The 144179-nt window shown below is 43.5% G+C and overlaps 2 protein-coding genes across 8 annotated transcripts; one reads left to right on the forward strand and one right to left on the reverse strand.

The window, feature by feature from the left end:
* Nucleotides 28474–107252, forward strand: RBM47 (RNA binding motif protein 47). Of its 7 annotated transcripts, none has more exons than XM_021394144.1 (5): nt 28474–28657; nt 98340–99499; nt 101010–101216; nt 103460–103662; nt 104507–107252. In XM_021394144.1, the coding sequence occupies exons 2-5, from the start codon at nt 98371–98373 to the stop codon at nt 104759–104761; spliced, it is 1794 nt and encodes a 597-aa protein (XP_021249819.1). In that variant the 5' UTR covers nt 28474–28657; nt 98340–98370; the 3' UTR covers nt 104762–107252. The 7 variants fall into 7 exon arrangements, with proteins under 7 accessions (XP_021249819.1, XP_021249818.1, XP_021249815.1 ...); XM_021394143.1 differs by lacking the exon at nt 28474–28657 and adding an exon at nt 28999–29021; XM_021394140.1 differs by lacking the exon at nt 28474–28657 and adding an exon at nt 29077–29544.
* Nucleotides 130611–135535, reverse strand: CHRNA9 (cholinergic receptor nicotinic alpha 9 subunit). Its single transcript, XM_021396250.1, has 5 exons — nt 135441–135535; nt 134198–134343; nt 133253–133407; nt 132063–132595; nt 130611–131635 (listed from the first exon to the last, which is right to left on the reverse strand). Exons 1-5 carry the CDS (start codon nt 135508–135510, stop codon nt 131079–131081), a joined length of 1461 nt encoding a protein of 486 aa, XP_021251925.1. The 5' UTR covers nt 135511–135535; the 3' UTR covers nt 130611–131078.

The raw sequence follows: 144179 nt of genomic DNA on the forward strand, positions 1-144179 counted from the left end.
CTGGAAGCCACAGCACTGTGGATCTCTGATACTTTTTTCTGTGACAATTTTGTGTCTGATTTCTACCTTGTCTTTGAGTAAGGCCTCTTTCTCTACATGCTTTTAACAGAGCTGTTCATAGAGTTTGGTCTCATTTAGAGTGAAGAACTCCTCATTTTGAATCTCTCTCGACCTACTGGGGATGTAACTTTTAACACGAAGTTTAGAAAATGCATTTCCCCTTGTAGTTTTACAGATACATTTTCTATTTAAGTCTCAGAAATACCTCAAAACATTAAAGTGCTGAGTAGTTAATAAATACAACAAAACCAGTAGAAAAATAATACTGTTACATTAATATGGCCTCACTCCTGTGCCTCTGGGTGGATGAATAGGCCCAGTTTCACAGCAGAGAAGCCATTTTAATTAGATTTTTAAATCATATTTTGTGCACCTGTGAAGAAGGCAAACAGAGGCCAAAAGATACCCTGACTGCAGAGAAACTCATCATTCATTGGTAGTATTCTGGTAGCAAAGATAATTTTCTATAGCCTGACTACACTGGAGGAAAAAATATTGCAAGCTCTATCACAGAATGAGTGCTTGCGTGTGGACTTCTAACTAGCAGGCATGCTGAGGGTCTTTATGTATTTGAACACCTTAGGAAAACATTTTAGAATTCCTACATCAGTAGCTTTATATGCAGTTTTCTAAAGTAAAACCTAGCTTAGCAAAGATTTTGTGATGTATTATGGCAAAGCTAAGGGTAGCTTTTGGATGTTTTCTCCTCTGAGTAAATAGTACATGCTAGTTGTCAGGACTGAGAGCTCAGCACTTTCACCACCTTTCCATTAAGAACACTCTAAAAGTAGGAAATGCCTATGGGTTTGCTATTTTTGAAATAGAGCAGTAATCACAGCTGAGAGGCCAACTTCTCAGACATTGTTTCTTCCTGGTTGCAGGTCATGAACTGAAATATAACTGCATTTAGAGAGCTGAACATTCAGGATCCTAGCAGAAATTGGAAACTTACTGCCACACCGATAGCTGTTTTATGGAAGCTATATTTCAAGCTTTTATTTTTATTTTTTTACTAGTCACCTGAGTGCTGCAAAAGTAGATGTTTGCGTTGGTACTGATGAACATGTATATAATTGTAATTATCAAGTCATTCTACTATTTTCTCTTGTCATAGTATCGTCTCATAGTATGTAACAAGCAAGGAGCCAGAAGGCAACATTTTCCTGGCAGAAGGATTGAGGAATATAACCACAGTATTTTAGTTCTGCATGATGGCTCCATATATTTTCAGGCATTTCCCTTTATTAAGTGATGAAAGGCTTCCTTCAGCTGGGGAAAGTGACTTGGCAGTTGTTCACAGCCCAGAGAGCAAGGAGCAACTCTTTTTAAAAAAAAAAAAAAAAAAAGTACAAAACTCTGCATGTCTACAGTTTGTCCACAAAGGGGAGTTGTAGGAACAATGCAGCCAATTCCTTCCGAACTTAATCCTGAAGAAAAATACCTGTAGTCATTGGTAAGGCAAATTCCCCTCTGTGACAGCTACTGTACAACAGTTCAACTGTAGGATATTCATGAGGCACTCATTTACTATCTGCTGACTTATCCTCAGTTTTGCTGAGGAGTATAAGTGTTTTTCAGTACTCAGGGCTAAACTTTGAGTTTCAGCTCTCAGTTGTTAACTGCATACACAATGGCTGTGCAATCCACATACAAGAGACTTGATATGAATATGGTTGAAAGGGAAAGTTTTGTTTTGCTTAGTTTTTAATTATTTATCAGAGTATTTTGAAATAAGGAGAACAGCGTGACAGAAGGAAAGGAAATTAAAATGGCATCTTAAGTCATTGACTGTGCATGATAGTAGATACTTTACAACTGATAAAAGGAAGTCTAGATGTTAGCATATAATTTTCCCCCCTTATCTATACATTGGTTTATTTCATTACCAAAATGTATTTATTCATCATGTTTTCATATCTTGGCTAATATTCTTGCTCTTTTTCCATGAAAGTTTCTTACTATTCATTTATCTAACCCAGCACTCTGTCGGGGTCAGATCCTGCAACAAGATGTCTGCGTGAGTTTGATTTCAGTCCTACTCCTGTAGCTGCAAACTCCTTTGTACTTTTGGAGCATTAGGAACGTAAGTAGACCCAGGAGGCAATAGCAGAAAATAGACAACTTACTTGCTTACAGTTAGCAAATGCAAAGCTCTCTGTATGACATAGGCCTTATTCTTACCAGGTTTATCCAGCAACTCCCTCATGCTAGGTTTTTCCAGCTGGTTTGATTGTTATCTTTGTTCTTGACTTTCTAAGCATGTATTGTTACTGTGGTCTTTTTTCCCCTCCCTCACTAAATATTTGTAAGACCAAGACTTTCTCTTACATTCATCAAGCAGGGCATCCTAATAAAAAGGAAAATATCTGGCCAACTGCCAAAAGTATTATACATTCATATAATATCCCAAGGTGGAATAGACCCACAAGAATGACCGAGTCCAACTCCACCTAGGACCACCCAAAAATTGTGCCGTATGTATAAGAACATCGTCCAGACAATCCTTGAACTCCAGCAGCTCAGGGCCACAACCACTGCTCTGGGGAGCATGTTCCAGCTCCCAATCACCCTCTTGTGAAAAGCCTTTTCCTAACACACAGCCTGACCCTCCCCTGATGCAGCTCCGTGCTGTTACCTTGGGTCCTGTTACTGTCACGAATGAGAGGAGATCAATACTGCCCCCCACTCCCCTCTCTTATGTCTGCTGGTTATGTCAGCCTGGCATGTTCCTAAATAGAGGTTAAAAAGTAGCTGAGGTGAAATTTGTCTTATCTGCCTACTACATCATGTGGTCAGTGGGTGCATTAGCAACCACTTCACTGGGTATAAGTTTGTGTAGGTCTCGCCACAAAAGAACTGTAACCATGTGGAATTGTTTCAATCATACTAGGGAAAAGAAATCTCTTTTTCAAAGAGCAGGTGTGGCTAGGCCAGAAGCTTATTCTGGAAACATCTCAAGGCAGACTAGGCTTGACATTAGACTCTCTGCTTCCTTTAATCCAAAAGGTGAACTTTTATCATGTATCAGGGTGAACATGTTTATTTGTTTAGAGCTACTCAATCAAGTGGAAATGGGGAACAGCCACATGGGTCAACCACAGAGGAGCCTGCAGAGCTGTGTAAGTCTTGAAGAAAGACTACAGAGGATGCATCCTGGCTGCCTTTGCTTCACCAGGCAGGAACAGGAAGCTTTTGCACCAGGAGCTGATGCAGGGAGACTGTGGCTGCGCAAATGCCATATTGAGTTGTTTCTAGGAACTCCTCAACATCTGCTTCCCTGAGTTCCTGATAAATGTAAAATAGCATGAAAATGAGTTTAAGAGGTAAACTGCAGATCCAGTTGTTTGAGTATCTTTTTGGAGGAACTATTCTGACCACCTTCAAGAATTTTAGGTCGCAAGCAGGACAGCAAAGCTAAAGTGCCATCAGAAAATGCATGAATTTGGTTCTACTCCAAGGTCCAGGTGAGACCCAGAGATTAATGCAGGACATTATCTTCTGCACACTCTTTTTCTGAGGGCCCTTCCTTTGTTTGCCCACTCCCCCCCCCAAAAAAAAACTTATCTGCCACCCTGTTTAGACTATGAAGAATTTGATTTTTCCTTCCCCTTTCATCACTTGCCTTTTTTCAGCTACCCACCTTATCTCCAGCATGAAAGGTGGGGTAAGTTTTGTCTTCATCTAAGTGTAGCTCCAGGCATCCACTGAGAACACTACAGAGTGTGCGTTAGCAAAGTCATTAGTCTTTGAGACCAGTGAGCCTGCTCTGTAAGTCTAGGTTAAGTACAGGTATGCTTGAAAGGTTTATGACCAGTAATCGTCTATCTTTGAAAGACAATTATTTGTATTGCAAGATTCTAATCAAGAAAAAGGACTACAAGATTGCTGGCTAAAAACACTTAAGGCTTGGACAAACATTTTAATCGCTGATGTTTTAATTGTTTAAAATGGACATGATGTAAACAGGAAGCATTTCTTTCATGGCTCATAAAAATAGATGTGTATGTGAGAATAATACGGTGTTTGACTTAAAAGATAAGACATGTATCTTCAAGCGTCAAGTGATCTATGAATTTGGCTTGGATCATAAATTAAAGGCCATAGAATCTATGTTCACAGACTAACATTTTAACATTGTTGACAGGTAGTTATGCTAAGAAAATGATATCTTTAAGATACAGTTGGATTAGGAGAATTTGCAAACTTGACTGTGTCAAATTTGTGAAGAATTGTTGTCTTACATATATATATCTGCCATTATGTTCCCCAACCTTACAACAAATTGCCCAGATTTTATAAGCCAGGAAAGCTTGGATTTGCACTGAGTGAAAGAATAGCGGAAATATTCTTTTTTGATGCATGCTCAGGTAACAAAAAATATCTCTATCTGGAGATGAATCTTGTTCCAGCAAGAAACTCTAGAACAACAACAGCTTGCTCAGTGTTTGAGAGTTCCTTTACCACCCCTGGAAAGGGTGAATTACCACTGTATACTTAATATAGTTTTTCATTCTCTTCACTACGTGCCCTCTAGCTCATTGATAGGTAATTAATAATCCTAAACCAAGTATATATTTTTATTTGTAACATGGCTCTTGAGGGATCATAGCAAATGTGGTTATTATTCTTCAGAATTCTCAAGTTAAGCAGAACAGTAATGATTTCAAATTAAGGGCCACAAATTACCTCCCTGCTAACACTTAGTTATTTTCTTGTTTTTAATTGTCTTCAGGTGTGTATTCTGGTAATTAACTGTAACACAATAGAAAACATAACAAGATGGCAGAGCAAAAACGTCTTAGGCTGCAGCAAGTGAGGACCTGCCTAGATGTGATAGCAGTAGACACAGAAACAAGAGAAAGACACTACTTACATTCAGAAAACCCATAAGCTCCTCAGACAAGCAGGGATCTCCAGATGAGATACTCTCACCTCCACTGCCAACCCTTAAATAAGGTCTGGGAAGGGATGGATTCTGGCTGCACCCCTTCTGGCCACTCAGGTACCTGAGCTCCCCTGGGTTGGCCCTGGCTTCCCACCAGGCGCTCAATCACTGGTTCAAGCTGTGACTTAGCATTTCCAGTACACTAACCAAGAAAGTTAGTTTTATGATCTGGCCTCATAACATTTTGCACTTGCACTTTTGCTCTGACATAATGAGGAACACAGTGCTGGCTTTGTCAAAATATGGTCATGTTCTTTAATACTATTACCAATACAAGCTGGGGAATGAGAGGACTGAGTACAGCCCTGCTGAAAAAGACCTGGGGGAACTGGTGGATGGGAAGCTGGATGTGAACCAGCAGTGTGCCCTTGCAGCCCAGAAAGCCAACCGTATCCTGGGCTGAATCAAAAGGAGCGTGGCCAACAGGGCGAGGGAGGTGATCCCACCCATCTACTCTGTGCTGGTAAGGCCTCACCTGGAGTACTGTGTCCAGATGTGGAGTCCTTAGTACAGGAGAGACATAGACCTGTTGGAGTACATCCAGAGGAGGGGATGATCCAAGGGATGGAACACCTCTTCTATGAGGACAAGCTGAAAGAGCTGGGGCTTCTCAGCCTGGAGAGGAGAAGGCTCCAATGTGACCTGATAGTGGCCTGTCAATATCTAAGGGGGAGCTCCCTTTAGAAAGGAAAGAAGGGGGCAGACTCTTTAGCAGGGTCTGTGGTGATAGAACAAGGGGAAATGGCTTCAAGCTCGAAGAGGATAGGTTTAGGATGGATGTAAGGAAAAAGTCTTTTACAGTGAGGGTGGTGAGGCACTGGAACAGGTTGCCTAGAGAAGAGAAGGTTGGCTGATGCCCCATTCCTGGAGACTTTCAAGGCAAGGCTGGATCAAGCCCCGGGCAACCTTATCTAATTGTGCATGTCCCTGTTCACTGTGGGGGAGTTGGACTAGATGACCTTTAAATGTCCCTTCCAACTCTGAGGATTCTATGATTCTATTAAAATCACTTATGCATTCCTGAAATCATTACATACATACATGCATGTACACCTGCACGCATTCAGGAGGGTAAAGGCTTTGCTAGTTTAGTAGGAGCCATTGAAATGTCTCTTAAGTAAAGCTTCAAAATGCACCTTATAACAGTAATATCTACTGAACTTTCAGATGCATTTTTGTGTATCATTTGTATCAACACACCTCCTTTTTTGCCACAAAACTAGCAAACCACGCCTTTTTAACATGGAGGTAAGGCAGGGCATTAGTTGTTTGGGTGGAATTTGGGGACACCAATCACAGTGACTCCCAGAATGCTTTTAGTGATCCATAAAGCTGTGCATCAAAGCATTTTCTTTTGTTTCTCATCCTCAGAAAGCAAAGCCACAGAGGAGGTTGAAGTATGGCAGGGCTTTTTCCCACTCTCATACTGCGTGGAGTGTACTGGCTTCCTACTGCCGTCCTGGTTCTCTGTTCTTATCCTCATACCAGAGGCTGGTGGTGCCCCTGTCGTGAATTACTTCTGTTTACAGGTAACATGTGCTACCTGTTGCCATGCAACTTGCTGCCCTTCAGAAGATCCTTCAACTCCCCTTTCTCCTCTGGCATAAGGCTGGGTGCCAGCAGCACCTCACTTCTCAGGTTCCAACCACCTAGGTTGTGTAAGAGCATGGCATTGCACACCACTGCCACAGGGGGTTCTGTGGGGTAGCTCTCACTGTAGGACAGTGCGAGCTGGTTGGGGCGGATTTCAGATCTGTTTCCCAAAGCAGTCATTAGTAGTCAGGAGTGAATCAATACAGCATAAGTTACTGTGCTGCCTGAGTGGGTTGAACAACCATTCCTCTGTGTCCAAAAATGTGAAGCTGATCCTGCAGTCACCGCTACTGTAACCCACATTGTAATAGTTTGAGCTTTTAACTTTGGAGGTCCCCATTGGTGGTGACATTACAAATGGAGATTTTGAGAGGAAGAGAGAGCTCAGCTTCCTAGTCTCTTCCTCTCCAGATCAAGAGGAGGCGGTTAGAAACCACTCAGAAGAAGTTGTGACACCATAAACCAGCTATAACCCCCTCTGCTAAAGAGAAGAGGATTCAGGAAATCAGTGCAACTTTTTTCTGCCCCAATCCATGGTGAATTTGAATTATCGCTAAGTATGCCCAGGAATTTCTATGTTGGTTGATCACAATTAGTTAGTAAATATATCTGTCTGATGCCATGTATGCAGTGAAATATTAGAAAACTATGTTCCTGAGCCTTCCCATAACTATTTGTCTTTGTGTGCTTTCCCTGCGTGTCACTATGGCTCTGCTTTGAAGTCCTGGACTGGAAATAACATTACGCTGACTTCCAGATAATCTGTAACACATAAAGGAGTTGCTAATGATGATAGGACTAGTAAATTATTAATTTCACAAGGTGGAATGAGATAGGCATGAAAAAGGTTCCCATTCAGTTTATCCTTCAAATGTGTCCTTAGGAAACAGGAGGGGCTTTGCATTTGGAGAGCCTAAGTTTGGTACCAACCAGTGACCAACTGCACACACCTCACTTTGCACTCAGAAATCTGCAGGCCTGGTTTCCCGTGCATTTAAATTGTCTGTGATCTGATGCTGGTGAGGTAGAAGACCTGCATTACCTAGCTCGCATCATAGTTTTTGACAGACTTCTCTAAAAACATGAACTTATTTAAATATCGTAGTATTGGATGAAAGACCCATTTTTTTGCAAACTAAGAGAATTAGATGAGGTTCAGTATTATGCCACCAGTACACTATATGCCTGGTAAGAACTATATTTCTAGTAAAGTTTGGAAATTTACTCTTAAGGCATATTTACTGAAACAGAGAAAGATACATTTTACATTTTCTTATGTTTTGAATCAAACCAGCACAGCTCTAGAGGATCAGAAATTTTGAACTGGACCTAATCTGGTCCTATGGCATCTGCTAAATATATATATATATCTGTGTGTGTATGAGCTTGTGGATACTTGTGTTTTTCCAGGTTTTCATTTGTTGTCATATATAGTAAGTGCATTCTTACTGGATTCAGCCAGGAGGTATGACAAGGGAAAGAAGAGTTTGGGAAGAGAGGAAATCAAGGAATGTCAGTGCTTCCATTCTTCTCATAGCAGAAGAAGAAAAGAGATGGAAGAAAAATCTTGTAATCCCTTAGCCTGTGGGCCTAAGGACTTCTCTCAGGGTGATCTGTGCTAGTGCAAGCAGCTCCCTCCATCTCCCAGGTGCTCATTCTCACAAGTTTCACAGAACTCCCTAAAATGCTGAAGTGTATTCAAGTTCATCAAAGCATGGTGAGCTCTTGAAAATAATTAAGTCACTTGAAGTCAAAATTCAGGAATATCCAGTCAGCGTTATATTATGGCAGAATTTTGCCTTGTTGGATGGCACAACAACCCCATAAGCAAGGAAAGACTGTTATACTACTAATTAATGTACTAGAGTGCCAGTATGTAGATAGGAAATGAAAAATGGTAGCATGCTCAAGGAGCTGTGAAAGCACTCATGTAGCAAAGCTCCCACTGACTATATGTGATGCAGAGTGATCCCTTGTGGCAGGGAAAGCCTCTCACCTGCCTGTGTATGTTGGATGCATTTACACGTTCTGTTTTCTGAACATTGTCTTGCCTGCAAGATGCAGGTTAGTGCACTCCTACCATAGCAGAGAATCCACATGGCCTTCACTGTGGGCTTTAATTTACAACAGAGGTGATGCTCAAGTGTTGGGTGATTCTGGCAGCTTCCCCAGCACCCTACTTCATTTCTCTTTCGCAGAATGTCCCTCCTTCTGCCATGACATCTCCTTGGAAATGGCAGCTGTGGCTGAACTGCCAAAGCTGACTGACGGCTGGTACCCAGCCTCGAACCAAAACAACCGCTTCCAGGAAAAGCATCCTGTTCTGAGAAATCACATTCCAAAGCTCATGAAGTATTGCGTGTGAGAATCTCACACTGAGGCATATGACATTTTTTGGCATTACCAGCGTGTTTTCTGCAGTTCAAGATGTCCAAAATCTTCCATTTTATGGATTCATTCTTTTACTGTATTTGTGGAGGAAAGGTACAGAATTTCTTGACCCATTTTGACTGACATTGATAGACCCAACACGTACTCTTCTTCCATTAAACTTTATCTTCCCAACTTTTGTATAGGATGTTGCAGGATGTGTGGCAAGGCCTTTGCTACTCCACTGGATCAGAGGAATCTGTCCTAGAGCTGTCGTTGAATAGTTTGCTTGTCTGCATTCACCATCTATCTTTCAACAATCAGCAGAAAAGAAAAGAAGCCAAGTAATGCCGCTGGTTAGAAGTTTTCTTTACTGTTCAGTGAAAACGAGCACATAGCCTGAAGCCAGCTGAGAGGTCTGAGGAGAGTGAATACAGTCTGCCAAACTGTAGGTTCCAAAAAAAAAGAAAAACTTACAGCATAATTTTTACAGCCCTGAGAAGTAATTTAATAAAGGTATTGTATGTCTTGTATGTCTTTTGTTTTTCTTTCAATGAAGCTTCCCCAAATACTTCACAAATACTTTCTTTAGCTGGGGAATTTGACACTATTGTTTAATACAATGATGTGCTTGCAACACTGGAAAGTAATGTTTTTCTACAAGGAAGGGATTTTTTTGCATGGCTGTGTTTTCACTTTTTGATGTGAGTGAGGTGATCTATACCCAGGTCAGTGCTTTGGAATGCCTTTTAAAAATGTTTAAAGAAAAAAAAAGTAGAAATAAAACTCCATCTTCTAGATTTCCTATATAGCAGATCCCTTTTACTCCTTTGCAAAATGCCAGGAACCTAAACAAAAGCCTGTCTATAAACAGAGCTATCAAGCCAAAGAGGGCCCTACTGAGCTTTTATTCACCTGTTCTGTTTTTCTATAGTCCTTCGTGAAAGCCATATTTCTGAGTTCTGTCATTCATACACTTTATGGGAACGGCTACCTGGTTATGGGTATGCTGAATGCCTGCAGAAAAGCGAGGAATGATCATTTTAAAGAAATTTGTAAAGGAAATATTAAGCTTGGTGTTTTGTTTGTTTTCTTTTTCCCCTTCCATCTAGCTAATGGCAGTAGGTGCAGGGGGTTTTTGATTGCCCTATCACTCTAATAAGATATAGCATTATTTTGTGATGTGGCTCATTTTGAGGAAAACAAGGTGACTTCTCTGTAACCTGAAGTTTGTGAGTTATGTTGTTTCTGCAGAACATTATTAAGTCTGATTTAATATGTTTGCCTTAAAAAGTAACATAAATCATTTTAAATGGATGTTTCTGGTTTGTTGTTTTTGTTTGTTTGTTTTAGACAGGATTTAAATTTGAAAGGTGTTCTGTGGCCTCTTCATTACATTGTCAGAATTCATAGTCTGCTGAGAACTAATACAGGCAGCTGCTGCTTCTGAGCAGCTCTGCCATGCCATCAAGGTAATAAAACAGTACTAATATTCACTCTGACAACCAGATGAGATAAGGAAAAGGAAAAGGAAAGGGAAAAGGAAAGGGAAAGGGAAAAAGAAAAGGAAAAGGAAAAGGAAAAGGAAAAGGAAAAGGAAAAGGAAAAGGAAAAGGAAAAGGAAAAGGAAAAGGAAAAGGAAAAGGAAAAGGAAAAGGGAGCTTTTAACTCTCTCTCTCCCATTTCTCCCCAGATAGACATTTTCTAGCTCAGAGAAAGACAAGAGCCCTGTCCTGTTCTTCCATATAGTCATAACACAGAGTTTCTGGATTGACACCATGGGAGTTTATCTGAGATAACATCAGGGCAGAAGGGCCACTGGGCAGCCTGCCGAAGGGTTTGAAGGAACATTTTGGTCCTTAAAATCAAGAAGTCTCCATCATCCTGGTTTAAGGGACAGAAGGAGCCAGCACCTGCCAGTTGTATCACTGCAGGAGGTCCTGAACAGCTCCTCCTGGCCCTGGCCAAGTTGGTCATACGTGACACCAACAGGAGAAGGCTGCACAGGGGACTATGGTGGCTGTGGGCTGCATTCAAAACTTGTCCTCTGACATCCCCAGGCTGTGATGCAAGAGGTCTAACCTGCCCCAAGACAAGGTGTTGGGCTCCTGGGTGTGGCAGAGCACCTGGATGTGGTAGAAATCTCAACTGCCCATGAGATTGAAGGCCCAGGGTCTCAGCTTGCTCTGGCTGGGCTGTGCTTACCATTTCCCCTTCTCCAGGCTAGGTTTTGAACCCAAACAAACCCATGCTTTCACTGCAAGAGTCATTTAGAATAAGAATATTTCCAGGCTTTTAAATTTTCCTGTAAGCCTTTTCCATTTTCTCTTGATTTTACCAGCAACTGTTTGTGTTTCTGTCCTGTAGAAGTTTTTCATCTCAATACAAGTGTCATTAGTGTTTGCTACTAACAATTTGCTGAGCAATGTGGGGAAGAAAATAAGAATTTTCACAAAGGCAGTGGTTTTCTGTTTTTTTCCTGACAAAGGTAATAGCTGGGATTTGGCCCATGGCTTCAAGACACCAGGCCAGAATGCATGCAAGAAAAGTACAGCACTTTTTTTCCAGAATGTCTTTCTCTTTAGGTAATTCAGATGAGATCAGATTCCAAACATGAGGTTTGTATAAGACAACAGGCCCAGATGAAGAGTCTGTACCGGAGACATCGAGTTCAGCTTGAAGGAGTTTGCAATGGATGTGTAAATCAGCAGAGACTCAGGACAATTTCTCGACACAAAAATTTTGAGATGCTTGAAGTTCAGACAACACTGCTGGGTCTTTCTGTTCTTCAAGTCATTGGATGCTGCTGGCATTGTAGAATATACTTGCAAATTTCAAGTGGTCTGGTTTGACTGCACTGTGGTTTTGATTCTCATATCAGCCCCATAAGAAAGTGGACTAGAAATTATACCAGTACTGCTTGCTGGAGCTTGACTAGTGCATGCCCTTTGCAAGACCTCACAGTCAAATGCATGGATTACTCTTCATTTTTATGATGTTTTTAAATATAGGGTGGCATTATATAAATGAACAGCATTACTCAGCAGTTTTCCACAAATAATAGGCACTTTATTAAAAAAATTCCAGTTAAGCTTACAGCTTAACCTCAGTCATTGACAATCCTCATTAACAACAAATGACTACTTTTCAGGGAATGAGACTTGTGCATAATATTGAAAGATCAAGTCTGTGATTGACATACTTTGTAAAGGTCTTAAAAATTAGGTACCTCAGATATCCTCTCTGAGCTTGCATTGGGAAGGAAACATTTGTTGAGTTGCAGATCCTCTTATCTGTGTGGTTTGAAGCAGTTGGGGTATTTCTTTGCTGGCATTGTTTATAATGTGAGGAAAACAATCTATAGATAGTATATGGTCTAATAGACAACCAAGAGTTCTTTTGCTGGTATAGTTGCCAAGCCACTGGCTTTTACTTGCATAGGCTAAGTCATTAATTTTACACTTCTTAAAACATAGCTAAGCTGGCAAGAGCTTTAAACACCATCTGTGCTTGTACTTACTTAAAAGATAAAGGGGAAGCATCAGAAAATCCCAAGAATATGAAAAAAAGCCAATGATTTAAAATATCTAATAGCCCTTCCTTTGCCTTTTACTTGTATGCCTTCCCTCAAAATCAGTTTGCTTCAAGCATTTGCAAGAAAAATGTAGGCATATAGACCTCATTTTCACATTGAAGCAAATTATTTGGCTGAAGCAGGCTGTAATATCATGATGTTTTGGATAACCGAAATGTAGATGGTATTTCTACTCTTATTCTGACAGCATCATTTGTGTTGGGACCATTGCTTGGCAGAGTAGCTAGAGGAGGAACTGCTGGGGAGGGATCTGGGGGCTGAATCATAGAATTATTAAGGTTGGAAAAGACCTCCAAGATCATCTAGTACAACCGTCAGCCCATCCCCACCATGCCCACTAACCATGACCCTCAGTAACACATCTATGCATTTCTTGAACACCTCCCTGGCCAACTCATTTCAGGGCATTACCACTCTTTTTGAGAAGAAATGTTTCCTAATATCCAACCTGAAGCTCCCTGGTGCAATTTAAGGCCTTCACCTCTCATTTTATCACTGTTACCTGGAAGAAGAGGCTGACCCCCATGTCACCACAACCTCCTTTCAGGCAGTTGTAGAGAGCAATGAGGTCTCCCCTGAGCCTCCTTTTCTTCAGACTAAACAACTCCAGCTCCCTCAGCCGCTCCTCGTAATACTTGTGCTCCAGACCCCTCACCAGCTTCATTGCCCTTCTCCGGACATGCTCCAGGGCCTCGATGTCTTTCTTGCAGCAAGGGGCCAAGATAAGATAGGGACATATTAATCTAAAAAAATAACTTCTATAGGTCAGAGTTTAGAAAGCTTTATGTAGCTTTTTATGCAGCTACAATTTCTCTATCTCTTCAGCAAGCACTGATATAAACAGAGAAAGCATTCATTTCTACATATACGAAAAATTATTACGGCCTCAGCACAACAAAGGGTGGACGTTTGTGCCTTCACAAAAGAAAGCCAGCAGTCTGTATTAGTTGGTAGGTAGTGGCTGCACTTCATGCTTTTTCCTCTTTTCCAGCAACACATTGTTCCTGGAAACAACTTGTTCTTGGAATAATCCTGGCAGCCAAGGAGACAAAGATGGCTGCCTGCTGGCTGACATCCCTGATGGGCTTGGCCTTAGTAGGCCACTGGTGCTACCATTTACAGGGCCTTCCTCTGGGGACTGACAGTGCTGAAGGCTTTGGTAACTCCCGAGTCCTGAATCCGTCATTTCTCTTTGAATTGTCAGCGGGGAAAAGTACTGTTGTTCTCCCAGTTTTCCTCATTACTTGAACAGAAAATTAAAAGTAAATTCTCAGAAAGAAGAAAACTTTTGGAGTATGATTTAAATCCATGTTGCCATTTCTGCAATTAATCCTAATTCAAACCGTTTTTGTTAAATAATAAGTAACTTTAAGAAAGTTTACTTCAAAACTTAGGTACCTGGATATTACAGTGCCTACATACTTCAAGCTTATAGGCTACAGCTAAAATATACTTTTGGTCACACTTTATGAGTGTATGAGGCCATTTGTGTTTCTTTTTCGAGTTCTTTAGTGAGAAATTATAATAGTAGGTCACAGCGTAGGTGCTCTTTCTAAGCATTATGGACTTAATCTTCCATTCTGCTTATAAATCTATCATAATAGTTCTTTCTCCTTTTAATTTTATATGTTCTCCCATTTTAGAAATATGGCATCGCAACTCCCTCTCTGTCTTTGTGAAGAATTTTATATGCTGACAGAATACAGGCTGACCTCCTCACACATTTTGCATTCACAAGGTTTCTAGAAATGCATTCTACAGATACATCCCTAATTTAGATAAAAACTAAAAGTTTTGTTCAGAAAGCTACTAGCCACTTTGACTATTTGCCTCTTTCCCCAAATGTGCTTTTTCATAGCAGATCACAGGACCAGTCTGCTGCTTTACAGCACCAGCAAAGCAACCAATTCCTATTATATTGTCACAGCTGCTTTTTGTCTCTTTATCAGGAAATCTCTTCCCTTGGTTTAGCTGACACTTCACTTATAATGAGAAGCTGAGAAAACTCATGCTAAAAAAAGAAAAAAATAAAGCATATGTATTTCAGTATAGGCTTCAATAGAAAATCTATACACACTCAATAGAACTTGTACAGTTTGCCATCAGAGAATTCCCAAGGGAGTGAGAGGGCAGTGGCAGAGAAGGGGCAGAGAAAAACTCCTTTCTCCCCATGTAATGTGTGCAAAGCAGTGCCCAGGAGCAATTCTGACAGCAGTGGACTTCATGGTCCTCCTCTGCTTGCAAGCCACCTCAGTGCAGCACCAGGTCCCTGGCTCTCCGTCTCACCCCTTGCTGTGGCTGCCCCTCTGGCCATAGCAGCACCATCTGACAGCTCAGGGCTTCTGAGCATGCTAAGGAAACTAAAAGAAAACCATTTCCAGGATTGAGCATTGGAGTAATTCACAGATATGCTGTTCCAGTACCCCAGCATCATTCGTTTTCTCAGGTAGCATCCACGTCTCCCACATTTAGTATCAGACTTTATTCAAGGTAGCATTTTCTCCAGCTCTATACAGAGGGTTAAGGGTTAAGAAACAAAACAAAACAAAATCAAAAACACAGACAGTACAAGACAAAATAAATCAGTTCTTTAATTACTTCTGGACAGCCAGACTCCTCCTCCAACACCTTAAAGCTTCAGCTCCAGCCATGCCCATTGTGCTTGTTTGCCCAACGCATCACGCAAGTGCTGCATCCCTTCTGTGGTCTGCAGCGCTGTGTTTGCAGCTAACCAGCCTCCCGTCTGCCCGGCATTCATGCTCCCAATCTCCATCAGCAATGACTCCTGCCGTTTATCGTGGGGAATCAACACCAATCTGTTTGCTGTCTGGTAGCCTCGACCCTCCAAGATTACTCCCGGCTGTGAGAGTTGTCCCAGAACACCTCTTCTGTTGTGACTACATTAGCCAGCATCTCTTTGAAATGCAGGCTCCAGGTGATTGACTTCCAAGTAAGTGGAGCTGAATGGGTTTAGGCAGATTAACATTCTAGCAGTGAGTGGCAGTCATTCCAGAGAGCTAAATCAAATTCTCAAGTGCTCATTAGCAACAGGGAAAAAAAATAGTTTGAGAACATATAAAAGAATCAACACATAGTGAAGAGATTTGGAAGAAGCTTTTTTCTTCATTAGTCATTTTCATTGATGGCCATCTCCTTAAAATACCAGGTCATGTGGCACTGCTGCCTAGCAATTTTTTTTTTTTTTGATAACACAGAGCATGAAGGTGCAGCTGAACCAGGTTCACTCCAAGTTCAGAATCAGCCTGGTAAGGTTTGCATGGCACAGCACACATTAGCAATGCTGCATTTCAGCAGCAGGATGAAAATTGCTGTAGCTCCCATTTGCTGTCTAGTGTGAAAAGGAGTATTAAACGCCCCTGAGTAACAGAATAAAAGCCTGCTGTGATGATTTCACTCGGGTCATCCAGGGCACTGCATGTGCTCATAATAATTTGTCTGTTTGGAGTGTCCTTATAGGACATAATTGCATAAATCATTGTGTGGAGGAGGTAAAGAGGATGTTCACCATTTAGCAGTCCAGGCTCAAAATACTGCTCTGGCTCAGGGCATGCAGGGACAGCGGTTTCACTGCAGGTCTGTGAAGGTGTGGCAGTGCTAGCCATTTCCCAACAGCACGCTGGCAGTGCTGAGCAGTACTGAGGAGCACCGTGTCTGCTTGCTGGCACCCACAGCCACCCGGTGACCTGCAGCCTCCCCCCAGCACTGGCCTCAGCTTCTGGTGGCCCATGACATAAGCATGAGCTCTGGGCCTGAGTCTTACAGTGAGCAGAGCAGTTTACGTTAAATGTACCATTTTTTCTTAAGCTTGTTTTCCTAGAGTTCTAGGAGGTGTGTGAACAGATTTTTTCTGTTTAGACAACCACACTGCAAAATTTCACCTGTTCTCACTAAAAAAGTAATAAAAGACATAATCAGGAAAGATTTGAAATGATTTGCAACTCATCCTATCAAAGAGAAATCATCTCTAAATGGTTAAGGCGTTCCACACCCAGCACAGCACTGGAGGTGTCCTTGTTTGCCTTCCCCATCTCAGGCCCAGGAGAGGGAAATCCCGCCTCATGCACCCTTGCCACTTGGTGCACTCCCAGAAATATTTCCTCTGCCCGCTACATGTAGACATAATGAGTCCAAAACACGCTGGTGAGCAAAGTCTGGGCTATGCCGAGTGACCCTGCTGGCCTGGAAGGAAACAGCTGAACCATGGACACAGTCAGTACTTTTCTGTTATGGGCTGTGGGGTCTCTTCCTTGGAGATCTTCAGAAGCCGCCTGTCTTCTGGGCACCTGCTCTGGTGTCCCTGCTGGAGCTGGGCCAGAGGAACCCACATGTCCTTGCCAGCCTCAGGTGTGCTAAGCTTCTGTGAAAACTGCCTGAGGGTTAGACTTAAACCAGGTACTCAAAGCAGATTCTCTGTTCCTGCTCCCAGCCTTGCTGGGCAGTCTAGGGCTGTGTCTCCTCCTTCCCTGTGCTCCCAACTCTCCACACCAGTGCTTGATGCCAGCAGAGCTCTGCCTCTGCACAGAGAGTGTTCCTATGGGAAATGTCAGGATGCTGGCAATGGAGTCAGTGTGAGACCTGGAGATTGCCTGTTTCCTCACCAGCACCAACATTTTCAGATGCTTTTTTTTGAAAGCTGTTTTAGCTTATTAAAAAAAGCAGTGGAGAGAGCATCATGTCAGGAAATGCTTTTGCTGACTTGATGTGAGGAAAATATTGTTTTTACCTAAAACAACAGAAGAAGCTGAGTAAGCCACTTCACCTTCCTTCCTTTCCTGCTCTCCCTCACTAGAACTTCTGTCTCTGTAAAGAACTTTTCTTCAAACCCTTGACATCCTTTCTGGCTCTACTCACTTTGTCCTTTCCAGCTCCTAGAACTATTCAGAACCTGATAGCAGCCTTTCAGTATCTAGAAGGGGCTGCAGGGTAGAAGGAGACAGACTCTTTAGCGGGGTCTGTTGTGGTAGGACAAGGGGAGATGGTTTTGGTCAAGAAGAGGGGAGATTTAGACTGGATATAAGAAAAAAGTTTTTTTACAGTGAGGGTAGTGAGGCACTAGCATATGTTGCCCAGAGAGGTGGTGGATGCCTCATCTTTGGAGATACCCAAGGCCAGGCTGGATGCGGCTCTGAGCAACCTTTTCTAGCTGTAGGTATCCTTGTTCATTGCAGGGGAGTTAGACTAGATGCTCTTCAAGGGTCTCTTCCAACTCATACAACACTATGATTCTATGAAAACAGCAGATACCTCTTGATTTGGCTGCCTTCAGCCACCAGAGAGGAACCCAGACCCACCTGTGCACAAAGCATCACCACCAACGAGCACAGGTCCCCAGGATCACTTGCTGCTGCCACCCAGGTACAGCCCAGCCTCCCTCTGGGATCCATCATACACACACAGTCATTGCAAGGCTTTTTGAAGTGCTCCAAAATCAGAAGTCAAACTCATAGCAATCAAATCTTTCTTCCCAAGGCTCTGAATCTCTCAGAAGTCTGAACGTCTTGATCACTTTCAAGCAGCAGTTTTGTGGACCTAAGCCAATTATACTGGAAAGAGCTGCATTCTGGAAAACTCTGGAAGGAATTTAAGTGATTTCTGCTAGGAAGTGTCATGCATTGCTCTCGTGATCATTATTAAAAACGACAATCCTAATAAAAAGAAAAAACACAAGTAGTATCTCTGTATTCAGAGTCCTGTTATTTCACTAGTGTAGATGTGTATTTCCTTCCCTTCTCCTTTGCATTTTTTTCCTCCTCTAAGCCAACACAGGTAAGGAATGGAGAGATGGATCCATTTCCTTATGAAATTGCCTCATCAGCAGGAGCTTCATAAATCCTGATCACATTCATCTGCACAGCCCACTCTGAAAGCTCTGTGGGCTCAAGGTGGTCCCCTGGATCATTATGAACAGCGATAGTGAGCAGGCAAATATCTGTCACAAACAGCATGTAAATAACTCATGTTCCTTTTAGGTTAGGGGATGCACAGGGTGGCATCTCAAAGCCTCTTCCAATGAATGTGTGATAACATGAGAAAAGACCCCCCAGCTTGGTTTCGCAACATCCCGCCATTTGCAGAACTGCAAATAGCAGCTAGGGAAAAGCCTCTTTCTACCTGCAAGCAGAGTTCATTGGCAGGTGTGCAAAATTGCATTGCCATAGCCCCAAAAAGCACTTTGTTTCACATACAATTTTCAAGAATAGTTGGCAATTTTCTTCCAAAGTATTACTACATCTTATTTTTACTATGAGTTTGTTTTGTTTTTTGCTAACGGCATGCTTCCTGTTCAAGATGACGCTTTTTTGTGATAGCTGTAATGTACAAGCCTGGAACTGGAGCTCAGGTGGCAGCAGCCATCCTGAATCACTAGGTTAATGCTGCTTGTCAGAATTTAGCACAAGTGGTGGTGCCTAGGTAGCAGCTGTTTCTCAAAAGCAGGGCAACACTTCCCTGCTGCTCCTGGCAGCACTAGGGGCTGTTTAAGTTGAGTTAGATGCCTTCACTGAACTACATTTGGTAGTGCTCGTGTGATACTCTTTGTTGCCTAAACTTCAACTTGTACTGAAGGTGTGGTAACAGCTGTGAGGGAATAGGCACTTCTTAGAGTCTTCTAGGTTCTTGCCTTTTGTCTGCCTGTGACCTTTCCACAGCTGCTCAAAGCCCAGCTCTTGTTGTCTCCCCTTGCTCTTGTGCAGTATCTGTGACTGCTTTCACTGTGAAGGACCTGTGATTTCCATCACCTCCAAGTTATTCTGATGAATTTTGAGATAAACTGGGGCTGAATGGATCTATCTTGGGGGGAAAAATAAAAGAAAATAAAGAAGTGAAAGATGGTAGAGATCACAGAAATAGAAGAAAAATGATTTAGTGGACAGTACCATGTTTCTCTGAAGGAAAAAAAAAAACTAAAACAATAAAAAGCACCTTGGCCATTGTGGTAGCAAGTGCTGCTGGTAACCCCATCACATCAGCATTGGCTTGGGGGGAGGAACCTCTGTTTCTGAATGCACCATGTTTCTCTCAGTCTCTTTTGCTTGCAACAGTTCTGTCTATAATGCCAGTAGATGTTTTGGCTTTGTCAAGGTTGTTATTAACAAACCACAAATTACTAAGCTAATAGTATTAAAAAACCAATTAAGGTCTATAAAATTCATATAAACTCTCTGTTTTTGTAGGAATGGTTTGGCAAGGGCGGAGGAGTCCATTACTCTCACGGCGTGCTTCCAAGCAGCGTAAGTCATCGGGTCTGTGGCAGCTTCTGAACAGAGCTGGCAGGGAATCTGGGAAACAGGTCAGTGCAAGACAATAAGAGCTAGCTTCGAGTATATGTTTTGTTTTTTATAGATGAAGGAGATGTTCAGTTTGAAAGCACTGTGATTAGTATTAGGTATGCTGTAGCTGAGCTGGAGCAATTCCTTCTGATCTAGTTTTCCTTTTGGACAATTTAATGAAGACATAGAAATGCTAATCCAGTGAATGAGCACAGGTAGCTAGCTCCGGCTCCTTTTCGAACTGCTAGATTAAATGTAACCCCCTTGGCCTCATCCTCTTCTCCGTGTCTCTCCTATACGTGTGTCCATGATGTGCCTCTACTACTGCCAGGACCGAGAAAATAATGTAAGAAACAACACTTCTGCCAGTGCAGCGCTGCATTTGTTGGTGAGAAACTGTTTTGGAGCACACAAATATGTTTGTCCTTCTTTTCTAAGACCATTGTCTCTCCTAGGGAATCCCATCAATCGTCCTGACAAATATTTCGTCAGGATTCCTGATAGTAAAACCTACATGGTTATCACTACCAGTAGTGCAGCTTGTCTCATGGTAGAACTGGAGGGATTTGGTTGTGGATCTGGACCTTGTGCAAAGTGCTGCAAAATGTGGATCACACCCCATGTTTCTCCCCATAGAACTTAACTTCTGAATAGAAAATGCCCTTCACTTTGTCAGTCTTCCTCAGAATAGAGTATACCTGGACTGGAAACGTTATCCAACAATAATTACCTTTTTGTTATTATTTATGTATTTATATAAAAGTCAAACCAAGAGTGTCCATGACCCAGTTTGTGACCGTGTCACAAACTCTTCCAGTTACTATGTATAGAATGAATCATAGAATTGCTTGGATTGGAAGGGACCCCAAGGATCATCAAGCTCCAAATCCCCTGCCACAGGCGGGGCCACCAACTTCCAAATCTGGTACTAGACCAGGTTGCCCAGGGCCCCATCCAACCTGGTCCTGAACACCTCCAGGGATGGGGCATCCACAGCCTCTCTGGGAAGCCTGTTCCAGCACCTCGCCACTCTCTCTGTGAAGAACTTCCCCATGACATCCAATCTAAACCTTCCCTCCTTGAGCTTAGGAGGACTCAAGAGAGCTATGTATGTGTCAAAAGTCTAAGTCATACCATTATTTTGATCTTGTTCTTTTTCTGCATGAATTGATACATGCAATCCTCATCTTTCCTTTAAGTTTTATTTCTTGAAGAACAGCAGATTGCAACAAAGTCTAAAATAATGTATGAGTATTAGTGGGCTGTGGTTTTTATTTATGTACCTGTAGCTTTCGGTTTTCGTGCTGGCTGGGGGAATTTCACGTTTATACTATATGTTCTAATACATTCTCAGCTAGGGAGGATTCACTTCCACTTTAGAACAGACCTGTCTGAACCCTCAGATTAAGCTGAAAAGATGCTGGGAAATATTGAAAAAGAGGACAAAAAATAAAAAGCTACAGATGTTCATCATGGAGGTACCAAATGTTTCAAAATCAGCTGTGAACTGTTTCTTTATAATTTTCTATGAGCAGGAGGAAGCAAATCAAAATGGGACTTCAGGGCTCCATGGAGTGCTCCTGCCAGAGCTACTCCCCCTCCCTGGGCTGCACAAGGCTGTCAGGCAGGCAGAGTGCTTTTAACAGTGCTACACCTGATCTTGAGACAGCTTGCTTAGTTCTCACAGTGTCTTGTGGTATAATTTGTTCTTCAGCATCACATAAATTATTTTTGTTGTTGTTTCTTTTTTTGGGAAAAAAAAAAAAAGTGGAGAAACTTGTGAGCTTGAAAATTTCCCTGTCACCCAGCTTTCTGTGCCTGCCCAGCAGCAAGGTGTGTGGGTATTCTGCTACGCTGAGCACCCTGTCCATACCTCTTGCTGGTGCCTGGCCCTCCCAGCACCTGACTCCATCCTCTTCCTCCCCTCATGCATTGCCAGTGTGTGACTTCTGTGCCCTCTTTGCAGCTGGATGCTGGTGCTGGCTGAGCCTCAGCCTTTGGGATTTCCTCACCAGTGCAGCTTCTCAAAGCCTGGAAAGAGGGAACATGAATAATGTTTGATCAAAGGTGGTCAAGGCCCTGATCTCCTTTGTCTTTTTTCTCAGTCATCTCACGTGGATATTTTAAGGAACTGTTTTGAAAGTGAGTTACATCTCATGGATGGTGGTGTGCAACATCTGCCATCCTTTCTTGAAGGCAGTTATCAGAGACCTCATCTGTGATGGCTGGTAATAGAAACAAGGGCAGGTTCCAAATCTGAATATCACTATAGAGCTGCACTGAAAACCAAGACAAATCGTTTAGCCTGAAGTAGGCTCAGGGGAGACCTTACTGCTCTATATAACTGCCCGACAGGAGGTTGTGGCAATATGGGGGTCGATCTCTTCTCCCAGGTAACTAGTGAAAGGAGGAGAAGTAATGGCTTTGAGTTGCACCAGGGAGCTTCAGGTTGGATGTTAGGAAACATTTCTTCTCAAAGGAGTGGTAATGCATTGGAACGGGCTGCCCAGAGACATGGTGGAGTCTCCATTCCTGGAGGCATTCAAGAAACTTGTAGATGTGGCACTGGGGGACATGATTTAGTGGGCATGGTGGGGATAGGATGATGGTTGGACTTCATGATTTTAGTGGTCTTTTCCAACTTTGATGATTCTGTGATTCTATGAAATGCAAAAATAACGACAATTTCCTGCTGAAATTCATCTTTGGGCCCTCATTCTTCACCTGAACACTATGCTGCGGTAGTTGGTAGACTGGAGATTGCCAGGGACTCAGGAGCTGTGAGCTGGCATGCAGGACAGGCAGGGACAGCACTGTCCCTGGGCAGCCATGCAGGGAGACAGTCCTACCCGCAGCCTGCAGAGCCTCCCTCTGATGTAGTGTGATTTCTTGCTGTAAACAGAGAAACTGCTCTGTGATTATATCTCCTATGTTCAAGAAATCATGTGGTTTTATATTCTAGCAGGTAATCTGAATCACAGTAAATGGTCCTGGCTCTATTAAAGGGATGATTCAAAAACAACACAAACAAACAAGCAACAAAAACTCAATCAAACAAACAAAAAACCCGTTTATATTAACAGGAGGCTCTTGTGGGACAGGGACCTTGTGTATCTGGGTGACCTTCCTGTTTCACAGGCAGTTTCCCCCCATACAGCCCTACTGCCTGTGTGCACGCTGGCTTTGTGTACATCACGTGTTACTGCTGGAGCACTTCAGACTATTGAGAGTGCAGGGGGTTCAGCTCTCATTATTTTTGAGTCACTGAGCCACTTGCCTGCACATTTTCTGCTAACCACCCACAACTATTATGGGATGTGTGCAAACACCCCCTGCCTCCACAGGCACAGACCTTCCTTCTCCTCCTCTGACCTCTGCACAAGCTCACACCCACTGAGCGCACAAGTGTGTACATGTGTATGGCAATACCTGCTGTTGTCTTGGGGCCTCTCATTAGAGAGACAAATTGTGAAATTAGGCAGCTCCTTTTGTTTTTCTTTCCCTCTTTGCAGGGATTAACTAATGGCTGAATTCTTGGCTTGATTTTTTTTCCTGTTCTTAGAGCTTGCTTCAGTACATAACGATAATTTCCTGCTGAAATGCTTCTGCTGCACTTTGCCTGTTTCACTTCCCTCCAAAAAGAAGTGACTGTGGAGCACATGGCAGCCCAGCACCCGGGACGCCTCTCAGCCAGTGTTAAACCTAACCATATCACCATGTGATTTCACCCGGCTTCCAATTTCACCAGCTGCAGCTTCCAGTTTTGAGCTAGAGAAAGATTTATCCATTGTGAAGGCTGTGCCCAAGTTTTAGCCCATGAATTTATGACTTTCTGCAGGGCAGAAGACATCTCCAACATCCTATGTGCAAACTATCTACTCTTTTCATCAGAGAAATTGAGAGGAACAGTATCATGTTTGGAAACTTCTATCTGATCATTTTCAGGTTCTCATTTGATTATAAAGCCCAGAAAACTTTTTCACATATGTGAGAGATCTCGGCATGGTAACACCAGAAAGGACAGTGCTATTATTTCTGTGCTGGAGGAGATACGTGAAAGCACAGAGCTGCCTTCCTCCAGAGCCACACTAAAAGCGAGAGGGGTGAGGAGCAGCCGCTCGCTGCATTTCCCGGCAGCTCTGAGGTTAGAAGTGCAGCCTGGGTTATCTCAGGGCATGTTTATGTGGAGCAGAGGTGTACCATGCACAGGACCTGAGCTGAAATGCCCCAGTGTGCCTCCCCAGGCCCCCAAGGAGTATTTAGTGCCCAAATGCAGCAGAACACAGACCAGCTGTCCCTGCTCCCCTGGGCACAAAAGACAAGATAGAGCCTCTCCTATGGAAACATGTCATTGCTGTGACATCCCTGGTGCCACAGCTTGCTCAATTAAGCATTTAAGAACAGGACAGCAGTAGATTTCTTACTTTTAGCTTGGGGACTGTATTTGGTAGTGGAGTGCTAACTGTAGAAAAGTGAGTATCTGTGTGATCCGCGCTGGCACTGCTGGAGTCACGGCAAAGCAGAGCGCCGAGATGGGCAAAGGGTGAGAAGGGCTGGTACACCAAGGGCTTAACTGAAAGTTTGAGTGTGGGAAGCATGCAAATAGAAGGGGTTGCAGGGAGGAGAGGGGTGGTCAAACTGCCAAGCAGGGAAGCAAGATGCACAGGCTGGAAAATCACATCGGCTGCTGCTATTTCTTAATAAGTATATTTATCATCCCTGTAATTGAGATTATCAGGAACAATTTGAGCTACTCTGTGAAATTTCTGCACCCAATGAGATGAGGTGTCCTATGTTTTGGAAATAACAACATTTCACCAGCTGCTTTCAGAAATGCTCATCCTCCAACCTTCAGCTTCCGCTAGGAAAAAAGTCTAACCCTCTGACATTTAAATATGGAGTTAACTGCAGTATGTCTTTCCTTCCCAAATGATTGACAAATATCTAATCATGTACTGGGAAATGTTCTGTATTAGAAAGCTTAAACAAAAATTTAGAGTTGTAATAGAGGTTTTTAAACTTTTTTTTTTTTAACAGAAATAACAAATATTCCTTACCTCTCCGGTTACTTTTCTGTTACTTGGAGACATTTCATTCCTGGGTACCACACTTCTCACTTGTGATTTTCTTAGTTTCCCACTTATTAAAAAAATAAAGAGAGGGGGAGGTTTCATAATCTCCTGAATGAAATGCAGCCATCAAACCTTCAACATGTGGTTTCTTGCTGCTGTAAAGTCAGCTCTTGGCAGTAGTGATAAACTGTAAGATAGTTATTACACAACTGGCACTACAATAAGTCATGTTCAGAAGGAAATGTTACCGACTGGGAGAGCTCCCCCCAAGCACCCTTCACTCTCCAGCTCTATAGCCAGAATTTTTTTATTGCAACTTTAAGATCAGTTTTGGAGGACATCTTCCTTGATCAAATACTATCACTTTTAAAGATTAGCACTAGCATCCTAATCATGCTGCACTTAGCTGAATTTCCTTTGCTATGGACTCATTAAATTCTTTTATTTTGGTTTGAAACCCTACCATGGCTTGGCAGAGAAACAGGAAATCTCTGCTGGGTGCTCTGGGGCTGTGACTGCTCTTCCGTTTTAACCCACATACTGGGGGGTGCTGCAGAAAACTGCAGCTGGATCGCTCTTCCCTTCCTATGTGAAGAGCTCACAGCCCCTTAAAACACAATGTCAGCTGAGAGGTTGGGACTCACAGAGAGAGAAAAATTATTCTCATATAAAAAATGGCTCACTAGATCAATTAGATCTGATGTTTAACTTTAGATTAAACTTAAAGTTATATCAGGCCTGAAAAGCCCAGTGGTAACAAGCTCTACAACTGATCATAAATTTTCAGGAGTGCTTTCATCCCACCTTGTCCCGTGATAGGTCCAGCATTTGATGGTAAAGAAAAGTTGGATAGAAGGATGGGAGAGTTAAATATAAGGAAAAGTTATTTACTGTAAGGATGATGAGGTATTGGCACAGGTTACCAGAGAGGTGGTGGATGCCCCATCCCTGGAGACATTCAAGGCCAGGCTGGACGGGGCTCTGAGCAACCTGATTGAGCTGTGGATGCCCCTGTTCATTGCAGGGTAGTTGGACCAGATGACCTAAGGGTTCCTTCCCGGTCAAGCTATTCTATGACGGATCTGAGATGATTCTATGAGACTGTCCTGAATCACTGCTGTCATCTGGATGAATGTTGAACACAGAAAGGAAAGTGGGCTTCAAGAACCACCTGGCAACACTTGCCCTTTATTTGAACCGAGATCTGTGAACCCAAGCACAATATAAAATACTCTGCTTATTGCCACCGGCACTGTGTCTAATGTGGCACTACTGCTCTGCAAGCAGCTGTGCAGCTTAGAAATGGTTATTGCTGAAGCCTGGATGCCCATTAACCAGCTGTGTGCAGATGCATCATGGACATCCCTACACCTGCCTGAATGTGAGGCAGGTGTGATGCCTTGCAGTCTCATGTGGGCCCATGGTAAGTGTCTGTCACATAGAAGGAGTGGGTGCTATCCATATTTTGGTTGTCAGGTGAGCTACTGCCTGGCATTGGCTCTAGCTGGAATCCCCATGCTGTAACCCCTTTACCTGCAGCTGAACTGCACTAGGGAAAATGCCAAACTCTTTTTATCTTTGGTAACTTCAAAGCAAACCCAACCTGAAGCCTCCACCAGAAAAAAAAAGGCATGATTCCCTCACCTTCAGAGAGGGAATTGAATTCTCCCCAGAGTGCCCAGCAGGGGAAGGATGCTCCATGGTAGGATGGCAGGCACAGCTGATACTACAAGGGAAGTTTTTGTTTTCCAGCATTCTGGCTAGGTCTACCCTTGTGTTTTTTGGACAGAGATACATCAGTCAGAGCTACACACTAGCAGTGTACCTTACAGAGGCTGGCTGTACTGCGCTGGTGCAGCCATAGCTTGTGTTAACAGAGCTGCTTCCTGGATGGTACATTCCTATTTCTTTCCAGTTCCTGTATCATACGTTGTATTTTAACAAAGAATCTAATTTAAAAGAAACGACCGGCATATGTTGGCAAAAAAAAAACCCTCTGCCTGTAACTCCTGCTTCCCTGAGCAGGGCAAATGGAGCATGAGCTGTCCCTACATGAGACTGATTACCTGGGCACACTTATCAGACAAGAACATTGTGGGAAGGCCTTGCTGTTGGACAACTGGACTAGGTTTTTGAGGAAGATGCTGCTAGAATACTTTAGAGATGATTCTACCAGTGAGACAATCCATTTGCTTTTCTGGACTGTTTTTCCTTAGAAAATGTAACTGCATAAATGCTTGCAGCTAATATTGAGTCCTCATTTCAAGTACCTGATGGCAATTTCCCCCACGATTATTTGTACACTGATACTGGTAAGTTCTGAAAGATTTTTTTTATGCTTGCCCCATTTGCTAACTCTGGAATTGCATCCCTTTATCAACTTTTGAATGATGATAGCTGGGAGGGAACACACTGCTAACTTGAACTTTGCAATATTTGGCTCTTTGGCTTTGTTATACCCACAGCGGTTTGATTCTTTAGTTCCTGCCCAAAGCGAAAACTTTCCTTGGGAGTCAAGTGTGGCAGGCTTAGGTAAGGCCAAGGGGAGTTTTCTCATCTAGAAAAAAAAATGGTTGCAGTTAGATGAATACACATTTAGAAGGACAAACTGCTTTCAAAAATCGTAGGTTATAGAATAGTGATAAAGCAGCTTTCTGTATACTAAACTCTGAGTATTTCTTTTAAAAAAGGATTGAGAAGAGTTATTATAAAAATTGACAGGAATTGAGAAGAATGAATTTGTATCACAGCTTTTATCCCCAGTATTATTTATTCTTTAAAGATGTGACTTTCAGGACCACCGACCTTCTGCTTGCTGGGGGCTTTGTCAGTTCTCCTGGGTCACAGGAGAGGTGAGGTGCTGGAACAGGCTGCCCAGAGAGGCTGTGGATGCCCCATGCCTGGAGGTGTCGAAGGCCAGCTTGGATGGGGCCATGGGCAACCTGGTCTAGTACATCATCTAGCGGCTGGCAGCCCGACCTGCGGCAAAGGGGTTAGAACTCAGTGATTCTTGAGGTCCCTTCCAACCCAAGCCATTCTATGATTCTACGATTACATCCCTCTGCCGGGTCATAACACACATAAGCTAATTTGGGGGTTAAACAACAATAAGCTGCGGGAACATCCTCCACAGGTAAACAAAGAAAGAAGATTTTTAGATGACTGCTTATGGGAAATGTTGATCTATTTGCATATATACAACTAAACATTGCCTGTATTAAGCTTTACAACAACAAAAAAGAATGGTATTTGAACATAAGTGAGAACATTCAGTGAGAAGCTGAAACCTTTTTTTTTTAACACTTTGTGATAATGCAAGCAGGAATTGCTACTTAAAAAAAAAAAATCGGATGGTGTGCGCTTCCAGTTCCAGTTTGTTTAGTCACAAACTGAATTGGATCTCGGCTGGTTGGCTCCATTTACTGTAAATAGGTCTCGCTCTCTGTCCCTGTGCATCGAGACAGCTACAGCAAAGGAGTGGCCAAGGTTGCGGTCCCGCTCTCTTGTTTCCGTAGGCATTCAAGACAGAGGGATCACGCGGAGGTTAAAGGTTCGCCCGTTGTTGTTACAAACTAGTTTCTCTTTTGTTCCGTCTCTAGAAACCAGATGTAACCTCGGGCCAGAGAAGTGTAACGTGTGGCACTCCTCTGAGCGCTGCGGTGGGCTGAGCGGATCCGAGCAGCACGAGGGCTTCACCCCCGGCTCTGCTGGCTGCGGCGACGCTCTCCTGCCGGTGCGTGCGGCTTCGTTTTCCTTTCAAACCTCCGTCCGCCTCGAGGGATGAGGACGGACGAACTGGGTATTTTCTCCTGCCTGACACTAGCGAGGAAAAAAAAAAAAAAAAAAAAAAAAAAGCACAGGTTTAGCCCTTAAAGATAAAAGAGAATCGCTACCTCCCACAATATTTTCAGTAGAGCTGCTCTAGAAGTTCGCTTCCTTCCTTCCAGCTTTTGCATCTCTACAGGTTTCCCTCTATTTTTTCATCTGCCCTCCTGAAACAAGAGGAATGCGCTGGCCGGGCGCCAGCCAGGGCTCAGCGCGGGGTAACGTTTCACTTCAGATTTACGGGAAGGTGTTGGGAGTAAGAATCTGGTTTGGTGAGTTTGGGGCAGGGAGTAGCCAAGAGACAACCTTGCTACTGTGAGCACGGGGAGAAGGGGAGGAGGGGGGGGGACGACAAAAAATAAAACAGCCCCGGAGCTGGGGAAGATCCCGGCTTTCACTCCCCGGGGTCCGGGCGTGCGCTGAGCCCCGAAGCGGGGAAGAGGCAAGCGCTCCCCAGCCCCAGCCCAGCCCCAGTCTCAGCCCAAGCCCGGTCCCGGTCCAGCCTCAGCTCCGCGCCGCTCTGCTCCGCGCAGGAATGTGCGGCTTAGCGCAGGGACTTTGGCTGAGCTGCTGAGCGCGGGGCTCTCCCCACGTCTTACTTCTCAAAAAGTCTTCTTACAAAAAAAAAAAAAGTCCAGTGAGCCAAGAGACTCGGCTCGGCTGTTGCTGCGAGAGGCAGCGTTGCGAGGAGTTGCTCAACTCTCACTTAGCAGCGGGGCAGGAGAGACAATGCGCTAGGTCGCTGCCCCACGGCTTCGCCTTCCCCGGATGGTGCCGGCGGCGGCGGGGCTCCAGGTAAGTGCCGCGTTTTGCTCTGTCGGGACGGCAGCGGAGCGGGACGGAAGTTTCCTCAGACAACACATTTGGGAACACGGGTGTTGATTATTTATTTATGTATATATGTTTTGTTTGTGGGCGGGAAAAAAAGTGAAAGGGTTGGGAAGGAGTTTTGGGGGTCCCTTCTCGTGCCTCACTGCGAGCAGGTGGCAGATGAGGGGCAGCAGCAGGCAGTAACCGAGGGCAGAGCGAGAGTCACCTGCGGGCGAGTAACTCAGAAATTAAGAGAGTCGTTTGTCCACGTCAAAGCAAACCCGCAGCCCACGATGTCTTCGGAGAATCTTTCGGAAGGAACGTTTGGTTTGCTTGGCTGCTCCTTGTTTCTGACACAAAGCACGGCAGTGTGCGCAGCACGCTCGGGGCTGGCCGGTGGGCTCCTGGAGGCTGCTGCCCGGGAGCCAGCTCCGCGCCGGCAGCGAATCAATGGGATCTGACCTGGGAAAAGTTTCTGATGTCCGTTTGCAATGCCCAGATCAACCGGGGAGGGGGTCAGGCCTCTCTTCTGCTCTGAGTGGATATGCCAGATAAGAAATGCCGGGGGCTTCTTATTCGTGTTGTAAGAAGTAGCTGCCGTGAGTTGGTGTTTGTTGTTGCTTTGTTTCAGAGGGAAATCTGCACAGTTCATTTCCTTTTAGGAATTTAAAAGAAACCTTTACGCTGAGGCAGGCTGGGACCCAGCTGACTGCGATATCACTCCTAACGTTCTCAGCACCAGAGGGCAGGACTGGGAGATGGGGCTGCAAGGAGCCCCCCCGAGGCAGTTCAAGCCGCCCACCGGTGCCTCCGAGCCCCCGGGACGGTGTGGCCTGGCCCGCAGCCGCCGAGCTCCGAGCGCGTCGGTCGCGCAGGGGCCGGGGAGGAGCAGCGCGGAGCGGGCGGCCGCTCCCGTCCCGGCGCCCCGATAAGGCCGGCCCGCGTGTCCGGCCGGCCCGTGCCAGCGGGGCTGACAGGCCAGCAAGCTGTCTGGGAGATAAACGGAGAGACAAACACTCTCCTTGTGCGCTTGGCCTCGTTCTCTCCCGTTCTCTTCCCAGCACAGCTTCCCTCCCACCGGCCCCCACCCGGGTTTATTTTAACCCTCTGGAGCCAAGGGCAGGTGCTGCTGCCCTGCATCCCCGCGGTACTTTCTGTGAGGCTGCCGGGCAGTGTGGTGTCCCGGGACACGGCACAACACAGCCCCGCGCTGGGGGTTGTTAGGGAAGCAGTTGGAGCTGACTGCCGGGTCAGTACAGTCGCTAATCGCGGCAGCCTGGGACGACAAATCTTTGTTTGAAGTTTTAGAATGTGAAGGAATGTGCTGCCTTCAATAAAGCGGATTTAAAAATGTCGAGAGCCTTGGAATTAACGCATTTAATGTAAGCAGCAGAGATGGCAAAGCCTTCGGGGAGCATTGCTTCAATGGGAGCTTGCACTGGGGTCTGCTTTCAGGGTTGGTCACGGTTTCAGGGTGTAGCTGGGCAAACTGTAAAAACAAAAACAAACAAATAACCAAAAAAGACCCGAACCATTTGGATATGAACCAGAACAACCTTTGCTAGAAGCTGTTAAAAATATTTAATCACAGAAAACATATATGGCAATTCTTACTTCTGCCATCATACATGTATCATCGGCTCTGACAACCAGTCAAACTGATCTGGTTTTAACTGCATTCTGAAGCCATAGTTGTTGGATCGGGCAACACCATATTCAAAATGTATTAATGACTTTTTTTTTTTAAAGAGTAACCAGGGAAAATGGTCTGAGGATTACTCTGAACTGGGTCTCCATGCATTTGTGGTCACAGTGCAGTGGGTGACAGACTCCAGCAGATGCTGCATTCTTATGGGTGAAGTAGTAACTTACTCTCAGCTTTTCAATCAGTCTGCTCGTCTTGACTGTCTCTGTGTGATTTTCCAAATCACCAGTGCTCTGATTCAGTGAGAAATTCAATATTGTGCTCTCTGTGAAGAAATGGTGGTAGATACCTGAGTTGCCTGAACTTCTTTCTGCTGAAATTAACAGATATCAATGACTTTGATGAAAGTAAAGATCAAATTCGCTTCGTAGCGTGGAAATAAATCTGATGGCTTGACCATGGAGGGGCAATCTCCATGCCTGTATATCAGTGTAGGTAGCTGTCTCCTTAGTCAGTTTAGATCTCCAAATTACCAAGGACCTACACTCATAAGCCTTCTCAAGTCACTTAGAAATTTGTTTCATATGGGTATTTTTAGGTGCCATTTTCAAGGTTCCAAAGTAGATCCTGCAAACAGAACATTTTTTGCACACCACTTTGGAAGAAGGAAGGACTCTGACCTTTATCCTTCCAGTGAGAGGCCTAAAATAATATTTCTCTTCTGTTGTATATTTTTTTTTTCAGTAAAATGCTTCTGGGTACATCTAGCTCTTGCCAAGATCAGGAACATCTTCTCAGTAGCCTTGCAGAGACAATGTAGGCTTTGTATAGCTGTGGCTGTTGGGGTTTTGGTGACACAGTAAACTCAACAGAGCAAAGCAACTTCTTAATAACTGCAAAGCTGACTACCTGATATATGAAGGCATTTTTGTCCTTTCCAGTCTCTCATTTACCATGATCACAAGCAAGCTTTCATTTGAAAAGAAGAGAGAGTTTTTTGTTATGTATTTTTGAAGGCAAGGTGTATGTTTTACAAAACATACATAGGGGCTGGATGTTGTGTTTTACCTAGTTAGGCCAGAAAGCAGAGGTTAAATCAGCAGAGATGGGCTCATTTGGCATGACACGGAAAAAACCTACAAACGCATGAGAAATCTCTGCCATGTGGTATAAAAGAATCACGAGACAACAGTAACTTGCAGCTTTTTCTAAAGCAGGCAAGGCTTTAACAGCTACTGCAAAATGAAATGCTCTCTGTCCTATTCACCAGTACAAGGACCATCAGAAAATCCACTCTGCAGAAGCACCACCCCAAGTGATCAAGTGATATTATTCAGGGTTCATACCGGCATTTTGCCCATGACAAACCAGTGAATATGCTTGAATTTTACTTTGAAATAGGCTGAAGAACTTTTTTTTTTTTTTTTTTTTTTGTCAAAGAAATCCATCACAGCTCTGGGTGTAGGTTCAGCGCCAGCAAGTTGAGTTCTCAATAGAAGCAAAGCCATTATTAGCTATTGCATGGTCACAGTCCCAGGGTTCCTGACTGGGGTGTTGCTGTTGTGTGTACCCAGATGCTGCTGCATTAAATACTTAGTGAGAAACAATAGCGGGGCAAGGCGGGGCACTAAGAATGGTAACCTGGGTTGGTGGGTGGAGGGGTGAGTGCTGCCGCTGGCTGCTGCTGTGCTATTTCAGCAGCACAGGAGCAATGTATTTTATTTCTTATAGAATAGAGAGCTGATAAACAGAAGCACGAAAGTGAACTGTTTACTCAAGGCATAAGGCTATGAAAATTACCCTTGTAATAGCATTTGGAAGATGACCTCAGTTATGAAAGTCAGAGAAAAGGATGTCACCATCATGGAGATCATGAGAAGGCAAGGGCCCCGAGAGGAGTTTTAACTACGAGGATGGGTAGAACAAGCAACATCTCGGCCAGGGAAGCAAAAAGCTTCAAGAGGTTTTGGCTGCACCTTGAAAGCAAGGCCTTCTAAATAAAAATTGTGCCCTGCCTGGCATAAGGACAGTAATTGACGCTAAGGAAATGAGAGAGAAATGTGGGGTATCCCATGAGATATCACATGCTTTGTGCACGTTGAGCAGGAAGCAATGGCTGGGCTTTGAGCAGACAGCAGAAAAGTGGGTGAGGGGCATCAGCTGGGTTAATAATGATGGGAAAGCAAAGCATAAGGAATTGAACTGCGAGGAGAATTTGCAATTAAACTCAGTAGAAAGAAGAGGGCTGAAAGCAAAAGAGAAGTCATCAGGGCTAGTGGAGTGGAAATCACAATCATGAAGGCTGAATGATGGGGCTAATGGGAGAGTCTAATGGATGGTGCTGAATAGGACCACTTGAAGGTTAGTGCAGGGAAAACTCAGCAGTAAAGAGCCTGGAACTTGAGCAGCGCATGTCAAATGAACAGCCTATTTATGAGCAAAAGAAAGGAATCAAGGCAGCACAGGGAGGCAGTAGGTGAAGCAGGTGGGGCTTATGATGGATCATTGACATAAATCCGCTACACTGTGAGGAGAAGGGGAAGATGGAGAATCAAAATCAAAGGAGGAAGGTGGAGGAACTGGATGACTGGGAGGTGTCTGCATGGCAGGGAGGAAGAAGTGAGAGACCTTCATAGAAAGACAGTGAGAGGATGGGGAAAAAAATCAACCCACTGGGTACAGACTGGTCCCTGATAGGAAAAATCTGAGAGTAGACACTTGGTTAGGGTTGAAAGTTTTGCTGTTGAAGCAACAAGGAGGGAAGGAAGCACGAAGAGACTGTGGGTAACAGGTCTTGAAAGCTGGAGTGTGTGCTGTGGGACACAGAAATAGCAGGTGTGAGGGCTGGGCAGACAGCATGCAGGGCACAACTGTGGGAGCTTTCAAGGCTGGAGAGCACGGAGGTGCCCAAGTGGGGAAAAATGGCACCAACAGCAGGGAGGGGAGGTAGAGGTAGGCATGAGCGTGCATGCAGAGACCTGTTCCCAAGGTGGTTTTACAGCAGAAGAGCACATTCAGTTCACCTTAATAAAATATTCACATTGTTACCGTGACCTTAGGCCATGTCCACACCATGCGTGTGGTTTTGGCAGTCAGATTCCTATTGGCTGTGGATACTTCAGTTTCACCAGAGTTCATGCTCTGGTAGCTATATCCTTATGTGAGTGCTGCTCCTCACAGACAGCACTACTCTGCCATTAGGATTCACATTGAAGATAGTGCTAACAAGGTGCCTGAAGCTACCGAGATAGTTGCAGCAGGTAAATCTGTGAGAAGAGAAAGATTTCATAGGTGACTGTGTTCAGTCTGCTGGGATTGCAGTACAATCTGTCCGTTACTTCTTGGCCTTGTGAAGTGGGCAAGAGCAGGCCCAGCATGTTGGAAGTGCCTCAGGTTGGATCAAGGTGATTTTCACCTATTGTTTCTGCACTGTGTTGTGTCTTACTGGGCATTTATGGCATAACCAGATGGTGCTGACAAGGTTGCCTTCATCTCAAGGGCCCACAAGGCCCCGGAGTGAGATTGGTACAGATCTCCCTCCAGGCAGAGAGGATGATGCGTGCTCACAGCTATTCCTGCAGTTCCATGGCTGGGATCTCTGAATTCAGCCCAAAGGCTGAGCAATTAGGCAGGGCTTAGGAAGGAGGAGAGTTGCAAGGCAGGGAGTGCTTTGTGGCAGGTCCCTAAAAATGGCCTTAAGTTGTGCTAGAGGAGGTTCAAGTTGGATATTAGGAAACATTAATTCTCAGAAAGAGTGGTGAGACATTGGAACAGGCTGCCCAGAAGTCACCATCCCTAGAGGTGTCGAAGAAACTTGTAGTTGTGGCACTGAGGGACATGGTTAGTGGGCATGGTGGCAATGGGTTGACAGCTGGACTTGGTGATCTTAGAGGTCTTTTCCAACCTTAATGATTCTATGAGATCAGGGCTTCCTCACAGGCAAGCAGGTGTGCTGAGTGTGTTGGATGGTGAGACCTGCAGAGCACCTGTGTCCTGCAAGGAAGGGACAGCTAAGTGACTTCTGTAAGAGAAAATTGTATTGAGCAATCATAAATAACAAGGCTTCTAGATGCTCCTTTTGCACGCTGAAGTACTGACTGTTGCCTTACCTACGTGAATCCCAAGTCAGGCTGGGTGTGTGCGATATGACTGGTCCCAGACACCACAGGGGTGGCCAGGCTGTCTGGTATGTGAAGGTGTCCCTTGGGCTGTTCCCTGACCCACGGCTCACTCTGCTGTTCATAAGTCCTTCTTTCTGCCTTTCCACGTTCTGGATGTTTTTTCTTTTGAGAATTCTTTTTTTTTTTTTTCCTGCAAGTATCTCTCTACAAAGTCACACTCTCAGTAAGCAGCAAGACAGACTGACAGCCAACATTAGTTTTTACTGTCTGCTAACTGTATGATTCGAAGTAACAAAATTCTTCTGGAAATTCCTGTGGAAATTCCTGGCCATCCGCACAGCCACCTGCCTTGGGAAAGTTTATCGGCTCCCTGTCTAGATGATGTATGGGGCACAGTACAAAGCCTACAGCTCTCGTGGATGCAGAACAAACTGCCAGAAGCCCTAAGTGCATTTAGGTATTGCTAAACTGAGGCACTGCTGGCCTTGGCAGTTGATGTTCTCATCACAATGATAAAAGCACAGGGAAAGGAGCTGTTTTGCTTGTGGAACAGTTCCAGGGTGTTGTTTTTTCTTTTTTCTGGAGGTCTTTCTTACACACTGCTATCAGTGATCACTGACTTCAGTGAACTCAAAGTGCTCTTGTAACCTCTCTATGTGAAGAGGACAAGGTTTTGGTAAATTTAACTTTGCAGCTGTTTAGGGAATACCTTGTTTCTTTTAACCAGATGTAGGCTTCTCTGTATACGCACAACCGTCAACACAAATGAGTCTCAGTGTTGTATTTTTAATTCCCAAAGCACTGCCCTTCAGCTGTCAGTGTTTGGTTGCCAAATGTTTGGTTTGATCTTGGAAGATCCTTTTCCGTCACTATGCCATAGATTCCTAACAATAGATAGGAAATATATATATTTTTCTCTTCCCCTGTGAAACATTAGAAATGCATTCTTGAGGAGTGCTATAGGAGACAGGCTGTTAAAGAACATACTACTTATACGTGAAAGACAATAGCAATGCACTTGCCTCTAGCATGAAGCATCTTTCCTTCTGAATTTTCCAATAGACTCAACAGTGTTTTGTTGTTTTTTTGTTTTTTGTTTTTTTTTAAATAAGTTGTTTTTCAAAAATATTTGGATTTCCAAAGAAAATGAAAGCAAAACTGCGGATTGTGCAATCTTCTTACTGATGGGCAGAGTAATAAACCTAGTTTTATGAAATAATGCCATATATCCAGAGACATTCTGTGAAATCCCACAAGTTTAGGCTTGTAATAAAACTTCTTGCTGGTAACAGTGAAAATCAGGTGAAGGTCAGAGCTCACCATGAATACTGTGAGTTCTCAAGGCACAGACTGCACAGGGAAACCAGTGTGCTGTAAGCTGGGATGTAAGTTTGCATATCTTTGGACACACCTTCATATTTTTAATATGCAGGCAACTGTATGTTCCCTGGTCTTGCACTCTAATCAGAAAGGATCCTGCTACAGTTTGGAGCTCTAATCATGCTGCTATGGGGCGGGCACAAGGCTATCTGCCCCCATGTGCAGTCATGCCCTAGCAATACCCACAAAGGGGTCAGACAAACCCTTTCCAGAGCTACGGGGAGTGCAAAGAGGATCAGATAAGTTTGGTAGTTGTTGTTGTGCAACTTTTTTTCTGAGCTCTGGATTCAAAGCAAAACTCAGCCAAAACCACAGGGCTGAAACTCTCTGGTGGACTCCACACACAGCATGCAATATGGCAGCCAGCATGCAGCCCATACTGCTGATTCACTGCTTCTCCGTCCTTCCCTGCCTGCCTTCACCTTCCGGCATGAGTGCTAGTTTCTGGGGCCACCATGCTCTTGGGTCTCTCTGCCTGTGTATATCACTGATCTTGGGTCCATGAGTGTGGTTCCCTGGTCCTGGAGGAGGATGGGTGTTTGCAGTGATGCACAGCCAAGGGTTACTCAGCCATGCTCTGTGGAGTGCATGACATACCCACACTAGGTCAGAGTATTGCATGGCTGGACACAGAGCTGCTGGCACCAGGGAAAAGCAGAAGGGGAGGACCTCCTTCCCACCAAGTTTGGGAATGCTGAGTGGCATGGAAGGTGAAGCAACAAGGAACCAGGCTGTTATTTTCACTTTTTCTACATTGTTCAAATCTGAGTTTCAGATGCAATGCCAAAATTCAGAGAGGTGTTACCTCTGACCAGGGGAGCACAGACTTCATGTCTCCTAAAATAAAGGCTATAACATAAGCAGCGTGAGAAGAACAATGTTTCACTGCTGCTTCTGTAGATCCAAACCATTTCTATTGCATTTCCCCTTCATCTAATCTTATCTATTCTGTGTTGCAATCCTTGCTGTGCTTCCCTATTTCCAAATCAAAGCACAATCTTTCTGCAAAAATCTGAACTCTGCCTCCATTTTGAAACGTGGCCTGTTTTAAACAAAGGGCATCAGTTTGTTAATTCATTGTTAATCCTTACCTGGAAAGCAACTGGTGCCAAAACAGTTGCATTCTCAAAGCTCTTGTGAATGTCAATCAGAGTTGAAAAGTTTTCCTCTGAACTCACGCACGCTACTGTTTGTATATGCGCAACAGGGTGTAGAACGAGCCAGACAAGAAGAAAATGAAAAGCATACAAATGACAGGTTCTCCAGGAAGGACACCAGCACAAGGCTTAGGAAACCCAGCTTCACATCCTTGCCTCTCCAAGATGATTCGTCCCTCTATGAAAAATGGCATTTAAGCAGAATAAAAGCCTCTGAATATCAGTTTCCATGTGCTTGGTGAAGATTTCAACTGCTCATATCCAGCTTCCAGAATACGCTGCTCACACTGCTGACTGAGCAAGACTTTAATTGCCACAGCAGTAGGAGGCTGCTAGGCTCTTTGCAGTTTGAGAGCAGTATTTAGGGCACCTAAAAGTAAAGGACGAAAATAAAAAGATGCCAGTTCTGGGAAGTTCAGGCTGGATGGAGGAACAAAGGAAGGGAAGAAGGAGAAGAAGTGTGGTGCTGGGAGAAGGAGACTACCTGGAAAAGCTGACAGGGAGCCAGAAGAGCGATGGGAAGATACTATTTGATGAGAAAACTCAAATGGAAGGGACCGAGAATTGTTGGCTGGGCAGGGAGACAGCGGCTGTGGGAGCTGAGTCCTGGAACTGCACCTATCAGAAGTCTGCGTGTGGCAGCATCTCACATGTGGCCCCTCTGTGTGACACACATATCACTGGGATGACACGTGGTGGAATTTGGTTGTGGATCTCTCTCTCTTTTTTTTTTAACATTCTGAAACAACAAAAAAACACCAGTGTAAGAGCTTTGGAAGCAATGCACAGATGCATCACAAACAACAGTGTGTAATTCAGATCACGCCACATTTATAGACTGTGTAATACTAATTTTCCTTCTGAGGTATATTGTTATAGTATGACCCTTCCCCTTTGAAACATTCAGCACTGGTTTTTGTTTGTTTGTTTTGCACGGCTCTTGCCTTTTAATGTGTATGAGGAGGAGGGTAGTCAATTAGTAATTTACTTTAGATTTCTTTCCTGCTGTTCAGTGTGTAAATGGTTCATTCCCTTTCGTTGTTTTCATCTGAAAAGAGAATTATTTCCCTTGGCTTTTTATATGGGGTTCATCTCTTTAGCATTTAATTACTTCACAAACAGTAATGAGCTAATCTACGCAATAACCACGTGATACTGATTTACTAAAAAAAAAACAACAGAGACACAGAATGTAGATTAAGAAGTTTACCCTTGTGTTGAGTGCACAATTCAGGATGCCAGAGCCAGACACAGGAGAAGTTTTTATTAGTTAAACGTCTTCTACGCTTGGAAGTGTACTTTAGGACTAGTTACAGATTAATGCCAAGTTTAGCAGACTGTTTTGAGTGAACAAAAATAAATATATTCCAATAAGTTGAAATGCTATTTCCACTTTTCCAAAATAAGCTTTAGAATGACATTTTATTTAAAAATCTGACTAAATTTAACAATAAGAAGTTGGTAGATAATCCAGAAATTAAATGTTTGATTTGCAGCAAAACAAATTTCCTCTTTTTGTGTGTGTGGGTTTCAGCTAGCAATATGAGTCAGTCACACTGCTCGCCTTATGACTTTCCAGAAAACTGAGTTTTGTTTAAGATTCCCATTTTTGAAGTGCATTTCCTAGTGAGACTGCTCACATCTCTCATCTTCTCCACATCTGTAAGAAAATTGCAGATCAGTAAATGTTCCCACACCAAAATAAGGAACAAGCCGTCAGTGACCATCTGCACAAAGCTTGGTTAAAATGACTTGGCCAGTGATAGACAGGAACTGGGTGCAAAGACAGGACAGAAAGCAGTTATCTAGAGCCAGCTCATCTGCCTCAGCTGCAAGTTCCTTTCTCGCAGTTCATCCCCTGCAGTGTCTCTGAGATGGTGGGGGTGGTGGCCACTTGAGCAGGGCTATGGATGGAGGACACCACCATCTGCTGTGAGGGGCTGGGGTGGTGGGATCTGGTTTGCAGCACCCAGCTTCCAAATATCAGGTGCTCCTTGGGACATCTGGTAGGAAGAGTCTGTGTGGGGTGCATGTCCAGGGACAAGTGGTTTGGGGACACCAGTCCCAGGCCACTGTGTAGTCTGGAGGAGAAACCACAAGAAGAGGCCTCTTCAGTGTCACCACTTTAGGGCTGGGAAGGGGGAATCCCAGGCTATGGTATCTACACTGTGGCCAGGAGGGAAAATTAGGTCCTTGTGGGCCAGAGAGCTCCTGAGTTTGGCCAAGCAAAGCAGGTGACTGTAGTATTTTCCACTGACATGGCTGTGGCTGAAGAACAGCCTGTGGAAAAGATAAATGTGTCTGGTGTCCTTAGCAGGATAAAATCAGACAAGGAGGATGAAGAGGGAAGAGGTCACAGAAGACAAACTGTGGGGCAGGTGTGGTGCCCTGAGTATTACCTTTGTGAGGCCTCCAGGCATGAGATATTTCCTTCCAGAGAAAACACAGCCAGCACATCTCTGACCACCATGTTACACCTCTGCTAGAGGTCTGCTTAAAGGAAGTCATTTGCAAAAGCTAGAATTGGATGTATAAATCCACCCTGTGCTGCTGAGGTTTGTGGATCTCCTTTTCTTTATTGTAGATCACAATTGCCTATAGTTGTTTTCAGGTGAGGAACAGGACGTTGGGAGCACAGCCACTGCTCATATTTTACATAATATCTCATGGATGAGACTAGATTGGGCCAGGAAACTCTAAAAAATTCAAACCCTCAACACATTCCTCATTGTCTGTGAGCGCATTGGCAGAAACGTGCCCAAAGCTGCATCAGCACTGCTCAGATGCCCCTACCATGCAGGACGTGCATTTGCTCAGCATTAATGAATGAGGTTAGAAAGGGAGGATGGGTAGCAAAGGGCTTTTTACCTCCTCCTGCAGACTGATTAAGGGGATGGATTTGTGTCAGAGCACAGTGTGTGTGTGTGTGTGAACACTTTGGTCAGCAGGAGAGTGATACACAGTGGCTGTGGGTGCAGAGATGCCCACCACAGTGCCGTCCCTGGGATTTGGCAGGGTTGGTGTTCTGCCTTTGGACAGGTGAGAGCTTCCCCTTCTCTAGAGCTGTCCTCAGACCTTCCATAAGAGAAGCCTCAGTGACCGAAGGGTGCAGGATCCAAGCTTCTCTATTAACGTTAAATGTCCCAGTGCAAACTATCAAGAGTTCCTTCTTCTAATATATTCGTCTAAAGCAGAAGTGGGCAACTGAAAGATACTTGTTGCACTGGGTGCCATGGACTCCCCAGGAAAAGGCAACCTTTGTTCAACCAGCATGAAATCCAGAGTCAGAAATGAAGCCTGTCCAGCAAGTGTTGAGGATGAGGGTGAAACCTACTGTTCCTGAGTGGGATGCAGTGCAGCAAATCACACTATAGCATTCATTGAGTAAGCCCAGGTTGTGAACATGCTTATGACAACTAGTGGGTGGATGACTCATAGGCAGAGAAAAAGACACAAAAAAAAAAAGAGAAGGAGGAGTTTGCTCCCCTCTAATAGGCAACTTGGTGTTTAAACTCCTTTCCCAGCCAGGTGTGGTAGCAGCATGCTCCCTTTCACACACCTGTGCACACACACACCCATGGGCACTTTCTCTGTTTTTCTGCAAGGCCACTGGCTTTAAGGGCTACAGTGCATGGTGATAGCTTTATAACACACAATGGCAACTTTTCAAAAAGTGCAGGTCTGATGTCATAATTTTATATTTGCCTATTCTGCTCATTTAATGAAGCATTTGTAAACAAAGCAAGCCTGCTACTTTTCCTATTCAAATCTTTGGTCGGGTCTGCTGTGCAATCTTTTGCGTATCCAATTTTGTTGACCAGAGCATGTCTAACTCCTTCTCCTCCCTCTTCTACTCCCCTGCTTTCCCACACCAGCAGAACTAGAGGTCATGCTTGACCACCTTACTGGGTAGGAAAATTTCTCTGTGCATCCATGGTTGTACTGCCCAAACTCGCTACCTCTGGGAGAATTATTTCACATAGAGGTAGAGGTTCTGGGCAAACTCTGCTGGCCAGATTTTGCATGTATTAGTTGTATGGTACATCACAGAGAGAAAACACAGCCTGAATTTTATGTGAGCAACTCCAGTCTGCAAGAGTGGCTGTCCCACAGCAGCTCACAGCTTCAGCTGTATGATGGTGGCAAGGCGAATGTGCGTCTGACCCAGTGGTGCCTGGTTATTTGGAACTGGTAAAAATCAGCATGTGGTTTTCTGGCTTTCCAGGTTGATTTGGCATCAGCTCCCTTGGAGATAACCCACATTATTAGGGTTGTATTTGGGCAAGTTTGTTCCCTTTGTATTCTTTCTCTCTCTGGACTTTGATTTAATAGTCCTTCTCTCTCTCTGCTTTGGTTGCTTCGTGTCTTAGTGCTTAGAGATTTCCTGCCAGTATATTGCGAGTTTTTAATGAAGAATTTCAGCAACTCCTGGCGTTTACAACTAAAAGCCCTCTTCAGATTTTGACAGAAGGAGTTATATGAAATTACTTCTAATCTCTTTATCCTTGTCACACCACTCTGCTATGCAGTAATACACCAAAGAATTTCCAGAAAGCAAAGGCTGGCAACTTGCAAGACTTACCTACTTGGCTGAAAGAAATAAAGGAACAGGGAGGTGAATTCAGTCTGCTGCTTTTCTCTAACTGCGTTAGCTGGAGGACAAGAGAGGAGAAAAATGGAAAAAATAAATACTTTCTCAGCTGTTTTCTAATAATAATAATTAAAAAAAAAGAACCTTGAAGCCAAGTAAGCCATTTCCCTCAAAAGTTGAGATCATGCTTTGAAAGTTAAAAAATGAGGCATTTTTGTTGTCTTTATCATGGCGGCTATCAATAGTACATTGTTAATCCCTGTTAGAGTGGCAAAGCTGCAGAACAAATAACAGTATGTCCTTGAGTGCACCAGTTATGTGCCTGACAGGTTTTCATTTTTCACTCTGTTGCATAATGCTGGCATACACAGATGACACGTAGCATATGAAAATTTCTGGGTAGGGCTTGATCCTCCTTCCATTCAAGTCAAGGGCAATATTCTTCCAGTTCTCAAAAGATGCAAGGTCAGAGCGTGCGCTGCAGCCTACTTCACACAGTTTGAAGCCAGGCAGCCGAGTTAGAGAGGAGGTCACCTGTCTCCTGCTCCAAGACCAGACACACATGTGCTTGTGCAAGGATTTCTCTTTTGAAATCTGATGGCAACTAGTAGCTTTTGCCACTTGCCTGCTGCGTTCTCAGATTTTTTTTTCCTTAAAAGTATTTAAAAAAAAAGAAAGAAATCCTAGCCAGTATTTCTTCCTGAGATGTATACACACAGAAACCAATATATTGATATTGTTATACTTCTTGTTTGTCAGTCTTAGCCAAGCATTGTGTGTAGGTGTTGCGTGACTGAAAAAAATAAGATGAAATGTGGGTGGGACTGAAAGTGCTGTTGCTATTATTCATCTATTTATGCCGTCATACATGTGTGATTAGACAGTGATCTTGTGCAGCAGCCTAGAATCCTACGTATTGTTTGAATCACCCTACTGTAAGAGGGCCAGGAGATGTGTTATTTAATCCTTCTAGATCAGCAGGACCAGTATATACCAAATTGGTATTTCTTACCTGCAGCCAGCATCAGCCCACACACGTGATGAAGTATCAGCATGGAAATCCATAACTGTACTTTTTTTTCCTTACAGTATGCAAGATCATATTGGACTGGATGATCTTGTAGGTCTTTTCCAACCTAGCTAATTCTATGATTCTATGATTCTATCATCAGAATTCCAATGGGGGGAAAATTGTGTAAAGTGAGTTACCAAAAAGTGAAGTTCTTGCACAAATAAAACTATCTGTTTGGATTGGGTTAGTGAAACAATCTGATCTACATAAAAATACAAATTCCAAGGAAAATATTTCCATTTTTCAATTTGGAGCACATAATGTGGAAATTGTAGGAAACAACAGAAAATCATAATGGAAAAAAAAAAAGAATAAACCAGAAAACAAACAAACAAAAAAAACTGAAATTGACTTTATTTTGTGAAGAAAAGCAAGGAAAGAGATTCTTTGATTCTTCGCTATACTTGTTTCCAAAGTCAATTTGTGATAGCGAAAAAAAAAAGAGAGAAAAGGCTGCCTTCCCAAAAGAAGTAAAGAAAGTACAGATGTGGCATTAGCACTTGATGGCCAAGCCATCAAATTTGCACATGGGAGTTTAATCCTGAATGCTCTTTATGTTCTGTGGTAATGTACCTATGACATATGTAGACCATTCAAAAATGTTAGATACAGATCTGCTATCACGACTTGCAGGCTTGACCACATTCCTGTTCCCATTGAGAGCAGTTCCTCTAGCTGCAGGCAGTACAAACTTGCTGCAGTAATAATTATTTGATCATCTTCCTTGGTATTTCCAGATGTAAAAGATTTCTTTATTTTGGTTGCTAAAGAAGGAGTTCAGTTTTCTCCCTCTGCTCCTCATTGGTACACCTCTGCTAATAAATTAAACATGCCCAGAATTGTTCTCTGGTACAGACGCTGTCCGCCTCCAGAGATGGATGCTGCCTCTCCCACCAAAACCAAATGGCTGCACCCAAACTGCATGTGAGGAGCAATCCAGAACACACACTAACCCAAAACAATGCCTGGGAGAGTGGCATTCACTCTCTGTTTGGGCAAATGACATTTACATGACGTGGGCCAGAAGTGTGCCAGGGATCTTATGAACCAGTAATTGGAGCAATTGGTTTTCAGCACCTAGAAATGCTTGCTGATGCTATTTAATTCACTTATGTGGAGGTTGGTTGTACATCTCCGCCTTCCTTATTGGCAATGATCAGCAGAATGCTCTTCTTCCAAAGGCTCCAAGATCAGGTGTATACTTATTATGTCCCCAAGCAAAGTATTTTCATTCACATAAAAGCATAATTAGTGCTACCAGTATTATCAAGCATTATAGAATAATGCTTGTACAGGAGAATGGGATGGATGATCAAGATAAAACCCTACCATCCGTGGGATCTCTGCCCAGGAAGCAGCAGTGAAGGAAGGCAAAATGATAGGTAGCAGCAAATGCTGATGTTGAGAGCTGCTGGCTGCTGCCAAAATGAATCGTCTCACTGGGACTAAAGTCAAGAAGTTCAGAACAAGAATAAGACAAGAGTGTGTTTTCAGAAGAGAAGGAAGAGTATGGAGGCACTAATTGCCTGTTTTGTTGTTGTTCTGTAGTAAGGAGGGCACCAATACATTGTGGGTCTAAATTCCATTTTGCTTTAATCTACCCTTACTGGGGATGCAATTGCAAGTAGTTCATTACAAGCAGAAGAAAACAATTGGCTTCTGATTCCCATGGAAACAAAAAACAAGCCAATTCTTTATAACTGAGTTCCCCTGGAAGGACAGGGCAGGAAGCTGCTAAAGGTCACTGACTCCATGGCTGGTCAGCATGACATTAATGAGACCCAGCCACTTGATCAGTTTAGTAGCAGGCAATTCTTCTGATGAAAAATGGGTGTCATAATGTCCTCTCTGAGATTTTGGTGCTATTTGTATATAGAGGTACACTGAAAAGGTCTATGTAGTAAACCTATAGAATAGTATAAGATATGTACGTTTCCTTCACATGAAGAATGCTGGAGTTCGAACCCATTCAATTAAAGCTGTTTTTCAAAACAACAGCTTCTTCTGTATGTGGTACAAAGTATTCCCATGCTACATGGCAATATTAAATACAAGGAAGACACTTTTTTTTTTCTACGGAATATGCCTGCTGATTTAACTACCATTTGAGACTTTTGTTTCACAGATTAATTTCTATTATCCACAAGTTTCCCCTACACGTACTAGGGTGGCATTTTTAAGAACTAACAGCAACAACTTTGTTTCTCAGTTATGTCTAGTTTAACTAACATCTAATCCTCTTAGCTTTTATACCTTCACAAACAGGGATTTATTTGGCTCAAAACTTTTAATTAGCCCAATCACATGGAGCAGGCATTTAACAACCCCAAGGCAAACCTGTTTCAGACATCAGAGGTGTCTCTCAATCAGATTCTGAGAGCTAATTCTGGGAGACCTTTTCTGCAGAACTTGAATAACAGGGTGAGCGAGTGGTTGGCACCCAGTTTTTCTGCATAAGTGGGCAGCATTCTTTCATGGAAGCTTGCTGGCTCCTAACATTGTTCTGTTATCCTTTGCTAACTTCCTATCTCTGCTCTTCCTCCAAAGCAGACTCTCAGATTGTGCTCACAAAGGTCCATCCAGCTCTTGAGAAAGCCAAAAACCTTCCCATGGATTTCACATAATCACGGAATATCCTGAGTTGGAAGGGACTTATAAGGATCATTGAGTCCAACTCCCAGCTCCACACAGGACCACCCAAAATTCAAACTCTACATCTAAGAGCATTGTCCAAACACTTCTTGAACTCTAGCAGTTCAGGGCCGTGACCACTGCCCTGGGGAGCCTGTTCCATGCCCTCTGGTGAAAAATCTTTCCCTAACACCCAACCTGTCCCTCCCCTGATGCAGCTCCATGCCATTCCCTCGGGCCCTGTCATTGTCACACAGAGCAGAGCTCAGCGCTGCCCCTCCACTCCCACTGATGAGCTGCAGCCACCATGAGGCCTTCCCTCAGCTCCTCTGCTCTGGGCTGAACAAACTAAGGGATCTCAGCTGTTCCTCATACATCTTGCCCTCCAGATCCTTCACCATTTTTGTTGCCCTTCTTTGGATGCTCTCTAACAGCTTTATGTCCTTCTTATGCTATGGCACTCAAACGTGCACACAGCTCTTGAGGCTGCACAACACAGAGCAGAGCAGGACAGCCCCTTCCCTTGCCCAGCAGGCAGTGCTGAGCCTGATGCACCCCAGGGTATGGTTGGCCCTTCTGCTTTCCAGGGCACACTGCTGCCTCATGTTCAACTTGTCATCAACCAGAACCTGCAGATCCCTTTCTGTAGAGCTGTTCTCCAGCCACTCATACTTTAGTCTGTGTTTGGTAGGACTGCTGAAGACTCAACAGGGTGGGCAAATATAAATGCAGTAGCAGGCTGAGCAAAGAGGTCAAGGATTGAGCCGACTGGACTTTTGATCTTAGTGATGTGAATTACTCAGGCAGCATGCAGGTCACACCAAGGAACTATGGGGTCACAGCTGCAGACAGGAGAGGCTGGGACAGAATGCTGATGCCTGTGGCACCCATGCTGCTGCTGTGCATGAAGTCCAGGGAGGAAAGGAGTGGCTAATACAAAGTAGAAGAATGGACACTGGTAAAAAATGAACAAGTGGGTGCTTGCATAACATGCTAAACTTGTAATTATTAACTTGAGATAGAGATAAACTCTAGGAGGGATGATTAAATCCAGCTTGATATGATAGAGTTCAGTGCTTTGGCAGGGATCTTGTGGAGCTACACAGAGCACTATAAATGCCTCACAGGCAGGACTTTGGAAAAAATGAGTGTGATTATCTGAAACTAGAGAGAAAGACTATAAGCAATGGCTAGCAGGTCAACCTTGTTGAACTTCTCCAGGAGTAAGACCTTCTCTGCTGTGTCTGTCACTGCCAAGTTTTCAAAATGCTGGTGCCCGTAGGAGTGAGGTTGAGCAAGTCACCCCCACTGAGGGTGTTGCTATGCAGTTATTTTTGGCCTCTGTTTTCATCTTAAACTCACTTTGGGACATCCCAAAACACTGCCCAATAGCAGAAATGTATTAATAATTGAGAAATAATCTCAGCACCATCCATTTAACTTCCTTTAAGGTTACAGATAGGTGAGCCCTTGGCATCTGCCACTTGTTTTAGCTAGATCTAAAATCATTTTTTAAACGAATCATTATGATGAATGGATGCAAAACCAATAAAAAATATGTTGCCTGAACAAGACCTGCATGATCAGGCAGAATTTCTATGACAAATCACTTACTGAGCAAAGAAAAGCAAAACTATGGAGTATTAAAAGTTGCTCCTCAGCAAGCCAGATTTTAGGGGAAAAAAAGTCTGATCTCATCCTGAACTTTAAGCTGTCAGAGGGCAATTGAAAAGCTCATGGGGTCAAGTCAGTTGGGTCATTCATCTAGGTAGCATCAATTGCAAACGTTTGCAGACCATGATAAGTGTAAGAATGCTCACAGTGTTGGTGGCTTTCATATTACATTATTTCATATCATCATTAAAAAAATCTACTTCCTGGCTGACTCTTACAGCTAACTGGAAGTAAAATATGAGCCAAATGAAGCTCTGGAAGAATGATGTGATGGAAGAGAGACATGATGTTGTGTAGCGTAATAAAAATCTAATGAGTACATCTAAGTAATAAAGAAATCTTAGATTTAATAGCCCAGGTTTAGTACACCCAATAAAGCGAAATCTTTGCTATTTTACAGAGTACCAAGAGCAATTGTGAGAATTCAGTGCTCGCTGTGAAACCAGTGAAATTATCTTTGGAAAAATTATCAAGTAGATGGGCTGAGAGCTTTGCAACAAAGCTGCAAAAGGCTCCATAAATCCAATATTCAGAAAGAAGTTAGTATGCAATATTCATTAGAAATTGACCAAAACTGAGACTGGATCAAGACAAAGCTCTTTGTTTTTCCAAATGTTGATTCAATTTTAGAGACATACATCCTTCAATTTTGCAATCTGAGTTCCCCAAATGAGCACTCCTGAGGGCAAGTCTGCTGTGGATGTGCCCTTGAAGGTCACATGTTGCATTTTGGGGTCAGACAACTGCTTCAGGCTCACTGTGCTGCAGGTGGCTGGAACACTACACTGACTACCAGAACAGGAGGCTGGATTTCTACAGATTCAATCTTTGGGATCGCTGGCACACACCAAGCTTTGTGTGACTGTTACGTTCGAGAAGTTCAGTGTCCAACCAATAAATGTGGGCTGAACTGTTGTGCTGAGGATATGTAACGAGCCTGGGCAAAAAGAACGTTTTGCTGAATTCCCTAATCCCTTGGAAACAAGCAGCCAAAACATGTGTGATTGGTCAGCTTCTGGCTGATAGGCTCAGGTTCATCAGCCTGGAAAAGAGACCACCAGGGGGGGTGAATTGGCTCAGGTCTGTAAAATTCTGAGTGGTGTGGAGAGGGTGGGTGGGAGTGTGCTGCTCACTGTCTCTTCCAGGGCAAGAAGTAGCAGCTGTTCTCAAAAGGTAGGAGCTGTTCTCAAAATGAATAGAGATATTTCATCATACAGCACAAACTAGATCTGTGAAACTCTTTGCCAAAGGGTGTGATAATTGCAAAAGGTTTTGCATGCACTCAAGGGAAGAGTGGGCAAGTACTTGGAAGAAAGATCCATCACTAGGCAAACGACATTAGTCTCAACAAATGCCCTGAGCTGAAAACGGCTGGAGTCTGGAAGAGGGCTTGAAGGAAAGAGCAGACATGCTTGTCCTGTTCTTACTCATCTCCAGGGGCAGGCGCATGATCACTGCTGCATATTATTGAAGTACACTGTCCAATACACTGATTATGTGGACCCACAACATTTTTTTTAAAATCAACACTTTCTGTTTAGATGGTGAACAAGTTTTGTGCTAGTATTTTGCACGAGCACAGATTGTGTAGGTGAATTTGAAGTGCTCTGCCTTCCCATCTGCTCCTGAGTTGGAGGGGGGAGCAGTGCTGGGAGTGCCGGTCCCATAGTACTCTTGGGGAGGGAGGTCATTCCCACAACCATACCATGGCTACAGGTGCTGGATGCAGAGTAAAAGAGCAGGACGCAGGAGCAGGAGGAGTATCGCATGAAGGCATGTTGGCTGGGAGTCCAGCAAAATTCAGCCATGCTACCCAGATGTGTGGTAGTGCTCACAGTTACTTATGTTAGGAAGGCTGTATAACTCTCTAAGCTAGCCTGACATATTTGTCTTAGCCAAAAGTACCTTTTTCTCTGGTTCCTGTGCTCAATTTTGCACCTCTTTCTGAGCACAGGGAGACTCAGAATTGAGCTCTGGGCTTTCTTTTGTGAAACTTAAAGAATTTTTGCAGAGGTTCTGGATTAACAAATGACACCAAGTTCTTCCTTTACCCTCTCAATAAACAAAACAACCTTCCCGGCGATAGATTGCAATTTGTATTCTACTTGTGTTTGACAACATATAGGAGGAAACATTGTACTCAGTAGTTTAAATTAACTTGCTTATCTTCAGACCACCAGAAAAAAAATAGCATTATTTATCTCTCTCTGTTATACTGCAGCAATGGCCAGCACTTTGTTAAAGCATACTGCGTCACTGCAATTGCCTTAAAGTGCGAAGTTGTGAGAAGAGACTTTGAGTGGCTGATTCTGGCCCACTGTGTTTTGTAGATTTGTAATCTGAGTGCTGTATGTTATGATCCAACATAGCGCTAGGAATATGTGTCATGAAAACAGAGAAAAAATAGAAAAACCACTCAGATGTTCCCATTGCTTGGGAAAGAAAAAATAGTTTTCAAAATGCAAGAGAAGTGATACTGCTGATTTTGTGCAAACATCTGTGCACAAATGCATGTGATCATCAGCCTTGTGTTTTCTTTCTGTGACTGCAAGGAGTTAGGGTATGTTTTCTTAACAACTTCTGAGTTCCATACATATCTGTACTGCCTCCAATACAGATTTTTATGAATAGTTTTGTAAATTGCATTTGCATTTTTAAAGTTGTATTAACTGCTGTAGCATTTTTTGCCTTTGTCTCAGAGGGGACAAAGCAATTTATTTCTGATATTAGTCATTTTTCTTAAAACTCTGCTGAAAAGCATTCTGATGCTATAATGAGAAGTGTGGCATAAGAGCATATCTGACACAGTACAGCTATGTTGACTGTAGTGGAATTATGCTAATTTGCTTCAACAAAGAATGCAGACTCGTTAGGTTTAGGGAAGCTGTTTCGAACCAAAATCTGATATCCCAGATGTCTTGGTGGATTCTGAATGATAAAATAATGTGCATGATTGAGCACTGTATTATTTTTTTCTTTAGATTAGAAATGTGAGGTATTTGTGGGACTGGGGGACGTGGTTAGTGGACATAGTGGTGATGGGATGACAGTTTGACTAGATGATGTTAGTGGTCTTTTCCAACCTTAATGATTCTATGACTCTATAACTTAACTTGGATATTGCTTTCACATCTCAGTCAGGCAGAAAAATAGGCTTTAGACACACAAGTTTTTACAGAATGTTCACAAAAACATGAAAGGAGTGAAACTTTCTTTTGAGAGACTGATACAGTCTCACCATTTTCCTTCTTCACTTGACAGCAATAGAATCAATAGAAAACTTAATTTCTAAAAATAAGCTTCATGGGAATATATAGGATACGCTGGCTCATCCCACATGGTACCAAAGGGGGCCGAACAGAGATGCTATCCTCAGGCATGGGACATGTCAGACTGTTGACTGGAGATGAATCACCTACAAACACCCACTGGCAGCTCCAGAAGAGCCCCGGGAGCTTGCAGAGCTCCCGATAACCAGCAGCATCACGGGTCCCACAGGGATGGAGGTAGTTTTGTTTAAACAGTGGCAATTCCTCAGCACAGTCCTGGAATTTTAAATCCATTTCTCTTTCCTTTCTTCCCCTCCTTGTTGTCAGTCCAGATATACATTATCATGGGTGGGAGATCTGCACACCAAAGGAGTCACGAGCTAACTCTTTGTTTTTTGCTCTTTAGCAAAGAATACAATCAGCAAGACCTAACACCCAAGCATTGACTAACACATGATGAAAACAAAGTTTCAGTGTTAATCCACATACCATTTTCTGCAGAAGATCACTGCAGGCTCTGCATCACAGTTTGTAGACTGATTCACATCCTGGAATTTCAAGCTAATACGTGGTGTGATCCCTAAAAACCGCGCCTGGTACATACTTTGTTTGGAATGTACACAAATAGGGTTTAGCACCATAAGAAAAAGCTGATGGACATTGGCGGTTTACTTAACCTCAAGCCAGTTAAATTGTATTTGATCTATTAATAAAGAATTAGAAGCTGTCTCCATCGCTGGGATTCACTGCTGAACTGCAGTGTCCATCCAAATAGCATCTAAGCATCATACATGCATGTTAAGAACAGAAGTAAATCTAAAAGATTTAATTTTTCCTTCCTCTGTGCTTTTATTTGTTTGTTTATCTTGGCTAAGTTGCCCTTACATGTATCTAGCAGTGACATTGTTCCAGCATGCCACTGCCTTCATTCCTGAGAGAAGCTTGGCAAGAAGAAACACCTTACCTTTCCCCTAAATGTGCAAAAGGCTCTTCCAGCATCCTCCTGGCCATGGAGGGAAGAAACACCAGGGTGGGGGAACAAGTGTCCCCAGTTCCTCTTGCACAGGTGCTCAGGACGTGGAAAATATCCTGCAATAACCCTCCTCACCAAGGCTTGATCAGACCCAATACCTGGTAGGAGATAAAGTGTTATATTTAATGAAGCAAAAATAATTGGCAATTTGGAAATTTACAGACACAGCCTAGGACAAGTAACAAAACAAGAGCAGCTAACTCACTGCTCTTTGTTGCATTGGACCTACTCTCATTCTCCAGTGTCCTTCAATCAGTCATATTTCACAGAATCCCAGATTCATAGGGCTTGGAAGGGATATCTAGAGATCATCCAGACCAACCCCCTGCTAAAGCACGTTCCCTACGTCAGGTTGCACAGGAAAGCATCCAGGTGGATTCTGAATATCTCTAGGGAAGGAGACTCCACAACCTCTCTGGGCAGCCTGTTCCAGTGCTAACCCTCACAGTAAAGAAGCTTTTCCTTTCTGAGTAATCAGTATGGAAATATTTTTCACGGCCCAGATCCCTTTCTTATTTTGATGTTGAAATAGATGAGAGTTTTCTGACTTTTCCTAGGATTAAGAGTGTTTTCTGCTAGTACTCTTAGAGACAGCACTGTACTTTATTGAAAAGAAAATCTTTAAAAGCTGCCAAGATGCTAGCTTCCTGAGCACAGTCTTCCCTACCTTTTGAATGAGTAGCCTGCTAATGTGTGAGGTCAGATAAATGTGTTCTCTCAAAATACAGTAACCTGAGCAAAATCCAGCACTGTTTGAATATTTAACTTTAATCATTTCACTCTGTGTTCTCCTTTAGAGCTGTCTGAAAATCAAAGGAGGTGAAGATACTATGTGAAAATACTTTAGCAAATGAGCTGGGATTCTTTCATGTAAGGGCTGTGCAACCGTAAGCCACTGAAAAATAAGTATTTAAAAGCCCACAAATATGTAAATGTAATATGAAATACTGACTATCCCTGAGCAAGACTTCAGGATTATTCCAAAATATCAATCAAGTTCAGCCTTAGAATAAGACGGTAGGTTGCAAAAGAGAAAGAATAGTGCAATGCATCATGAAAAATTCACAATTTCAGGTTTGCAGTATCATTCTTACACTTGTTGACATTGCTGAAATGCTAACAACTTGTTTGGTTTCAGAAATACGTATTTTACTAGTACTGGGCGAATCTGGAGCAGCTGCCTTGGAATCTTTCCTGAGACTCTTTTTAAGACCTTTCTTGTAATCCAGTGATGCTTGGAGTGTTGATAGTCATTAAAATATGACTCGTCATCTCAACTCACAGCGATCTGTGACATCCATTTAGCCCTCTGAGTGTATGTTATTTCAGAGCAGTGGTTTCAATACATCTATTTTTCTGTGTTTAAGAAACAAGAAACTCTAGCTGTCAATGAATGATGTGCAGTGCCACAAAATGACCCAGCTAGGAGTGCGCAACACAGACAAAACTTCAACTCCCTGAAAAAAACAACTTTCTATCCACATGGAATAAATAGAGCTGTGTTGAATTTGATACATCTTTTCATTTCAGGCATTTAAATCCTCAGTGGTTAGGAGACCATCCTGAATCCACAAAGCTGAAGATCTCTCCCTTGTACAGATGTAGCTCAACTCAAACGCAAACTGTTGTTCTCAGAGAGGTTTTGTTCAAGCAAAGCAGAAGTCTTGCAAGAATAAGCTGCTCCCAAGCGTTCCTCTGTCACATGCAAAGGTTACTGAGAGCAAACTTTGTAATTCCAGTTCTAATGTAAATGAAATCCAAGCCTGCCAAATCAGAGTTCTAGCCTGCAGGTGAGCTGAACTGAAACCCAGTCAACCGCAAATAGCTGCAACTCTGCTTAAAAATAGACAGCACTCTTTTCCCCTGAAATAAACGTATCCATCAGCTCCCAACTTCTTATTAATGAGTAGCAGAGGGTTCAGCTATCAAAATACAGTGTCTGCATAATCTGAAAGCTTGCAACATGAATTTTGCAGAATCTTGAGAAAGGCTTTTGAATTGTAAAAATGGATGTAGGTGTAAAATGTATTTTATAGCTTGAATCAGAATTTTCCCACCAGCCGCACTGTGATCCTCAGGACAGTTATGTTGCACAGAGCATTTGGCGCAGAAGTTGCCATTTACCACTGCACTCAGAAAATGCATCAATATGCTTGCTGGAGGTGGCATTACAGATTTTCCCTGAAATCATTTATTTGCATGGAAAAACAGATTCAGTGAGTCACTTGAGCATTAATGGAAGGTCTAAAAAAATAGAAATACCATAAAACTACTCTGGGAAACCGATACACTGGCTAAATGCTGCAGTTCTCTGGTACAGAACATTGTGTTATTCAGTTCTTCAACTTTCATACAATAGATGGGAACACTGCAAGCATAAAGTATTACTGGTTGTGTGTGCATAGAAGTAAACGATATCTGGTTTTAGCCCTTACATAGGAAAAAAAACCAAGTTTAGCAACATATTTTCATTGCACATTTGATGTAGAGAGGGTATTGCTGGTTCTCCTAGGCTCCTTTTATGTGAAGATTTTTAGTTAGTAAGGAAATCTGCTTGCAGCTATTTCTGTCACAAGCAGGAAAAAGGCGCATTGTTTCCTTCTTCTTGCTGAACCGTTACTCCCTAGGTTCCTGCTCCCCCTTCCCCTGACAGGACGAGCCCTGGCTCCCCCCAGCCCTCCCACTGCCTTGTCAGCAAGACAAGTGTTAACCATCTGGCTGCACTCCAGGTCCCTTCAGCACCCAGGTCCCACGTACCCACCAGCGTTCTGCTTCTCAACCTCATTGTTCTCCACCATGAGTTACTCTGGTCACAAGCATGGACCCAGCCATTCAGTTCTCCCTACGAATCTTGAAACACCTGAGCTACCTCCACTTCAGCTTTTTCATCAGTGCCTCTTGGATGGTCTGTATCCTATCAGTTTGCCCCAGAACCTATTTGTCCCAACGTTACTTTCCCTTCAGAATTCATGAATTTTCTTTGACCTCCTCTACACACAAGATGCTTTCCCAGCTGTGCTCCACCTTCCTTTCCAACTACCACCACACTGTTCCAACTACCACCACCCAGTTTACATCTTCTATTCCTCCTGAAACACTCCTGCATGTCTCTTAATTTCTCTCCAGAAAATTATCAAGTCCTGACTACATCCTGAACTTCCTAAACCTTCTTCATCGTTTTGTGCTTCCCCATCAAGCTACATCCTAGCCACACCGCTGCCTCTAGGCACAAATGTCATCTTCCTGTTCTTTTAATTGGTGATGAGGTGGATATGCTGTAAGAAGCACCTGTCTACTGAAGCTGAGTGATATTTTGCTGCATGGAGACATGTAAGAGCTAAATAATAGCTTCCAAATATTTAAGCATAGCCCTCAGGAATGGGTCTTACAGAGATCTGTACCAATACATGTGCTGGAATTTAAAACAAATTAGGACAAAAGATATGTCACAGAATCGTAGGGGTTGGAAGGGACCTTTGGAGATCATCTACTCCACCTCTTTCCAAAAGGGCACGCTGTTGGCTCACGGTCATCTGGTTGTCCACAAGGATACTCAGGTCTTTCTTTGCAGAGCTCATTTCCAGCAGGTCAGCCCATAACCTGTACTGATGCATACAGTTATTCCTCCCCATGTGTAGGACTCTACCACTCCTGTTGAACCTCACAAGGTTCCTTTGCGCCCAACTCTCCAGGCTGTCCAGGTCTCGCTGAATGGCAGAAGGCCTTCTGGTGGGCCAGACACTCCTCCCAGCTTTGTATTATCAGCAAACTCACTGAGAGTGCATTCTATCCCTTCATCCAGGTCATTCATGAAGATGTTGAACAAGACCAGACCCAGTACTGACCCCTGGGGAACATCCTAGCTACAGGCCTCCAACTAGACTCTGTGCTACTAATCACAACACTGAGCTCTGCTGGTCAGCCAGTTCTCAATCCATCTCACTGTCCGTTTGTCTAAATGTTTGTCTACACTTTCTAAGCCTACCTGTGAGGATATTGTTGGAGACAGTGTCAAAAGCCTTGCCGAAGTCAAGGTGCACAACATCAGCTTCTCTTCCCTCATCTACCCAGCTGATCATGACATCACAGAAAGCTACCAGCATACCAAGCATGATTTCCCCTTGATGAATTCATGTTGACTACTCCTGATAAGCTTTTCTTCCACTTGCTTGGAGATGGCATCCAGAGTAAGTTGTTCCATCACCCTCCCAGTGACAGAGGTGAGGCTGACTGGCCTGTAGTTTCCCAGCTCTTCCTTCTTGCCCTTTTTGAAGACTGGAGTGCCATTGGCTTTTCTTCAGTCCTCAGGCATCTCTCCCACACTCCATGACCTTTCAGAGATGAGGTAGAGGAGAGCCTCAGTGCCTTTAAATAGGGAGTCACCCACTGCAAACAAGTGTCATTTCTTTTTACTATGTCCACTTCAGGCTGCCATTATGTTTTTTTTCATGCAAATCCTGGTCATAGGTTTCTATAGCGGTAAGAGCTTTGAATCTGTTTCTGGTAGTGAAGCTGGAGGGTGGTGACTGAAATGAACCCTGCTTTTGTGGGTCACCAGGGACCAACATGCCTCCTTCTCAGTGGTGTCTGCTGCTGGAATACAATTATTAAACAGCCTCTCTCTCTCTCTCACGTGCTTGGCTGTATCTGCTGGAAAGGCTGATTCAATCCCAGCTTTTCCATTCAGTTATAATATCTCCATATGTGCTATCTTCCTCAGCACTATTTTAAAAGAAAGATATTACTTGTCTCCCAGGGTTCATTCAAATCAACTAGCTGCACTTGTGGAGTTCCATAAAGATGTCCCATGTAATCAAATGTTACGCATGGAATTAGATGGCAAATATTTGCCTAAATTTAACATTGGGTGCTAAGGACAGTGCTAAAAAGACTGCTCACTGCAAAAATGGGCACAGGATTGTTTCAGTTCCAATGTTAAAGCCCAGGAAAGTAGAATTAAAGCACTGTTAGCAACACATTCATCACAAATTCTTAGATTTTACTGCTCCACATAGCCATTCCAATCTCCTAGAGCATTTTAAAACCTTATGTAATGTGTCACTAGAAAGAAAGAAAGATAAATAGATAGATAGGCAGGCAGGCAGCAAATACATTTTAATACAAATAATCCCCTGTATAAAAAAAATAATTTGTTACCTTAAAGGAACTATAGGGGAAAAAATCCTGTACCAAGCTGTGACTTATATTAATTTTATTCATATGCATAATAAATGTATTTAACAAAGTAATTAATTACATCCTTAACTGAAACATAAGTAGAAGAAATCTGTCTTCCTACAGTAACAGCACATGGTGGGAGGGAATCCACGCAGGCTCTGCACTGCTCACTGCAGGTGGTTTGGCATATCAAACCCCTGGGACCCGGGGCCAGGTTGACAAAACATGGGTTTACCATGCCTGCACATGGTCTACATGGTAGTTCAGCAACACAGTGAGGAGCATTTCGGCCAGCGCTAGCACAGCATCAGTGGCTCTGCTCCTTCACATGGGAGCTTGACAGGCAGTGACATCTGTAGCAATGAGAGCATGGGCAGACACAAGGGTTTTGAGGAGTCCACCAGGAACATCTCCCAACTGCCTGGCCCATCTCCTGACTGCCTGCCAAGAAATCCAACTAAACCAGCACTGCTAAAGCCCAAGTCTGAGGTTCTCCTTGTTCAGTAACTATTAGAGTGAAAACCCAGAAGCAGCTTAACTGGGAGAGCTTTGTACTAACATCAAACCCGTGCTGAATGCACACCTGTGATTTTAAGCTGTCACTTTTCTAACAGTCCTTTCCTAAGTGTGACTGTGGGTGGCACCATGCAATGCAGCAATACTTGTAAAAGTGGTCAAACAGCTACAAAGAAGGGAGTATTTTGAAATATTTGTCTGCAGTAAAAAGTTGCTAAACCACAAGCATAGTGTGTCCATACAAAACACAGATAAAGTCAAAACAGACAAGAAAGCTTTGGATGATAAGGTTCTGAAATGCCATTTTTGCAAAAAAAAAAAAAAAAAAGAGAGAGAGAGAGAGAAAAGCTGCAAATAAGTGAGGGAACAGCAAAAGGTTGAGGGAAGAGGTGGCTGGATGTTTTTTGAATACAACTTCTTCTTTCAGGGAATTTTCTAACCTGGCATTATATAATTTTCTACAAGCATTTTCCATTCCTTGCTAGCCAAGTATTTAACAAACCAGCTCTACTAAGAGTACCTGCAAATATTCTTTTCCTACCAATATTCAGTTTCCCTGCGTATCTTGAGTATTTTGCAAGATCTATTCCCTCCAAGAGAACAGCAATAACCGAAACTGCCCAGTTAAACCACTAGCAAAACAGCTCTGGGATCAGCCAGCAGAGGCGTTTTGTAAATAATTCCCTTCTTACCTCTTTCCTCTTGTAACTGGAGGAGCACTTTGTCTGTCCAGTGCTGAGGACTCATTCTGCAATAGCTGAAGATCTACAAGGCATTTTGCTCGGAAAGCTCAGCCCAAAACACTAAATGATGGACCAAAGAGAAGGCAGAGCAAGGCCAGGTAGGATTTCTGAGAGCTCAGACACCCAGCCAAAGGCACAGCTGCAGGGAGAGGCGTCCTCATGCATGCCACCTTCAGGCCGCAGCTGAAAAACTCTCTTAATTGACACCTCATTTCTCTGCTGCTTTCCCGTACTAATAGAGATCCTCCAAGACTAGAAGGGATGACTTTCCCCTCCCACCCATTTCTTTCGCAGCAGGCACCAGCAGTCTCTCTGCCCCAGAGTGGGGAATGCAGCTCCAGTTGAGGGCCATCAGCACAGCTCTAGCATCTCTGAGGAGCTGGTTTTGAAACACAGCTTAGGGATGGGTCTGAACATAGTCCTCCCAGCACTGTGTACTCAGGTAGTGGAAGCTGTAAATGGGAATATAAAGTGTTCAAAGTCTCTGCAGCAGCCCCTCTGGATCTGCCTGTGCTGCCTCCATAGTGAGTGTTACCTTGTCAGATGAAATACAAATGCATCTGTTGAAAGGGAACTAGAATAAAATTAAACTGTGCTTCAGATTCACTGAGTACTGCAGAACAGAATTTTCCCTTTCTGTTATCTGATCCTCATGTTTTAGTTTTGTTGTTGATCCCTTTGTTGTTAGGGCTGCTAACACTTCACTATTAAACTGATGTTTTCTTGAAAATGCTTAGTCCCAAAAACCTATGTATTTTAGGTGCTTTTTTCACTTTCGGTATCCATATCTTTTACTTTGGTGACTCCCAAGCCAGCCCAAGGATATATGGCTTCCATACTAAATTAACATTTGACTTTACTGTCTGTATGCTTTGCAACCTGGCACCTCCTCCAGCTGCAGTAAGTAAATACTCAAGTGTTACGTTGCCCTTGATCCCTATGCTCTATGATAAAGGTTGCGCACCGAGGAGAGAACAAAATGCCAAGTTCCTGTGGGTCACAGTTCCCTCTGGCAGTGGTGCGTTAATCACAAACTTGCCCTCAGTTGTTGATGAAAGCATAGTGTGAGGAACTTTGGACCAGGTGACAGAGTCAGGCTTGGCCTCCTGAGAAGCATCCACCTCTCTGGGAGCGCCTAGTCTGCTGTTGTGAAAAATTCTGAAAGCAGAAAATAAGGAGATGCTTTTAAGGCTTATGTTGGGCAGAAGCTGTCTGCGTTTGTTTGAGAAGCATGGGCAGTGATACCTGTGGGTCTTGTTGCAGGCTGCATGGCCTTTGGGACATTACTTTATCTCAGCCTGCCCCAGTCTGTGAAGAGCTTGAGGTATCAACATTTTAAGGAAGTGCCTCACAATGGCACTTACTTCAGTCTTCATGTTCACAACTTGCCTTCAGATGTAACACTCTATAAAAACACTGCTATTATTTCATTCCAAGGAATCTTAAAACATATGGGTTTGAGATGATTTTTATGCAGAGGTTAGTCTCTGAAAACCAGAGAAAAGATTGCACAAGCTTACATGAATGAAATAATGAGTTTTCAGAAAGCGGTAACTATATAAACATACCCAGGGGGAAAAAATCTCACTTTTTTCTTATTGCTTGTCAACAATTAAAAGAAGTTTGGTTTCTATTGTATTATAGCAGCTTGTCCACCAGGGCAGATTAGGTGGGAGAACCCATCAGATTATCACCATCGTATTTGTCTGGTGTGGCTTGATACAGTTCAGCTGTACTATGGCAGAGCCGTCATTTTTCTGTGGTAGCTACACCAGAGAGCTATGACTGATTACTAAATTTCCTTTGGTTCAATACGGCACACAACCTGAGTGGGTCCTAGGCCTGTACAGCGCTTGCAAGCAATGCAGAAATATCAGCACCTTGGTGAAGTGAGTAGCTGCACCGTCTTCCCAGAGCAGGCAGCAAAGAGGGGCCTTGTCTACCCAGTCAGCCAAAGAAAATCTGAGCTGATCCCATAACACGAGCATCAGCATGCCTCTCTGCCACTTCCAAATCCTATTGTTGCTGCCACAGCTTCCAGCCTTGCCAGAGCCCGTGTAGCAGCGATGCCGCACAAAACACAATAGTGATAAAATCTAGATCTAATGCAAATGAGTGGGCTATGCTACTTTAAAGTCTTTCGTTGAAATGCTTCTACAACCCAGAAATGACAAAGAGACTGAAAAGAGACCTTTTGGCAGAAAGGTATCCCCATTCTTCCAGATGTGTTTGGTAAGGTCTGTGAGATCTTGAGTGAAGCCAAGCAGCAGACAGTATTGCAGTGCTCCCTGGAACTGGTCAGGCAGGGCTTCCAGCGGAGACAAGCTCTTTCAAATAAGGCCTCTCTTTCTGCATGGTGATCCCACAGATGATAGCCATAGCTCTGTGGAGCTGCTACTGTTATTTCCACTTGCACCAGTGGGATCAACGAGGTTAACATGATGTGGCAAGCATCATGCTGCAAACCTGAGGAGAAGGTGGCAGAAGATGGTGGGGCCCCCTCTCATCTGTGTGGTAGTCACAGTGCTCTTCCTCACAGTCAGGAGCAGATGGTGTAAAGGAGCTGTGAATTTTTTGTCTACAGGGAATTCAAGCTGATGAATTAATAAGGCATGTGCAAAACACATGGCCAGGTCTTGAAGTTTGTCCTGCAGCAGCATGTCTAGTTGTGCATATGGCTTCCATACTCATGCCAAGGGCCTGTCCTACCAGGGAGTCACAGGCATCAGTGATGGTGGGCTTACATACCAAATGTGTGAGAGATTCCCCATCTGCACCTCCTTTCCCAGAGGAAGGGGCGGGGAGGGGAGGTGTGTGCAGACCAGCAGGAGGGATGCCACACCTGAAAACACCTGCAATGTGGTGTGAAAGCTGGTGGTGCAATGGAGAGCCGAGAAGGCCTGGGTGCACTGGAGCATGCAGCATGTGCTGCAGCCACGGAGCTTGCTTTGCCACCACTGCAGGCTGAGCCTTGGCACCCGTGGGCTCACCTGGGGAAACTATCTCAGGGGTCGTGGACCCCACCTGCTCCAGAAGCTTGGCACTGCACCACTGCAGTGGGTAGGACTACCTGAATGCCTGGCAGCTCTCCTGAATATCTGAGGACTGCAGAGATGGATGTGGGAAGCCCTCTGGGTCATACATTCTCTCCCTTCGCTTACACTTCTCCCCCAGGAGCATGTCATGGGAAACATTCATACTTTCCACACTACTGGTTGAGTATGGGTGCTGACCCGTGGTGTCACACATCTGTGGTGAGGTGGGCCTATGTGTGTCCCTGCCACCCGTCATAAACCGCAGTGTGCCATCAAGAAGAGACAGCCTCACCAACCTCACGAGACTTGGCTGACTGCCTTCAGCCCAGTGTCACTGAGCGTGGCCAGGCAACCTCAGGCCCATGCCCTATCAGGTACAAAGTCCAGAACAACAGCAAGCCCACCACAAGGAAATGCTACTTGCTGATCTACGCGGTCAGTCACAGTAGCTCATCTAGGTAGCTAGAGCAGCCATGAGGTACATTTTCTTCTCAAACAAATGTCATTAACAATATGTTCTGCTGAAGTCAGATAACCTAGATTTGACAAAATGAACCCATGTTTCTCAAACCAGGACAAAGGATATGACAGACCAGGCAGTATCGCAAAACCAGGACACACAGCATGGCCCATGTATCCCCCTTGTCCCTGCATGAGCACACACCTGCCAACCAGCCCCCCAGAGGTTCTCCCATGACAGGCATGATCTAGATAGGCTTGAACAGCGGGCCCAAATGAACCTCATGAGGGTTAATAAATCCAAGTGCAAGGTCTGGCACCTGGGTTGTGGCAACCCCCGCTGTCAGTCCAAGCTGGAGGATGAGAGGATTGAGTGCAGCCCCACTGAAAAGGACCTGGGGGTACTGGTGGATAGGAAGCTGGACATGAGCCAGCAATGTGCCCACGCAGCCCAGAAAGCCAACGGTATCCTGGACTGAACCAAAAGAAGCGTGGCCAACAGGGCGAGGGAGGTGATCCCGCCCCTCTACTCTGTGCTGGTGAGGCCTTACCTGGAGTACTGCGTCCAGATGTGGAGTCCTTAGTACAGGAGAGACATGGACCTGTTGGAGTGCATCCAGAGGAGGGCCACAAAAATGATCCAAGGAATGGAACACCTCTCCTGCAAGGACAGGCTGAGAGAGCTGGGGCTGTTCAGCCTGGAGGAGAGAAGGCTCCGAGGCAACCTGAGAGTGGCCTTGCAGTATCTGAAGGGGGTTATAAGAAAGAAGGGGACAGACTCTTTAGCAGGATCTGTTGTGATAGGACAGGGGGAATGGGTTTCAATCTAAAACAGGGGAGATCTTGATTGGATATAAGGAAGAAGATTTTTATGAAAAGGATGGTGAGGCACTGGAACAAGTTGCCCAGAGATGTGGAGGATGCCCTGACCCGGGAGACATTCAAAGTCAGGCTGGATGGGGCTCTGAGCACCCTGTTCTAGCTGTGGGTGTCCCTGTTCATGGCAGGGGAGCTGGACTAGACGACCTTTAAGGGTTTCTTCCAGCTCAAAAGATTCTATGATTCTATGTTGGATCACCCCAAAGGGCAGGTCTCTGTGCCCTCCCAGGTCCTGCAGTTGCCCTCTCCTCACGGGGAGTGGCAGTGGCACCTTGTCAGCAACACGCACTGGTGCCAGCCCGTTTCTGCTGTCCTCTGCTTGTAATTGTTAACCTGCTGGGAAGGTAAAAGCTCTGTTATTGCTGGTAGAGCTTTAACTTTGGGCACTCCCGAGCAGCTGAAGCACAGGAGCAGCGACTCTGCCTGAAGGTAAACCATTGGGTATTTCTTTTGCTTGTTTTACTCTTTAGACTCCCTCCATGTTATTTTGTCCTATGGTTTCAGGGCACAGCAAAAAGTCTCCTTGCTGCCATTTTGTTTTTGAAGTTTTAGCTGTAATTTGAATGCCTGTTCTCTTAACGCTGAAGATTTATTTGGAAATTTGTGTACTCCCATAAATTACCTGTTCCCTCTCAGCTTTCAGCCTGGCACGCCTAGGCTTGCAAGCAGTGTTAGAACAATACAGAGAAAGGTTATCATGACTTACCTGCCATTAATTATCTATTAATAGCTGCATTTATTTAGGCTTTTTTTTTCTTTTTCCGTGGCATACTTACCCCCACTCGACAGGTTTCCCTCTCTGTGCTTTGCTTTCCCTGGGGCAGCACAGGGCAGTAGGAGTGGGGCCACCTTCCCAGCGCCACGTCCCCATATGGTGTTTGCAGGGCGGGTGGGATGGAGGCTGCCTGGTAAAACATTGACCTGTGCACAAAGCCGTGGCTGTGGAGGTACGGGGCTGCCTGAGGACGAGAGGGGAGCCTGGCAGCCACCAGCACCCACGGGAGCACTTTGGCTTCTCCACAGGTACTGTGCTCTGCTTATCTTCTCTTGGTTTTCAGAAGCAAAAATGAGACAGAGATCGGTTATTAGGTTTCCAAAGATTCCCCTGGTAGAAATCTGGGGTGGGAGAAGTGCTTGGGTGGGGAAGAGCGCTGCTCTTTGTTGCTTTCTTTTGCCAGATATATTTGGCTGCGTTGTGTCATCTAATGCTTGGGTTGGTTAACAGCTAGTTGTTTTGATTTTGTTGTGCCTTCATTTAAAACAAAATCTTGTGCTATTGCATTTGAGTGCTTCATTCATGGTTTTCTAATTAAGTTCAGAACAGCTGGCTTCTGCTTGTCTTCTAACAAGCAAGCAAGAAAACGAGTCGATGTTTCTGAAGAAAACGTGTAACGAAATTATTGCAGCAAGGATGTGGTTGGTGACTCACACTGAAAAATACTTGCTGATAGTCGAAGGAGCTTTGCAAATATAGACCAAGTGACTAATTTTTCCAGGACTTTTTTCCTTGTAATCCCTACGTTCCAAGAAACTAGACACAAAAAAGATTTCAGGATTTATGTTCCCAGTAAAATATTATGCACATGCTACCAAGAGAGATGAAGCTGAATAGATTCAAATAATTGTTTTAAATGTATTCGGTGATTGAACACTTTTACCACACTAAGGAAGCTGATTCATCCGTGCAGGATCTGTTCCCACGTGTAATTTCCCGGTTTGGATTTGTTCTTATATAAGTACCTATGATGGCTCCCAAAAATCACCTTTCACATCCCAGGTGACTATCAAGTAAACCCGAAGGGGATTTTTCACTGCGTGCTAGGTGTAAAGTGACTGATGTGAATTCAGTATTCACAATGGAGCTAAAGTGTGTTTTGTGTGCAAAACAAAGTGAAGGAAAGAGATTTTTTTCATATGTTTGCTTTCAGTTTCTTCTTATGAAGAGTGCCAGCGTCAGGTCGTGGCTATGCTTGCTGCTCGCTCCCTGATCTGGCAGATTTTCTTGATCTGTTTGCTAACTGGGCTTGCACATTACACACTATTTATGCTTAGTAAAATCTTGGTGGTGTTATGCAGCACTGAAATGCCGTAACACATTTACTTTATTAAAAGTAGTCTAGGTGAAACATGACTTCCATTCATAGCAGCACTACATCTCCTTGAGAAAAGTTCAGGGAAAAATTACTGGAGAAGAAAGCAATCATATTCCCACAGGCATCTGCTCTAAAGAAATGAAATATAACTCAAGAAAAATGTTGTTAAAGGCTGCACAGGTTTTCAGTTTGTTGGTGAATTCTTAGAGGTAAAGTATGGATTATGACTGAAGCATTTGATCTTCATGAGTTTGCTTCTCACTTTCTCCTCCCAGGAACAGTGATCCCAGTGTTAGACAGTAAATTGGAGAGATGTAGAAGTTTCCTTTGCAGTAACTAAATAAAGAGTTCAACTGTTACCTCAGAGCTCTCAGAGACTGAATTTTAAAAGAAAAAAAAAGAAAATCTAAAACAAAAGTGAATACAATGTTATCTCGTCTGTTTTCATACAATGATAAGGTCCTAGCTGGTGACTGTAAGGAAGCTTACGTGGCTTGAATGGAAGGAATAGGACAGCTGACAAGATCTGTTCAGTCTTTGAGCCCTGTTTGCACAGTGGAAGACTGCTTTCAGAGCAGCTCCGACCCTTTTCCATCTCCAAATCAAGGAGTCAAGGAGAATGTTATCAGATAGGTTTCAGGGCAGGGGGGCAACAACAATTTAAAGGCAACTGAGCCAAAGGTGGTGCAGTACATGCTTTATGACTAAACTAAGCTTCAAACAGTTGTTGTTCCTACAATAATTTTAGTTTAGCCTGAGGGATTATTATTGTGATATCAACAGTGTAGCAATATTAAAAGAAGTCTGCTAACATCCCCCATGCCCCTGACACGGCCGTAGTCATGGTGCTGCACATGTGGTGTGCCTGCAACTGCGGGGAGCAATGCAGCAGCATTCAGTGGGATGGCTGAGCCACACATTTGCAGTGCTCAGTACAGCTAAAAATTGTCAGAGAGGTAGGAAATGCTTTTGTCTTTGTGCAAAATACCTTCATCTTTCCCACTGATGGATTGTGGAAGCATCCACCGCAAACACCTCATCTGGGGAAGGACTATCCCCAGAGACCACTGTCTAACCTGACCCTGCTAGTTGCTTTCCAGAACATCTGAGCAAATTTCCATCAGTGTTGCCGTGCGCAGCCTAGCTGACTGTGCTAGTGGGAGCCCTAAGCAGTTCTTCTCTGTTGCTACTGATTTTGAGACACACGTTTCATTTATGTTTTAGACAATCTGATAATCTATAAATTGCAAGCAACTTAGATCGTTGTCATAAATAATAACATATTATTATTTGCTAAAATGGAGCAAGCAGATTTCATTTCATGGGCTGCATTTCCAGCAGTGCAGTTTACCAGGTTTTGGTTAGTTAAGCTTGTGTAAATACAGTGAAAGAAGCAGGGCAGCACAGGTATCATGAGGGACAGCTTTGTCTGTGAAACCTTTTTTTGTGGATATACAAAGTGGAAAGGACAGATTAATGCTCAGTTCTGGTCTGTTACCAGAAATTCTGTTCAGAAAGAAATTGCTCTTTGCCCTTAAAAGGAATTCTTGTGGCATAGACATTAATGCTAGACTTATGCACAATAAAATATCACAGATTCTACAAAGACCTTACAGAGACACTTTTCAAATTGGCACTGTGGTAACTCTTCATGGGTAAGAAGAAAATTTTATAGTTGAAGAAATGGGCAAAGTAAAGGGATATAGTAAAAAGTGAATGATCTCTGCAGAAACTTTTGCAGGAAAGGATGCTTTCTCTGTAGAGTTGACCAATATTTGGATGGCAAATAATGAGTGCTACCAAACACAAATCTTCATATAACCAGAACTAGAGATGCTTAACAGGGCCATGAAAAACTTGGCTATTTCTCCCCTGAAATTATCTTTCCTAAGTGAGCTTGATCACAGAATCACAGAACATGAGGATGGCTGAAGTTGGCAGGGACCTCTAGTCCTCTCAAGCAGGGACACCCACAACATGTGCCCAAGACCATGTCCAGACCACTTCTGAAGATCTCCAAGGAGGAGATGTGCCTCGTCCTGTCGGGGTTGCCTGGCCTACAGCTGTGCTGATCAGTGCCCTTGTAGAGGACTGCTTGTGGACTTTCCACATCCAGCATCTCTATGAGGACTGGCAGCGACCATCTTGAGAAGGAGCACTGAGGAAACACATGGCTCCCATGCTGTGGAGTTTGGGTTCAGCTGCTCAGCAGGCAGAGATGGCAGGACCAGGAGTACTGATCTTCCTCCTGCCCAGGGCTGGACTTCCTTAAGGACATCCCCATGTGGAGATATTCATAGTCTTTTTATTTTTTCATCTGATACAAAAACTGTAGAAGGCAACTGGTAATGTTTTGGGCTTGAGACAAAAGTAGCTTAGAAGTAACTTCATTTCTTCTACAGTGATGAAGCTCTGCACTTTTCTGTCCGTGAGTGCTGGAGAAGCTTTTCTCTAGCTGTCCACTTGTACAATACCCACACGGCAGGATTAGCTCCTTCACATTACTCTAGCAGCAATTTAAACCATTAGCATCTAATTCACTTACTTCCTGAAGGCAGAAGTGTGAATTTTACCAAGGGTTTTGTGCCTTTTATAGAAGTAAGAGTTTTCTAAGGGGAACTATTTAGCTTTTCAGAGCCAGTTTGCAGAAGCATATTTTTGTGACATTAAACTGTTTTTCCTCTTTCTGTTGCAGTGAATGAAATGATCAGGTAAAGTGCAAGCTTTAAAAGACAGTGATTGCAGGCATGTAAACTTACCCTTGCACACTTCCAGCTGAGCAGAAGAACTTGCATGGCATTGAAACCTCAGCTTTTCAATTTTGCTAAAATAACTCAAAGTGTTAACCCATGAATTACAGCTGAATATGAAATATCATTTCCGTGAAATGAAGTAACTTTAATTATTTTAATTACCAAAATTATTTTGTGCTGAATGCATGTGTATGCAGTTCCCAATGATGTCAACGAGAAATGAGTGCTAAGATCTTGATTTAGTTTTGATTCCCTGCGATGTGTTCGTCCAATGAAAATACTTCTTTCTGTGATTTGCTGCTCTCAGTAGTAACCTTCATAACTTTTGATCTCACCAAAAGTCAGGTGTTGCCCAGATCAGAGTGCAGCATGTAGTTGATGATTAAACATACCTATCCAAATGAATGGCAGCCCTGCCTCCACACTGCTGGGTCACACTGTTTCTCTTCCAATATTTAACAACAACTGTCAATAAGAAACTGTATTTGCTTACACAATGGCAGGCAAAAGTAGAAATAATAACCAATGCTCACAGCAGAAATAATTTTTCTAAATGCCTAACTAGAAGAAGGATCAATTCTCATGCTGCGGGATCCTAACTTGTGGTTTTACTGGTCTTCTGCAGGGTTTCAATGCATCTCCCAGGACATGAGAGTGAAAAACTACAGACACTGAGCAAAACCTGGAAAGACATTTAATTTTCACATTTGGAGCAAATTGAGTTAGAGAGGTACACAGGTTGCCTCTTGTGCATCTAATATTTGGTTTAAAAAGGAACCCAAATTTTTTAAACCCATGCCTTTTTTGGTTGTTGAGTGAAGGAAGCCATGTTTTACACGTGTGAAGTTTCTGTTGGCTTTTCGTCCTTTCTGAAGAGCTGTAAGAACACTCATCATTCCAGTTCTTCCTGTCTCCTGCAAAGATATTATCAAACAGTGGGGCACTATAGCAGTGATGTATTTTCATAATGGTCACCAGTAAGAGTATACATCTTGCTTGGATCCCTAAGCAGCCCTTAGACAGGCTTCAGCTGGGATGAGGCCAAGCTTTACTGAGCCAAACACTTTCAACGGAATAATGGGGATGCTTTGAAGGGAAAACTGCTGTATTAACATTCAGTAAGGTGCAGAAAGAGCTTTTTCTAACGTGGTCTGTGGCATTTCTCCAAGCAATACCTGGGGCAGCCACTTCATCATTTCATCATGATGTTCTTCCATTTGAACAGCTCACAAAGATGCTCAGACCATACCTGTAGTGAGCTTAATGTAGGCAGACAATGTTATAAATATTTCAGAAATTAGACTTGACAGTGGAAAGTTGATGAATAGGCAGCTCCAGGTTGAATTTAATGGGATTACTCTATCTGTTAGTGTTAATCAGTGGGGTTGATAGCCTAAATCTTGATTTTGCAAACACTTCTCTAGCTTGCATAGTGTTCGTTCCTGCTAATACTATCCTTGGGAACTACATAATCATTACTGCATGCCAAAGGAGCTTCATCAGGGTATGCTTACGAGCAAATTCTACAACTGATGGGGCCCTACCTGTCTGGGCCCTTCACAAAACATAACAGAAAGGATGACTCTGAATGGAGCCAAGGGGAAAGCTTAAGCTGCAGTACTAAGAAGTGATAGGATGTGTCTAAGGATCTCTCCAACTCTCTTCACGCACCACACTTACATAGAAATGTCGGAAGAATGTCTGGGGTTGCTGCAAGGAAAGCTTGTGTGATTTGGTGGGTACCATCAGCATGGACAGAGGGCAGTAGATCGAGTAGGGGTTACTAGAGGTATTATCATTGCTTTATTTTTACTTAAAACTCCTCATGAGTAAGTCTTGAAACATAAAGCTTAGCTCTGCATCAGTTGTGAATCCCTAGGCAAGGAAATATTGTTTGAAACTGCAAGGCTATGGGTGGTAACATCAACACAGATGGAGAGGAGAAGGTAGAGAGGAAGTCTGGAAGTTGGAGGAGCTGCCTATCACACCCTGAAGTGTAGACTTTCAACCTAAAATCAGCAAAATGCCTCCTGGTCCATTTTGTACTGTGCGGATTCTTTCCCATCTTCCCCTTTTGTCTGCCTCAGTGAGGTTCACAAGAGGACAAGGTGTCATGGGAAGTGGGAGGTCAGCGGTGAGAGTTCCCTGCCTCAATCTTTTCCATTAGGAATGGAGAAATGAGGAGAAATGTAACCACAGCCATGAAACTTTAAAACTGAACTCGACAGTCGTTTGAAGAAGTACAACACTTTTCTGAACCAAAATGTCAAAGAAACTGTTAAAACAATGTCAGTGCAAAAAGTTACAGAGAATGAAATATTGGTGTTGTACATGTGAATTGCAAAGAAATATCATCAGTGACTTTCTGCTGGGAATATAACAGAGTTTAATTATCAGAACAATTTTTAATAATAATAATAATAATAATAATAATAAGATAATATACCTAGCTGGGGAGTATTCTTTTCCTTTCCAGTGTAAGGAGTACAAACAAGTATTTTCCAGTGAGGCTGAATAGAAAAAATTATTCCTGATCAGCTGGGGTAAAAAACATCCTTCTAATTCTCTACTATCGCTGTAATTACAGATAGCTCTATTAAAACCAGAGTCATGCCCAGCTCTAGATTGTGGTGCTGTTCTATGTGCTAAGCTTTTTTGCTTTAGGTAGTAATCTATTTTCTGCTGCAGAATATTTTGATTTAAATTGCTGGTGATTTTGTGCTGGTGTTGGACACAAATACTACAGATGCCACTAACTGGAGTAATGCACACACCTGATCTAGCAGCTGGCAACCCTGCCCATGGCAGGGGGTTGGAGCTCAATGGTCTTTTAGGTCCCTTCTAATCTAAGCCATTATATGATTTTTTTTATTTGAGCCATTTTCAAAGTGACTGCTTTCTGCACAGTGAAAATGACTTTTAGATGAAGAATTTGTTTCTTCTAGGAAAAAAAGAAAAGTGAGAAGTCTTGATAGCAAGATACGGAAAGAGCTTTCTTTTTAACTTAATGATAACATGTGTGCCCTTATGGAAGAATAGAGGGAAGGAATGGAAAATAAGTCTGGTTAAGAGGAAAAAAATGTATTTCAGTTTGTGTTCATTTAACACTGTAGGATCAGCTCCGATCTTCATTTGCATTTCAGACAAGGAAGTTTCAATAAAGAAATCATTGAATGACTTGGGAGTGTCCTCAAGACAGCATGAAAATACAATGAAAGTTCTGCCGTGTGTTGCCTGTAATGACGGGGGTTACTGGGAGCTTATTCTGTGTTTTGGGAGAGGCATGCAGGGCCTGATTTATAATCCTAAACACTTTGTAATCATGTTAATGTAGATGTGACGTAAACTGTTTTTACTTGCTTAATAATTTTACTGGCTTGGTAATCCAATTAAAATTCTATTGTACAAAAAAAAAATAATGAAGAACTAGGTTAAAAAGAGGACAGTAAGAAGAAATTATCTTGAAAGAAGTACGCAGAATTATTGGTCTCTCTTAGGATGTTGAGTGACTGTTAGCAAAACTGGCAAACTCCTGCTTTCATGAGCTCTTCCCTTTCCCCCTGGTGAAGACAAGCAGCCTTCTTGCTTGCTCCCCATGGACTGAGGAGCTCTGGCGGGTCCTTATGAGCCTCAGGTGCATGCAGCTACACTTAGTGTCCAGAGTCCAGGGTTGCTCTGCTTGGCAAGTTATTAACTGGCATGCAAGTTTATTGGAGAGCTGAGCTTTGAGGCCTGACAGATTTGTTCTTGAATATACTGGGGAAGTGTGTAAAAATAAAAAAAAAATTTAAAAAGCAATGGGAAAAATATTGTTTTGCCGATATCAAACTTTGACAGTGTTTTAGGAAGTCAAAATTTGACAGTGTTATGGAAGTGGAATTGTGCTAACATGCCAGCCTAGATGAGATAGGATCTGCACCTTCTCTTTTGTTTTTCTCTTGCCCAATCTGGCTTAAGGGATTTTTCTATTTTGTTTAAACTTGGGTTTTCTAGAGTTGCAATTATGTAAATTACTTTCAGCTAATATTGTTATACTGAAGTCCAAATCATTTTAAAAAGGGGTTTTCTAGCTCCTAGAATGGTTCCTATGTTAAGCTGGCAGGCATGTCTTTTATAACGGTAGTGAGAAACTGAAAATATCTCTGTTCTGTGTCCCTCAGACCATCAGCATGCAAGATCCACAAGTTTTCATAAGGGAGATGGGGATTATCTGCAAGGATCTGAGAAATAGATTTGCAAGCAAGACAATGAGTGCAACCTCTCTTGCTCTGACTGCAAGAGTTAATGCTCTGTACTCCAATATCTGCAGGCATCAGAGATTATGGCAGTTCCCCATGGGGCCATTGCACATAGTTCAGAAGTGGAGTTTGGCCATTCCAGATCAAACTTACCCCTGATTTAAAAAAATAAATAAAAAAGCAAATACCACTTTTTCAGTGTAGCAGCTTTAAAACTGTTAAATATCTTAGCCCTGGGGGCAGTTTTTGAAGCCTCAAATGAGTATTATACTGGCTGCACTTTTATGTGCAATAGATTTTCCTATTTGCTTATGACAATATTTGGGAGTGGCAGTTTGTAGTCAAATGCTAATTTATAGTGAGTATAAATTTCCATTCAGCTCTGTCAGTAAGAGATGGATAGGGTCAATTTTTATTTATTTATTTACTTATTTATTTTTAAAGAAAATTAATGTGGGGTAGACTAAAGAAGCTGGGAGATTTTTTAAGAAAACCATCACCAGAATGAATGTATCAGACTAGAGCATCTGTTCAAGTCAGGTTTCAAACAGGATATGTTTCTGATCCATGCTCTACTTCCTCTGGCTGCTCATGTGAAAAAGAGCAGGCACAAACACCAGGAATATGTGGCCCATGCCATGGGCCCAGAAAAAAAGGGAAGTGAGCAGCAAAGAGCTGGGAGTGTAGAGTTCCATCCCCGCATCCATCACCAGGTGGATTGGGTGGAGAGAGAGCAGCTCGGCCTTGCAGAGGGAGACACATCTGGGCATACAAATGTTACCCGTATTGGATGGATGGTACTGGAGGAGAAGCACTCAAACTTTTGCAGTTTCTCAGATTATTAGATGGCAATTAAAATAACTCCTCGTGTAAAATGCAGTCAGGTAACAGGATACTCTGACTCATTAAGTATATGCCTGCCACAGCTTTTTCTCAGAGTGTTCCACTTTCTTGCTGGGTTCAGGATGTTAAATCACTACTTGCAACAAGATCTGTGAGCCAGCTATTTGCTGGGTGAGCAAACCAGGTTCCCAAAACACAGCTGTGAAGTCAGCTGCCAGTTGGATGGCTCTCCCTCCCACCCCAGAGCATTTGTACAATAACTTGTTTCTTCTTCACAGCCTACAATCCCCAAGGCATAATGCCTTGTTAAAATCTAATTGTGAAATACAGCTTTCCCATTCACCTACTATCATCAGGATGTTTTCCCTGTACAAGCTAGATGTAATAGCATAGCACTTAATTTGTCGTGGACAGTAGTTTGACGCTCTCAGCTGCAGGCTATGCTGTAAGGTGTCTATTTGTGGGTGTGTGTGCTCTTCTGTAGCAGGTTTCTTGGTTTTGCAGGGCTGGTTTTCATTGGGAGTGGTGTGGGCACAGCACCAAAAAAGGGCAAACCATCTTCCGGGTGCTTGGCTTGGCAGTGCTGCCTTGAGCACAGTGTGTGTGCATGAGGTCATCACACTGAGTGATGGGGAGTTAGATGTGAGTTTCTCTATATTTGTAACTGAAATAAACCTTTAGCTATATGCCTGAATTTCAGATCACTGCTCCACTTCTTAGCAACCAGGAGGAAAATAAGTTTTTCCTCACCTGAGCTTGAGGCAGGTTTCAATAGAATCACACAAAGTCTCCTGGAGATAGGAGAGCCAAACATTTGTGGCTTGCACCTCCAATTTCCAAATTTATTTATCCTACTGGATACTATTTGTGCTTGGAGAACTTTGCATATACTAAAAGTTCTGCATTCCCTAAGGGAAAACAAAACATAGTTAACAGATGAATTGTCCCAAGGCATCAGATGCTGCCTAGAAGAGCTGTAGCTGAGGAGGACTGCTAGAAGGTGAGGCCTGCTGACCCCAAGCATGGCCCCTGAGATAGATAGTCACTGCTTTCCACTTTGGAGTACGAACCTTTGGGGAGAATATGGCTACAGCAGGGTCACCTGGCTGAACAACCACTTGTACTGCTTCATTCTTTCCCATGGAGCATGTGTCAGATAGATGAAGGTAAGAAGAGGGTTGTGATGACCAAGACCACCCCTTATCTTCTAGCAGCTCCCACTGTGAGCTGCCATCACTTCTGCATGAGTGGCACATGGTGCCTGCTCTGCTCACCCCTCTAGAGCAGGCTGGCTCATCCATAAGATGCTTGTCCTGGGACTTCTTTAGCAACTGTAATGAACTTCCTAGTCCTAAGGTTTAATTAGCTCTTCTCATATGCTTTTGATTAGCTCTCACCTCCTGAAGTATAGCAGAGGAGTGTCATGAAACTGAGGGTGTTTGGGACACAAGATAGAGTCATGTCGGGACATCTGTGCATGCAGATGGCACAGCCTAATCCATTTTGCCTGTTGATGGAGCCACATATGGGCTTTGTTTCAGGAAGAACTAGTTGGTTCCTTCCAAAAGAGGACTCAAAACCAGACATTTATATAGTGTGGGTGCTCAGCGGACCAGGGCAAAGCACGACCTGCTGAACTGAGCATGGTGCAGATGTGCAGAGCGCGGTGGGACCAGGGATCAGAGTGGGCAAAGCATTTCCCCAACAAAGACAATGGAAAGGACATGTGTACCCTCTTCTGTGATCTTTCTCTGAGCCAAAAGAAGCTGCAGCACAGCAGCAGTCCAGCCCTTCCTCTGCTGGTGAAGCTTTCAGGCTTCATTGGGTCTGGCTGACTTGAGCCAGGCAGCTGAACCTGCCTCCTGTTTGGGGTGAGAATGCTCTTGGACTGCCTCAAGCCATGTTCTCTTCCACAGCTTCACTCCCTGAGAGCACAGGGTGACCCACATCGCTCTCCCTTCTAGAAATAAATATGATCTTCCCTCAGAAGGGAGTTTCTGCCCTGCAGCTCCTCCACAAGAGACAGCAGCTAGGTAGGGGGTTATGTTGTGACTGGTTGAGATTTTTTTTAAACCAAAACACTGTTTGGCTGGAAAGTATGCATGATTAGAAACAAAAATGTTGAGAAGAATTCTCAGTTTAATTAAAACTTTAATGTGCAGTCTTTCATTTCTGGGCTAAACCATAAGAACTGTTCCAAAGCAGTCAGGAGGATAAGAACCCACCTTAGATGAGAGGCCCCCAGCAGCAGCGTATGTCCTGGCTACAGCACTTGGGGCTCTTGCCTGCAGCTCTGCCACTGAAACACAATGTATTCGTCTTCCCTGCACCAAATCTCCAGCTGTCAGTTCCTCTTTCTGAGCCATGAACTCACAGCAGAGTTTGTGAAATATTGCACCCCCAGTTTGACAGGCACTTAGGAACACTCTTGACAGGTAAAGATAGATTCTCCCTGCTCCTATTATAAATTTTCCCTGTTTTCATGTGGTTCCTTATTTTCTTTGATAAGCCCAGTCTAAATTTATGGTTATATTCATTCTGGCTGTACAGTTGAGCAACCATTGGCTTCCCTGTTCTGATGAGAAACAAGAACATTGTTTGGTATTAAACAATACATTGTTTTGGTGCTTTTGCTGCTTTTGAGAATAAAAACATCAGAAACAAAGCCCAATAATGGGGTAATAAATAAACTGGCTTTTCCTTTTGCAGAAATATTTATACAAAAGTCCACTGCAAGTTAGATTTCAGGGGTTTCCAAATCACCAGCCAGACAATTAGTGGGATTGTTCCTTATACATCCTTATTAAAGGATATCTTTCACTCTTCAGATTTCTACCTGTCATAGAATCATAGAACCACAGAATGGTTTGGGTTGGAAGGGACCTTTAAGATCTTCTAGTCCAACCCCTCTGCTGTGGGCAGGGACACCTCCCTCTAGACCAGGTTGCTCAAAGCCCCATCCATCCTGGCCTTGAATGTTTCCAGGGTGGGGGCATCCACAACCTTGCTGGGCAACCTGTTCCACTTTCTTATGTGTTTCTTACTGCTTTATTAGGTCAGTTCTTTCTGAATACGTCTCCTTTGTTATTATTGCCTTAAAATTAGCCACTGTTATAAAAAGCAACTGAAAAATGGGAAAAGACATGAGAAAAACAACTTCTCTTTCAAACCATCACATTATTTCTGTGCATTGTGCTCTTTCTAGAAAATGAGGGAAGGAAGGAAAGCAGCTGTCTCTGGAGCCAATAACTCTACAAATGAACTGGGGGAAAAAAAAGAAAAAGCAGCAGGCAGGGTTCTCCAAACACAACTCCCCCTTCCACCAATTTTTTTAATCTCTGCTGTAGGCTACACCATTGGATGTTTTCACTATTTCTATGACTTCCCAGTAACTTTACATTTGTATCTGTAGTATTCTTAAGAAAGCTTAAATTTAGTGTTTTTTTGACAGAAGAAAGACCCTTTCTAGAAGCTGGCTTATATGCTTAACTGTTATATATTTATTAAGTTATATGCTTAACAAAATGAAAGTGTAGTATAGAGTGGGAAATTTGATTTCTACTCAGGGTTAGAATGTAACTGTGTACTTTTTTTGCTTAATTTTGTTGATAAGGCTTCTGGTAGTTGGGCAATATAATGATTAAACTTTGCATCTGAAAGATAGAACTTCTGTTGTTGTCTTTTTTTATATGTTGCCATTTTAAGTCAGACCTCCCTGGACCAATACCTAGGTACTTGCAGAGTTTGCAAAGGCCTTGATCATGCTTAGCTCCTTCTTATCTCAGTGTGAACTTGACAGTCAAGGACTGAAGGATTTAACATCATTATAATTGGATGATCTAGGAATAGAAGAATTTATTAAGTCTGGTTTTCTACAGTGCTACTGTAGGAATGTAAAGCAATTCCAGCCCTGTCCTGCATCCCCCACTTTGTCCCATCCTCCTTTGTGTTTCTCCTTCCTGTACCTCTTCCTCTTCAGCTGAGCAGCTCTGGGGCACGTTTATGCTCAGCCACATGTCACTCAACGTGGCTGAACACTGCCTCTCAGGACAGGCAGTAGCCCAGCCAAAACAAGCTCTCACTTAGGTGGAAACAAGTGTCATTCCTCAGATTTAGCCCTGGTTTTCATGAAGCTGGCCAGCAGGTCTGAAGGTTGTAAATAGGGAGAATGAGACTGGCAGTCATGGTGCAGTTTTGTATGCCTGCAGTGGGGCACATGACTATTTTTAGAAAACCAGACTGAAAGCAAGTGTTCATCCCAAACAGGAAGAGTGTGCAAGAGAATCATGGGGATCATAAGGAAACAGGGAAATTAACTCCTATGCAAAGACAATGAGGTATATTCATTGCCTTTTTGTCATAGCGACAAAGAAATGTGCAGAAATGCATTTTCTCTCCCTTTCCAATTTTAAAATTTTGAAGCAGTCAACACTTGTGAGCTCTGAGTTTCACAGAAGCTTTACTTCAAGAGCGCCTGTGGTAAACTGGAGTGGCTTTAGGCATTTCACCGTGAGTAGCTGCTGGACTTTGCTCACTTCAACATCCTGACCTTTGGCCAGCTAAGTTAGGAGAGATGCTGGTTGTTCTTAGTGAAACATGATCATAGTGTACTCACAGAGGAACCTTTTGTAAAGTGTCCCTTAATCATCTCTGGTCACCATTCAGTGGCTGCAATGATAATTTAAGTGGAAGAGCATGTAAGAGCATGAGTCTTCTTGTTTCTCTTTGTCCTAAGAAGACCTCCCTGTGGCTGAGGTCTCAAAGCTGCATGCAGGCTGGGCGTTGAGGACACCATTAAGTGGTGGTACCATGCACACTGTGGCCTAGCTGCTCACCCCACCTCCAGTCGTGTGGTAGCCCCGTGTGGGTCACAAGCCTACTGCTGCTGGGCAGCCAAGGAGCAACCCTAGGCTAGTAACTCTGTTCAGGCACCATTCTTTAAAGCGATATTATGGCTGTGGTTACATTTCCTATGGCTTTAGCAAGGATGTAGACTACGCCATAGGGAACCTGGTCAGTGACTCCACTGTCCAGTGACCAGTCCTAGATGCCCTACCAAATGATTGACAGAGGAGTGATTATAGAAAATCCTTGTTTCAAAGAAGTCTGTCATCCTAGCTAGCGTCATGCTTAAAACCAAGTATACAATGAGAATGTGCTTAGTTCAGCCTCCCATGATGTGGGCACAGATCAGGCAGAAGCACACACTAGCCAGCGTCTGCAGTGGCTCTCAGGAGTTGTGTGCAAGTCAGTGTGTCTCCTCAGCCACCATCTGTCCTTCTCTTGCTTATGCAAGTAGGAGCATTAACTCTCTCCTTGCTCCAGGTCTCCAGCAGTTGTGCTCAACAACTGCTTTTTCAACATTATGTTTAATCTTCTGAGGAGATCAATAGCAAGCCAAAAGCAATCTTCTCATGTGCAAAATGGTCTTTTCAGAAGTAAATGCGTGAATTCAAAATATTACATTTTGTCCCCTCTCAAATCACGTATCTCAGTAATTGCAAAAGAAAATGACTTTGCCTTTGTTTACATCATCAGCATACTGAAGAAATTACATGCAAGGCAATTTTAATCTATTGAGGCTTCATTCTTAACAATCATTGTTCTCAAAAGATCATAGAATTTCCAAAGAAGCTCCATTAAAATGACACAAAAGCAGTCTAAAGCCTCAGTATAACCTTACTGCTCTTCATTGGTCTTGTGGCACATCCTCTGGGTAGGATTTTACAAAGGACAAAGTTCAAAACACGGATACTTCATCACCTGGTCACTTTATCTGCATTTTCTTGGAATGCACTGTCTTACTCATGTCACCAGTTTTGTAATGTGAAACATACGAGAATCAAATTAAATCAAATTGTTCATGTCAAACATGATGATGTGGCACCAAGAATGACTTGGCTTAATTCATATTAATAAAATTTCCACCAATCAAAATTTGACCAGCTCCTCACATACACCCCTAAACTAAGCAGCTAATTTCAGTTATAGGTGGAAAATAGCTTTTTAAATTTTAATACACAGGAGAGGTGTTCAGACCTCAGACGTGACATGGAATTCTAAGTTTGTGGACAGTTGATGCACAGGTGACAACCTGCTAGTTGTTACATTAGTCTGCATACTAGGCAACATGTCCATGTTCAGGGATTCCATGCTAAATCATATTATTGAGTCAGATTGGGTAAGACTGGAACAGCTTGTACAGAAACACCTTTTTCTTCAGGAATAGTCTCCAGTAATATAGTGGGAAGAAAAATGTCTTCAAGTGCAGATCTCTGCCTACCTCCAGTGGTGCTCTGAAGATAACATGCAGCCAGAGAAAGGTCAGATTTCAACCATCTCAGATGCATGCAGACTGTAGCAATTTTCATCAATTAAATATGTTCCCCTTAAAAATATACCTTGTGTATTCGTGGAAAGGGTAAAGGGTAAAAAGTCACTGCTGTTTTTGTTCCTGAGATTTTAACTAGTTCTTCAGATAAGGGAGTATCTCTCTGATATTAAGGTCATTTGTCACCTGGTTAAACCACTGACAAACTGCCATTTCCTGTATAATTGCAAATGCCACCTTGCAAACAGCTATGGTCTCAGGTGCATAGTGAACATTATTTATGTCCAAGAGCCAAGGACAATAGTTCCCATCAGTTACGGCTCTACTAATGAATAAAACATTCCAGGGTCTCTTCCCTGGACAGAAGAACAGCACAACACACAATATTTTAATGGAAGTCTTCTCCTTCCCCCAGAAACAAAGTGGATACACATACATTGCCTACCCTGGACTGTCCCTGCCCCATTCTCTTTGAGACTGTGCCTGGGGCATTGCAAGTTGGTTGGCCTAAAACACTTTCAAGAAGCATGTGAGCAATTAAACAATGTAAATGCACAGTCCCAAAGCCAAGCTCTATACATTTTCTTGTACAGGTGTAGGCGCAGGGCCAAAGGGGGCTGGGTAGAGGCTCAGGAAATGTTAGTACAATGAAGGAGAGGGGATACAGCCCTAGGTACGAATATGTGAGTGGGCTAGGTTCTACAGGTATCCACCCTGCAGGAGACAAGAAGTATGACACATCAAACAGGGCGGACCTGGGGGTATGGATGTTGCTTAGAAGAGTTCATTTTGTGCCCCTACCCTCTCCGTTAGCCAAAGGAAAGGCTTCTTGCTTTCTAAGGACTTTTTCATATAGCTTCTGAGTCTAACCCCAGGGATGTGGTTATTGCCAATTTGGAAATGCCTTCTTTAAAATACAAACTTTCCATTAGTAACAGAAAATGTGGTGATTTGGTGTGTCCTGGATGGGATATACTTTCAATTTAAGTGTTATGAGTGACACAAGATCCTAGCTCATTGTAGAAGCATCTTCTTAAGCAAGGAAGGGAAGGAACAATTTAGCTAATGGATTCAGTAATTACACCATTCAGACCATTCTTCTCATTCCTAACCATTTCGGCTATTATTGGCCTTGAAATCACAGACACTTTGCCTGTTTTATCTTGTCAAATATCTGTAGAGGTAAGTTATGTCAACAACGCTCTCGGGTCTTTCTTTGAGAGCAAAGTGTTTTACAGCAGAAGTGTAGTCCCATAAAAAATCACCATACAGTGGGGTTTGGTTACCGCTGCCCATTAACACAGTTCTTGAGCACTTTCAAGTTTAATTAGGGGAGTTCTACCCAGCAAGGTGACCTGGGGCGGCTCTGGCTGTTAGAGTCATGACCTGCTAGCAAGTCCATGCCAGCAGTGGGCCCCACCGCGGGTGCAGCCATGGAAGTGAAATTGTCCTTTTTCTGTTGGAGTGTGTTTGTTTACAGGGGGTGGTTTCACACAGGATTGCAAAGTTCATCCCTGGAGTTATACTCGCATTTCTATGCCACAGAAGTGGCTCTGTAGGGGTATAGCTCTAGGACTGCATAGAGCAGGTTTGGTGGAGTAACTGCTGATAGATGGGCAAACCCATCCTACTTTCTCCACTGAGAAAGCCAGTCTTATTCTTGCAGTAGAGTACTTTTGGTTGTAGTCCTTAAAACTAAAGGAATCTTGGGAATGGAGTTTCTGATACAGTTCTGGCCTGCAAACCTGCAGCCCAGCTCCTGCCTCCCCTCAGAGGAGGTGGTGGGTGGGGAGGAGCAGGCCAGAGGCCACTGTGGGAAGGAGGAGGCCAGGCGCTGGCGTGAGGCGAGGCAAGGCAGAGGCACCCAGCAGTGTGAGCAGATCCACACTTGGCCACGTAGACAAAGTGCATTGCGATGATGTGCCAGGAGGTGGGACCATGCTTCAGGCCTGCTGTAGTGTACACTGTCACTAGGAGCTCTCCTCAACCTCCCTGCCACCCCAGCATCAGAGGCCAGGTGTCTGGGTCTGTCATCATCTCTTAGCCCCAGGATAGATTTTAATGTGACTTGGTCACATCAGCGTTTTACCATAAAAAATCCAGTTCATTTTAACCCTGGTATAAAGCTTATCTGTTCAACACTAAGACTTCTCCAGTAATTATGCCCTCTCTGCAGATAGGAGCGCAGACTCTGCCTGGCTCACATTCTGTACTCTTGACAATGTACCAGCATTCCGTGATGTGTCACTTCTGCCATAATGTAAAAGCTAGGAACTAATGAATGCAGGCGAGTAGTGTGTGCACATGTTGTGGCCACACAAATGTTGTGGCAGCAATAGAAATGTGATGAAAAGTACACAATATGCCTGTGGGAAGGATGCAGTGGGCCCTTACATTGGCATCACCAATTTACAACATTTGTGAAAACATGATGTGAAACGTTGGTCTCAAGCAACCACATCAGGCTGGTGAGTGCTAAACCTTTTTCCCATAGAGCGTTTTATTTACCAAGGGACCAAAAAGCAATCATCAAATTAATCTCCCTTGTAGATATGTCTATCCAGAACCCAGCCTGTATTTATTTTACTGGAAAGCAAACATCCTACAGAAACATTATGGTTGTGGTGATACAGAAACTCTTTGGGTTTTAGTGGTTTCTTAATTTCTTTTTTTAATGTCCTAATTGAAAGCAATTACAATCAATGAGTTTATTCACTATCCATCTGCCTAAATTTTGGAACTTAAAACCTCCCTTCAGGCTTAAACAATAGCACAGAATCTTGCATGGGGAATCCTCCAGGGAGTTCCTCTGCACTGAAGTTCATTGCAGAGTGACAACTGAAGTGTTTGCTAAAATGTAACACAAACTTTGTCTAGCAACAGTTCAGGTTATCAGGGCAACTCTGGCTGCCCGCGAACCAGAGACACCTGAGATTAAAACACAAAAGAGGAAATCCTGTTGTGTCCCTAGCCACTTGCACAGCTCTACAAGCCTCTCCTTGGCAGGTCCCAGAGAGAATCCTACCTCCCACCTCATCAGCTTAGCTGTCCTCAGCCCGTGACCACACAGCACCTTGTCCTAGCAGCAGCAGGATTTGCAGCTGCTGCTCTCCAGGAATCTGGCAGGCTTGTGTGGGATGACGTTGCATTTAAGAGCACCTCCAAGGACTGTATTTTTTATCTGGGAAAAGCTCCTGGTTAAAATCAGAGCCGGTTTTCCTGGTGGGACTCCACCTCCAGGGCTGTGACGTTGTCCTCTCCAGTAGGGACATGGGAAGTGGCCAGAGCTGGCAGACAAGAGGGGAGTCTGCCTGTGCAAGGGCATTTTCCGAGCTTCCAGTGGCAATGTAAAGGTCAAAGAACTGATGTGGGTTATGCATTGAGACAGTTTCAGTCTTAGAGAACCCGGAAAACAGTTGTCTTTGAGTGCATGCTTGAGTGCCTGAGCACCTCTGAAAACCTCTTGAGACGATGTAGTAAAGCTGTTCTGAGACATATAATTATACGTGTGTTTGAGTGTTGCATATGATCCATCGATAAAAAAACAAAAAAAGTGTTTTGGTACCTACTAGGGGCTGCATGTTCTCTGAACAATCTTACCAGTTTTTGGTCTGTATCAGCTTTAAGTCCGGAAATGGAGAAGTGTGTTTGCACACTCACATTGCATAAGAATGAGAGTAAAAAAACATGTTACTCATTTCAATAACGTGCTGTTGTGTCATTAAACATTCAAATGGGCAATAAAATTGTTCTACAAACCTGTGTGAACCTGTTAGACCAAACACAAAAAGGTTTTGTTAAAAAGACAAGGAAAAGAAAGAAAAGGAAGGGGAGAAAAGGAAAAAGAGGCTGTTAGTGTTATGAGATCCCGTGATCTAGTGGTTGGCAACCCTGCCCATGGCAGGGGGTTGGAACTAGATGATCTTTAAGGTCACCTTCAACCTAAGCCACTCTATGATTCTATTATCCTGTTTTTTTGTGGCTGTATTGTGGCTGACGTAGAGAATATATATGAATATGCTGATAAACTGTAAAGACTTCTGTGATCAGAGACCTTGTGGGTTGCTCATACATTTGTGTGTCCTTTTGGTGAAATGTTTTACCTGGAACATTCCCTTTTCATTCCACTGCAATCTCTAAGTAGTCTCTGAAGACCAAATGTGACCATAAAATTCAGCCCTGTGCTCACTCCTTACTGTTCCTACTCCTTTCATGTTCTCACATCTGCACCATCACAGGATGCCAAGCTGCCAACCTGAAATCCTTCCTGAAAGCCTGTTTCCTACCATGCTCATCAAAAACACTAGCTCTCACCCAGCTGAAGACCCTCTCCAACAAAACAATGAGCCTGTGATCAGCCTCTGGATCTCCAAAAGCACTGGGGTTTGATCTTTGAAAAAATCCCAGAAACCACTACCAGTACTTTATTAGGGCTTTTCATCACATGGTACACAGCCAATTAGCAGAAGCAAGAACATGTATCTGTTCTAGAAAGGACAGGTGAGGGGAATCCCACAGTCTCCTTGAAAACCTTCTTTGCATTGGGGTGCAGTCCTCATCTGATACTCGTCAGCACATTCCAGTGCATCTCACTATTTTTTTTTCAAATATTCAGTTATTTTCTTTCACTGTATTCAGAACAATTATTTAGGACAAGCTTTTCACATACAATTCCATGCAGGAAAGAGTAAGAGGTAACAGAAGATCTGTGGGGAAAAAGCATGGACCGGACTGCAAAGACCCTTCTCTGTACTGTTTCCATTCATATCTCGTGACATTTTGCCCCTGCTTAGCTGTCAATCATCAAAAAGAGGAAACAATTACATATTTATGGTAGTACTGTAATGGAGGGTTACACTATCACTGAGTCAAGCTGTAAATTAGGAGGCAAGATACATTTCTATTCCTACAGCAGCTCAGTGGTGCTGTATGAGGAGGGGAGTGTGTGTGCACATACAAAACCGATCCTCCTCCCACTGGGATGCCCGTGCTGTTAACCCTTTTCCACTCTGGCTTAGACGTATCCCTCTCATGATGCCAGAGTCAAAATAAAAAGGCATATGGAAAGTCATATAATCACTATGAACGGTGTGCATGAAGTCAAAGGGTGCATAATGCTGAGAAAGCCGGTGGATACAGATAAAACCTTGCAGAATTCTGCCCAACTTTCTTAGGTTCCCACTAAAAGCAGCCTGCAAGACAAAATAATGCATTTTCAGTTTCTGCCATTGAGAATGCTAGCACCTCAGAACACCACGCAGCAACTTGATCTGCTGATTTTTCACTACTTTAAACGGTAGTGAGGGCTGATCTTGGAAATGAACAACAAGCTGGAGCTAAAAGTGAAAGCGTAAAAGGAAAGCTAAGAGTCTGAGCCGCCTCCCTGCACATTCTTGATTCACATGGTATGTTGAAGCGCCTTCTAAAAGTGAGCATACTGCATATTAGCCCATCACCTTGCTAGCAGAAGTGCGTTCTCCTTCCACTTACTACGCTTCCCTGTGCATTCAAGTACATGTATCCCAAGTTACATGATAGGATTCACTTTGTAATGCTTCTCATTAAAAGTTAAGATCAGCTTGTTTTCCAACAGAAAAATGCAAAGAGAAGAACCATGACTAAAAAAAAGATAATAATGTGGTTGAAGGGAGTTCTGTGAGTTTATACCAGCTAAATGCCATTTATACTCGCTTCCCTATATACATTCGTGAGACTGAAGCATGGGACTGATTTTGGCAGAATCTCTTGGATTTTAATCCCCAGATTTGAGACTGATTCTTTCTCCAGTCATGGGCAATTTTTTTGTGTGGCAGCTTCCCTGCCTGCAGTGCATCTCATGATGAGTGAGTTACGCTTGCAGAGAGGAATTCTGAAGATAAAAGACCTATGCAGTGCACTTGGGCTGCAGGCATTTTGGGACCAGGATCCAGGCTGCAGGTGTGTTTGTACAGTGCCTAATACACCATGGCCACAGTGCTGTGGATAAACAAGTCTAAAAGTCAGAGCAGACTGCTAGCAATCACCATTTGGGTTTGCTCCCAGCAACCATCGTAGCGATGCTTCTTTTGCCAGTCTTTGTCATCCTCTGAATTTTGCTCTCCTGCATGGAGACTTCTAACTTTTTTAGCTGTTCTTTCTATATTCTTTGACTCCTCTATCCCTTTTCTCTCTTGACCAGCCTCTGAATCTGTAGTATAAGGATGTTTCTAAGTTTGGCATGTCCAGACTAAGCCATTCAAAGGATGAGGACAAATAATTATGAAGGACCAACTGATACCATCTGACAGCACTTCCTCCACAGAATCCACGCTCGTGCAGTCTGTCCTTGGGAGGTTCAGACACTTCTCTTTCCTCACAGGGATGTCTTGATGCTGCTGACTGCATGCTGCTTGGCTAGAGCTTTGGAATGAGCTTTGATTTTTGGACCACAGAGAGACAGAAGACAGGAGCACCAGCTAAGGAACAACCAAACTGCAAGCTTGTTGTTAAAATTACTGATAGGTAGGGTGGGTAGTTTGGTAGGAATATAGACAGTGTGCCTGTGCATGTGTGCAAGTATATACAAATCTTTTAGCCAGGCAGCTTTTGATTTTTAGCTTGCTACAAATATGATTAATTGTGGATGCACTGTAACTATGTTCTTTTTAAGGAGAATTCATGGAATCTTCAAACTATCCCACTACACAAAACTCCCCCAGCAATCAGGCCAAGCCCTAGATCTTGGGTGAAGCCACTCAAAATAAACCACGTGTAGCCTCTTGGGGAACTCTGCACTTTTGGATCCTTGAAGCCTTGAGAGAAATGGCTCCCGCTCCTCCTTGCTATACCCTTCCCTTCTGAGCCATTGCTCCAAGGTCACGGCGCAGCCCGGGTAGCCCTTCCTAGAGCCAGCCAGGGCCAGGGCTGTGAGCTGCCGTCATGCTCCTGTGACACGCCGCTTGCTTTCTGTCATCCCCAGGCTCAGGCAGCTCTCAGTTATGCCCCATGCCCCCTCCTCCCACTGGCAGTTCTGCATGCTGCTTGCCAAGCTGCCAGATCCATCATCCACGGCATGTTTCAGTTTGGTTTCTCCTCTTGACCGCTCAAGAAGGTGTGTTGTTTGCTTTGCCTAAGTGCTTCTGGGGCCTAATGTCCCGTTGTTATGTACAGACCATTCCTGCTGTCATGAATCATGTTTTACCACCCCTTTGCCTTACTTCTGCACCAGGCTTTTTTCTTCCAAGCAAACACATTTGAGTTCCGTGTTTGCAGCAGAAGCAGTGCGCTCCAGATATTCGGCGCACGGCTCTCGCCCCAGGAGCTGCAGACCATTTTCTTGTGACTGAATGCAAACGGACTCTGTGCAGCCTGAAAACAACTTTGCCAGACACGTATGAAGAAAAAGGTTTTGCTGAAAACTTTGTGCCGTCAAGCAAAATATGCCCTTTTCTTATCTTATCTGTTGTAACTCAAGCTATTTGCACAACGCCTTGTGCTAGGAAGGAGTTGTTTGTACATGTTTCACTCCCTTTTCTCCAAGTTTTGAATTTTGAATGAAATCTTTCTGCTCAAATCTCTGCCCCAGCCCCCCATCCGCAACAACATCGAAGTTTCTCTTGTCCATTCCTCCTTAAGGTTCGGCCCAGCCTTCTCAAAACCCATTAGCTTCGTACTTTTTGCGATTAATTTTCAAGCTGCCGCTAAGAGCTCTCAGCATCTGGCAGTGCTCACATCTCCATTCCCTTCTGTCCCACCCACTCGGCCTCAGCCCGAGAGCCCTTAACAAATGACTCCCAAGGAATTTAAATGGCTAATGCTGACTGACCAATAAAGCGATGCATAAACTCCATGAGCAGGTCGCACTGCTTGTGCCATTAGGAAGAAGGGCTGCTCTGGTGGAGGCGCGAGCCCTCAGCCCGTTGCGCTCGGATCGTGGGACGGGGTGGTAAGGGAAATGCCTCTTGCCCTGTCCGGGCTTTCTGTCTGCCTCTGGTTTAGTGGGTGGTTGGGACTGGACATCTGTCCATGCCAGGGTGTTGAATTGGGGTTTTTCCTTCCTTTAGAGGAGCTTTACGAGCTGTATGAGAAGGAAGCAAAAACTTCTAAGCTGGAACTATGAACTGTTATGAATACCTGCCTGAATTTGCATGGCAACCGGCATAGCAAATATCAGAACTGTGAAAACCAAAATGCTGATATTTTAGAAGACAGGAAATAAAATGAGATTTCAGAGAGGTTCTTTCTATTATCTTTAACGAAGTGCAAGATAGCCATTTACAACTGTTGTTTGCTTTGTTTTCAATGGGATTGTCTCTGCCATCTTCTTTCTGTGTTGACTGGTAGTGTTTTTGGCTCTTATTTGAGAGACTGACACCAAAATGAAGCTTTAAAAGTGGGTTACAGCTTTAGGTAGAGAATTTGGGGCTTACAGATTGAAAGTGGCTAAGACTAAGCAAGATACATATATGCAAGTGTTATTAATACAAGTGAACTCTAGCACACTGACTACTTGGTAGCATTTTAAGAGAATGAAGTTTGGCATTATTCTCACTAAGTAGCCTGTAAAATGTTTAAAGATTCTAAGACATAGGACATGTTCATCTGTTCACCTTTATATATTTATTTGTTCATTTATTGCTTTATTGAAGTCAGTGCTGATAGCAATAGCAGAGTTTGACCTTAAACCTGGAAAAAAAAATCAGTTGACTCTAAAATCTTTTAAAATAATGTAAAAGCAAAAGAGGAAAACATATAAGATTCAGCTGTGCTCCAGCTTAAACTAACGTTCAAACTGCTCCTTGCCACAAGGACCAGACACAGCAGCTGTGTATCACAGTGTCCTGTCCTGAGCTGGGTGGCTCTGGAGCCATGTGCGAAGCGCTCCATGAGCTTCACACACCTGAGCTTGCCATGGACTGCAGCCAGTGCTCAGAGTACATGAGGGGTGTCCCAGGAAAACTTCACTTGTGTCTGTTCCCATTGTGACCTGGTGGCCCACACTGGTGCCAGCTGCTGGTGTTGATTCTAAGGCCTTGCCAGGTGTCTGAAAGAGCTGAGAGAGCTTTTAATTAAATGGAGTGAACACAGTTTACCTAACAGCCTGCAGAATGGATCTTTTTTGTTCACCTAGGCAGGGCTGCAGGACCATCTCCCAAAAAATTTGTTGTATTGTTGGTTTGATTATTTTTCCATGGGTTTCTCATTTAGCTTTGCACTGTATAACTGAGATTAGTTACTGTGAAGGATAAAAACACATAGTTAAAAAAGGAGGAGGCTCTTTGCTAGCCTTTTTAATAATTTCTCTTCAATTCTGTATTTTGGTTCCATTCTTTGTGAAGGAATTGCATTGAAGCAAACATTGCTTGTCTTCTTTCTTCAGTCTTTAATCTGAAAAAAAAAATCCCAGTTAAGGTCAGCAAAAGATAAATCTCAGATGACACCTGTCTCAAATATCATTTCTTTCCTGAAATGCACAAAACTATCATTTCCAAATGATGGGTATTTCCAACTGAGCTGTAATTTCAATAGACTGAAATTGTCTTGAATTAGCACAGGAGCAGTGCCTCCTGAGAGAGTCCCTACCTTGGTTAAATATTTTTTTTTATTTATAATATTAACCCTGAGCATGGGTAACGAGTACTGGAAATCTTTTCCTTGTACTTGTAAACCTTATTTCTCAATTTCAACCCAAGGTTCAAAGGTTTGTACAGACCTCTTAGATCAGAGGTCAGGTACAAATTGCTGCACTTTGCAGCTTCGTTCTGCCGATATGACAGAATTTCACAGCAGAGACAATTACCTTCCATCCCCCTCTCCTCCATACACAGGCAACGCCAGGCAGTTAAAAGCGTGATATGTACAAGCCAGCCATTGGTACCTGAGTTTAATAAATAACTAACTGAGTTTCAGTGGTGCAAGGTGCACATTATAAAAAGGGGTCAAATGTCAGTGCACAAAGGAAAAAAAACATGCAGTCACTGACTAAGCCAAATGCTTTAACACGCTTTCAGCAGCAAACGTTTGCATCCAGCTCTGTGGTCCTCTCCATGCTGATTTTCATTTCTGTGACCTGGGGGAGAGGGAACACAAGTTGGGCCAGTCTTGGCTTTCCCTTAAATCACTGCCGAAATCAGAGCAGCAGGCTGGGCCCCCTCTTGTCGCTGCATTCAAGTGGTAAAGACAGAACTGTGAGAAGGTGGCAGTAACAACAGCACTAAATATTAGTGTGAACTGTAATTTCTTACGCTATTTAATTGTTATAACATAGTAAATATTCTTTGTGTTAACAAGCCACCTGTGTTGTGTTTCTTTCTGGGATCTCCATAAGAGTTGGCTGAAAAAACAATAGATCAGAAAAGCTGGAAACAGAACTGCAGTTTCTGAAACTTACTAGATATTTTTGCTTGCAATGTAGAATGGAACATGTTGCAGTGGTGTTACGCAGGTAGATAGGTAGGTAGACAGATAGACAGGTAAATAGATAAATAGACAGAAAATCAGACACAGGCAGATATTCAGGGACAGACAGTGTGTGTTCTACATTCTAGTAACAGGCCTATCCCTACATCCAGAGATCAGCAAAGGATTTCACAGACACTCATAGTCATTGAATTAGTTAGTCCCCTTATATATGTGTGTATGTAGGAACTGGACTCAATAATCCTTATGTGTCTCTTACAACTCAGGATATTCTGTGATTCTATGATTCTATAACAGTTTTCTTCTTAGAAATAAGAAGTGGAATAGGTTAGTGTCTTATCTTTCCTGTATAACAATTAACAGATGGTTCTACTTCTTTTTTTTTTTTGCTTTTTGACTGTCGAAGATCCCTTTCACAGTCTTATGGCAAAAGCTTGCAAGCTCATAGTCACACTAAATGACACTTCTTCCCTTCCTGGAAAGTATGCACTCTAAAGCAGATGGTTGGTGAGGAGGACACACTTTTCCGTACCAGAATCTCTGTAGAGAACACTGCTTAACTGTATTTGTGATAAACTGACTCTGGAAGAAGTTCTCCATTCATTCCAGCTCATCTACAATAGGAAATATTTGTTACATACAGAGTGATTACGTTGCACTTTATTTATATGTCATACACTTTCCTGTCTGACAGTGGTAATAATAGACTTTGTGGACTAGATTGAAGTATGGGAATCTGTGGAGAAGGGAAGGGTTGTGTTTCCTGATTTGGAAAGCTGATAAGAGTGATTACATGACCCATCTCTCATCTTCTCAGCCTTCCTCAACACGTGGCTTCAATATTGTGCAGGATAGTAACTGCAGGCGCAGCCAGTAATGGCCCTATTGAAATAGCTAAGAGTTGTATAATTATTTTGAGTTGGACTGGGTAGATAGTCTGGGGCAAACTGTACAACACACAGGTTACACAACTTGTTGGGACAAAGTTCTGAATGACTTGCAACAAAGTGCATTATACAATGAGAGAAGAGACTGGGTTTCACTTACTCAGCCTTTCTTCAGAAGTGGCTTGAGTTGAGATGGCTGGTTTTGCACTGAAGTGGGTTGAAACACTCAAGAAACACACTCCCCATTACCAGAATGCACATTGCAGAAACAAAGAAATAAAAACTGTGTTGGTGAGATGCTGCAGGTATTGGTAGTGCTTTGGCAGATACCAATAACTTTTTCATCAATATCACAGGCTGAGCTCCAAGCTCAGGAAAGTTTTCTGGCTTTATTACTCTGGTTATCATTTTTAAAATTTAGATTGATTTGCCTTAATAGTCTTTCTGTGGTTTCTAGACCAGGAGGTCGGATGGTTGAGGAGCCTCCATCCTGTGAATGATCACTCTTGTGTGTTGATGGTGCTGATGGATAATACAAGTGGAACTTCCAACAGGCTGTCTAGGATGACTCTCCAAATTAAATACGCCTCAGAAGAATGCAGAAAGGGTTGGTAACTGAATAAACAAGAAGTTGGCAAAATACAAGCTTATTATGTAGGGGAATCATAATTTCAGTTGCATTTGTTTATTGAGTATAAAATTGCTGTGACACAAGATTAATATGACTACAAGAAGTGATATAATATGGCTAAGAGAATAAGATCTGTCAGAGCTATAATTCTTAATAATAGTCATGAAAACAAGCTTAACCTTGGAATCCTAGTCTGAAGTTGTAGCCAGTGGTTGACTCTGTAAATTGAGGCAAATTCAAACTCCCTGACTAGCAGTGAAGTTTTTAACCTGGGAGATTCCAACTTGTTATCTTTCAGAATAATTTCAGATTTTTCCTAGTAAGAAGGTGCAAGTAATTAAAGAATAGATTTAGAGGAACTTTTCTATCTTTTTTTTTTTTAACTAAAAGCACTGATTTCATTGGTGCCTGGGGGACATAACCAGTCCCTGCAAGACTTTTAAGGCAGGGATTACAGTAGTACTGATCAGTGTCTTACGAATATATTCATAGAAGCCATTAGTCCTACAGTTGATATCAGGGGGAGTAGTGCTAGATGCTGATTGTGCTCCTTTATGGAAGACTCAATAAGAAAGAGGAACTGGCAATCAAAGAATTCAGCCAACAGTTTTTAGCATGTTTGAAATTAAACTAACCACTGTTAACATGCTTGGGCCACTTAGGACAAATTTAAGCAACTGAGAATTGTGTACAGATCCTTGCTCTACAGGAGCTCCATGCTGAAAATGGCTTCTCAAGCCCTGAACATTGACCTAGTCCATACCAGGAAAAGACAATCTGGTTGGAATAAATTTGGAGTTTAAGTCTGAAATGTGTGGCTTGCTGGTCAAGATCCCTGATGTCATCATTAGCAGAAGTGGGAATTTCAGCAGCTAGTCTTGGGATTTAGTAGGTCAGAAAATCCTTCTGTCCAGGAAAATTTGATTCAAGTGAATCATAGAATCATAGAATCATTAAAGCTGGAAAAAAAAACACTAAGATCACCTAGTCCAACCATCAACCCATCCTCACCATGCCCATTAACCATGTCCCTCAGTGCCACATCTACATGTTTCTTGAACACCTCCATGGACGGTGACTCCACCACATCTCTGGGCAGCCTGTTCCAATAATACCTAACCACTCTTTCTGGGAATAAATGTTTCCTAATATGCAACCTGTACCTCCCCTTGTACAACTTAAGGTCATTACCTCTTGTCCAGAGAAGTCCTCAAAACGTACTAAGCAGCTCCTCTCTTCCAGTTGTCTCTTCCTTATATAATCATCAAGTCTCTAGTATTTGACTTAGTGACAGTACCCTAATCCTCCCTGGCCTTACTTCTTCACATGCCAGTCTGGCTAAAAGAGAGATGGGTGAAAAGATCTGGTTTGGCTAAGAGGTATCGGCCACTTCTGTTCCTCTGTCTCTGCAGGGACCTTCAAAGCTCTGCAGTAGTGCCGGCAGCAGAATTACTCACACAGCCAACATGTCCTTGTCAATAACTACACAGGTCTGATCTACAAGTCTCCTCAGACATCTGCCTGAATGATCCAGAGTGGGAAAAGCCACCTCTTCAAAACTTTTAAGCTCTGGGTATTTAAGCCTGAGGCAACTTTTTCACCCTGCTCAGCTACAGGCAAAGCAATGAGTCTAACACACTGCAGGTAGCCATCATGGTCTGTTGACCCCAAGTGTTTCTTTTTTGTTAAATGTCCAAAGACATCATCCATCCCTCTGCTGAACAATGACGTTTTGTCTAGAAACTTTCCCCTTTCTGTAGGAACAACTCAGAAAAGGTCCCTGCCCAAAAGGCCTGATTTAAATGACCTGCTCTGTCTTGCACCAATGCAACACAGGTCTCAGCTTCAGGCTTTTGCATTTTGTGAGTGATAGCAGGTGGGGAGCTCAGCTCCTGTCCACCATGGAAAACCATGGTGAGGATTAGCATCTGACTGCAGCAAGCAGCAGGCAGAGCAGCACCCAAGGCTATGGTGAGGCGGGTTCCTACAAGAGGTAGGACTTTGTTTCACCACTAGTGCTGGAAGGAGCACCTTGACGTTATATACACAAAATGCATATAACAATCCCTGGAGGCATTCAAGGCCAGGTTGGATAGGGCCATGGGCAGTCTGATCTAGTGAATGGCAGCCCTGCCCACAGCAGGGGGGCTGGAACTGAGTGGGCTTAAAGGTACCTTCAAACACAAACCATTCTATGATTCTGTAATTGTATGTAAACTTGCCGTTAGAAAAGAGTCAACTTTAAAAAATAAAGAGGTTTAACTGCAGCAGCGTGTACAGAGCTGCTACTGCAGGCCAGCAGCAAGATTACTATGCGCCCTTATGATTGCAACCAAAAAAATTAGGAAGGTCACGTTTGAAACAGTAGCTGATATTTCACTCTGTCAACATGGTGTATTTAGTTAAAATGTTGGTGGCTGACCTTCTCTCCACAGCAGCAGGGGCTGCAGCTCACAATGCAAAGCTGTGGTGGTTCCTGAAGCAAGCAGGCTGACATGTCTCCATGAGGGCACACACTGTAATCTCAGCAGGAATTTGTGCGGTCCAAAGCACCCACAAGGGCCATCACAAAGACAACTGGCACAGAAGTCAAGGCTTTCTCTGGAGAGGGGTCTGGTACAGCGCCTGGAGGTGGGGCACAGGTGTCCCCTATTTTTGAGGAAAGCTCTGGGTGGGATGCTGCATGCACTGCCTAGGCTTATCATGAAGCAAATGCCAAAGTTGCTTGGAGCCCACACGTGTCCCCATGTGCTTCTGCTGCCCGCTGTGGTGTCAGCTCCTATTCCCATGCCCTGTGACTGTTGGTGGCTCTGTGGCCAGCAGAAGGCAAAAAGCAAAACTGTACGGGTGAGTTACTACAGACACAAACAAAGCCCTTCATAGGGAACACGAGAGGAATTGGCAGGTAGTTGCACCCACAAGAACATCAGTTATGTCTCTGTGTGTGCAGAAGCCTGTTTTATCATAGATGGCAGAGGTGCAGGTGATTGCATGGGGTGATGCTGAATGCTGTATGAGCCCAGGCTTAAGCTGTTACAGGGACTGCCTTTTCTTAAGTGATAAAGTCTGACCAGTGAAGCCTTCTAGGAACACAGTGGGATTCCCTTGTTTTGTATCATACAGTTATTTCCTTTTTTATGTCTTACTAAATTCTCACTCCACAACTAGCATTTTTTTGCCCGCTTCCTGGGTACCAGATATAGAAGATACACTCATTGTCATCCCTTGCATCTGCAGACCCAGACAAATGTCTTCAAACGGAGATGGTTTCTTCAGCCTCAGCCCTTCTCAGCATCACAGTCTACCTCAAAGACAAAAAGGCCAAATCTCCTTAGCCACGGGAAAGAGAAAAAACAACAGCAGAGAAGGAACAGCTCTTGCTCCCAGCAGGCACAGAGGAAGAGAGACTTTCTGCTTCCCCTTGCGGCAGTGGCCAGCTCCTCTGCAAGCCCTGGGGCATTGCCTTCTCTCTGGGGCCCTGAGCTGCCTTTGTCCTGGGACATAAGATCAACACTTGGCCCCATGCTGTTGTTACTCAAGGCAAGGTGTTCCCATTTAAAGAAAGAGCTGCTTAGTACTCACAGTACGCTTTAGCTCAGACACTGTGGGTGTAGTAGGTTTTCCATTTAATATTCTCAGCTCTGATTAAAAAAAGAATAATAAGAAGGGAATTAATGTTCAGGTCAAGAACTATTTGCACACACCTGGCTGGCAGCAGGGAAGGAGTTTCATAAGCAGGAGGAGGTGAAATCTGACTGGTTTCAGTGAAACATGTACATCTGAGAGTTCACTTGCGAGTGAAGGAGAGTCCCTGCAGCACAGAGCTGAGCCAGAAGGGCTTAAGGCTCTCAGTATCCTGCAGAAGTCAGTGGCCACCCAACTGAGCTTTGAAAAATCCAGCAGGCTTTATCTTTTTCTGAGAAAAAAAAGAAGCCAGTCTTGTTTCAGTCTGGGTAATCAGTCATTTAAAAATTGGTCATCTCCAAAATGCAAACTTTCTCATTAGAAATTAATATTTTTTGCCTGTCTTTCTTTTTTATGAGTCTTTGTCACGGAGATCAGGTGTAATTTCCACTTCATAGGCTAGAAACCAAGCTCTCATCTTTCACATGACACCACATTTTGACGTTGCTTAAACTTTTGACTCTGCTGTTAGCACCAACCACACCACATGGATGCACAGGAATCCATCTGCCTTTAAGCACACTGCTGAACTCGCAGCGTTAGCTCCTGCCCAGGTACACCTACAACACGTGGTAGCAAGTTTCCATGAGCACTTTACTGCAGACTAGAAGCATGCATCAGTAGTGCTGAACGCTTCCGAAAGAGGTTGCTTTGCAAAGATTTTTTGAGAGTGACTACTTTTCAGCATGAACAGGCAAGGTAGTGCTGGCAGCACAGGAGGCAGTAACAGGAGGAGGGAACACTCTGTCTCTCCTGTGTTTTTTCTCATCAAAATAGGTGATCTCTGAACCCTGTGAAGGTGTTGACAGTGTCATGTGGCAGTGACTGTTACATGTGTATTTATGTACATCAAGTTGGTCTTCAAGGGTCCTACATAAGGGCAAAATGCATTTTATGTTCACGATAAGTTGTTCAATAAGATAATGTCTGCAGCTGAGGTGGCCTGGCCATCAGCATTTAGCAGCAGTTTCAGGTACAGATTCTGATATTAGGAGTTCAGGAGCTTGGCGCCATAATCTGTACGGGACCCTTCCAACTCAGGATATTCTATGATTTTATGATTAGAGATCATTTTGCTGATGCTGGGGGTCGTGCAAAATGCCGGAGAACAAGCCAGTTCCTGGACACCACTGGCAGCTCCAACCCAATCCCAGCAGCTGGTTCTGCCGGGTCAGGGAGGCTTTGCTTCATCTCTGCTCTCTCCACCCTCCCAGTGCCTGTCTGCAGCTTTCTAGACTACAGCCCCACCGTCTGAGCCAAGCCCACAACAGGATACAGAGACTTTTATTTTGTAAGTTGACCTAAAACTGATGGCAATGACTCATTTTTAAACTTACCTACCCCTGGAACAATAAGTAATTCAATTGCCAACAGGTGGCCCATGTGGAGATAATGATTATTCCCCAGTAAAACGTCTGTTTACCAAGCTTTGCTTTTACTCAGTGAAAGGTAAAAGCACATCTTTAGGAAGAAATTGTCAAGTGAAAAAAGTTTTTTTCTCTGCTTTAATTTCTACTAATGATGTCAAATAATTCCCAGAAATAAAACTGAAATGTCTGGCTCCAACACATTAAAAAGAGAATAATTTTTATCAACTACATTTAAAAGCAAGAAGCTATCAAAACTGATGCATGTCTATGAAAGACCTGGCTTCAAAGAAATCGTGCTTTCTGAAGGAAAAATTCTGCCTGGACATCACCGTCACTATCGGTGCCCCTCCACCTTCTCCATTTCCCTCTTTGCTCTCCATATTCTTGAGAAGAGAATGGCTGTTGCACACCAGCAGCACCAGTGTGTAACATAACATAACAACAGACCAAGGCTCAGAGACATATGATTTCCTAATCCCAAATGCATTTTCAACCTGTCTGCACGGTAATCAATGCGACACAAATGATCAAACGTTGTCGTTAAGAGTATTTACCAGAATCTTTATGGAACTGTGACTAAATAATGCCATCACACAGAACAAATAAATTTGGCTGAAGCTTTATCCTTTACTAGAATACAGGCCACTGAACACAGACTGTGGCAATTTCTCATGGTGGTCTGCAGTTTCCTACAGGGACCGGTGCCCTTTGACAGTCAAAATAAACCACTCATAAATGCAAATTGTGGCAAATAAATGAGAGAATGATGCAAAGGCTGATGGAATTGTAAATAGAAATAAGGAGGGACCAAATGAGTAGCACTCAGTAGGTGGGATCTACTTACCAGGCAGTTGAGATATGGCCAACACAAGATTGTGGCACTTAGGAGTAACAAACATAAGACTTGCTTGCTGGGTGCTACATAGGCCCAGCAAGCAGTGCCTCTGGAATGACTTGGAGTTAGAACTGACAAAGAACTCGGCGTACATTGCTGGAAAGGAGAGTGGAGAAATGGGCCTCATGAGACAGCAGAGTGGGGAGAAGAGAGACAGGTGGTCTTCATCCCTATGTCCAGCAAGGGTAAGAAAAGGCAGAAAGTCTGGAGGATGTAGAAAGAGACACAAAAACAATTCTGGTGAAAAAAGGACTAAGTGTGAAGGACTTAAAGAGTTTGGCCTGCAAAAATTATTGAGAAGATGACAGAGTTGTAGCTTGATTACACAGCTTGGATACCATCAAAAAAACAAAAATAGAGGAACTGAAACACTGTCTACTCAGAGAAAGGTTTAATGTAATGCTAGCTGGAAGAAAAGACAGACAAATTCTCAGGAGAAATCGCATACACTTATTTGTCAGAGGGAATGATTAACAAACAAGCCTTAAAGGGAAGTGCTAGGATCTGCAGCTCCTCAATGCCTTAAAATCAAGGCTGGATGTTCTTCTGGAAGATGTGATTTACCCAGATAAATGTTACAAGATTCAGTGTGCCAATAACAATACAATGTAAAGGTCCATGTCATATTCAATCACTCATATTAAATGGTCTCATGGTCCGTGAATTAACTACTCTGAGTCCCGAAGTGTCTTTCTTTATTTGTGCTCAGAGAGGGATCCCACTGTCTTGCAGTTGTGGTAGTCGGCATTTTCAACCTCCGTCTGTATTTCTTCATTTCCTGCCTCTGTCTGGGTTTAAATGCAGAATGAGATTTCAGAGATTTACCTTTCCCTTGCTGGCTTGCAGGGTCTGTGCTGGCCAATTGCTCTGAAGTAGGCTGCCTGTAATAAAGGAGTGATTATCCTCAGCTTTTGTGAAGTGCTGGTATTACCAGGAAAGAGACAAGCAGACCAGACACCATACCACAAGTGGCAGGCAACTCAGAAGCTTGCCAGATCATCCTTTGCACAAGAGGATAAAAACCATTTTCCCCTGGTGTGAAGGTGTACTTATCTCCTACTTGACTGCTCCTGTGAAGGCCTAGAGGAGCCAAGGGATGGCACGGAATGGGTGCTTCTCATGCAGTCTGGTATGGCTCTTTCATCTGCTTTTCTGGAGCCTTATTCTCTGTGTGAAAAAGAGCTTGCAGAACTGTTAGAGGTCAAAAAAGAAGGGGTGGTATTCTGGTGGTAGCTAGCAGCTTGTAATGAGTGTCTGCTTCTTCCTTTGTCCAGGTTTTATCAGGCTTTGAATGAGTTTGACATCATGACTGCTGAGGACTCTACTGCAAGGATGAGCAACGATTCCTCCAATGTGAGCACCACGAAAGTCCCTGAAGGTGTGGCTGGTGCGCCCAACGAGGCGGCCCTGCTGGCGCTGATGGAGCGCACCGGCTACAGCATGATTCAAGAGAACGGGCAACGCAAGTACGGCGGCCCACCACCTGGCTGGGAGGGCCTGCACCCTCCTCGTGGCTGCGAAGTCTTCGTGGGCAAGATACCCCGTGACGTCTATGAAGATGAGCTTGTCCCCGTGTTCGAGTCTGTTGGCCGCATCTACGAGATGCGCCTGATGATGGACTTTGATGGGAAGAACCGCGGCTATGCCTTTGTGATGTACACACAGAAGCATGAGGCAAAGCGGGCTGTCAGGGAGCTGAACAACTATGAAATTCGGCCGGGCAGGCTGCTGGGTGTGTGCTGTAGTGTAGACAACTGCCGGCTCTTCATTGGAGGCATTCCCAAGATGAAGAAGAGAGAGGAGATCCTGGAGGAGATTGCTAAAGTGACAGAAGGTGTACTGGATGTCATTGTGTATGCAAGTGCTGCAGACAAGATGAAGAACAGGGGTTTCGCCTTCGTGGAGTACGAGAGCCATCGAGCAGCAGCAATGGCCAGGAGGAAGCTCATGCCAGGAAGGATCCAGCTGTGGGGACACCAGATTGCTGTCGACTGGGCGGAACCAGAGATAGACGTGGATGAAGATGTCATGGAGACTGTTAAAATCCTCTATGTGAGGAACTTAATGATTGAGACCACAGAGGACACCATTAAAAAGGTCTTTGGGCAGTTTAACCCTGGCTGTGTAGAGCGGGTGAAAAAAATACGTGATTATGCCTTTGTGCACTTTACAACCAGGGAAGATGCTATCCATGCCATGAATAACCTTAATGGTGTTGAACTGGAAGGCTCATGCCTGGAGGTCACCTTGGCCAAGCCAGTGGACAAGGAGCAGTACACTCGCTACCAGAAAGCAGCAAAAGGAGGGGCTGCAGCAACACCTGACGTAACTCAGCAACCTAACTATGTTTACTCTTGTGATCCATACACACTAGCGTATTATGGATATCCATACAATGCCCTGATAGGGCCCAACAGAGATTACTTTGTGAAAGGTTAGTAAGCACAATCAGGGGATGTGATGGGCAGACTTGATCTAAGGCTGGTGTGACCCAAGGTCTGTCTGAGACAAAGGACAGCTGGTGCTTGGCTTTTTTCTTAACCACTCCTTTAGAGGTCTTTTTGTCATATTTATGTTCCGTCTCATTTTAATTTATGATTATGTGAGATAATTGCTAATGTACAGGCCAGCATCAAAACTATGCTAACAGAATGAGCCAACAGACCAGTTACGGGGTGGAGAAGAGAGGGATCTGGTTTTTGTGAGCATTGTACTAAGACTGGGCAAATGGACAGTCCAAGGGCTTTAGCTTCTGATGTCTCTTTCCAAAGAGCTGCATCCTAGGCATTAGGGACCATGGCAAAGGGTGTTCCCTCTGCCTTCTTCTAGAGGTGTGAGTACATGAGAACCACCTGGCAGACCTCAGCAACCAAAGAGAGGGGTGTCAGGGAAAGCCTGAGTTGGAATCTCAACAGGTGTCATCTGTCCTCTGCATTAAAATGACAGCAGTGCTGCGTCCTTCATAAAGCCTATTAAAAACCATCAGCAGAAGGAATCACGTCAGTGCAAAACAATTATTTTATTATGTCTACTTTAATCAGCTGTGGATTACAGCCATTAAAAATTAACTGCAAATGAGTTATTCACTAAAAAGACAAACAAATACAAAAAATAACTAGCAGCTATTACTGTTATTATAATTATCCTGTACTTATAGGAACTATAGTTTCCTGAAATTTAATGTGCATTTCCAAACAAGACGCACTTTAGCGTGAATACAATCTTTAGTCCTTCATTTAAACCAGTAAATATTTTTAAGTCTAGTTGATGAAGAGTTACAGCTTCAGCTCAACTTCCAGCTCTGCACTTGCACTGAACTACAGATGAGTTGAACATCAGGCTGAATGTACAATTAGGCCATCACAGAGTATATTAATATCACAATGTCCAAAGTGCCATCATACAGTGTATGGTGTTGCTAAGATAAATGGAAGCAATATTTTTGGAGGGGGGTAATATTCACATATACAGAGAGAAAACAGAAGGCATTTGTAAAAATAAATTCTGTGGTGTTGCAAAGGTGGTTAAAGGCCAGATAAAGCTTTGGGCTATCCCTGCATTGCTGGGAGGCTGAGACTCCTCTGGAGGACAGCTGAGAGTAGAAGCTGTTTCCATTGCATAGACACCAGCTCTGGGGAAGCCTCTCTCTCTCTGTGATGACTGTATTATACCCATAAAACTGGACACAAAAGTTGCATCAGTACAAAAAAGCAGTTAATTTACAGTCAGAAATGTCAAGAGCAAAACTTGTGTAGTCTGACTGGGTGCACCCAAAGCCCAAATCATTTTTTTTCTGTAAGTAAAGTCACTCAGATCAAACTGGCTCCAAAAGCCTCATTTCTTAGCGTGTGCCCCCCAGTTTCCCAAAGCATGGGCTGTTTATATTCCCCACACTGCTGCTACTGTTTGTTGTTCACCATCTTTTTCTATGTTGTTATCATAAGCAGGCAGCATACGAGGCAGAGGGCGAGGTGCAGCTGGCAACAGAGCCCCAGGCCCCCGTGGCTCCTACCTGGGGGGGTACTCCGCCGGCCGCGGCATATACAGCAGGTACCATGAAGGCAAAGGAAAACAGCAAGAAAAAGGATACGAGCTGGTACCCAACCTAGAATTACCAACTGTCAACCCAGTGGCCATTAAGCCTGGTGCAGGTCAGTATGTGCAATTGGGTAGGCTACTTCGGCAGGGTGTGAGGAATGTGGATGTGGCAGGAAAGCCCCTGCTCTTGAGACCATGGTCCAGGGCCAGCCCATGAGTGGGGATGGTCTCATCTCTGGTCCTGACTTGGCTTTCTGCAAACCAGAGACATGAAGTAGGACAGGAGTCAAAAACATCTGGGAGCTTTTCAGACCAAAGGAAAAAGAGCTGGAACTGTGTCCACCCTTCCTGTCCCTTTTGCACTTCTTCAGGAGGAAGTAGACTTTGCTCCCTGTGTAGTCAGGTATGATTGAACATGGTGACTAAGAACAATCTTCCTCTCTCCAAGTTTCTAAGCTGCTAATTTCACCCTGGGCAATTTCCCAACCCAAATTTCCAGAGCTCTCCCCAGGTCAGTTTGTGTTACTCGACAAGGCTGGGAAAAGGAGCAGGTGCTTTCCTACTGTAGGAAAGTCCCTGGCTAAGGACAGCTCCTCCACCACCATCAGCAGTGTGGGAGCAATGTGGCTGTCCTACTTACAGTCACACAGCAGAGCTACAAACTGTGCTCTGTTGGGCTATGAGGAGCAGGCCCAGGGTCCAGCAAATTGTAACTGCACACCTAAGCAGCGTCAAATACTAAAGTTGCAATGGTTTACCAGAACAAGCTTCATACTGTCAGTGGAAATTACAACTGTCATCTAACGAGGACTGTGAAGAGTTCTTCATAACAGAGGGGTGAGACAATGTGAGAAGAAGCACTGAGAAGAAGGAATGCTTTTAAAAGATTAGAGCCATTTTCAAAGGAAGATCTCGGGCTTCCTGAGAAAACCACGCATTCACAAACAGAAAATACTACTCCTATGCAAGTTTGTAAAGATAATTCAGCCATTACTAAAGGGTGATTGAAAAGTTGGTTTTTTTCTTGAAACACACACTTGGTTTTACCCTAGTATTTATCAGTGGTGTCTGTGTAATTCATTTGATTACCAAACAAAAGCCTAACTCTCAAGTCTAAGTATTTCTAAGTCTCTTCAGAAATATCTTAAAGCTCAGTTTCTTGCAAACAGTTAGGAAACTTCTGAGACATCACCCCCAATACCACAGGTGCCTGATTCTGCTTTTCTGCCAGAGGATACTGCAGAATGGAGCATGTGAGCTCTCTGCTTTTGCATCAGAGTGACATCAGCCAGGTTATTTAAAGCAGTGGTAAAATTGGTTTGAGCTGACCAGGTGGAATTGATGTAGAAGGAGAACTGCAAAAATCATGGACAAAGGTCCTTGCTTAAGGTGGTGGGAGACCACTGGTGGTGGAAACATCTCTACCTGAAAGATGTATGATCAGATCCCTTATTACAGTCTTCAAACACCTCTTAGTCCATCATCTATTAGTTACCCCATCTTCCTTGTGAACAGCCATCCTGCTGAAAGACTCAAGAACTGAAAGCTGAACTGCATGTTATGAGGCAACAGCAGAATTACAAATGTGATTACTGGGGATGTCCAGCAAAGTGTATTTCTTCCCTAAAAAGTGCTGCGAAGCTCCATGTAAGACCATGTACAAACTCAGTATCTCTGATACACATTCTAATTGGAGCATTTACCCTTTATCTGGAAGACAATAGCTCTAAGTATTTTGCATTGTCCAATTTTGGCACAAAGGAGAATTCTCTTAAGAGAAATCTCTTTTTTGGTGCTGTTAAACAGATTGATACTGAAGCAGAAAAATAGGATAAAATGTATTAAGCCAATTTAGTCCTGGAAAACATATAACAGTAAATTAGCTGGTATTTCACACTGTTGGCCAAAGGGCAGCATATAGACTGGCCCAGTTGCTGGCTGCAGCTTCTGCAGTAAAAACTGCACTTTTCTTTCCTCAAGCAAACCCATGTCCTTCGATATCAGCAGCTAGAGCAGGGACCTTGCCGGCACAGGAGGTGGTCCTGGCCAGGGAGAGAATAGTGATGGTCAGAAAAGGCTGCTTGAGTCCAGAGCAAGGCCCTGGCCCTAGGACAGCCATGCCAAGGGGAGAAGTACTGAGCAGAGCAGGCAGCACCAAGCCCATCACCATGCACAGTTCAAGAGCACTGGCTGTGGTGCTCTGACCTGCAGGGAGGGCTGACCTGTCCCAGGTCCCCACTGGCTCATGGGGCTGCCTGTCATGGTGAGATCTGGCAGAGCCAGGAGGAAGGCTGTGTGTTCTTTGAGATGAAGCTCTGGAGACTCTCTCCCAATACGCCTGATGTCTCTCTCCTAGTGGCCATCCCTGCAATCGGTGCCCAGTACTCCGTGTTTCAGGCTGGACCACCGGCCAAAATGATGGAAGATGGCAAAATCCACACAGTGGAGCACATCATCAACCCTATTGCCGTCCAGCAGGACCCAGCCAGTGCAGCAGCTGCTGCAGCAGCTGCAGCCGCAGCAGTAATACCAGCTGTGTCAACGCCTCCCCCCTTCCAGGTGAGTTCAGCACAGATGCCCTGATTCCATATGTCCTGCTCCATATACCCGGTGCAGGGCAAAAGCTGCCTGCAGCACTCTCTGACTAGGGGTTCTCTTACTTGGTGACTGCTTCTGTGGGACTGGGCTGTTGCTCAAGCATGACCCCACTTAGCTCCTCCCATCCCACTGTAGCTTTTGGGTTGATTTCTACTCCCATTGCTTTGTCCCTTTTCCCCAAGACACGCAGAGAAATTCATCTCAGATAACCTGAGACTTTCACCTAGTGGTTATGTCTGGCACCTGAGCCGTACACCTGCCTTCACATGGAAACCTTCCTTGGTAACCCAACCCAAACCACTTTGTGTGTCAAAGGAGAAGAGCAGGCACCCCAAAAGTGCTGTTCATCTGACCTGTCTTAGACATCTGCACTTTAGACAGTTGCTTTTCCTCTATGGGGGACCCAAATTTGGTAGGAAGAGGAGAGTCCCCAAGAGGACATCTCTCTGCAAACCCACTAAACAAGGACAGGAGGATAGACAGTGCATGCCCTGTCGAGTGAGAGAGGTGAGTGAGGCACACGGGGTAGTCTGGATGGGGTGCCCATGAAGGGAATCCAGTCCAACTGGTGCCATGACACTGGGGAGCCTGTTACTGTGCCTGTCTACTTTCTGGTGAAGAATCTATTCCTAATCTCCAACCTGACCCTGGCACTAGGCCTGCTTGTGCTCAAGGAGTGTTTGGACTGTGCTGTTGGATGCAAGGTTTGACTCTGAGATTGCCCTGTGTGGAGCCAGGAGCCGGACTGGATATCCCTCATGGAGTCCCCTCCTACTCAAGACATACTGTAATTCTCTGATTCCAGGGTCGCCCCATAACGCCAGTGTACACCATGGCCCCCAACGTGCAGAGGATCCCCGCTGCCGGCATTTACGGGACAAGTTACGTGCCATTTGCGGCACCCGCTGCAGCAACAGCTACGATAGCCACGCTACAGAAGAACGCCGCCGCTGCCGCCGCCGCCGCCGCTGCCTACGGGGGCTATGCTGGCTACATACCTCCGGCCTTCCCAGCTGCCACCATCCAGGTGCCCATCCACGATGTCTACCAGACGTACTGAGACTGTCGGCGGAGAAACAAACACTGAAGGAACACTTTACTATTTATGAAGAACGTGCCTGCTGCAGAAGAGTAACGTCAGGACTCAGTAAACTGATGCAGAACCTGAAAGTGAAGAATGTCACAGAAAAACATGTTCAAAATGTTTTCTACGCTTGAAGTTTTCACTAACTTTTTTTAGGCTATTTTTAAAATTTAACACGCCTGTATTCATACATTTCTAAACGACCTTGATGCATCCACCCATCGCTTACGTGCCTTTATACGCATCACAGTGGGGTTGCACAGGGTCTTTTTTTTAGCAGTTATATTTTCAATATATTTGTGGTATGAAGGTTATTTTTAGTAACTTCTGCACTCCAGAGATGTCTATTTTGTAGTGCCTTTAATAATATATCAGCTATATATTAAAAAGCACACCCGAGCAGCTAGGGAAAGTTTAAACAATATATTTTGAAGAATATATTCAATATTTAAAGAATACATACCTTAGATTTTTTTTTTTTTTAAGAAAAGAAAAAAACAACAAGTATCTTATTTAAAAAATGTTATACTGGAAAGTGCAATTTGAAAAACGTGCAAGACCTCTGCGTTTTTGTGCTGGCATTAATACAATCTGTTTGTTATTGCTGGAAATCAAAAGTAATCCATATTGCCTTTGTAGGAAGGAAGGAAAGAAGAGAGCCTCCTCACATGAGCCCTGTGGCAGTGTGATTAGCAGGCTTACGATGCACAAAGGAAAGGCTCTGAGTTTTCCTCAACAACTGGAATTTCTATTTATTGAAGCTACCTGTAGTTCAGCCTTGGAGCACGTGCAGAAACGCGCACCTGATATTTTGCATAAGGCGTCTCGACTTCAATCTTCATCCAGTATAAAACCTAGGCTATTTTTAAATGCTCTTTATTTTATTCTTTGAAGTATATGCTGTAGTGACTGCGAATGTATGCTGTTGTAGGCAGAACACGCCCGCTCCGGGCAGCAGGATGCGTGGTGCTGCTTACCCATAGCTTCAACACATCCCATGAGAAATACCCGCGGTACCGGGGGTGGTGGTGATACTGGAATTGACACAGCGGGGCTGGCGTCCCTCCCGGCCTCCCTTCCGCACCAAATCCAGCTCCCCGCACCTGGAGCTCTGCATGCACATCAGGGATGGGAGGGATGGGACCCAGCCATTTTAAAATGTAGAGCTTGTAAATACCTTTTAATATACTTTTTAAAAGTCATTTTATGTTGCAAATTTACACGGTATGTGGTTTGCCACAAAACAGACGCAGTTTATTTCGATGTTATAAAAAAAAAAAGGTTGTTATATTAAGGAGTAAATATATTATTGCAGTGTTTTGTGGCCTGTTTAAAGGCTTTTATTTAGAAGTGCAGTGAATGTAAAATATGGTAAAACGTTAAAGAAATATCTTGCCCATTTTATGAAGTGTGTCAGCTCTGCAATCACAGCTCCAGTGAAGGGAGGTGCGGAGCAGGGAATGAGTAAACAATTTTGCTTTGCTTTTTGTGGTATAATACCAGCTGAAGGGGTTTCATATAGCTTATATTTGGAGAACAGAACCACTTTCAGATCATCTCCAGCTTAGTAAAGTGACCTTTTAATGCATATTTTTCTTGCCTCAAAATGGAGCGGTTGTTTTTTAGGTGCTCTTACTCAGCAAAGCTGAGCTCTATTTAAACCTGTCCAACTGCTATCAAAAGCACTGTGAGGAAGTTAACCATTAAGTCGGACTCTGACCCTCCATGCCCCTTCCCTGGAGGCTTTTCCCATCTGTCCCACCGCTTCTGAAAACACAATCCTTAGCCCCAAAACCCTTATCCTGAACACCCTGACTGTTTTTAGGGTGAGGGGAGGCGAAGCTTGCAAAGCCTTGCAGGAAGACCCTGGCGGGGGTACCCAAAAAGTGCTGGGGGCTCCAGCTAAGGCTTTGTACAGCTCAACGCTTACTGCCAGCGTGGCTCACAGCAGACCTCAATGTCATCCAGGCACTGCGTGCTCTGCTGTCCCCTTTCCAAAGCCCTCCATCACAACCATGGCCAACCCAGAAGAGGGTCAAGGGGTGATGGTTGCCCTCCCACCCATTCTCTCCCCACTGGACCCTGTTGCTTGGAGTAGGGACAGAAAGGAGTCCAAAGGGGTGAGCCCCCAGGCCACCACCCCGGGGCAGGAGCAGGCAGGAGACGGGGACGCAGCCTCCCACCCCCACCTTTTCCACTTGCTACTAAACCATTTCATGTACACTACTACTGAGGTAAGTCTGATAACTTGAAATGTGAACATCTTTAGGTTAAGAACAAACTATTCAAAGAAATATATATATATTAAAAAAAAACTAGTGTGCCTTATTCTTGAAAGAGCTGATATTTTAGGTGTTTTATTGTATCTCTGTTTTCTGTATTGTCGGAAACCTCTGAATTTATTTAGTTCTTGCTCCATTTACGGTACATTTCTAGGACGTAGTGAATAAAGCATTCTATAAAAACAGAGACTGTTAATTCATTGTAACATCCTACTGCCAGATGGGCTTTCCCATGGGCAACATGCCCCCTCCTGGCTGGGTGGGTGCTTGGGGCAGGAGGGGAGCAGGGAGCCACAGCCAGCATCCCCACAGGCTCCTTGGGAGCAAAGATGAACTGGAGGACAGTGCTTACCCCAGCACATGCGCTGGGCACATCTTGGTAGGACTTGGGGATGGGTAGAAAGACACCTATTTTTGCTTGCTTTGTCTAAACATTTTAAGTTTGGTTTAGGAAGTCTGCATGTCCGATTAGAAATCCCTGGTAGCAGGTCCCCATATCTTGCTTAGTGAGGGGGTAATCATCATAATGCTAAAAGCAGCTGCCAAGGAGATACAGCCACATCAGAACTTCACCCATCAGGCAAACCATTGGGTCAAACAGGAAGACTAATGCCTTTCCTGCAGCTCCTTGTTGGCCTCTCCACTCACTGCCCCTGTGGGCATTCAGCTAAGCCATGCGCTTCACAAATATCAGCTTTTTACAAGTGAGATGAAGAACTGTGCCTCACTAAAATGTGGGTTTGGTTCTCTCATGGAAGTTTCCTTTTTCCCTTTATCTATTCTAAATAAGAATTAATCTATACAGCATGATCTGACTTTATCTAAACAGACACTTCATGAGAGAATTTGTTATTTTCCTGGATGTATGGTTTCTTATTTCAGTTTTGTAAGATCATAATTAATGATTAACCCATCGAAAGCTCAAACATGCAAGTCACTCTGGAGATATTAACATAAACAACACCAGAGAAATGCAATTGTGCTTTTAAGATGACCTTGCTGCCTCGGGAATGCCAGGAGCTCTACGGAGGCCTTGGGCACTGTGACAACTCAAAATGTTGCCGAGTTGATCTCATCCCCTTTCTGACTGTATTTCTTGATGGTCTTGAAGAGCAGATATGCACTGCTCTAGCTGGTATCAACTGACAGTGCTAAAAGCAGCTTTGATTTTTTTTCAGGGAACAGCACGCATTAAAATCCCTGGGACACAGAAACTGTATAAACAGATCAACAAGAAATTCAAGTGGATTTACATCTCTCTGATATTGCAACATCTTATATATGTAAGCACTGGAGCTCAAAGCATATGCAAAATGCATTTTTAGTGCCTCTAAAAGGCATACACAGGATCCCACATTCTGCTTTGTGACTGGTGCTACACGTGTGGCATCTCTGCTCCAGGTCTTCAGAAGATACTGGCAGAGCTCACTGCTCTCTTGATGCCTATCAGCCACAAAAGTGGCCCATCATGCTGATCTGTAAAACAAATAAATCCCAGACCTACCTCATAGCAGGGGAAACTACCTCTGCTGTGCATCTGAAAGTCAGCAGAGCCAGGTTTTATGCTCCAGTGTGTCAGTGAAATGCTGAATCACGCTTGACTGAGTTTCAGTGCTGTGCCCTGCTTAGAAAGGAAACAGCACAAGGGGAGTTGCAGGGAGAAGCAGCGAGGAAATGAAAAAGGGCAGGTTTGTGGTACACAGTCCTCCTCTCTTAGCACAAAGACAGGCTGCACCATCATACACAACTCCAAAGAGCAAAGAGAGTATGACATTTTTTTAGAAATTTGGTACAGCCAGACTGTAGAAGTACTTGCATATAAAACATTCCCTGTCAAGTTGATGAATTAGGTCAGATTTTTTTCCTCCAGACAGAAGACTAGGAGATTACTGGTTTTCTGATATAAGAAGACAGAAACTCAACCCTGCAGCAAAATTACAGATCTGCTTGTAGGAGGTGAGCAGTCAAGAGCTAACTCTTCATTAGAAGACTGGGCAGAAAACAGTTCAAATGTACTCGGATCTGTCCCATGTGCACCAAACAGCCCTGCATTCCCAACACGTGACAGGACAACAGCTATCACAATCTGAAGAGGCTGCACTGGGAGCCCCATGGTTCAGGAAGCTTCTCCTCCCCACAGTCCCCTTCTACCACAAGGGAAGGCCAATAGCCTGCACCCATCCCTGCTAAGAAGTCCTGCTGTCAATCCCATGGGTGTTTATGGAGGCAAGATCACAAACTCAGCCCTGGGTTGTGGGTTCGAGCCCACCGTGGCTTCTCCTATGCCTCTCCATGAAACCAGATTGTGTGGTGGTCAACAGTCAGAAATGGTGGTCAGGCTGTCCATGCCTGTGCTTTTACTTTGAATCATGGTATGCTTTTGTTCCTTTTTTCTAAGCTCTTTCCAACGAACACATTCAATTTTTGTCAGAGATGAAAGAGTCTGGCTGCACTTTGAGCCTCTCCTTGTACGTGTTTGTAATGTCACTGAAGATCTGTGTCAGCTCAGCTGCTGCCTGCAGTCTGCTTGCTTGTGGGAAGTGGGATGCCATAGTTAACCAAAAGATCTCACTGGAGCATGAAAAAATCTGCAAACAGCCTACACAAGCCACAGGAGCGAACTCAAGCCAGCTAGCTGAGAGAGAGACATGTTTAAATTGGCCAGAAGCAGAGCAGCCGACACTTATTAGCAGTTCCTTTGTTCCAAAGCTTTGAAACAATATCTGCAACAAGCAATTATCACTCCTGTAACGAATCTGCAGGATATGGACCAGGGTATCTTGCAATCACTCAACAAGGCATGTGAATACAAGGCATTACTTATTAAACTAGAACACAGGGCATCCTTAGTTCCTCCAATCTTTGACTTTTTGTTTGGTGTCCCTTACCTGAGGGTTTTCCAGCCGCATGGATAAGTGAAAGATTCCCTCAAGGCCTGAGTTCACTCCAGGCAGCCAGACACTCTGGCTGACCAGCTTTTGTGCAGGATGCAGAGGGACACATCACAGCCAGCAGGTGCCAGCTGGCCTCCAGTCTGCACTGCAGAGGCACCTGCAGCCCCCCCAGGCAGGTGTCACCCAGACCGACCATGAAACTTGGTGATAGGCTAACATCCTGGGGCCTTGGTCTGTGGGAGAGCCGCTCAGAGGAGGGTAAGTCAGACTGTGGCAGGGCAGAAATCGTCCCACATCCTCAGTTTGGGCACACATCCCTCCCCACTGGAGCTGCCCCAACACAGAGGGTGTGCAGGGCAGGGCTGCCCACCCCTGCACCTGACCGCACTCAGGGATTTTTGCAGCACTGGTCTGTCAAACTCAGGAGTTTGGCTGGGTAAGTGGGTGACATCCACAAAGGGCTGCAAAATACCTTCATCTGTCGTGTCTGCTTCTCTCTCCTGAGCACTGAGAAGGGCAGCAGTATGAGTGCATTGGCTACAGATCCCTCTTTCCTCCTAGCAGCACGAAGGGAGATGCACAGGAAGGACAATCTCATTTCTGCCAACAGGTCTCATACCAGCGTTCAAGCTGGCCCTCCCCAGAGACCTCCCGCTCCATCCCAAGCATGATTTTTTCCTCACGGTCCCACAAAACAGAAATGGATGGAAAAAATCATTCTGTCTCTGTGCCCAACACCTTACTTCTCTTTTGTCAGAGAACATGCTGAATACGACATACAGCAAAGAAAATCTGGTTCACTCCAGGAGATGGGAATAGCCAAATACACATATGCAAAGCAACTGAAATTCAAATGAGGACTTTGTATTCACCATTGAAGTAAGAAGGATGTTTTTCTAACGGCTTTGTTACTGAGCGGTGCTGTATCCACGAGGTGACTGACACTACCAGCAGGGGTACAATCATTACAGCTATCATTACTGTAGGCATCAAAGGTGCAATATGAAGAGCATCACAGTTTAGGAAATGGTTCCTTCTTCCCTGTAGGCACCATCAGAGGCTTATTCAGAGCCCGTCACGTGCCTTCCCTAAAACCAGACAGTGTCCATACCCTATCCAAAAAGGTGTTGTTAATCGAACTGCACATTAAGTAGTTACAACACACTGCAGTTAGCACTGGGCTTTTCCCGCTAGTTCCACTTTTCTCATATGAGGGTTTCAGTGAAGCACAGACCCCAGGCTGGGTCCCACGCCAGAGCTGACTTTCACCCATGAGTGCTTCAGCTCAGACTTTACCTGTAATAATGAAGACTTCAGCTGTGTACAGTATCAGCATATCTACAGCACTCACAAGCATCACTACCACTCAGAAGCAATGAATAAACACTCGTCAGCTGCTGGGGCTGGCTTCAATGAGCTCCAGCCACAGAGCCCAGAGCAGTGAAGCCCCAGGACCTGCTTCCAATGGGACAGATGTGAGCCTGCTGCCCGTCCCCTGGGGTCAGACAGCACTTTCTTCTCATTCCAGTATCTCTTTGGAAGCACCAATGAAAAAGGCTCTTTGTAAGAAAAGCTAAATAGCTTACAGTCTATGCAAGAGCCCCACAAGGGACAAAAGAATCTTTCAAATGAACCCACTGCAATTTGTAATTGGCAAGAAGAATCGAGTCCTTTTCCTCACCACATGGTCTCAGAGCCCCAGACTCTTGACGCAGCACACCTAACCAACCCAAACCCCAGAGGCCAGCCCTTGCCCACCAACCTGACCCTCACCACCAGGGCAGAGCTGACGGGTCTTTCATTAATTGGTGAGATCAGGATCCCACCTGTCTGGCTCACAAGGCAGCTTAGTATGCTCTCTGATGGCTTTGTTACAAGCCAGGCACCTGATTGTGTTCCACAATTTTGCTTTTGTATGGCTGAGCAGGAGTTTTTCTCAGGTTGTTTCTTTTCAGGCTGGGACTAGGACAGTACCAAGGTCTTAAAGGATTAGATTTAAGAATAATAAATGATGCATTACGTTAAAAAAAAAAATCCACTCCCTGAGAAAGCAAACTTCCTCGTCTCTCTGTGGTGTCTTTGTGAGCAATACGCAGGGCAGAGAGAATAGGGAGAATAGGGAAACGTACAGCACTTGGCACTTGGCACCCCTCAAACCCGTTTTTCCACATTTTACAACCAGCTCTGGCCATGTGACCTATGTGGAAAGATAAACTGAGACATTTAATCCTTTTTTTTTTTTTAACCACAAGGAAGCAAAATTTATGTGGTTGTGATCATTAAATTACAGTAAATGATTTGCCCACAAGAGAGAAAAAGCCATGGTTTAAAGTGGAAAGGCTGGGGAAGGGGAGCAGCTCACAGCCAGATGCTGTAGCCTGAAAACTCTCCCAGGAAGCTCCGCTTCCACCCTGGCATTTAGGGAATTGGTCCAGTAACCCTTCTGCCAGTGAGGGCTGCCACCATTTGTTTTTGCAACAAGAGTATTAACAACCACTTTCCAAAAGTCTAGCTTTCCCGTCTGCCCTGCTGCAGCAATTACCCACAGGTAAGAAACTGGGGATTAACACCGTATCGCTCCACCAAGCAGCAGCCTCCACAATTTTTGCTTTGTCTCCAGAACACCACCAACTTTCAAAAGCAAAGCTCAGCACTGGGGCAGGAAAGCCAGTTCAGTGCAGGCTGGGTGAGGAGTGGCCATGTTCCTGTTAGCACACAGAACTGCTCTGCAAATGATCCACAGGTGCAAAGGGCAGGTGCAAGAGTGCCTGTCACCGGAGATTGTCCCCTCCAGTACCCAAGGCTTGCACGCTCTGTGATTTCTGACAACTGTGGCTCTTTGCTTTTGTTTTTCCTGTTTGGCTCCTCTCCCATATGCTAGCAGGTACCAATATTTCCTTTACGGCAACATTAGTTTGACTGTTTAAACAGTTTTTTGCTACAAGCTTGCCAATTCAGGATGCAAGGAAGCCTTGGTCTAACCAGGGTAACAAGTTTGAAAAGCTCCTTTTCACTGCTGCCATGGGACACGCCAGCGAAGCACCCACAGAGGCAAAGCAGGGTTCTTCATCACAGGTGCTATAGGAGCATGATGCTCGCATTTGCAGAACAGAGCATGAGCAGGTGAGCTGTGCACCCCAAGCACCTACAGATGCACTCCCACCACCCGGAGATAAAACGTGTCAGCGCTGCTGCTGGCTCAGCCCGCCCCGGGACAGGGCTCAGGGGAGGAGCAAGGGCTTGCATTTGATCAGGCTCAGATTCCTGGTGTGGACTGCCACATCCCTCTGCAAACCGTTGCCCTTGCACAGAGAGGAGGCAGGAATAGAATCACAGGATCATAAGAATCATTATGGCTGGAAAAGACCACTATGATCTCCAAGTCCAGCCATCAGCCTGTCCCCACCATGCCCACTAAGCATGTCCCTCAGCACTGCATCTACACAGTTCTTGAACAACTCCAGGGGCAGTGACTCCATCACTTCCCTGGGCAGCCTGTTCCAAAGCCTCACTATTCTTTCTGAGAAGAAATGTTTCCTAATATCTAACCTGAACCTCCTTAGTGCAACTTGAGGCCATTCCCTCTTGTCCTATCACAAGTTACCAAAGAGACTGAACCCCACCTTGCTACAATCTCCTTTCGGGTAGTTGTAGAGAACAGCATCTCCTCTGGGTCTCCTCAAACGGTCCAGTCAATCTCTAAGCCCTAAAGGGTTTAAATCATAGTGAGTAGAAGGGGACCTACTAGTTGTCTGACAAAATTGTGTCTATGTGTACTTCCAGAGCATTTTTCCTTGGAGTTGGATGAGCAGGGTGACTGCCTGGGGTTGTACTAGGCTTGAAGGTCTCAGATCTTGTCCCCTAGAAGTTTTCTACTTCTGTCATGTTGGAAGGAAAGGCAGAAGGAAAGAGGCAGCACATAAGTGCACATGGGAACACACCCCCCAAAACAAAAGATGAAAGCTACTCTTTTAATCAAATAAGAAGGGGGGGGGGGGGGGGGGGGGAATGAAGGCAAAGTGGAAAAACCTGCAAGAGGTCAACAAAGGAAACAAAGGGCAGCATTATGTAACCAGCTAGTTCACTCCAGAAATTGTAGGGCTGGCTAAGGCACAACTGCCCAGGATTTTTAACACAGAAATTCTGGATAATTGGTGCTTTGCTCATACTAAGAAGATAATGACAAAGAACCCAAAAGATAAATATAAGATTTAGTAGTAGACGAGGTTTGGATAGATGGAAGAAGAGAGAACAGAAAAGAAATGGGCCCCTTACCTCTCAAAAAGCAAGGAACCGCTACGGAAAATTGAGAGAATTCTCTAAATTTTAATTTTATGCTTGGATCAGGTAAAACAAAAAGCTTTTGATTACTCTTACAGGATGTATTGATCAAAAATGAGAGTTCAAATGAGTTAATATCTATAATACAAGGGTAAATAGATTACAGTGTTCTACTAAGAAAGCCACTTTTGGACAGCTAGTGACTGGCAAAACCAAGCATTTTTTTCAGAAATATATGAGGTTTAAAATGATGAAAGCATATTTATGTTTAAATAGACCTGAAAGGATGGACCAATGTCATCACAAAACGATACAGAAACTAGCAAACAATAAAGCCAGGCAAAACCTTATAAGACTTCTGCCAAAAACCTGTTCATATGCATCCACTGGAGCTGTAGCTCCCACCTCTCGCCCTTCACTCCTGCTCCTGTAGGATTTGTCCCACGAGTCTGAGCTGCCAACACCTCCTGCTGGTAGCATAACTTGCCCTGGCAGCTTGCAGGGTGACAACTTGCTATCTATCTTCTGCCAAAGTGACTGTTTGCAGTGAAATTTTGATGTGCGTTGGATGTTCCCAGTATAATGAGCCTCACATGATGGCTGTTTTGGTCCAACGTAGCAGGCAGTTTTTTTGACAGAAGAGAGACAACTCTGCCTGCTTGAACTTCTTGCTTTTCCTCACTTTGTAAGCCCTAACTGCAAAGCAGCTTGATTTTAGCTAACCTGCTTGCTGCTACAAGGAACACAAGGAGCAAAGATGCTTCAAAGTAGCCCAGGAGCAAAAGTGCAGAAGAAGCAGAGTCACAGTACCCATCTGATTCCACACCAATTTATAGCCTGGCAGAGAATTCATCGCCCCAAGAAGAGCTTGCTTTTGCTTTAGCAGCTGCACACCCAGAATGTACAGGCAGCTGTGCTGACTGGGACGCAGGATACACCTAGCCCAGTATTTTGTGGCCAGCAGTGGCAGAAGTCAATAACAAGGGAAGAGTAAGAACGTAGCAAGTTTACACACTGTGCCCTAGCACTCCCCCCCACCACCGGAAATTTCTAGAGGTAAACATATTTTCTGCTTACTTAGTAACTATCAACAGATCTCTCTTCCAAACACTCTTCTCAAATCATACAGAAGGCAGCCCAATCGAACATCCTATCATTTTCATTTGCAAACTAACTTTTTTTCCATTACTTTCTACCATATGATTGCGTCCTTTTAAATCATACATGACTCTCTTGTGCCTGAGACACAGGATGAGAATAATTTCATTTTCTTTGGCACACAGAAGTCAGTTAACTGAAAAGGTGGGACAGCATTCATCTTTGGGGACAGCATTCATCTCTGGGGACAGCACGGCAGACAGTCAGTGCTTCACTCGAGCACGCTGATCCCAGCAGCAGTAGCTGCTCAGCGGCTCTGAATATTTACACCCCATCTCGGTGCTTAAGCAAAATCCCTTTTTAAGGTCAGAGCTTAAACTCAGTTCACAGCAATGTGTCCTTAAAAATCTTTATTGCTTTTGAAAATGTTGGTATTTGTTGCTATTGATTTTAAGGAGGGAATTATGGATGAAAGAGCTACTTTCCACTAGGCAATTCAAGATTAGCATATGAAGAAATAGCAGCCACACTCTGCCCACAGGAGCAATTAAAGCTTACAACATATCTAATATTGCAGCAAGCTATTTGTATTGGCAGCGAGACTGCATCTTCAGGGGCAGAGGTTACCCTAGGTGCCCAAGCTATTCAGATCATGCCTGGGCACTGTACTGGTTAGGAATACAGCCCACAAGCTGGCAGACATGGAGCAGATGCAATGGTCATACAACGCATGACAGTGCTCTTGTATCCAGTGTGCCTTGTGCATCCAGTGTGCCTTGTGCACTGTCTACAAGGCTGGCTTCAGATGGGAATCTCATCTATCCAGGACCAAGTACCTAGGACATGTTGTGAGATGGGAAATGGTGGAGCAGCTGTAAAGCTGGGCTTTGGAAAATGATGTTCGCTGGGAGCATACAGGTGGAGAATAGGGTTGGAAGGCCTCCTTTAGACATGTTCTAGAAAAGGAGGACAGGCAAATGCATTTTATAGAATAATTACGGGTGCTGCCTCTAGATACTTTTTGGGGACCATTTTTTATTAAAGCTACCCTAGCTTCCACCATGTGCTGGCAGTTGTTCAAGAACTGTGTAGATGAAGTGCTGAGGGACATGCTTAGTGGGCATGGTGGGGACGGGCTGATGGCTGGACTTGGAGATTATAGTGGTCTTTTCCAGTCTTAATGATTCTTACGATCCTTATGATAAAAGCTGCTCTAAGGCACATCTGATCATTGCATTCACGCTCTGTGCTAAAACCATCCAGCAAAAGGACTAACAGACACACACTCCAGAGAGATAGCTGAAGCCAGCATTCCCCAGCACAGCAGGACACAGGTTTGCAGCACGCGTTCCTCTTCCACATGCTCTGCATAAACCCTGCAGGCCTGGACCTGCACAGATGCACCTGGGGACGCTTGGCGCTGGGCTGCAAGTACAGCAGCCTGGCTCAGCACACGCAGTGCACAGCAGCTGTGATGCAGTCTTGAGCAATTCACACTACTCGTACCACACAGCTCTAACATGGGGATACTGATTAGCAAGCAGCTAATTCATTAGTGCAAGTATGTAAACACCTACACAGTGCTTTGAAAAACTACACATGCATTGATAGTTGCTTATCTTCAGTGAACCTTCATAAGCATTTCGAGACTCTCCCATTTAATGCAATGGACTGAATCTTGCCTCTTGATTTCTATAGCTATAAAAGCACTTTGCAGCCTAGTTTTATACTCATAAGCTACACTTCATAGGCAGCATGGTGGCTTTGCTGCAGCTGCCACATGCAGACACTCCTGCCAAAAGGCAGGGTTCCTGGTAGGAAAAGCAAGGCTGGGAGGGGTTGCTAGCCAACAGAGACCCCAGAGCAAAAAGAAGAGATCACTGAGGCTTGTGCTGGGCTGACTGCCTCTGCAAGTAGTGGTCCTCTCCAGTACAGCTGCCCTAGAGAGTTTTCTAAACTTAGGTAAGTCTCCGGCACACCTCCTTGAACAACTATCCTGCAAGAGCTCCAGAAAAGCAGTGATACTACCCTGGTGATGTTGTCTCAGAGAGAAAACACAACCACCTTGCAAAGATAAGCTGAAGGGGACAACGTGCAGAAAGGGCAGGGAAAAACATCAATTTCTGCACATCCTCATCCAAATGTGCACCAAACAGCTCACAAAACAATGACAGGACGGACCTCTGGAGTCCATCTGGTTCAACCCCTGCTCAAGCAAGGCCACCTGCAGCAGGCCTGGTGGCTTCTGAAGATCTCCAGGGAAGAAGACTGTACAAGTTGTGCCAGTGCTCCATCACTTGCATAGTAAGGAACTGCTTCCTCACGTTTAGACAGAACTTCTTGTGCTCCACTTCATGCCCATTGCCTCTTGTGTTGGCAGAGGGCACCACTGAAAGGAGCCTTGCTGATCTCCTTTGCATCTTCCCTTCAGGTATTTATGGCCACTGATGAGACCTCTTCCCCCAAGCCTCCTTTTCTCCAGGCTGAACTGTCTCCAGGCTGAACAGTCCCAGCTCTCCGCTTCTCCTCACAGCAGAGGAGATCCAGACCCTTCATCATCTTGGTGGTCCTTCACTGAACTATTTCCAGTATGTCCACATCTCTCATGCTGTGGACCCAGAATTGGACTCAGCACTCCAGGTGTGGCCTCAGCAGTGGTAAGGAGAGGGGAAGGATCACCTCTCTTGACCTGCTGGTGATACTTTGCCTAATGCAGCCAAGAATACCATCAAGTCTTAGTAGCAAGGTCACACAGCTGACTCACTCCTTGGTGCCTACCAGGCCCACTTCTGCAGAGCTGCTTCCAGCTGGGTGTCCCCAGCATGTTCTGGTACTGGGGCTGTTCCTCCTCAGGTGCAGAACTCTGCACTTCTCCCTGCTGAACACCATGTGGTTCCTGTCAGCCACCTCCCCAGCCTATGTCCCTCTGGATGGCTGCATGGCCCTCTGGTGCATCAGCCACTCCCTCCAGTTCTGTGTCATCCGCAAATTTACTGAGGTGCACTCTGCCCCATCGTCAGATCGTTAATGGAGATGTTAAACAGAATTTGAATTGAATACTGACCCCTGGGGTACTCCACTCACTACTGGTCTCCAACTAGACTTTGTACCACTGACCACTAGCCTCTTGGCCTGGCAGTTCAGCCTGCTTTTGATTCACCTCATTGTCTGCTCATCCAGCCTATATTTCAACTGCTTCCCTGTGAGGATCTTCTAAGGGACAGTGTCAAAGGCCTTACTGTAGCCCAGGAAGACAATCTCCTCTGCTCCCCACTCACCCGTCAGGCTGGCCACTTTGTTATAGAAGCTTATCATGTTGGCTGTTCTGCAGGACTTGGGGTTAACTCAGCATTACTTTCTTGGCTGGACTCTGCCAGCATGGTGCCCAGGAACAGCAGCAGGGATGGCCCCGGGCACCTCAGTGCACAGGAGCAAAGGGTAAGCGGGAGTGCCAGGTGGAAGCAGCAGAGTGACCTGAGGTTTCTGTGTGGACACTCTGCTGCCAGCTGATCCTGCTTGCCTCAAAGTTGGTTTGGGGCACCAAATTCCTTGTTTATAAACAAGTAGGGCTTTGGAAATCAAACTTGACCCTCACAAAGGTCCTCTTTCACAAGAGCTGGAGCAAATGCTCAGTGCTGACTGGTGCCACATCGAAACACCACTGTCTTGTTTCCAAGCTTTCAGTCTGGACACGTTTCATGTTCCCCATAAAGCAGAGGAAGGATCCCAACCCTCCAGACAGTTCAGGGGCAGGTTCACATCTGATGTAATGTTGCTTCTACCATTCAATCATGCCCCACTGAAATTACAGGTTCCCAACCCCAGTTTGAGATGTCATTCAAAAATTAGATGGAAGTGAACTACAAAGGCAAAATAACCTTTCTTTTTGATGAAACCTCAAAAGCATAATATATTTAATCAGCAGACTTCTGCACCGCCTTTCATAGCCTGAGAGGTACCATGTGTTTAAGCCATAGAGGCCAAGTTATCTTCGTGACCTTTACCACCAGGAAAATTTACAAATGGCAATTAGTAGATCCAGAGGCCAAAATAATTAACCTAGATAGAAAGCATGTAATAAACCTCCAGCATTCATCTCAAGGAAGCTGAAGTGGAAGAACCAAGACAGAAATTAGGTTGTATAACAGCTGTGCTGTGCTACAGCCACTGATGGCAACAAAAGGAACCAGTATTTTTCTTCTCATAGGAGTTTTGCAAAATGTCATCTAGTCGTTATAGGATCTCAAATTACTGGACAGTATTTAGGGCAACAAGAGCAAACTACAAAAGACTGTATAGATACCTGATAAGATACTTTTTCACCCAGTTTTACAGTGAACCTTGGAACTTACAGCTCAGTCTGAGAATGAAACCCTTTTCTCTCAATAGCATGCAATTAGGTAAATTACTTGTTATAGATAAAGTTGCTCTTTGGAGAGATATTACTTGCAGTGAGACACTATAACCCATAGGGGTGATAAAAACAGAGAAGGTTCATGAACCACGTAAACAGTAATAGAATTCTAACAAAGCTGGGGATTGTTGAGCACACACCTCCCTCCCAAACCCTTCCTGGATTAAGTAACTCTCTGTTCCCCTTTCCCGCAGATTTCATTCATTTTAAGATAAATCTTTATCTCTGTAATGAAAATTGCCCGTTTGTTTGTTCAGCAGTAACAACTATAAAAACAGCACAGCCCTACACACCTTTGGGAGACCTCCGAAGCAGTGGTGGCACTGCCAGGGCACCAAGCACCCACAGATGCCAGCAACTTTGACTGGATCCAGATTTAAAGGACTAACTGTGAGCAGCCTATTCACGGGCTCCTGAGCTTAGCCAAAGCAGGTGCTCTAGCACAATGCTATATTTCTATAAGTGCTATCTCTCCAAACTTGTCCCAAAGTACTTTTGGGAAAAAAAAAATCAATTAATTTGTTAAAACCAATTTGTGGTTGGCAACCCTGCACTCAGCAGGGGGATTGAAACTCAATGATCTTTGAGGTCCTTTTCAACCCAGGCCATTCTATGATTCTATTATAATCTCCAGTAGCTAAGTAGAAGGAGTAGGGAAATCACTAACAGGATACACAGTGGTCCTGGCTAAGCATCCTACAAAACATATCAGGCAATAAAACAAACAAACAAACAAAACCAACAATACCACTGTACTGTGTCTTGTATTTACTCCCATCTAGTGATTTATTCACACACTTACAAGAAAACCGTGAGGTGCTTACCACAAGGCAAACCACAACAGCGGCCTCAGTCCCAGCCAGACCACAGCAGCAGGACCACAGCCCAGAGCTATAATGATACTCAGGTGCATCCTTTTTAATATTCTAAAGCATCTCATTGAAACTAGATGCCAAAACACTGCAGATCTTCCCCATGGCCATCACCAGTCTGTGAGGAAGCCCCAGTATTCACGTACAAAGCCCACAATTTTAGGTACCATTCCATTCTTCTGAGTTCACCTCTTGTAATATTTCAGATGTCCTGTATGAACAGGAATTTCTGAAATCAGTAATTGTCCCATGTTCCTTTACTATAGGCAGGGTTTAGCATATGCAATGGATTTCAGCCAACACTCATACCAATCTGGTTAATATTTACCTTTTTGTTCTGGCTGGATGTCTTTTGTGTTTGGGGTTTTTGCTTGTTTGTTTTTAAAGAAAATACATGCCACAAAACTGCAATACAGCAGCTGCAGTGCTACAGAAATGAACAGTGACTTACATTCTGCTGCTGCACAAATACGAAGTTCTGCTCCCCACGCTGACTTGCCAGCAGTAGCTCCCATTAGGGTTAGCGCTCATGAACATTTCCAGGTCTGGGCTGTACTAATAATCTCTGAGCCAACTAGTGCAAAACAATATTTGTAACTTAGCATGCTGGGCATTCGCATTTCATTGTGCAAAACAGGCAAGCTATTTTTTACTGCATTTATCATGAGAGGTTTCTCCAAGCTGATTCACTCACACAGAAGATTCATGCCCATCATTCAAGGAATTCTGCCCACATCTATGACATTGTACAGTAGCGCCTTCGGCCGTTCTGCCTTCTCAGCAGCGTGCCTCCTCCTTCTGCCACGGGAAGGGAGACCTCCAGGTCTCAGTGCCCCTGAGACAGAGGGAAGGGTAAGAAGTCAAGTGCCAACCTGGGTTCAGGAGGACCACCTCCAGGGAGCAGCTGGAAACAGTGTGCTGGGACAAGGTTAGAGCACAGGCAAGGACCAGGCTGTGATTCAAAGAAATGGATCACTTGAACTGGACCAAATTACCATCAGTCCTATTACATCTGCTACCCCATTTGAGTTGTAATCTCTACTCTCCAGGTGTCTTTCAACAGAAGGTTGCAATCTGACGCAAAAGCAAAAGATTAAATTGGCATTTTGAGAAGCACCATCATCTCTGGGAATAAGCACAGGCTCTGATGACCATACTGAGCCAATCAAAACAAGCAGGAAAGCCCACATGACATTCCATTTCTGGCTTCTAGAAGTTACAAATGGCATGTATCAGTGTGTCTGTCTCTTGAAATGAAAGCTACCTATTGAAATGCCTCTATTATTTCCCCTTCCTCAACCTAGATATTTGTAGAGATGGTCTCATCAAAAACTTCTTTTCATATCAATACGTTTGCAGTGAGTCAAGTATGAAATTAGCTGCAAATCAATAGTGAGACCAAATAATCCCTCTTTCTTCTGCATCAGTAATGTTGCCCTACCCAGTCAACATTTACAGCTACTGAACTCAAGGAGGCACATTTACAGGGCACAGGAAACAGTACCGTGATGCTAAAGTAGTTGCTCTAGTTGACTATAACTGATCATAACATGACTCTTCCTACTTGCAGAAGAGAGTATAAAGGCTAAAGGAAAAGGGCTGAAGAATGAACAAAACAATGAGATGGTCCGGACAAGAAAGAGCAGAAGAAAGTCATTTGCACAAACCTGTTTTTCAAAGCTATTTATTCAGAAGCTGTAACACATCCCTGCTGACCTGGGCAAGGCTCCTGTTGCTCCCATTGCCTTCAGCAGAGTTTTTCTCTCTACCTCAGCAACAGGCCAGATGACACTGACCTCAGTCTTGACTGTTTCTGCAGCCTTAATTCACTAGCTGCAGCCTTCAAATTCCCTAATTTGAAGACTAGCAGATTACCTAAAATCATACTTGTTCATAAGACTATTGGCCCACTGCAAACTAAAACATAGCTTTGAAGGAGCTTGATGATGCTGCCTTTCAGAACAGTAGCCTTTGCAGTGGCCCATCGACACATTCCTTTATTTACCTGGACCTTAACAAAAAGCAGTCAGCACAAGAAATCATGCTAATAAGGCACCAAGTCTACATTGCTTATTGCTTCTTGAAGAAAAGAAAACACCTAGGCTTAAGAGCAGGTTTCTTTACTTTTCTTTTTTAATCATTTATTTAAAATCATTGTCCACTAGCACTGCCTAGAAGCACCCAGGCAAGAACAGTACTCGTATGACCCCTAGAGGTCTCAGGATTGAGGTGAGGAAGGAGCAGAAGGAGACTGTGCAAGGTGCTAACTTCCTTGGCGTACAGCTTGGTCCCGGACACACTGCCACCCTTTGCCACTACCCTCACCCCAGCTGGCCCCAGTTTTACAGTTGTTCTTAACCTTGTCATCAACACCTTTTAGGCCTCTCAGACTGCTGAAGCCGCACAGCCAAGAGAGTGGGGGCAATCTCAAGCTAGGAATGGGCACACAGGGCAGGAACCAAGGGCCCCAGTGTAATGCCCCTCCTGTGACAAAACTACTGAGAGTTATGTATGGGTTAAACAGTGCTGTGCTCAATAAATGCATGTCCAACCCATTCCACTTTGAACTGTGGTATTTAGAAGTGCTCTTTGTTCTGATTCAAGGAGCTTCTGCAGAGTACTGAGCATGGCATTCGAATACAGAACTAAGGCAGCATACCTGAGAGTGAGCAAATACATGAAGTGCTGCCCAAATCTGCCCAAATGAGTGAAATCTTCAGGTGTTCGGAACTGGCTTTAGTTTTCTCACCATTGACAAGTCCCTGTTGTTATTCTTCAGTTTCTCCTCTTGTCTCTCTAGAAGGACAAAAACAACAGTTATCATCAGTTATACCAAGCTAGAAACATGAACATTTTCATTTCCAGGAAGATTTAAACTTCCTAGCTCTCCAAACAAGTAACACCCCCCAAATCAACTCCAGCTTTCTGTGCCAAACATCATGAAGTGGAAAAACTGCCCATAGCCAATGGCTTTTCCATCCCAGCAACACACAGCAAAGCAGGCACAAAAGAGGAGGAAGCTGGAATCATACACCCAGCACTTCTGGAAGAAATGCACAGAATGTCACATTTGTCAACTCAATCAGCTAACAAAGTAACACGAGCAAGGTCACCAGAAAACAAAGACAGTGCCTCACCAGATCCCTGAGCTCACTCACACTACATTACTGGTTAAAACTGGAAGGGGAGAGGAACCAGTTTACTCTTGGTTTTGTGATGCTAATTTTAAGTCTTGAAAAATTCCTGTCCTTTAAGCTAGGAGGAAACATAGAGGATTATTTGTCTTATGATCACTACTGTTTCCAGTTACAGCAAGTACAGTAGATAAAAGCAACACAAGTTTCACTCACCTCAGCCCTCTTACTGGCAGTTACCTAAAGAATTAACATGCTGAATAAAAACAGGCACAACCCACAGGACATGACAACACATTTGAACAGCTCTGAACCATGTCAGGCATCCTGTGGAGCAAACGTTTCTATCAAATGCCTGTGGAGAGATCTGTGAGCTGGATTTGTATACTCACAAGTGCTAGAGGGAACTTACCATGTGAAGTATCCCCAGAGGAAGTCAACTTTCCTGGTCATTCATGTGACAGTCCTCAAGCAACTGAGGGCCCCTAGACACTTACCTCTGGGAACAGAGCAGAGGGGCAGGGTGGGACCTCTTTACCAGAAGGCGGTGACAGTGGCTCCTCAGTGTCCCACCTTTTCATCACTAGCTAGTGCAAGCCTAGACACACAAGCATGTCTTGAAGAACACTGGAAACCTTACCACCGACTGAGAGAGTAACCCCTTAACCCGAGCAGACCAACTGCCGCAACAAAGCGCCAGGTGGGAGCGCATCTGGCCTGCTGACAGCCCAGGCCTAGATGCAGGCCAGCCAGCAAACAGGGTGCTAAAAGCAAAAAGGTACACCACAGTAAGAAGCCGAATGAGGGCCTTGGTAATTTTACACCTTTCACTTTATTTTTATATTCTTTTTCTCCTCTTTCCTTACTCTCATTTTGCAAACCCCAAGTACTGTTTTGCAACACAGATCTGCCTGCTGCTTTCCTCTGACCAACTTTAGTCCTACAGAGGCCACAGCATCACTTCCATAAGCACTGAATATGAACTCCATATGGACTCCAATGTTTCAGCCATCCGGGGCTTTTCTAATCTCTGGAGGCTACAGTAGAGGACATTAACACCTATTTAACTTTATCACAATCATTCATTTTTGTTGCAGCGAAACACTAACAAAAGCATCTCCTCTGTCACTGAGATGAAGTGAGCAACTTGGTAACATTTGGCTAGAATTGAATACAGAATGAATAAAAGAGTCAGATCTACTGTTTACCCATGGTACACTAACATACAGATGTGTACATTAATCACAATACCATTCTTTATTTGTTCACATTATACTGGCTCAATAATTTCCTGCTAGCATACTCTTAAGCATGTTAATGGAGAATGCACAAGCAAATAAAACAGAATACAATGTTGTTATACAGTATTTAAGACCACTATCAATCAAATTTATTAGTGGTGACACATAGCAAGCAAATACACAGTGGATTCTAATTTACTCATTTTATTCACTGAAGCTCTGCTTACAATTATCCAGGTTAGGTCTGAGCAATTTTAAAAACCACGTTTTGTTTTGCTCTAATGCTCTTCCTTCCTTTGCTAGGTCTGTCATTGCATTTAGAGTAACTGAAACCAGTACATTCATTAAATCTAAAGGGGACACAGGCTGATCTTTGGCATAGAGTCCCCATGCAATTCCCATCACCATAGATAAAATCCTGTTCAATGAACACTGACAAAAATAATGGCATATAAAAAACTATTTCAAGTTCTTTTGCAATAGAGATGAGCATTACTTGCAAATAGATGAATGAAAGTCATAAAGCACACAACTTGGTAAAGAATTAATGCTCAGAAAGGCAGAAGAAGCAAACACTTGTTTTCCAAAACAAAACAAAACACCAGAAAAGCAACCATAATACAAGGTGGGTTATTTAGAAGGTAGTAGTACCAAGTCACACTTAAAAAAAACGTTTTCAGGAACTGTAGCGAAAACCCCTCTGTTCTTTACACTGTAGCTGCCTTTTTTTTTTTTCAGTCTTGATTTGTGCTTTCCAGATGTTCACTAGACTTGGTTTCTCCTCTGAAGAAGAGTCCAAGAACAGACCAAGGCATAACAGTTCCACACATCTGGAATTAAGCACAAACAATGTTTTCCACTCTGCTACGCTCCCCATCAACTGACATCTCTCCCTCCACAGCTGCAAGCAAGTATTGTCCTGTTGCATGGGTACTCTGGATTGTCTTCTCTATCTCAATGGCTAGAACCACACCTGGAGATGCAGCACAACCATGGGCAGCCAAAGGAACACCACATGACCAAGAAAACATGATTTAGTGCACCTCTAGCCTGCTGCACGGTCAGTCCCTGCACCTGGATAACCGGAAGGCACACTGCAAGGCCTGAGATTCACCTTTGTGGTAGATGAAAACACATTGTATCCTGACAGATCCCAAAAGTTGACGTGGAACTTAAAATGGCTTGCAAGACCCAAAGGAGTACTACAATAAGCAGTTTGACTAGCACACTGCCCCTTGCCATCAAGTGATTTCCAAATGGCTGAACGGGACAGCTTCTGGAGCTCAGACTCACAAATCCCCAAATGCAGCCAAACAGGCTAAAACAGTACAGCTTAACAGAGCAGTTGGAATGCATTCCCATCAGCCCTGCAGAGCTTCAGTGGCCCGTGGACAAGAGATAAGAATCAAATGCTCAAAAGCATTTTGAAAGAAGAAGCCTGAGCTGGGGTACCTGCAATCTCACTTGCTCACTGCAAGCAATGTATAAACAGTATTGTTCACTCTCACTTTGTAGAACGGAATTCTTAAAAGGGATAGAATAGTTCGCCCAGAAGGGATCTTCAAAGATCATTCAGTCCAACTGACTGACCACTTCAGGGCTAACCAAAAGCTAAAGCATATTCAGAAGGACATTGTCCATGCGCCTATTGAACACTTGACAGCCATGGACTCTGGACACAATGAAGTTTCAGTTTGCACAATACAAAGGAAATAAACCCCCTCTGCTAGCTCTTGTTCCTTCCCCGCAGTTGGATTTGTCTCTAGCAAAAAATAAATAATCTTCCTTCGTAGTGGACTCCTGAGTTAGTTAGAAAAGGTGTTTGTTCTGCTCCCCTAACTGATCTCTAAGCTATTCACTCTGCTTGCAAGTACAAAAGAGATGGTTGCACAGAAACCACAGAGGCCATCTTCGGGTTTATATCCTGTTGCTGATGAAAAGATTTTAAGAATGAAAACAAGAGTCTACATATTCCTCTATACAAGTACAAAAGTTTTAAAATGAGAGAATAGATGGATTCTTCCCAGCTTTCAAAAGAACAAAAGGAATTCTCTCTCACCCCATGCTCTCCTCTTCCCATCTCCCAAACAATCACATTACCGGTCTTCCATTTCTCAAACTGGGACAGAGCTTCACTATCAAGAGTTCTTGCCACACTCTTGCATTTCTTGAGAAACAACTCTCAAACATTTCCCGTACTTCTGGCAGGGTTAGGACGAAGCTTTGTTAACCAGAGGGTGAAACCTGCAGATAGCTTATAATGTCACACATGAATTCTTGATATGTGCGACTCTTATCTCTATTCCAAGATGTGGTTTACTGTCCAGGATAACACTGAGGTTTAGCCTGAATCCTCAGGCTGCAGTTTCCACAAACAGATTTCTTGGCATTGCTAAGGGCATCTCCTACTTTTCCGCATTGCAACCCAGCATCCCACCACACTTCAGTTCTGTAATCCTGCACATGCAAGAGAGTACAGTGAAGGCAGCACAGGGGATAGTTCATATTTCTCCTCATTTTAACACTGTGGTAACCCAAGACAAGAGGGGAGAGGTGACCGCTGCCAAGAGATTGGACCAAAAAAAAAAAAAAGGTGTGAGCTTGTTCATTTCCTCCAAAGCCTCTGTAGCACACAGACCTCACAGATGTAAATTGTATTTACAGCATCATTGCCTTCTTCAGTAAATATAAAGTCACCTGATGCCTTCATGTTAAGTCTGCACAGTTACTCAGACAAGTGTATAAATCTTTTTTATTATTATTATTATAACCCTAGTCATTCATTATCTCTAGGTATAATCTTCCTCCAAGATTACGGAATCTAAGACACAAAAAGGAAAGAGGAACAGAGCAAGACAGGCAGAATTAAACACTCCTGCCTCCACTCAGCATTATAGATGTTACCTGAAGTTCTGATTGCTAACACACTTGGCTTGATATTGTTCAGCAAGAAAAAAGTGCTCTAACACTATCACTAGCTACAGTTATACAGAATAAATATGAGAACACAGAGATAAACCTAAACTACAGTCTCCCCAGTTTAACTAGAAACTCCCAAGGCATCTTTAAACTAGACAGCCCTTGTAAGGCTGGCAACACGGCTGCTGCAGCACAGCCCTTGGCTCAGCCTTGTCACCAGAACCATGGCCATGCAGTAACACATTCTGGTTTTACCCTGGAAAATGATAAAGTCCAAAGATGTGAATCTGAGGGACTTTGGACAAAGCTTCACAGAAATAATTCAGGTACAAATGTCTACCTACACGCATCCTCTGCTGCTCGTATTCTTTATTCGCATTTCTTTATTTAGCTCTAATGCACTAAGAGCAGAAGAGTTCTCAGATTCTCACAAGAGAAGATGAAGATTAACCAGATGTAAGTAAAGGAACAGAAACACTTGAGAATGCATGGAAATCCAAAGAAAAGGTTAAAAAGAAAATAATTTTTAAAAGCAAATACAATCATTTTTTAAAATGAAAAATAGGTATTAATTATATTATTGTAAGGATGAAAATTATTTAGGAGCATCAGTTCTTCACAGAAAACAGACTGGAAGAAGTGCAAGGTATGATTTCAACATCCACGCACGCAGCACACTGAGCATCATAAGCACAAGAAGGTCCAGGATCTACCTTGATTGCTAATTTTCCCTTCCAGATGTAAAGTCCACAACTGTATGCACACAAGCTGTAGTTTATTTGAACAGAATGGCTTGCATACACTCTGAATTTCCAAAATATTCCAAGTCAGAATAAAGGTCTGTCTAACCTTAGAAGCTGTCTCCAATGGATGCCACATAGAGGATGAAGAGCACAAAAGAATAACATGCAGTAATAAATCCCTAAAAGCACTTGTTTAGCTTTTAACAGTTCACAACTTTATTTAGTTGTACCCTGACAGATTTGAGTTCCATTTTCCCCCTAACTCTTTAAATACATATGATCTTTTAGCATTCACAAATTTTACTGCAAGGATTTTCTCAGCCTTCTCTCACACTTTATGGTCAGTCTCCTCCACTGTCACACAGTGTATATTTGATGCACCTGGATCCAAAATTGGAAGAGTCAGTGAACAGTAACTCTCTGCTTTCTTTATGCCACCCATAAGCCTTGGACAAACACTCCCTCAGCCACTTGTTTTCCATGCTGAAGATTCACATTCTGAACATATTACCTTTATTTTTAAATACTTCACTCCGCAGGTTTTTGGGACAATATCTTTTTTCCACAACAAAGAAGAAGAAATCAGTTTCTTTGAACAGGCAGTATAAATGTCAAACCTTGAACTCCATGGCAAATGGCTGTGACCATTCTTCTGCATAGTGAAAATAAACAGCTTGGTTTCTAAAAGAGATATTCAAAGTTACCCCAGTTGACTGGGAGCTGATAATAGATAGGGAAAACACTTGAGACTTTTTTCCACATACTGAGTTTATTCTTGGCTACCCACCCAGTTTATCTTTACATTAGAACCTGGACTTTAAAGCTTGCATTATGTATGAGATTCCAGATAAACTTACAGCATTAATTATTCCACACAAAAGAAAACCCAGCATTAAGAATTCAGTGCTTTGTTTACATAATAATAATAATTACAAATCCCTTTCTTCCAGTAAATTTGGGCATGACAACTGCATCACTTTGCCACTTTGACTCCTCACTCTTAAGTTACAGCTTCACAGGTGTGCTCCTATTAATTGCAACAGTTACGAAAACTCATTTTATCACTGAACTTTTGACTGGGATCCATTACAGAGTCCTTCTGCCTCTCCCACTGCATCTAGAATATCATGGTTTCAAAGTTCAGGGTGCTTTGTAAAAGCAATTTACTTGCCGAGGGCAAGCCTAGGGTATTAAGCTTCTCACTTTACCACGAGACATCTCCCAGAACTCCGTTAGTCTGAGAGGGTTAACAGAAATTAAGACACAGGGCTTTTGGTGTCGTCGGCAACAAACACATTCATGTACACCTAAGAGCTATGGTGTTGAACAAGGAGTTGACTATGGCACTACATTAATGATTGCGATGTAAGATCATGCTTTTGTGCTAAGTAATGCACGAAGCAACCCTGCCATTCCTCTGGACAGCTTATAATTTAAGTGTTAAGAGGATGTAAAATTGGATAAGGAGATGGAGCGAGCATTGGTGAAGGTCAATAAAATGACGAGAGACAAGACAGAGTCACAGCCTGTTTTAGCAGCCTCATAACTAACATTTAAAAGCCCATCTTGCACAAATGTCCAGGGCATGAAATATCTAGGGAGGACAGAAGAAGCCCTTCTCACTATTAGACTCAGGAAGAAGAGAATGGAAGAGAGGCCCTGTGACCTGCTGTGGAAGAAGTCCTGGCAATTTGGCTTACTGGACCTGTCAGGACAAAGGGGCAATATTTAGCAGCAGAAAATGATTAAAAGGAAGACCAAGGCAACCATCATATTTGGTAAACCCAATGGTATCGGAAGTGAAAGTCACACCAAAGAGCAGACAGACAAGTGGAGCTATGAGCTGTTATGAGCAGTAACCAGAAAAAAAAGCCATTAAATAAAAAAAAAAAAAAAAAAAAAGAGAGAGAGAGAGAGAGAGAGAGAAAAGCTAAGCTAGGAAAACAAGCCAAATAAGGGTAAAAAAAAACAAGGCAATGACATGAAGGGATAAATTCCAGAAACTGTCATGATCTTGCAAATACCCCAACTTCGTTCTGGCAGAGAGAAAAGGTCAGCTAAGTTTCAAGGTGCAGAGATGCAGCCCTCTGAATACAGTGCACCCTGATAGGATGCCTGCTCCTTCACTGCAATGCTCCACCTGATCAGCCTGCAGTCATGGCCACCATTCACCAAGATGGAGTACAGACTGCTTAACCAGCAGCCCCAGCTGGGCTGCACTCCCTTACTAAAAGCAATGAAGTCACTAATAAGGCCCTCAGTTGAGCAACATCTCAACATGCATTGCAGCCTACTGAAATAGTTCATTGTTACAGAACAGAAGACACAAAGACCTCAAAAGCACTCCTACCCCACAGCTCCACAGAAAGGAGCTAACTCAGTATATTCATACCTACAAAACATGTTCATCTGCAGCTAAGCTGCTTTCCCAATGATAAGCACGCTCATAAAAAACACCATGATAAAAAAAATCCACATGAAAAACCTGTCCATCACCTTTGCTACTTTTTTCCACTCGATTCCTTTGGCCCGGTTTGCTTTATGGTCTCGAACACAATTAGCAATATACTCAATATTTTTAATCAGCATTTTGTAACAGGAACAGCAATTAACATTCTCCCTAACATTTTCACCAGGGACTCCAAAGCTTTTATTTGAATTTCCATTCAGAGTCTCCTTGAGATCACTGTCATCATTTCTATTGGAAAGGTGACTCTTTCTTTCTCTGTCTCCCCCCAGACACATGTCTCCGCCCTCTAACTTGTGTTCTTGTTCCTTCTCTCTTTGCGGACTGGTACAATTTTCACCTACATCATAAACAAAAAAAATTTTTGACATATAGTCCAAGATTACCACTCTGGCCCACTGTGGAACAGGCTTTGCTTCTGAGCCACAGTGATGGATGTTCATTATAATGATTGTCAGCGCAGTGGAGGCTGTGATCATTGTCATAGTTGCTATGTAATACTTGCCTGGAACACAAAATAAAATTATATTAAATATGTTATCCAAATTTTTAAAAAAATCAATGCAGAAATAACCATGTGACAAAGGGGTTGGAAAGGACAGTGAGGGACAGTGAGAGAAAGCAGACCAAGGCTAGGTCCTGTCTTCTTAGATAGAGTGGTAGGTGGGTAAGGAAGGTGCTTGGATACAGCAAGCCATAATGTGGGTGGGAATTAATTCTGGTGAGAAGGCTTAAATAGAAATAAACACAAATTAAATTTAAAGAGCTTCAGTTTAGTTGTACAAATACCATGCACACTTCAAGTACTTCACTAGATTTTTACAAATGCAGCACACTTATCTTCCCAGAAGCCATAAATGACATACAGTCTCCCCGACATGCAGCCCTGATTCTAATAAGCCATGTTTAAGGACAAAGCATGTAAAGCTCACCTATCAAAGGTACGTTTTCAGAGGGAGGCATAATCTCTGCAACCATCAGCTGGAACACAGTCAGAGCAAGAAGAACCGTAACACCTAGAGACACCTTTTCTCCAGAGTCTGCAGGGAGATAGAATCCCAGTGGAGCGAGGAAAGAGATCAAAATGCAAGGAAGCAGAAGATTAAATATGTAGAAAGATGACTTCCTTTTCAAAATCAATGTGAATGTTACGTCTGGATAAGGCTCAGAGCAGCAGCCGTAAGTGATTACATTCTTAACTGCCGGCATACCATGAATCTCCCATTCCACGTCTTCTACAAAGTCAGAAAGGTCACCACTATCAAGAGAATTGATGATGTCTACCTGATTACCATTATACGTCCAGGAACCAAATGTAAGGTTGCACTGCTGGCTGTCAAAAGGAAAATAAGATACATCCACTACGCATGAGCTTTTTGTGATAGCAGGTGCGTCCCAAGTGATTTTTCCATCATATCTCAACACAACATTAGTATTCACAGGTTCTGAAAAGTCATCATCAGCCCTAAAAGATAGAAAAGCAACAGTCAAGATTGATAAGCAGCAATTTTGTGCATGGATTGGGAGGAAGCTGGGGGGAGATCCTGGCTTCACATCATTAAAAGCATGCTTCTGAAAACGTATTATTTATTCATACTGATTTTTACTGGGAACTTACTATATTACTTACTATGTTATTTACAAGTACCAGTCCCCACTAGTGCCAAACATCAGTGCAACTAAATTATGCTGTATTTCTCAGCCATTGCTTCTTCAAACTTGACCTCAAACAGGACACAGTGAAATACCATACTCATTCAAAAAATATGATAATTTGCTGTTCATTACTGGCCAGGGAGAGCAGACAAGATACGGAGCCCTTGCATACCACCTTTCTGTAGACACAATCTTCCAGAGCTCTTCAGCAGCCTCTGCAGAAAGCATTTAATATTGACAGTGTTCAAAACTCAGTGCAACCAAGAAATTCGTAACAGTTCTGCTGTGTAGCCGGATCAGTTGCCAAACCATCTTATCTATGCCCTTATTGATGATCAATAATAAATATTAAGACAACAAATACATGCCCTGCTAAGGTAAAATGAAGTTCAGGCTCCATGGGTCATTTCTCCTTCTAACCCCTCCCTTATACCCATTCAAGTCGATTCTCTCCGGCCTCACTCACTTGTTATATAGGACAATATCTGGTCTCCAGACCAAATTGCTTGGAATTCTGATAGAATCCAATCCATCATATTTATCCTTATCCCATTTAAGGTATGCATCATACCAGCTTTGTCGAATCCATAAGTAAGCTGTCAAAACTTGGTTCCTTTCATCCTGCATAAAAAATATAAAAATATTTCTCACTGAAGGTGAAAAAAGTACATTCTAGATGCTGACGGCATTTGCTGTACAGCTTTAAAGCAGGCCAGAATACTGACAGGCTACAGCACTTTCCACACAAGTAGGTACATACATATAGTGTATAGGGAGCTTATCTATTCAATCTTTCTCTTGTTCAAACCTTCCTCTCAAAAGGAAGATTCTTTTCCCTGCACTCTCCCCAGCTTTAAATATAGTTACCTAAGGCTCTTGTATCTCTAAAAATTTCCTTTTTCCAGTTTCAGAATAACAACGGATTCAGCTTAAAACTCTGAAAGCTTGTTGAGGTCTTAAAGTTGTAATTTACAATACAGAAGTGATTTTCCTTTCCCCTTTCAGACAAATTTTCTTTTGTCTTAAAAGTGCATCTGGCTGAACCAAGTTTATAAGAAGTTATTAGAAGCTAAAATAGGTAGTTTAAGGAGAAATTAATGGCTTATTAGAAAAAACATTCCCTCTTTCTATTTAGTAGCAAAAGTTGCCCATAAGCTGCTATACCAACACTTAACTGATATTACAAAAAAAAGTCTTAACAATTCAGCAGCTGTAAGTTTGTAGACACGGAACGGAAGTCCTGCAATTGCAATCAGATAAGATTCTATTAAGAAATGCAGAACATAACCCTTGTGAGGAATCATTACTGAAGTTGTCACAACAATATGCAAGCTGCTTCCTACTTCAAACAAGTTAGCAGTTGGTACACTTCTGCACATTTTTAGAAAAATAGAACTGTGTTTTTACTCACCATGTCTTTAATTTGGGACAATGTTATCTGAAGGGTAACATTCAGCACTTTATCTGTGTCTTCCACTGGTCTTAGAGCATTTGAATAGTCTTCAAACAGTTCACTGAACAGCATCTGAGCATATTTCCCTTTGGCTGATTCGACAGCTAGATAATAGATTTGTTGAGTACATCAGATTAAGGACCAAGCAATATCAGAATCCATCCCCTTTCAGTAGCTTCAAATAGCATTTGCTATATTTATCATTCACATACTGTAGAATATAATTTAGTACAGAAACAGAGTGAACCTGATAAAGTTATTCAAATAAAGACAGCATTCACCTGTAGTAAATGAATAACTAACCCTAGCTTTTCACACCTACTTGAAAAAAAAAACAAAAAAATCTCTATCCAGAGATTTTTGCCATTTTTGAAAGTAAATATTGTTACATTTATTTTACTCATCTCTTTCATAGGCACTGAGATCATTGACTTAGACACGTCCACCAAGCTAAAACTAGAAGCAAAGTCTGAATTCAAACCTGCTCCCAAGCTAATAACTTGTGACATCTCCCTAAATGCAGCACTGATAGATTCATGACACTTTCAGAATTTACCTCCCCCCCCTTTATTTTTTTTAAAGCAGCACTTGGAAATATTCCAATCTGTTTTTCTTCACAGGTTAACAATTTCATGATACACAAACACATCCTTGGACCAACACATTTCCCAGAGCATGTATTTGGAGACATCTCTTGCTATCCACATGTCATGGATAATACACAAAAACTTCAGGTTTTAAACACTTTTGCCATTCCATACTGCTTTATGCATAATTTCTCCAGACAGCGTCTCTATTATCTTTAGATTCCTGCATTTTTGAAAGCAAAGGACAAGGATAGTGACATTCACAAGGCTTGTACAAATGCCAGTTGGCACAAGGTAGTAAGCAAGTGTTCTGGAGCACATCGCTCCTCGGTGATTCACAGTCACTTCCTGGGCTAACTAGAGCTCAAAGAAAGCTTTTCTTGATTAAAAAGAAATCTTAACAAAGCTTCATAAGGAACGTTTATATCTATCTGGTTGTACACAATCCTTGATTTTGTCTATACATCAGTAAGACCAAAAATAAAAACCAAAAAACCACGCAGATGAAGGGGACTTCTGGAGCTCAGCCAAGTACGACACATCAGGACACCAGCTCCTATATGAGTAGAATAAACCTCAATGCAACATTTAGCTACCAAGAAGTGTTTTCTCACCTTGAAGCATCGTGGCTGTGAACAGCAACCAGAGAGAGACATAAAAGGATGACAGGCTATTTCTCTTCATTTCTGGACCTTAAATAAAACTGTTCACCCAGAAGCATGACAATGTTTATCACCATCCAAAACTGTAACAAAAAATGAGTTACTGTAGCACTAATGAACAGACAGAAGCAACTCAGTCCCCCTTCTGCAGCTGTCAGTGTCCTGGAGCGGTGGCCTCTGCTCCTGCAGCACTTGGGGCTCTGCTGAACCCTCCCTCTCTCCGTAACCTGAGAGCTGCCTCCTTGAAGCTAATGCTGTGCAAGACAACAAACGGATGGGATATCAGTAGGAAAACTGTATTCCATTGCATTACTCACTACAAACATAAGATTATGTTTCTTCATAGATCAGACATTTTTCATTTCTCCAGTGGGTCAAGATCTACTGACCTTATATTCAGGAATAGCTTGCTCAAAACCAGTCCAGTGAATCCTATGAACCCTCATCAAAATAAATAAATAGATAGATAGACAAATTCAATAATCATAGAATCACCAAGGTTGGAAAAGTCTTCTAAGATCCCCTAGTCCAACCATCCGCCTACTACTAATACTGCCCTCTAAACCATGCCCATTAAGTACTGCATCTACCCCTTCCTTAAACACCTCCAGGGACAGTGACTCCACCACCTCCCCAGGCAGCTCTTCCAGCAACTGTCCAGTTTTTCTGAGATTAAATTTTTCCTAATATCCAACCTGAACTCTCTCCTCCTGTCCGTGTCCACCCCCCTACCCCCCAGCGCAACTTGAGGCCATTCCCTCTCATCCTATTGCTAGTTACATGGGAGAAGAGGCTGACCCCCACCTTGTTAGAGTCTCCTTTCAGGCAGTTATATAGAGCAATAAGGTCTTCCCTGAGCCTCCTCTTCTCCAGACTGAACAACCCTCGTTCCCTCAGCCACTCCCCATAAAATTTGCGCTCCAGACACCTCACCAGCTTCGCTGCCCTTCTCTGGACACACTCCAGGGCCTTGATGTCTTTCTTGTAGGCAGGGGCCCAAAACTTATAACAGTACTCAAAGTGCGACCTCACCAGAGCTGAGTACAGGGGGACAATCACCTCCCCGCTTCTCCTAGCTACACTATTTCTGACACAAGCCAGGGTGCTCCTGGCCACCTGAGCACGCTGCTGGCTCATGTTCAGCTGAGCGTCAACCAACACCCCCAGATCCTTTTCCTCCACACAGTTTTCCAGCCACTGTGCCCCAAGCCTGTAGCATTGCATGGAGATAATAATATCCTCCTCAATATTTAGCTCACATGGTTACACTGAACATCCCACATCCAATATATCACATAGCAAAAACCACAACCTGCCTACTTGTATACTAACAAAACAAAGTTTTCACCTACCAAAGTAATGCTGTGGGGAAGAGATGTAGCTACACCAACAAAATCTGACAACAGAGGCAACAATTGCAGTAGCACGATATAGTTGTGCATTCCACTGGTGTGGACAGCTCTAAGATCAGTCCACCACACAGGAATCAGGAGCAGAACTAGATTCTGCAGATAAAATACCATTGCCTAATACAGAACGATTTCCCAGGAGAACTCAACCAGACTTTAGAAAGTATTAAAGAATTACTGGACAGCTCTTGCATACAACAAAAGCACTTACAGGAGCAAAGTGTGAATATAAGACAATACCACAGCCGGACTCCCTTATACCCAACAGTCAGCTCATCATTAGCTCCTATTATACTCCTTGTATTGCCAAGTCACTCTTTTCTAGCATTGCAGACATTTTCTTACAGTTTTCTCACAAACAAAAGTGTGTAACTTCCTCCTTCCCACAGAGGCAAGTCCAATCCACCCTTCATCACATAGTACAGTACATCTTCACTATCCTTTTAGAACAGGTAACAAAAACATGGACAGATGAAAAGACAATTAACTACCAGTAAAAAAATTAGTAAAGATTAGCACTGATCCATACAAAAAGATAAAATACTATTGTTTTTCCCTTGTGCACTCCTTTAGCTAGAAGGAAAGTTACTCCTTCATACGTATAATTTTTACATAGCAGCATCTGTGGCCATCAGCAGCTAGTGTTTGCATTTCAGTGGGATCTGTAAATTAATGACAATTATGGTCAAGATTAATAGGTAAGCTCTAAGTAATTTCAGAAAAAGTACCTAAAGTGAAATCCATCCCTGTCACTTCAGCTGCTGAATTGTCAAATTTGGGGGGGGGAGGGGGGGATGGAAAACAGTTCAGAAGTGGAAAAGGTCAGAGTGGCACAAAGGCAGTATGGATAACCTGCTTTTTCTGTGGGAAGAACAATTAGAGGCAAAAGATAAACTTATTTGGATTTTGTCAAATTAGCACATTCTGAGGTGATAACTTGAGCCTACAGCACATTTGCCACTTTTGTCAGTGAGTAGCTACTGCTTCTTACTCATTCCAACAGGATGACAGGGGCTCATTCAGTGCTGCTAAAACCAAGAGTAATATTTCTCTGCCACAGGTTGGAAGCAACCTTCTGAACAGTTACACTAGAAATACAGACCTGCTGAGTAGTGCAGACAGATACTGCAATTCACATATAATCCCATATATTAAAGAACCATGCTAATTTATAACACTAAAGGACTGCTCCAAAAGTAATGCCGCCTGAGGCAGATGGTGGTGGCATGGCAGTAGAGGTTGAACCTTCCCACCAATATTCCGTTACATTTAGTTGTCACATGACAGATGGTAGCAGAGGGGCAGTCTGACAAAATGGCGCCTGACGTGGAAGTGAATATGAAGCAAAGGGTGTCACTGAATTCCTCCATGCAAGAAAAATAGCACCCATCGACATTCTTCCATGCTTGCTGAACATTTACAGAGACCAGACAATGGTTGCGAGCACAGTGAGGCAGTGAGTGCATTTCAGCAGTGATAATAACAATGTGTTTAGTCAAGGAGCAACTACAGGAACCGTGGCTGTTTAGTCTGGGGAAGAGGAGGCTGAGGGAAGACCTTATTGCTCTCTTCAAATACCTGAAAGGTGATTGCAGCGAGAGCCAGGTTGGTCTCTTCTCACTGGTGACAGAACAAGGGGAAATGGCCTCAAGTTGCACCAGGGGAGGTTTAGGTTGAATATCAGGAAAAACTTCTTTACAGAAAGGGTTGTTAAGCACAGGAACAGGCTCCCCAGGGAGGTGGTTGAGTCACCATCCCTGAACGTGTTTAAAAACTGTTTGGATGAGGTGCTCAGGGACATGATTTAGCAGTGGATTGTTGAGTTAGGGTAGTAGAGATAGATTGTGGATGGACTTGATGATCTTGAGGGTCTTTTCCAACCTGAGCAATTCTATGATTCTATGAAAGACAGTCCATGTTCCAGATAGCCATGCAGATTTTTTTTTTATGAGCATGGCACAGACTCTTGCTCATGACTGGCAAAAATGCATGGCTACTGGTGGTGGCCGTGTTGAAAAATAGCGTTTTATAATTCAGAATTTGTTACATCAAATAGCTTTACTGAGCTCTTTGTATCTACTGTATTTTCCATGGAAAGAAATAGAATGACCTATGTAATGATATTTCCAAAGGAAATTGTAGGTTCTCAAAATAAGAATACAAGAAGCACACTTGTATATGTTGATTATTCAGTTTACTCCCATGCATATATATATTTCATGTTATTCACTATAAACTTGTAATCAGTAATTTCCTGTCAAATATATCCAGGAGCGGTTGCACACATGATATACAGACAGTGAGCATGCATACCATAGAATGCTCCGAGTCAGAAGAGATTTCAAGACCATCTAGTTCGGCTCCCCTGCCATGGGCAGGGCAGCCACTCATCAGATCAGGCAGCCAAAGGCCCCATCCAGCCTGGCCTTGAGCATTTCCAGGGATGGAGCATCTACAGCTTCTCTGGGCAGCCTGTACCAGTGTCTCACCACTCTCCGAATAAAAAAGAATTCCCTTTAACATTGAACATAGATCTCCCCTCTTCTCATTTAAAACCATTTCCCCCTTCTCCTATCACTATCAGACCCCATAAAGTGTTGGTTTGCCTCCTATTTATAAGCTCCCTTTAAGTACTGGAAGGCCACACTGAGGTCAACACAGAGCCCTCTCTTCTCCAGACTGAAGAAGCCCAACTCCCTCAGCCTGTCATAATAGGGGAGGTGCTCCAGTCCTTTGATCATCTTCATGGTCAACCCCTCTGAGCCCACTCCAACAGCTCCCTGTCTTTCTTGTTGAGGTCCCCAGGCCTGGATGCAGTACTCAAGCTGGGGCCTCATGAGGGCAGAGAAGAGGGGACAGTAACCTCCTTTGCCCTGCTGGCCATCCTCCCTCTTCTGATGCAGCCCAGGATCCATTGGGCCTTCCAGGTTGCAAGCACACACTACTGAAACAAGAAACACTTGTGATGTTTCAGCTGCTGCATTAACTACACAGTACTAACAAAAATATATATAAAAACATCCAAAAGCCTTTTCAATATTAAAGACTTCAGAACTTTAACAATCTCGGTATGCCAGACCATTTGTCTTCTCTAGCTTTTTTCCCCAGTAAATCTGATTTGTAATTTTAAACCAAACGTCCCTAAAGTAAACATTTGCATGAAGGGTGAGTATTAAGATTTGTTATTTAATGATCTGAGAGATTCATCTAAACACCCACACTTCCTTGGAATGTAGTTTCAAGTTGTGGCTTAATCTATAGTAATACTACTCCCAGATGAAACATTCCATTTAACAGTTGAACGGAGTATAAATTTACCGTCAAACAGTTCTGCTTTTCCAGTAATACGTTCTTCTATGAAGTCAGGAATTAATATAAGTACAAAGCAGATTACAGAGATAATTTCAGAGTCACAGGTGTTTGCAAGTTAGAATCAAGTCATTAACTTCTTCCAAAACTAAACTTCAGAACTCACTGGAAACAAGTTATCTTGCTAGAGTGCATCTACCAGCAGATGGCCCTGTTAGCCAGCCCACCAGCTTACCCAGACATTCAAGATGATTTTTATTTATCTTTTTTATAATACCATCACTTTTTAATATACTTGGATTAATTTTGCTGATTCTTTACCTTTCCTTTAATACAAGATGTGCAAAGACAAGATATTCTTTCAAAGAAGGTAAGCAGAAAGAGCAGAACTATTTAATGGCTAACTGTGGCTCTTGGGTCTGCCTAAATTACATACATGAGGTTAATCACAGGAAAGTCTCAGGGAAGCAAATATAAATCATCTTCAACAACTTTTACAATATGAAACCATATTTAGAGCACTGACTACTTCTGTCGATGCAGAGAGAAGACACAACATCCAGCACCGTTTCCCTATGATTTTATTCAAACATTTGACTTTGCTCTGTTCTGTTCATAGGCAATACACATTCTCACATTGTGCTTGCATTCACATTCAATGGGACAACAGTGCACCATTCATTCCACAGTGCACTGTGTCTGTATGATACTCTCATGACAAGCAACAATACAGTTCTAGGCAAACACATGAGCTGCAACGTAGAAACCTGTAAAATATGAATGCGGTGTAACACCGTGCAAGGTAAGTTTAACTTTGCATACCCTTTATGGAGAAACCGAAGGTGAGGAGGAGCCTTTCTTATATTAAGCATCTGAAATCTTGAAGTTTTTGTCTTGGACAAACTCCAAACAAAGCAGGAAAGTTTAAAAGCATTTTACAATTTCTTGTTTCAATTAAAGAAGTCTTTCCTGCCTAAAATAATCCTTTACTCCTGAAGCTAAGGTTTGACATGTATGTTTTCAGAGGTTTTTGTCTTTTTTTTTTAAAACATATTCTCAACCTTTCTTGCATGAAAAGCAAGAAGAGTTTTTAAGCCTCCAACTGGAAAAGCTACAGATACTGTATTATCACAGGCCTCAGGGCCGTCTGTACCATTTATAATCCATTCCTTCATCAGAGAACAATAAAGAAGAACAGATTGGTTTCTAAGCACAGTTTGTAAGAAGTGTCTCACAGTCTGCTTCTATTTGCCTTCCTGCCAATTTTTCTTCCCAGAAGCTGTTGTGTTCACATTCTTCACAGCATTTGCTACAGAATATTATCTTGTGATAGGGTCAAGCAGCACACTAACTCTTCAGAGTCAAACTTCTCTCCTTAGACTAACCAGTCTTAATAGAAGTAACAACAGCTCCTCTTGCCAGCAGAATAGCCTAGCTGTGCCTGCTCCAGAGAAGCAGAGTACAGCGCTTCACTTAAATACAGCATGTTTCTCTCCGCCCCATTTTCTCATCCACCTACTGCCTCCTCCTTCCTTCTCTCTAAAAATCCCCTACCACCTGAAACCAGCATACTCATTCATATTTTCTTCTTCTGTTGTACACACAAAAGACAGGAAATACATTAGGAAGTGTTCAGCATGTTAGGTCATGAGATAGTGTGGAATATTAGCCATATTTTCCAGAAACAGTAAATCCTGTTAAATGTTAGTCATGAGTTCTGAAAATAAAATTTATTTTGGTCCACTTATATATACAGGTCTACTGTTCATCTTGCAGCATTTGAAGAGGAGGAATCTTTTGTCCTGAGAAGCCTTGTATTGTTTAATATGATCTAAGATGCAGCATGTTCATCCTTTTCCACTAGGACATGCTGCCTAGTATTTTATCTGTCCTTGAGAAACACCCAGTATCTGGCAGGGTTAAGAACAAAGCTATTTTATAGCTTGAGCTGTCAAAAAGCTATTTCATATACAGCTCTTTATCACTGGGATCATTTCCAGCTTTGCATCATGTCTTTGAGTGACTGATCACAGGATCTACGCTTTGCAGAAAGACAACCCCTGGGCCTAAACACTTCCAAATCACAGATCTGCTCCGACAAGCAGCATCATGCTCCAAACCAAGCTGAATTACTACAGAAATGTTTACCCTGATACAAGGATATATACAGAAAGACTCAATATTTTCCTGTGCCTGATCACTCTGGGGCCGTGGAAGACAACACAACTACCTCAGCTTTCAGAAACAGCAGGGAGTTCCCAGTGACTGGTACAGGCTGAAGACAAGTCTAGGTTCCCCAGAAGGCAATTCCTTCAGCTTGAGTGGACATCACAAAAACAGTAAACTGCTATCTGAAGAAACAGGACTAAAGGGTGAGGAACATTAGTTCTGAGATAGTATATAAAAAGTTTCATTTCTACAATTCAAAGGGGGCAGTGGGGCCAGAAATAACATCGTTTTAAAGGGGTACCAAAACTCATCATATACACAAGGGAATCTGCATAGGGAATATAACATCCTCTGAAAATATCTGCTTTCCTGATAACCTCGCATCTAACTTGCTTCACAAAATAAGTTACATCCAAACATTTGTGTCCTTATCTGAGTCCCCCTCAAAGAGCTAAGACTAATATCGTGTACTAATACAGAGCAGCTGGCTGTAAAGGCAGGATGCCAAAAGATAAAGACAAGGAACAATTCCAGACCGTAATGTATCAATCTAAAGTAAAGGCTTTCAAAGGACTCACAGAACTCCAATTGCAAGATGCCTGCCACAGCAGTATTCATACTGCTACTTAGCTAGTGTCATATACAATTTTGCTTTCATTATAATACATATCTCCTGAAGAGAGACACTAAGTAGACATTTATGTGACAAACTGTCATTACCTTATTGTTTCTGCTCCATCTAATCATACAAAACAGTCCACCCAGGGAATTTCTCCTCATTCTCAGAATTTAGAGCAACAAAACTGCTCTACTCAGAGTATAAAATATTCCCCTCGATAAACCACTTCAAGAGTGGTTTTCTAAGCCCATTAAACTCATTTCCAAGCCCACACTTGCTGCAAAGCTGCCCACCTAAAAAAAAAAAAAAATCAGAGCAACTTCTTAATCATCCCCAAATAAAAACATTATGTATGCCTGACAAACCTCATCATAGCATGAGCCAGCTAGTAACTACTCATCTCTGAGGGAAAATAACTTTTTGTAAGCTTTAGCTGTTAAAGCATCTAATGGTACATGGGTACTCACATTCTTGAGACTTTCCCTCCCCAAGCTGCATCTGAGAGTAAGAAAGAAATCTGTTGGCTCTTTTCCTTTTGACTAGTTTTCTGAAAATTAAGTTGTGATAGTAAGAATGCTAGCATGAATCCAGAGCAACTCTGCCTTCAAATTATTGAATTTACAGTGATAATATGATCACAAAAGACCTCTTCAAGATTCCTCTTGAAGGAACCATGACAGGACAGAAAAAGTTAAAAAAAAAATGCCCAAAGAAAAGAGACACTGATCTCTCAGCCACACTTGTACAGCTGGAGATTCTGCATTATTAAGCCATTGACATTACCAACCAAATCTGGTTGATCTCAAAAAAAAAAAAAAAAAAGAGTTCTGGCTTCACCCTCAACAGCAAGGCACCTGCAGCTTCTCATAACAGAGAGACGGCAGTTGGATGCACTCCTTTTCCTTGAGGATTCTTGCAGTTTTCACATAATAGAATCTGTCCAAGTAGCATCATCAAGAATACATTGCCATATGTGGTATAACATGGTTATGCTCAGTTTAGGTGGCCCAGATGCGGGCTGAAAACCAGATGCCCATGACAGCAGGCATCAAGCACATCAGGCCTAGACACTACAGCCTGTCAGTGAAACAACAGACAAGCCAGCAATTAGAGCAGACTTTATGTGAGCTGAATAATATCAGACATTTCTTGCATCTCTCATTCCCTAGTCCCATGCTCCAGCTA

Source organism: Numida meleagris, chromosome 4, assembly GCF_002078875.1.
Source record: "Numida meleagris isolate 19003 breed g44 Domestic line chromosome 4, NumMel1.0, whole genome shotgun sequence".
NCBI lineage: Eukaryota > Metazoa > Chordata > Aves > Galliformes > Numididae > Numida > Numida meleagris.

What these genes read in the sequence shown, in the direction of transcription:
- RBM47 (XM_021394137.1), top strand. Translation starts at nt 63,814, where the DNA reads ATGGTGTTTGCAGGGCGGGTGGGATGGAGGCTGCCTGGTAAAACATTG. An exon ending in GCACTTTGGCTTCTCCACAG is followed by an intron (nt 63,966 to 98,339) that starts GTACTGTGCTCT and finishes TCCTTTGTCCAG; the next exon opens with GTTTTATCAGGCTTTGAATG. An exon ending in CAGAGATTACTTTGTGAAAG is followed by an intron (nt 99,500 to 101,009) that starts GTTAGTAAGCAC and finishes TGTTATCATAAG; the next exon opens with CAGGCAGCATACGAGGCAGA.
- CHRNA9 (XM_021396250.1), bottom strand. Translation starts at nt 135,510, where the DNA reads ATGAAGAGAAATAGCCTGTCATCCTTTTATGTCTCTCTCTGGTTGCTG. An exon ending in CACAGCCACGATGCTTCAAG is followed by an intron (nt 134,344 to 135,440) that starts GTGAGAAAACAC and finishes TCTATTATCTAG; the next exon opens with CTGTCGAATCAGCCAAAGGG. An exon ending in TGAAAACGTACCTTTGATAG is followed by an intron (nt 131,636 to 132,062) that starts GTGAGCTTTACA and finishes TTTGTGTTCCAG; the next exon opens with GCAAGTATTACATAGCAACT.